The following is a 141521-nucleotide window of genomic DNA, read 5'->3' as shown; positions in this document are numbered from 1 at the left end:
AGTGCTCGACCACTGAGCTAAATCCCCAACCCCAGGTCTGACCTTTGTAAACTATAAACTTCTAGTTTTATTCCTTAGTGAAATGGAGTTCTTCTCATTGCAGTGTATTTTTTAAGAGTCTAGGGAAATAGTACATTATCAATTTAATGACATTTGCTGGTATTATTTATATTGATGTCTTCCCAAATGCTTTGGGTATGTAAAATAATAAATACTGGTTTGGATGAGTGACGGTTCCATCCTGGACACTCTACACATAGAGGGAAGTTGAGGATGGGGACCCACTAGCACAGTAGCCGTTTCACTGATGGGTCCCTACCCCGCACTCCTTTTTTCAGATGGCCTTCGTGACCTCGTAATGTGGCTCACTTAAATGTTTTAGGAGGAAGGAGTGTGTCTAATCTGCAAGTAGGACCTCCCCTCTTGTCAGTATAGAACCTGTGAAGTTTCTCTAAATACAGAAAGGTTAAGCTCACTTGAGAAAGATCAAGGGGAAAAGAATGTCTACAAGTTATCCAAGCTATTGATGTCAAAAGCGATTAGAGCCTCAGCTTCCATTGCATCTTGTAATGGAAAGTATTTGCCGGGAGGCTTGCAAGTCACGTGATTTGCTGGAGGAATTAAGTCTGGATTTCTTTGAGTCTCAACCTTGAGTTGTATAGAGTTTCCAGGGTGTGTGGGAAAGACCAACTTGGAGGGCTGTTTATTTTCATCTGTCAGCTAAACCGTGGAAACTTGTGGAGGAGATTTACTGAGCTGCTCACTTAGATTAAGACTTTAGTGAATTAATTAAAAAAGGTTCTGAGAGGTAGAATGTGCCAGACCCCTACTGACTCATGAGATTTTACTTTCTTACTGATAGGACGTGACAGCTGAGCGCAGCGCCTGTGAGCTGCAGGGGAGGAGTGATTCAAGAGAAGCGCTGACATGTTCAAAGGCACACAGGTGTTCCGATCAAACTGGCCTTGACATCCAAGTCCATGGGTGCTGGGCTAACTTCCTTCTGCTCCAAATGCAGGCCGTGCCATTTGCCAACAGTGAAATCACAGCTTCTGAAGAGTTCCAAGGTTTTTTTATTATTGAGCATTGAACTCAAGGCCTCATGTGTGCTGGGCAAGTGCTCTATCACCAAGCCGTGTCTACCCCTTGTTTTAGTTTTTCAGGACAGGGTCTAGCTACGAAACCCAAAACTCTCCTGCCTCAGGTTCCCAGGTGGTGGGATTACAGAGGTGTGCATGGCAGCAAGCTCTTACTTCATCCACAGAGTCCTCTCTCGGCTGAGCCTCACAGACTAGTGTGTTAGCACTAGTGGGTCTAAGGAGTTGGGTGTAGAATGTCCCTGGGACCATCCTCAGTTACTGAACTGCTCAATTTCCAGAGCAGTTAATCGAGTTGAAAGTGAACTAAACCCATAGCCCTGTAAGTCTAGAAAATAAACAGAATTGTAGAATTACTTTTAGTCTTCTCACCAAATGGGGGAGACTATGCAGGTCTGGCTAGCTTTGAAGTCATTATTCCTTTTTCATGAAAATGCAACCATGAAGCTGAAAGCCATCTTCATTTATACAGGTGTTTTGAGACAGGGCCTCATAATATATAGCCCTGGCCGTCCAGGAACTTGTTATGTGCACCAGGCTGCTCTTGAATGCAGAGTTGTAAATAGATTACAAAATGTGTGCTTTAGTCGACAACGTCTGTGTTCGAAGTTCTTCATTTAAAAAGTAAGAGGGCCTGGTAAGATGGCTCAGAAGGAAAAGTACTTCATGCTAAAATAGCTGATTTGAGCTTGATTTAGGAACCAACCGCACACACTACATTAATAAATGGATAGTGCATTTAAAATACATACAAAATAAAAAGGGAAACGACCTTTTATTAGAATTAAGATTTGCTTTCATTTGTTTCTTATTCTAGCATGATCTTCAGTTAAATTTTCCCCTTTTTCTGGTACTTTTTTTTAATAGATGCATATGCAGCATATATGTGTGTGCATGCATGCATGTTTGTGTGCATCTCTCTCTCTCTCTCTCTCTCTCTCTCTCTCTGTGTGTGTGTGTGTGTGTGTGTGTGTATGCCAGACAGCAATCTGTATCCTTTCCCAGATGTTGTCTTAGTCACTGTTCTGTTGCTGTGAACAGACACCATTACTAAGGTAACTCATAAAAGACATTTAATTGGAGCTGACTTATAGTTTCATAGGTTTGGTTCATTATCATCATGGCAAGGTGCACAGTGCAACAGGTAGACTTGGTGCTGGAGAAGTGGCTCAGAGCTATCCCCTGATCTAAGACAGAGCAGGAGACACTGGGCCCGGTATGGGCTTTAGAAACCACAAAGCCCTCTCCCAGAGACTTGTTTCCTCCAGCAAGGCTGCACCTGTTATTCCTTTCAAACAGTGTCATTCTTCGGTGACTAAGCATTCAAATGTATAAACCCCTGGGGTGGGAGTAGGGTGGGGGTGGGGGGTGCATTCTTATTCAAACCACCACAGTGCTATCCACCTCCTTTTTTTTTTTTTTTTTTTTTTTTTTTGACCTGAAGCTCATTAGTTAATCAAGGAGACCCAGGGATCTGCCTATCCCTGTATCCTCAATTCTGAGATATCAATATAACCTTCATGCCCAGCCTCTTTTTTTTAAATGTGGTTTGTGGTGGTTTGAAAAAAATGGCTTCCATAGGCCCATAGGGAGTGGCACTATTAGGAGGTATGGCCTAGTTGGAGGAAGTGTGTCCCGGGAGGGGTGGGGGTGGGGGTGGGGGTGGGGCTTTAAGGTTTCAGGAGCTCCAGCCAGGCCTAGTGGCTCTTTGTCTCTTACTGCTGCTTTCGATCCAGATGTGCAACTCTCAGCTACCTCTCCAGCACTATGTCTGCCTACATGCCACCATGACGATAATGGAGCCCCAGGTAAATGGTTTCCTTTTAAAAAAGTTGCCATGGTCATAGTGTCTCTTCACAGCAATACAATCCTAACTAAGGCATGGTTTTAGGAATCACACTCAGATACTCATTCTTCTACAGTAAACACTTTTACTTTTTTTTGGAACTTACTATGTAGTCCCCACTAATCTAGACCTCATCCTCCTGTCTCTGCCTCTCAAGTGCTGGGATTACGGGTATGAGCCACTACTCCTGGCTCTCAGTTGACTTTTCTTGTAGATTAAAAGGGTCTCTCCTGGGAAGGCACACACAGTGTTCTTCTTCCAGGAGGAAAACAGCTTCATGGGCTGAGGAGAGGAAATGGTACAGTAACTTCCATGGCATGGGTTAGTGACTGAAGTCCTTCAGAAAAACCAGGCAGCCTCTCCTAGTTCCACCCGGGTACATTGCTGAGGCTGTTCCGCCCCAGTGGCAAGAAATAGCAAGAGATGTAACCAGTGTCTGTGCAGGTGACAAAATACTCATTAAAGAAGTCTTTGGGGCAGCTTCCTCTGGAGGGCCAGCTCTCTTCTTTGAGAGAGTAACCAACCTAGGCACATGGACCATTCATTCCCTCTAGTTCTAAGAAAGGAACTTAGGCCTCTGTGTACCTATCTTTCTGTGTGTGGCTCTGACACCGGTCAGTGCTGCCAGTGGCCCAAATCTCTCTGCCTCCAACAGGGTAAGAAGAAATCCTGAGAATACAGAAGGAAGACTGGAAGCCATAACTAAGAAGGACTTCCTGGCCTGGCATAGATACAATCTCAGCCCCTGGAAATGGAGGCAGAGATGAGAAATTTAAGACCAGTCTCAGGTACATACCTCATTGGAAGCTACCTGAGTCACATGAGATTCTGTCTTTAAAAACAACAAAGAAAAACAGCAAAGAAGGGACTTTTTTGTTGTCCAGGCACAGTTAACATTCAGTTTAAAAAAAAATTACAAAAGGAGTCTCAGAGATGGTGACACACGCCTATAACCACGGTACTCCAGAGGCCAAGGCTAGAGGATTCTGGAAAGTTTGAAGTCAGCTTTGGCCTACATAGTGAGTTCCAGGCCACTCTGAGCTACTCTTTCTCAAACAGCAATAAAGGCAGAAGGATCTTAGCCCAAGCAAGACACCTCTGTATAGAGAATGAACCTCAGTGGATACCCCTAATCACTGCATCTATGGAGTACCATGGAAGAGGAGGGCAGAAAGTCTATAAGTCCCAGAGAGCATAGGGAAGTCTGCAGTGAAACAATCTCTCCTTGAAACTGCTTAAACAAGACTGGGACAGTGGCCATCCCTGGACACGTCAGCGTGAAAGGGGGCAGTTTTCACAGGTTCCCTCCTCTAAACAAAGAACTCTAGGCAACTCAGGGCTGCTGGGAGAAGGAGAATCAGCTTCTCTCAGAGATGAGCCCCTTTTTTGCTTGCCCATCAACCAAAAAGGACTCAGCAGGTTGAATTTATGTTTGTGGATACACATATGTGTGTATATGTAACAATAATACAGGAAAAAGAGGCTATCAGCTTCAGAGTGATGAGGACATGGGAGGGAATAGAGGAGGGGAAGGGAGAGGGAAAGTTATATAATTCCATTTTAATTAAACACATACTTAGGAAAGAAATAGCAAAAACTGTAACATACTTAACGGTGGTATATGCTGCTTCTAAAACTTTATCTTATTCTGATACTTGAAATGTAGTATCCTGTAAGGGTTTTGGCAAACTAATTGTTTACATTATTATTAACTGGTTATAGCTTAATTGAAAGATTCCCTCCAGAAATAAGAGTATGTAATTTGTAGATATAATTTATGATAAAAATCGTTTTCAGAATAACTCATTAGAAATCAACACTCTTATCAAAAAGCATTAGTAAGTTCATCTCAAGCTCATTAGTATGTCTCACATTGTATATTAAAGGTGGTCCTGACGGTTAGTATTAATTGACAATGTGAGAAAATTTAGGATCACTTAGAGAGGGTCCTGGAGACAAACCTGTGGGAGGTTTTCTTGATCGCCTTCATTTACATGGGAAGCGCCATCTTAACTGTGGGTGGGCCTGTCCCTGAACTGGCTGTGAGCACCATGTGGCCACGATGGCCCTCTGTCCCCAAGAATGGACGAGACCTGGCGGGCTCCTCACCCCTGCCTCTGTGATTTCCTTCCTATGAGGGGCTTACCCTAGAGCTGTGGGACAAAAAAAGCCTTTCTCCCTTAAGCTGCTTTTACCAGAGTCTATCATAGCTACAGGAAACGAAAGCTAAGACAGTCACTGAATATGACTTTTCAGAGTAAGAATTTTCTTTATACTGCAAATTTGCATTTTAATTTGTTTTAATAAAAGCATATCCTGTAAGTGCATATATGAAATATATTGAAATTTGTTGATCTTTCTCTGAAAGACACACACACACACACACAGAGAGAGAGAGAGAGAGAGAGAGAGAGAGAGAGAGAGAGAGAGAGAGAGAGGAAATTCCTTGTCTCAGGGCTGACCTGAGGACTGAGGAAGCATCTGCTCTTGTAAGGCTAGAAATTTCAGCTTCAGAATTAATAGGGCTGGGAGTGGAGAAGGCTACATATGCTTAAGATCTCAACACTCGGGAGGCAGAAGCAGGGAGATCTTGAGTTTAAGTCTACAAAGGAGACCCTGTCTCACCAAAACCAACTAACCGACCAACAGAAAGTCCGACCAGATTCCTTAGGTACGTACCATATACCGTGCAGCTCCTACACACCTACTGTGTTGTTTTATATTTGAACTTAAGTCAGGTTCGAAGGTGCACAGCTTTGACCCCAGGGTGGGGATAGAAGAGGCCAAGGAAACAAGGCCTTCTAGGCACGACTGACGCACATGTGAACTTACACTTGTGAGACAGTAGCAGCACATAGACTGTGCAGGTCTAAGCCAGATGGGCTCCCAGTGCTGGGAGGGGAAGTAGACACAAGCCCCTGTCTCTAATCCAGAAGCTATCTCCAACTGACAGCTGCGGCAAAGGGAAAAACTAGTTTTCTGCAGTGACTTCTCACTGGGTGCACAACCCAAACCATGCCCAGCAGCGGCTGACCACACAAAAGGAGCTCAGTGGTATTTTAGAGTGTTTTTGTTGTTGCTTCCTAATTCTTTCTCTGGACAAAACCTTACAGATCTTTCTCTTATATTGTATGGTTTCTGATTTTGTTTTTGTAGGTTTTCTGTGTGTGGGAATGTGTGTGTCTCAGTGGATGTGTTTCTTGTGTTTTTTCTTTGGCTCTTTTTTTTTGTTTGTTTGTCTGTTTTCTCTTATTTCAGTTTATTTGTTCTTATTTCCTATTATTATTATTTATTTATTTATTATTTGTTTTTTAATGACAGAGAAAGAAAGGGTGTGGTTTGGGGGTGAGGAAGAGGGAGGATCTAGAAGGAATTGGGAGAGGGGAAAATGTAATCAGAATATATTATAGAAAAGAAAATTTGTTGTCAGTAAATAAAATAAGTAAAAAATAAAAAAAGATTTTAACCTAACAGAAACCTTCTGGGCCTGGAGCGATGGCTCAATGGTTAAGAGCACTGACTGCTCTTCCAGAGGTCCTGAGTTCAATTCCCAGCAACCACATGGTGGCTCACAACCATCTGTAATGAGATCTGATGCCCTCTTCTGGTTTCTGAAGACAGCTACAGTGTACTTATAATTATAATAAATAAATAAAATCTTAAAAAAAAAAAACAAAACCTTCCAATATTTTCCTGAATGGAATCTTAATAGAGAAAAGAGATTCTGTGGAGCGAGGAGACGCTACAGATATACCTTGGTTTTAAGGCACCAGCACACATTGAAATATCTTTCTTCCTTCGACCTGTGGTCAGTGAACATCCTCACTCCTTTTGCCACATCCCGTGCCAATACCGAGCCTTAGCTTTAACCTCACTTTAAAGATTTGCTGAGATTTTTTTTTAAAGATTTACTTATTTTATGTATATGAGTGTTTTGGCCGCATGTATGTGTACCTAACGCCTACAAAAGTTAGAAGGTGTGATGGACCCGCAGCCACCTACGGTTGTGAGCTGCCATGTGAGTGGTGGGAATTGTGCAGGACCTCTGCCAGAGCACCAAGTGCTCTAAACCTGAGCCATCTCTCCAGCCCCATCCTGAGAATTTCTTTCTGAATAGATTTACTCTGTGAATACATCAGCAGCAGTAGGCTGTGTGGTTAGGATAGACTAATGGCTATGATAAGTAGACTCAAATAAGAATAATGGCTCAAATACAATGGACTTTTCATTTTACCTTCTCGAGTGGTGAGAAAGCTCTCCTTCCCTGAGGTCAACCAGAAACCCAGATTAATGGACCTGTTGGGAAACGCAGAGAAGAGCACCTGTTGAGTTCCAGGCCCACAGAAAGTAAGGCATGACCCCAGGATGTGCTTCACAGATCAGGGCTCATTACAGTCTGTTATTCATGACTGGTAAGACTAGAACAGACGGAAAGCTGAAGAAGTGAGCCATTTTAAACCAAATTTAAGTATACAAAGACAGGTTTATTGGGGGAGGAGGGCGCAACTCTTGGGCGGGTTCACTGGTCTTCCAAGGAATGAAGCCAGAGAAGGAACTGAGAGTTCTACATCCTGTTCAGAAGGTGAACAGGAGAAGACTGACTTCTAGGAAGCTAGGAAGAGGGTCTCAAAGCCCACCTCCACAGAGACACACTTCCTTCAACAAGGCCACACTCCAGCAGGGTCATTCCCTGGGCCAAGCATATTCAAACCACCACAACAGTGAAGAGCGTCTCGGGGCGAGGACGCCCAGGCTGGGGACTGGAAAGTTCAGGTAGGAACTGAGGGGTACTAAGGAGAGCCTGGAGGGGAGATGAGTCTGCTTCGGTTTGTTGAATAGGCACCTCAGTCCCTTGCCCTGGGTCTGAATCTCAACATCCCAGTCTTTTGTTGGTAATAAATGAATAAGGGGCAACATAATCGTCTATGACCACTTCCTGTTGACATTGAGGGGTCATTATTTGGAGTGGGAGTAGCGGGCAAAAAGCTGGAATGTTGGCCAAGTCCAGGAAGCGCATGCTGTTTTACCTGCTGTCCAGGTAGTGGGACCATCTGAGGCTAGCGATGTGAAGACCCAGCTGAAGTGTCTGTGGGTAGCTGCTTTTGGAGCCATCCTGAATGCAGATTTTGAAGAAACACCTGCAGTTGGCATGGTGCTGGAACAGGTCTATATGTTAGGGGTGGGAGATGAAGTTAAGGAGTTTAGGGAGAAAAATGTTTTCTTGGGTTTCTTATACTTGAAACATTTTAGGCCCATGGTGTTGGTAGTTGTGGGTGGGTCCCAGGAAAGGGGACTAGAACCCACTCTCGGGACTAGGCAGATAGGGAGGAAAACAGGCTGTTGATGGACAGATAGTTCCTATCTGGAGTCCATTTGACCTGTGAGAGATGGATCCTAGTGGAATCTTTTTAAGTGTACAGAGAGAGATACATTTTAGATATGTCAGCATCACCACTGTTTGTAATCTGTGCTGAAATCTACATTGTAGAAAGAGCAGTGGACGCATGCCTTTGGGTCATAGCAAGAGCTAGAGCAAAATGATTTTTCATTATTTTTATATACCTTAAATCACTTTAAGATCACCATTTAAATTTTTATATCCTCCAACCTTCATAGCTTGCATTTGCTGACTTTAAATGCACCTTCTTAGACCCTCAAGTGCTTTCTTTTTTTTTTTTTTTTTTTTTTTTTTTTGGAGCTGGGGACCGAACCCAGGGCCTTGCGCTTCCTAGGTAAGCGCTCTACCACTGAGCTAAATCCCCAGCCCCCCTCAAGTGCTTTCTTAGATCCTCAAATACTTTTTTAGCTCCTCCTAACTTAAGCTTTTGTACCCTTAGATCTCATGTAAACTTTACACTTTCCTGTCCAGTTATTCAGAATGGGACACAGGTGGCTAATTACTGGAAGCAGTCATTGTAAAGCGAGTTTCTTTAGATAAAGGAGTAGTAAAAAAGTTACTTCTTTTACTAGTTTAGTCTTCAAACCCATCAGAGACCCGAGAAGGATAAATTTTACCTCAGGAAGCAGGAAGGGCAGACCTAGCAGTTTCCAAGTCTGTTAAAAATGAGAGGCTTACCAGTTACCTGGTCCCCAGGTTCCTCTGTGGTTACTGGAGCATCTTTCTTCAGATGCCAGGCCCTGTCAGACTTTTCTGTGAAGCAGGAACTTGGGAAGGCTGTCCTATCTTTGTCTAGCCAAACTTAGGCGGTCAGTATCCCAGTGTCCTGCTTGTCCACAGATCAGACAGTGTGCTATCAGCAGTTGAGATCAGTGTTTGTATGGTATGTGTGGCAATTCCTGAACCCCGACATTTGGTGTATTGGCCAGGAACGTCCCTTACCCTCAAGCACCCCTCAATTATTGCTAGTGAACACCTCCACGAGGAGTTAAGTTTCCCATACCTGTGCAGTTCTGTTTCTTGGTTTGGTCTAGATCTTTGGAGACCCAAAAGAAAAGGGCTAGACACAGCAAAGTCTCCTGGGGTCCGAGGCGGTCGGGAGACGTCCTGCTTGCTCTCCAGCTCTCACTGGGGGATGCCTAGTTCTGGTTCTGGGACTCCTTGGTGGCACATCTGGTTCTCTTCTCTCTCTCTCCCTCCCCAAAACTCTGCTGTCTGTCTGTGGCATGCTGTTCTGTCAACGTCTGTCAGTTTATGTCCGTAGTTTTAGTTTTATTTAGTTGCCTAATTGTTGCTCTGTGTTTCATATTTGGGAGAAGAAAAAATTGGTTAAAACTTCATCTTTTAGGCGAATGCCAGCAGCAAACCACTGAACTGAGAATAGGTCCCCTATTGAAGGAATCAGAGAAAGAACTGGAAGAGCTTGAAGGGGCTCAAGACCCCAAAAGTACAACAATGCCAAGCAACCAGAGCTTCCAGGGACTAAGCCACTACCTAAAGACTATACATGGACTGACCCTGGACTCTGACCCCATAGGTAGCAATGAATATCCTAGTAAGAGCACCAGTGGAAGGGGAAGCCCTGGGTCCTGCTAAGACTGAACCCACAGTGAACTAGTCTATGAGGGGAGGGCGGCAATGGGGGGAGGGTTGGGAGGGGAACACCCATAAGGAAGGGGAGGGGGGAGGGGGATGTTTGCCCGGAAACCGGGAAAGGGAATAACACTCGAAATGTATATAAGAAATACTCAAGTTAATAAAAAAAAAAAAAAAAAAAAGATTTTAGCACAAAAAAAAAAAAAAAAAAAAAAAAAAAAACTTCATCTTTTGGCCGCTCACCCCTTGACTTAGTTTTAACTCATTTCAAGGATTTTTAGAACAAGTGGTCGAATTGAGACAACAAAAGCTGGTAAACTGGTGCTGCCCCTGAAGCCCTGCGCCTGCAGCTGGAGTCTGGCGCTGCGGGAGGAGCCAGGCCTCCTGCCTGGCTTGATGTGTACAAGCTGGCAGCAAGCCAGCGGCACCGGAGTTTCTCAGCTTCTTTGGTAAGAAAGCTGTTGGTTACTTCTGCTACATCTCTGTGCCTGTGAGATGGGATTCAGCAGGTGGCAGAAGAAAATTAACTAATCTCCATCATTTAGATTACAATTTATCCTTCTCATATCTCTGATCATATTGATGGCTAAGCTAACTAATTTGACAGCTAGAGGACAACAGGCAGCTAGCTCCTTATCCCAGGTAATCTACCACTGTGTTAGTTCATTAGTCAATTCATCAGTTAGTTAAAACTACTAGGTCTCTTATTCAAAAGGCCAAAGAGGTTTGCCGTGGCCACAGGCTTCATATTAAATGACTGCTCTCAATAATTAGTTGCCTATGTCTCATGATAAAGAATTAAATAGAAAAAGTTTATTTAATGTCTAAGGATATAAAAAAATGCGGGCCTAGGAAAATGTTTGTGATTGATAAATACAAATGATAAATGTTAGAGAATGTAAAAAGAAACTTGGATGATGATAGAAAAATGATTTAAGAATAAAAAATGCAAGCTGCGGGGCTGGGGATTTAGCTCAGTGGTAGAGCGCTTACCTAGGAAGCGCAAGGCCCTGGGTTCGGTCTCCAGCTCCGGAAAAAAAAAAATGCAAGCTGCAGAGATGGCTCAGCGGTTAAAAGCACTGGCTGCTCTCCCAGAGGTCCTGAGTTCAATTCCCAGCAACCACATGGTGGCTCTCAACCATCTGTAATGGGATCTGATGCCCTCTTCTGGTGTGTCTGAAGAGAGCAACTATGTACTCACATACATAAAATAAATCTTAAAAAATAAATAAATAAAAACAAAAAATGCTTCAGATAAAAGATGTTTGAGTTTGGTAAATATAGGTTATAAGTGTTGGAGAGACTAAAAAGGTGTGTAAGATTGGAGGGTCTAAGAAGGTGTTTTAGGAATATGATATAAGGAGATATAAGAAATGATGTAAGATGCATAGAACAAGGAGGAAGTGTTCCATACCCCCCATGCTATTGTTATACTAAGATTTCAAAGCTCCGAATTTTAATATCGATCAATGGGGTTTTGTTAAGCTGATGGAGCACTGGTTGCTTACAATTCTGTCACAAACTCAAGATTTTAAATTCTCTTTTGGTTGTCTTCTGAACATAGACTTAAAGGTATTTCTCATCATGCTAAAAACATCTCTGTCCAATCTGTATTATCTCGCTCTCTGGACTGAGAAAGAATGCTCTGTGCCTTTTAATCTAAACCTTTTACTAGGTCTCAAAGGCACGAATCTTCTGTCGTCTTACAGATACCTGTTAACCACTCTTTCTAAAATATGGATTTCAGTATAATGGTAAAACTAATATACATCTTTTTTTTTAAACTATTGTTCACATACGTTTCAGGGAATCAAAAGGTCATTTGGATCCACCTGCCACAGATCGAATGAACTTCAGATAAGTATACCTACTTATTCTTGAAAATAGGATTTTTCCCTTGGTCTTGAGATTTCTCACCTTCGCCAATTACTAGACAATGTTAACCTCTGTCCCTAGTCTATATTTATCTCAGTAGGTTTTCACCTGGCTAACTGACTCCATCCAGGGATCACCTATGGAGCTGCTGAGTCTGGACTTGCTGAAAGCTGGTGTTAACCAGTCCATTGGATGCGATGACTCCCTGGCTTTCAGCTGATGCTTCTGATAAATGCTCCACTGTCCAGCCTTTGACTAACACTTCAGTCTCCCAGGGTCCCTAATACAACATCCTAATGTCAGCAGGAAGAAGTTACAGAAGAAAAATATGACATCCATTGTCCCACCTTAAAGGCTGAAATGCTAGGTCAAAAAGGAATGCCCCTGGGCCTGTGCTGAAAAGGACCCTGCTTTGTGATTCTGAGCATCCTGATGGCCGTGAAGATAGATGGGATCCAATCCTGGACTGTCATCTGAAGTTCGCATCGGGAAACATCAGGACTGGACCAGTGATTAGACATCAGTCAACACCCACAGGCCCCGTTAAAAATCAACCTGGTAAAACACTCTGGAGACTAGTTCCTATTTTGTGTTTCCTTGAGCTGCTGAGGCACAGACTCCAGTACAACACACATGGACTTTGATTAGCACCACAGGCAGGAGCCTAATTACTAGTATTACTGCCTATGGTTCCCCCACCCTCAATTTTGACCAATGTAAATTGTTTGGGCCAAAATGGAATAGGCACCCAAAGACTGCAAACATTCTCTAGGTTCCCTCATTCACTAGGTCTTTTTGGATACGGGATCCAGAGTATGGAAACAGTTTAGCTACTCTTCAGATATATGCCTGTCCCTCAAATGGAGACCCTGATTATGGGGGACAAGATATATACTTCTGTGCAGTATGGGACTATGAAACCTTAGCAACTGGGTAATCGATGAGGATAATTATATTCTGTTACAGAAGGTTGAGAACCACTCTGAAAAACTGGAAAAAAAAATCAACCCCATTCAAATTAAGAAAAAAAAATGATATAAATAATGTATGGGGCACAGGGAAGACTTGGGGATTCCACCTTTATGTGTCTGATAAGGAACCTGGGATGATGTTCTCCATCCAGAGATTCCAGGCCACCAATAACAGGGTCTTAGACATTACTGGTCCCAACAAAGTGTTAAACCCTCTCCCTGACCTAGGAAGAACAGCCTCAAAGCAAGAGCTAACTGCCCGGCAATCTGTTTCTGCCACTACATGACTGATGGGCCTCTCCACAAACCTGTTTATCTCTCCCTTGACTCCACAAGTCCCCCTTAGACACAGAAGATACTTATCAGTTCTTTAGTTCCACAATTTCTGACCTAATTTCTGATTGCTGGCCATAGCTGGATCCAAGACCTCCATACTGTGTAGAAATTGCAACTACCCTAACCCTAATCTCTGGGAGCACAAGCTCCTAACTATAGAGGAATGGGTGCACAAATAGACCAACTATGCTGTTGGGGGCATGAGCTCACCTTGATTTGGGGAGGATTGAAGGACAAAGCCTCTGTTTATACAAAATCTCATTAAGATATCAGAGTCTCCCATCCCGAGGGCAAGCACCAACGCCTAACACTATTAATGATCTGGTTATGCTTGCAGATGGGAGCACGTTGTCCTCTGAGAGACTCCTCCCAGCAGCTGACTCAGACAGATACAGCCACAGCCAAACAGTGGATGGAGCTTGGGGACTCTTATGGAAGAATAGGAGGAAGGATTGTGGGCCCAAAGGGGATAGGAACCCCACAGGGAGACTAACGAGTCAGGTAGCAGCTCATCTGGACCCTTGGGGCTCTCAGAGTCTGAACCACCCCCTAAAGAGCATACAGGGACTGGACCTAAATCATGTATGTAGCAGAAACACAGCTTGGTCTTCATGGGGTCCCGAACACCTGGAATGTGAGCCATTCCCAAAGCTGTTGCCTGTCTCTGGGGTACGTTCTTCTAGCTGGGCTGCCTTGTCTGGCCTCAGTGGGAGAGGAAGCGCCTAGCCTTGCAGAGACTTGAAGTGCCAGGGTGGGGTGAGATCCAGATGCCCCCACCTACTTAGAGAAGGGGAGGTTAGAGGAAGGATCATGGGAGTGGGTGACTGGGAGAGGGACAGTGCTATCCTGTGAACTCAACTGCCAATTTCCAGATAACGAAGATGGGAGTTGCTCCAAAGAACCTTTCTAAACAGGTCCATCCCACCTAACCCCCAAATCCTTTCTTTTCCATTACCTCTAGAGGGTGGTGGGCTACAAGGGAGGTTAAAGCATTTAAAACCACCATTAAAAAATAAGGTTTGAAAAAAGATATAAAGTTACAGGGCAGTGAGTGGGATGTAAAGTAAATAAGTAAAAGAGTAAAATTAAACTTAAAATAAAAACTATCAGGGGCTGGGGATTTAGCTCAGTGGTAGAGTACTGGGTTTGGTCCTCAGCTAGAGGGGTGGGGGTGGGGTATGGGAGCACCTCAACACTGTGGTGTAACAATTCACCCACAGATGTTAACTGCAGGAGTTTCCCCTTACTATTTAGGACCTCCAAAAGGCACTTGGTTTGCTTGTGCCTGGGGACTAACTCCCTATGTCAGTCCCTTTGTCCTCACTGAGACTTCTGACTGTTGCTTGCTTGTAATCTATGGCCTCAGATGTACCATTATTCTAGAGAGGGAGGCTGGGGACACCTGGGACTTCTACACAGGTCCTGGATGGCCAGGGCAGCCCCAGTACTAGTGCCTCTCTTAGTATGCATGGGCACAGCAGGGTCTGCCAGCAAGGGAGCAGCAGCACTTACTAAGGGAGATCAAAATTTCATTGATCAAATTGATCAATACCTGTCAGAAATACAAAATGCCAACAAAGGCTGGTGTAAAAGTTTATTTAACTGGTACCCCTGCCCTCAGACAAAAATTAAGAGTCAACGATTTGAACCTAAGGTACAGGTTCAAGGGGGAAATGTTGAGGTCTGCTCCTTAACATAACTGTGGCCATTTTGTGTTCAGTCTCCATTTTACTCATAAGGTGAAATTAAGTTCAGGATCTCAGATTCCACTTCCCAGAAGTAATTATCCATAGCTGACACTGAAGAATGTACTAATAAACCAAAAAATATTATTATTATACTTATGCTCTGTTATCTCAGTGTTCTGAAATTCCCCTGTTCACCACCCATCCAACACCCCTCTGGCTTCACCTAGGACCAATCAGCTTAAAGTTTAGCTGATAAAACTTTGTCTCGTTAGCTAGAATGTAGTACTTACCTTCTGAACTTCTGAACTTGGTTTTTCCTATAAAAAACCTGCCCTGAGAACAGACTGGTACCATAAAATTAGGCTCCTGAGTCCTTTCTGTGGTCTCGATTGATCAGTATTGGGGTGTGTATTCACTAAACTATTCTTGCTTAACTGAGATCAATGTTTGTATAGTTTGGTGATTCCTGAGCCCTAACAGAAGACAGTAGTGTTGAGAGCCATGGAGACTATGGAGGCCCCAGCTCAAGATGTTTGAGAAAAGATCACTATTAGCAGCTGGCTAGAGACCATTCTTGAGATATTTGGGCAAAGGATGGGGTTGCTTTCTGTTCTCATCCTAAGAACTTGCCTAAGTCTAAAATTTAAAGTCACGGATTAATTTATTTGACAGCAATTTCAAGGCAGCCTTATATTGACTCTATTGAACTGTTATTAATGACCACCCTTATGAAGGGCTACAGTGAAAAAGAGCAAATAGGGAAGAAAGGAATGTAAAATGTAGATTGGGGAGAAAAAAGAAGATCCTTGGCAGTTTAGTATTACCATCAAGGCTTACACTGGGGCAACGTGGTAATTGTTCTGGAGTTGGTTTCTTTAAGGAGACTCCTGATCTGCGTTAGAATAAGGGAGGGGCACCCTCAGGGCAAGACCCTCTACTAGCTAGGATTCCAACGCTAGTGGAAAGCTGCTGCATTCAGAACTTGCTATTAGGGGGGGTGGGGATTTAGCTCAGTGGTAGAGCGCTTGCCTAGGAAGCGCAAGGCCCTGGGTTCAGTCCCCAGCTCCGAAAAAAAGAACCAAAAAAAAACAAAAAAAACTTGCTATTAATACAGTTCAGGCTCCATCCCATGCTGGCAGCCAATTTTCTCAGTATTGTCCACACAGTGTTCCTTTAAAGTGATGGCGATTCCTGAGTAAAGGGATTGTGGAATCTGGGGTTTCAGAGAGCTACTGAAGTAACGTGTGACTGACCTGAAAGGCCATTGTGTGTGTGGCGGTTTATATATGCTCTGCCCAGGGAGTGGTACTATTAGAAGGTGTGGCCCTTTGGGAGTAGGTGGGTCACCGTGGGTGTGGACTTTAAGATCCTCAGCCTAGGGGCTGGAGAGATGGCTCAGTGGTTAAGAGCACTGGCTGCTCTTCCAGAGATCCTGAGTTCAATTCCCAGCAACCACATGGTGGCTCACAGCCATCCGTAATACGATTTGATGAACTCTTCTGGTGTCTCTGAAGACAGATACAGATACAGTGTACATAAAATAAATAAATATTAAAAAAAATTCCTCATTCTAGCTGCCTGGAAGCCAGTCTTCTCCTAGCAGCCTTCAGATGAAGATGTAGAATTCTCAGCTCCTCTGCACCATGCCTGCCTGGATGCTGCCATGTTCTTGCATTGATGATAATGGACTGAACTCTGAACCTGTAAGCCAGTCCAATTAAATGTTGTCTTTATAAGAGTTTCCTTGGTCATGGTATCTTCTCACAGCAGTAAAACCCTAACTAAGACAATGAAGTGACGCCTGTTGGAAACATCAAATGTTGGAGAGTTATGAGACATCTGCCAAAGACAGCTGCATGCAAGGACTGGAACTTGCATTCCAGACACTCAGCACTAAGATTTATCAGCCAGATGGAGAGGTGAGATACTTCTGGACAGGGTGAACAGTACCTGGCCTCTGTACAACTGGTTTATGGACTACGAGAGGTGAGGTGGGAACAGGGAGGAGAAGAACCCCAAGAGGATCTAGGCCAGGAGAATTGTGGCAGCAAGAATATATAACCAGGTACACTCAGGTGCATTTTGAGAAGGAGAAACATCCTGCTGCCATTTTAATGGCTCGGTGATGCTGATAGGGCAGACATGGTGTTTGCCTTCTGGGTTTGGGGCTTGCTTTGGTTCAGGGTTTTCCACTATGCCACCAATCATTCCTTTGAGCATGATAATGTAGATTCTGTACCATTGTGTGTTGGAAGTATGTAATTTGTTTTACGCGGAGTTACAATTAAGAGATTGCCCTGAATCTCAATAGAGAGTTTGGACTTTTAAACAGCATTGAAACTGTAAGAGGCTAGGGGAATTTTGAAATTGGACTGACTGTATTATGCAATATGATATGACCACAAGGCCATGGAGCCCAGAAAGCAGAATGTGCTGGCTTAAATGATGGATGTCGTCCATAGTCTCAGGCATTTGAATACTTGGTCCCCAGTCCTGGAGCTGTTTGGGGGTCATTTAGGAGGTGTGGTCTCTCATTTAGGAGGTGAGGGAAGCATGTCACTGGGGGTGGGCTTAGAGTTTAGAGACATGTGTTGTTTCTTTTTCCCCCTTTTATGTATAGATGTTTTTTGTTTTGTTTGTCTTGTTATTGTTTTGTTTTTTGAGACAGGGTTTCTCTGTGTAGCCTTGGCTGTCCTGGAACTCACTCTGTAGACCAGGCTGGTTTGAACTCATAGAGATCTGCCTGAGTCTCCCTCCAGCGCTGAGATGAACAGGGTGGGCCACCACCGCCCCGGGTGTTTAACTGCGTGTATATCTGTACACCAAGTTAGTCTAGTGCTTGCAAAGCATGAGCAGAGCCTTGGGTTTGATCTTGAGCACCATAAAAAACAGTTCGAGGGGTGTGGGTATTTGTAATTTTAGCACTAAGGAGGGTGGAGACAGGAGGACCAGAAGTTTCATAAAGAGTTGGAGGCCAGGCTGGAATACAACATAAGACCGTGTGTGTGTGTGTGTGTGTGTGTGTGTATGTGTGTGTGTGTACGCACGCACGCGCATGTGCATGTACACACATATATGATTTGTACGTATCATTATATATGTATTTCCCGGGACTGAAGTGATGACAGCACCAGAGTTGAGGTTATCAGTATTCTCATAAGTGCTGGGTAGTATGCTGACCTACTCGTAATACTAGAGCCCTAAAGGCAGATACAGGGGTTCCCCAAAGCAAGATGACTAACTAGGCTAGCTGAATAAGTGCTCTCTAAGTTCAAGGGAGCTACTGTTTCTCAACATATAAGGTAGGGATCAACCAAGGAACACCCCTGACATTGAATTCTACTGGTACCAAGCACCCATTAGGTGCATATCCACACACGCAGGCATTTACACATACACACAAAATAAAAGTAAATTGGAGCTGGAGAGCCTCCACAGTTAAGAGCACTTGCTACTCTTCTAAGTGGGCTCAAGTTCAGGTCCTAGCACCCACATCTGGCCGCTGACAAATGCCTGTTCCACTCTCTTCTGGCCTCTGCAGGCACCAAGGCACCCACCTAACACATAAGCAAACAATGGGGTAAATCTTTTTTTTTAAGTGATATTTAAAGTACCTCATGTTTCTGGCCAATATTTAGTATCCAGTGAATAGTTATAAGTGAATGGAAGAATAGTTTTCAAGTTTGGTGCTGTGAGTAGGGTAGAGTCCTTATTTCTCACTGCTTTCCTAAAGAGCAAAAGCTTGAAGGACGTGGTACAAAAAGAGAGAATAGCAGAAGAAATCTAAGCTGGACCTCAGAAAGACCGTCAAATGATGACTCTTTAAGTATGAGATGGGGTAACTCAGGGTCTAGAGAAGGGAGGCTGCTAGTTGCCTGCTCAACATTTCTTTGATGCTTTCTTTTATTTTTATTTTATGCACATGAGTCTTTTGCCTTTGTCTATGTCATGCATCACATACATGCACTGCCAGAGATGACCAGAAGAGGTTGTCAGATCCCCTGGAACTACGGATGAGGGTGTCTATAAGCAGGTATGCTGGTTCTGGGAATGGGACACTGGTCCTCTGCAAAAACCAGCCAGTCCTCTGAGCCATCTCTCCAGCCCCTCTTGCTTTTTTTTTTTTAATAATTTAGCTTCCTCATGTTACTGGCAGTGTTGCTTTGGAAACACTGTATCTCTTAGACTCCGCTGTAGTTGGGAGGAACAAGGGGAGGTGGGTGGGAGCACTTGGAAAATTATAAAAGGCTGATTTGCTGGTCCTGGGGGTACATATTTTGAATCCCAGCATTGGGAGGCAGGAGCAGGGGGATCTACCTGATGAGTAGCCTGGTCTACATAGTAAACCTGTCTAAAAAGAGAAAGAAAGACTCAGGAGCTCAGAAGCCTCCCTTCTAACTTTGCCTTCTCCTTTCTGCCATCTAGAACACGGTTATGGGATCTGCAGTTGCAAATCTTGGCAGTTAGTCATGAACTAGCTAAAACAAGGAATTAGAAGGAGCCTGAGTCCCAACTGACATGGAACTGTCTTCCTGAAGAGTAGTGCTTTTAACCACTAAGCCATCTCTCCACTCCCTAAATTATTTTTTATCACATTTTTCAGATTAATTTGTTCAAACCTAATCTTTTTTTTGTTTTTAAAGATTTATTTATTCATTTATTATATATAAGTACACTGTAGCTGTCTTCAGACACACCAGAAGAGGGCATCGGATCTCTTTACAGATGGTTGTGAGCCACCGTGTGGTTGCTGGGGATTGAACTCAGGACCTCTGGAAGAGTAGTCAGTGCTCTTAACCGCTGAGCCATCTCTCCAGCCCTCAGAATGCCCTCTTACCAGGCATTGTATACTTAGCACTTCTTCTTACCTTGGTGACAGTGCACTAAAGCTGGACAGATTGTTCCTTACAAGCTAGGTGTCAGTAGTAGCTATGATACTTCACCCTCCTCAGTTCATCTGTAAAGTGAAGACGACGGTAACACTCCATGCTCATGGAGCTGTGGAAACGCACATCTGCACATGCATTCGCTGGAGCTGGGCTTGGTGCACACTGAGTGCTCAGTGTTGGCCACTGAAGCTCAGCAGCAGCAGGTCGTGCTCAGAGGCCGGGATGGAGCTCAGCAGCTCAGCAGCTCAGCAGCTTGTTCAGACTCCACAGTGGGGCCCAGTGAGATGGCTGGGTGGTAAAGACACTTGTTCCCAAGTGTAATAGCCTAAGTTCAAACCAGGACAGGCAGGCAGGCAGGCAGGCAGGCAGTTGTGAACAAGCGTGTGTGCGTGCGTGCGTGCTTGCACACACACACACACACAAATGCACACATGAATGCACTCACACACACACACATACACACACACATACGGTGGGAGGAAAGAACTGGCTCATGCTCTGCTCTCCACATGCTAAGAAGCAGGGCTGGATTCTGGCCCTGTACGATGTTTGAAAGTGAGCATTTCCACGCTGCGTCCCAGAAGAACCCAGTTCAAGGTAGAGAGAGCTGATGATAACGGAACGAATGAACAAAACATCTCACATCTCTCATTCCTGTGCATGCAGTTTTTGTCCCTCTCGCCCTCTTGTGGCCATGGGGCTTGCTGTAGGCTCTAGGCTTTTAGAGAAGAGCCAGAGGGAGTAGGTAACCCAGGGTTACTCTGTTCCTCTGTGAGACTGGGGTGTACCAGAAGAGAAGGGCAGTCAACAAGTTCAAGGGGACCGTGCGTACTGCATACTTCTTTCTCCGTCCCCCTCTTTCTTTCCTTTATGCTAGTGACCCAACCCCAGGCATCACACAGGCTGGACATACACTCTACCACTGTTCCTCCCCAGTGCCCAACTTCTCAGTCCCAAGTTCACTTATGGGGCTAGGAGTGTCATGTCAACCTGCCATAAAAATGAAGTCCAGGAAAGTCTAGGCAGTTGATAAGGTTTTCTTAAGGATCACATGGGGTTCTCAGAAGGAGGAATTAGCTCCTCCCTCCAGAACTCACCACAGAACGAATCTACTTGAGCAATCAAGGGGCAGAAAGATGTGTGGCTAAAAGCAGATTCTGGCTGGAGCCAGCCTGTGTGAATGCTGTCGTTTTCTGTGTGACCTGGGGCAGGACCCTTCACTACGATTGCCTTCGCCTAGGGGCTGGGGCTGTAGTTCCATGACTGTTTTGATCTGGCTAGTCCAGGCTTTCCCTGAAGCCATGATTTAAGGAGGACTGTTCTAGGCAGAACCGGTAATGGCCTGGGGCCAGGGCCTTGGGGAAAGCTGTGGCTTCAGATCAGGAGAACACAGGCTTCCCTCTGTATGGGGCTATGGTTATCAGTCCCAAGGCTGCAGTGGGCTCAGTCTGTATGTTCTTGAGATATCCCGTGTTCCATTTGTGGAATGTTGTTTAACTTCCCTCTGACTTGATCCCATTATATGACAGTTTCTGCTGGCTTTGTCCCACTTCTCAGCTGTACATAGTATATAAGATGATTTACTTCTCAATAAGCTTGCTTGGCATAAGATACAGCTTGTGTAAGACCTCTCATCCCAAATTTATGTACTTCCTTATCTTCTGATTGCCTGGTGCTATTACTGGACCTGTCACTGAAGAATGACCCTGTTTATTGAGATCAAATGACAGAGCATCTGCCTACCATGTACAAGGCTCTGGGTTCAATCCTAGCATCATAAGTAAACACAAACAAACAAACATACATACAGACACATTTCTTCTCTTAAAATGGGGTTGATTCAGCTGGGTAGGAAAATACAGACCTTTAATCTCAGGAGGTAGAGGCAGGTGGATCTCTGAGTTCAAAGCCAGCCTATTATATGTAGTGAGTCCAAGGCAGACCAGGAGTACATAGTGAGACCTTGTCTTTAAAGGGGGGAGGGGAGCAGGGATGGTTTTGGGCTGGAGAGATGGCTCAGCAGTTAGGTGGTCCTGGGTTTAATTCCCAGCACCCACTTGGTGGCTCATAACTATCTACACCTTTTTATTATTATTTATTTCATGTATGTGGATACACTGTAGCTGTCTTCAGACACACCAGAAGAGGGCATCAGATCCCACTACAGATGGTTGTGAGCCACCATGTGGTTGCTGGGGATTGAACTTAGGATCTCTGGAAGCAGTCAGTGCTCTTTTTTTTTTTTTTAAAGATTTATTTATTTTATTTATAGATGGTTGCAAGCCACCATGTGGTTGCTGGGATTTGAACTTAGGACCTCTGGAAGAGGAGTCAGTGCTCTTAACCGCTGAGCCATCTCTCCAGCCTTACCTATAACTCTTGTTCCAGGGGATCCTATGCCAACTTCTAGTGCCTGTGGGCACTAGGTATACAGATATACATGCAAGCAAAACACCTATACATACAAAAAATTAATTGAAGTCAAATGGTGGTGGCACATGCCTTTGATTCCAGGATTTGGGAAACAGAGGCAGGCAGATCTCTGTGAGTCCAAGACCAGCCTGGTCACAGAGCACATTCTAGGATAGCCAGGGCTGCACAGAGAAACCCTGTCTCAAAACAAAACAAAACAAAACAAAACAAAACAAAACACAACCTCCCCCAAAAAATCCAAAATAGCAACAAAAAACAAAACAAAACAAAACAAAAAAAAAAAAAAAAACAACGCAGGCTGGAGAGATGGCTCAGCGGTTAAGAGCACTGGCTGCTCTGCCAGAGGTCCTGAGTTCACTTCCCAGCAACCACATGGTGGCTCACAACCATCTGTAATGAGATCTGATGCCCTCTTCTGGTGTGTCTGAAGACAGCTACAGTATACTTATATATAATTAATAAATAAATCTTTAAAAAAACACAATAAATATTAAAATAATACATACACACATTTTTAGAAGAATAGGGTTAATACTATCTACCTTATAAGGCCATAAAGAAAATCAAAAGAGATAGTACTTATGAAGTAATTAGAATTATAATTAAATAGCAAATTCTTAACTTTTGGTGGGTAGAGGTTGAGACAGGGTTTCTTTGTGTAGCCCTGGCTATCCTGGAACTTGTATATATAGACCAGGCTGGTCTTGAACTCACGGAGTTCCAAGTGCTGGGATTAAAGGCATGCACCACCAGACCAGCAAGTACTTAAACTTTAATATGTGAACACAGAGCAATTAGAGATTCTAAAATAACACTCATCAGGTGTCTTAGCTCATGAAGAATTCAGAAATGAGAATAGTCGGGATGAGGGTTCAGGTTTGTACTAACAGGTGTGGGCTAACACGGTAAAGAATGCAACAGATCCAGTGAAACTAAACAATGGGCAGGGGTCAACGGGAGGACCCGTCCTGGAGGCCAATAGGCAAATGTGCAGACAGAGACGAGCAGGGCTCAGACATGCGTAGCTGCAGGGAGAGGAGAGAAACATAGTGGGAACAGAGACACATGGGGAATATGAAGTCCTAAGACGGAGACCTGACTGCATGAGACTTTGCAAGCTGGAGCTGATAAATTGGTGATGGAGAACTGTTGAGACTTCCCAGAGGTAAATGACACGATGAAGTGGAGGTTTAGGAAGAGCCTTCTGGAAGTAGCTCTTCTGGAAAGAACAGGAAGGATGAGGAGGGAGGGTTATTAGGAGGTTGTAAGTAATTCTGCTCTGACGCTGGGGGCTTATTTATGTTACACTAGACATACAGGAGAGGGAACGAATCTGATAAATGCATGCTTTCACACTTACTTTCAGAAAAGAAAGTTCACTTAGAGTAAAAACATCGAATAGCATATTGAGGTAGAAAAGGAAAAGCAGGGTTAGCACTTAAGAGAACTGGCTGAATTTCCAGAGGACCCTTCAGCTCCAGCGGACCAGAGGCCCTCTTCTGCCTTCTGTGAGCACACTCACGTGCATAATCTAACACTCTCCCTCTCTCACACACAAATATGTGTAAGTAAAAAAATAATAATAATAAAGCCAGATGTGGTGGCATCACAGCACTGGGGAGGCAGAGGCAGGTGGGTCCCTGAGTTCAAAGTCAGCCTGGTCTACAGAGTTCTAGGATAGCAAGAGAAACCCCATCTCAAAAAACAGCAACACTAAAAATTAATTTTGAGACAAGGTTTCATTCTGTAGCTCAAGCAGGCATTGAACTGGAGATGCTTTGTGCCTTTGCCCCCTGAGTGCTGGGATCACAGTGTACAGGGTATTTTCAATTGAAGAGTATGGAAGCTGCTCTATGTATGTGTCTACTTAGTCTCGCTTTCTGGAATGCATTTTGTTGGTTCCTTAACACTGAACTCACAGGTAACTCATGCCTGAAGGAAGCTTATCTAATACACCGAAGCCTTCTCCAGCTCAGGAATTCTAGACATCACTTCCACATGATTCTGAGGATCATGTTAAATAACAGCCCTGCCAGCCATGTGTCACACTAAATATAATACATTAGAGAAAGAGATGCTTATTTATGGAGTAAGCCAGGGGCCAAAGAGAAGCATTGTCACCTCACTTGGCCTCAGCTGGTAATATAATAACCAGTGACTTTCCCCCTGCTCTCTGCATGTCCATCAGAGACCATGCACACACTCTGCATCTTGTTGGGGCAATTACAAATCAGTGTTAGCAAGTCAGATGAACAGGCAAGCGCAGAAAAAAATGCTGAGAGTCCGCTGTGAAGAGAGCCCAGCTCCGTGACCTGCGCTGTTGCACAGCACCCTACTCTGCAGGGTCCCAGGCTTGCTTTGCTGCTTTCCTGTTGCTACTGAGTGGGAACTCTTGGGAACAAGGGCTCCTGTCATTTAATTCTGCACCGAGCTATCAACTATGGACCTGCCCCTGTGTGTCTGTGATTTCACGAACGAGACCATATCCATATCACTCTGAGCTTTGTTTCCCTTGTGTGTTCTTCTGTCCTTTCCTTCTTTAAGGAACTCTGGCAATCTTCTCTTACTGACATATACAAATCTGTTTCCTTCTAACAGCCCAACACCCACAGTACAGGTAGGTGTACTATAATGTGCGTATTGACTCTCCTTACTTTATGCGTAAATTTTTTTGGTTCTTAGAAATTATTGATCTGCGCATGGTAGCAATCATCTTGTAATCCCAGCACTTTAGAGGCAGACAGGAGGACCAGCATGGGCTCAAGGCAGACTAATATATGAGGCCAGCATTGTATAGGGACGTGCCATTAAAAAAAAAAAAAAAAAAAAAAAAGCATGGGAGGCTGGAGAGATGGCTAAGCAGTCAGGAGCATTGGTTGCTCTTTTGACAACCCAGATTCAGTTCCCATCACCCACATGGCCGTTCACAATGGTCTATTACTCTAGTACCAGGGAATTTGATACTGCTTTTCCATGGGCAACTGGTACGCACATGGTACACAGACATACATGCAGGCAAAACACGCGTGTGCATAAAGGAAAAATAAAAATAAAAAACAAATCTTTCCTTAAAAAAAAAGGAAGAAAAAAGAAGAAATGTGTCCTCCTCACACACAGCATGCACTTTGTCAGACCTCAAAATTATTCTCACACCTGACGTAGCAATGGGTTTGTCACTGAGTTAAAACATAATTGTGTTTCAAATGACAGTTATTGGGTGGTTGCTCACCAACAAGATTGAAATTTTTCTCTCCTACCAATATTATTTGAGGGCTGGAGAGATGGCTCAGTGGTTAAGAGCACTGACTGCTCTTCCAGAGGTCCTGAGTTCAATTCCCAGCAACCACATGGTGGCTCACAACCGTCTGGGATCTGATGTCCTCTTCTGGTGTGTCTGACAGCTACAGTGTACTCATATACAAATAAAATAAATCTTTAAAAAACAAACAAACAGGGGTTGGGGATTTAGCTCAGTGGTAGAGCGCTTGCCTAGCAAGCGCAAGGCCCTGGGTTCGGTCCCCAGCTCCGAAAAACAAACAAACAAACAAACAAACAAACAAACAAAACAACAAAACCCTGCCAACCTGATAGACAAAAATATGATGTTTTGGAGTTGCTCAGATCTGCATGTTGGTTATGTGTGAAGCAGAGTGCTTTCCTCTGTTTTGTGTTGGCTGTGTTCTTTTTGTGAAACTACTCATAGGAACAAAGTCCTTCCCCTTGAACTTAGGGGGCCAAAGTCTTACAATCAGAATTTCATTAGCAACTAGAGCAGGTAGCCCAGGCTGGCCTCGAATTCTCTGTGTAGCCGAGGATGGTCTTGAACTCCTGATTGTCTTTCTTTTACCTCCCAAGTGCTGAGAATATAGCTGTGTGCCACCATGCCAAGGTTATTATCACTTAGTTGTGTGTGTTCTTTAGACAAGGCCTCATTATTTAGCCCAATCTTGCCCTGAATATATGAAAATTCTCCTTTCTTGGCCTCTTGAATGCTGGTATTACAGCGTGTACCAATTTTTGTTGAAATTCCTAGAAGAAACAAGGTCCTTCTCCTTGAACTTAGGATGCCAAAGTCTTACAATCATGCACTTAAAAAAAAATAAAAGTAAATAAAATCTAAACCTAATAACAAAATCAGTTTTCCAATTCTTTATGTCTGAATATCAATACTATGGCATAACAATTACTGCTATTAGCTAAAGGCCAAACTTCCTTTTCCTTTCTTAGTTTCTTTTTAAACTATGTGTGGGTGTTTGGCCTGCGTGCATGTCTGTGCGTCACTTGTGTGCCTGGTGCCTGTGGAGGCGAGAGGTGGCACCGGATACCCGAGACTGGACTTACAGTTTTGAGCTGTTGTGTGGCTGCTAGGAATCGAATCCTGGTCCTCTGGAAGAGCACCCAGTGCTCTCAGCTCCCGAGCCATCTCTCCAGCCTCCTTCATTTCTAATTTAGTGTCTTCTCTCTGTTCCAGGATCCTATCCAGGACACCATGTATTTCTTTTTGCATTTTACTTATTCATTTTGTTTCGACTGCTCGGTTGTAGCCGAGGAATTTCTGCAGCTTGTGCACAGCTGTCATTTCTCATCAGCTTGCTGCCCCGTGGTCAGAGTGAAACTCCTGTATCAGCCCTGTCCAGGTCACAGAATCGCCAGAACTGGAATCCAAGCTGCTAGCCCTTGCTGCCTCCTCCCTCCTCTCTAGGCTCTCAGAGATTCCCTTCTTTCCTATTTTTGTGCCCTGCACAATCTGACTTAAGCCTAGCAGTGACCCATCTTCTCCAAAGTCGATGTTACTTCCCAGCCTGCTTTGCCCAAGGCTGGACCACTCCAAATAGTCCATCAAGTTGCACCGAGTTTAATTATTTGTTTTCAAGGTTCCGTATTCAGGGTGGGCACCAGGTTGTTTGTTAGCTTGGTTTGTTTCTCTTTTTTTGAGTTTTAAAAATTTATTTTGAAAAAAAATTATTTTGATTTTATTTGTGCATGTGTGTGTCAGGGGTTGGGGGTATATATGCATACACACATAGGTGCCTTTAGGCTGGATGAGGCTATCTGAGGTTACAGGCAGTCTGTGAGCTGCTAATTGTAGGTACTGGGATCCAAATCCTGCTCTCACGATTGATTAGCAAGCTCTTTTAACTACTGAGCCGTCTTTTCAGCCTGGGTTTGGTTTTATTATTAATACCATCATTATCTTGTTTGATGTTTATGGTGTTTTGCCTTCAGGTATGTCTGTGGACCACATGCGTGCCTGGTGCCTTCAGAGACCAGAAGAGGGCACTGAGTCAGATGGAATTGTGGTAGGTACTTTATAAACGTGACCTGAACGAGGGGCTGAGTCTATGCTGTCGGTGGATAAATCTGTTCTGGTGAACTCGTAAGATTTTGTCGTCTTACTGTTATAGTTGGTTTTGTTGTTAGTTTGCTTTAGAATGTATTTACTATGTGTGTGCATGTTTCGTTTGCATGTCTGCATGCTTGATGCCCCAGGAAGTCAGTCAGAAGAGGGCATCAGATCCCCTGGAACCAGAGTCCCAGATTCTAGGTTGTGAGCCTCCGTGTGGGTCTAAGAAGCGAGCCTAGGGGGCTGGAGAGATGGCTCAGCGGTTAAGAGCACTGACAGCTCTTCTAGAGGTCCTGAGTTCAATTCCCAGCAACCACATGGTGGCTCACAACCATCTGTAATGAGATCTGATGCCCTCTTCTGGTGTGTCTGAAGACAGCGACAGTGTACTCACATGCATGAAATAAACAATAAATAAATCTTTAGAAAAAAGAAGCGAGCCTGGGAAGCAGCAACCACTCTAACCACTGAACCATCTCTCCAGCCCCTCTGGTTTGGTTATTTTAGGACAGGACTCCATTCAGTGCTCTAATTCACAGCAGTCCTCTGATATTACAAGTGTGAGCCACAATGCCCATTTGGTTTTCCTAATTGCTAGTCTCTAGTATAATTTTAAGCAAAGAGTCACTCCTCATATCTGGGTGATTGAGGGCTGTGAGTAGTGAAGGCAGGAACTCTGGGACACAGGTGATGTGCTGCGGAAGCTCATGCACCTACCTACTTTGTGCCCTAATCAGAGGTGAGATGCACAGGTGCAGCGTCCGGGGGAAAGCGGGAACAAATTTGGTTTATGGATGAGAAGCCAGGGTTGACAGAGTTGAGAATTGTCTAGATTTAGAAGCAAAAGTAGAAAGTATGAATGCGAACGAACCCCTGAGGGAGAGGAGCCAGGGACACAAGAAAGGAAAGACCTTTCCTACGGTTAGGGAACAGGGAAGAAACACCCACAATAGTTCAGGGGAGGGCATGGAGCTGGCGAAGATTATAGACATCGCAGCAGTGGCAAAGCCAAGGAGAAAAGAGGACAAACACCTGGGAATAACCCCGCAAGTTACTGCCGGGCGGCATCAAGAGTCTAACTTTTAGTTTCCCCATGGAAAGAAGCAGAAGAACTCAATCCAGGCAGGCAAAACGCACTATTTGTTCCGACTTCTGTTCCATACCTTGAGCCTGAAACAGTGTGGCACCAGGTAGCAGTCATTCAATAAAGACCGGTGAATCGTGGCGAAAAACAGGACTTCAATCTAGATGCGAGGATAGGCTGGCAGGACAAAGGAGGTCTTTTTCTCCTACTACACAGGGAATATTGAAATAGCAAAGACCTCATGCCTAATAGCCTCAAGCAAGAGCCAGAGCCAAGGGCAGAAATCCCTCCTGCTTCCACACTGAGCAGCCCAGACTGAGCAGCCACACTGCTGCGCGCTGGCCCAGAATCCCCACAGAGCACTTTCTCAGGCCTCTGCAGTCCCGCGGAGCCCTGTGTTCAGTGAAGAGAGAGAGAAAGCCGTGTAGTGACAAGATTGCTGTTAATGAGCTAGAGAACACCTGCCAAGCGGGTGGGTAGCACGTTGGTTTTCTTTCCTGACTACTTTCGCAGAATTTTTTTTTTTTTTTTTTTTTTTTTTTGTAAATGACTCATCTTGTTTCATTACCCAGAGTACAAATTTGTGAACTAATAAGAGGTCAAAACTCAGGGAAAACAGACCCGCCCTGCACTTCAACTTCTACACTTGCTATCTTGCGTGCAGGAGGGATTCCATAGATGCATGCACACATGGGAACTTTCCCACAGTACACTTTACATTTGAAGTTTACCATAGGTCCAACATACTTTAATAAGCTATTTTTCAAAAAGAAAAACATTCCAAGTAAAAATTTTAAACCACACAACTTAGATATTTAATGTATATGCCCTTTTGTATATAAAATTCATCTAATTCATGTTTGTGCTCAAATAAATTTGTTTTGAAATAAGGTTTTTTTCCCCCTTTCTGGTGCAAAGGAAGAAAGCCAGGGCCTCCTCCCGTGATACACAGGGCTCTACATCTGAACTGTACCATAGCCCTAAAATTAAGTAATTATTTTCAGGAAAAACAAAGGACAGCTCAGAGATCCAAGGCATAAAGCACACCATTGTGGCATTTTTAGACATTCCAGGAGAAGAACCTCTCCCTTCCCTGAGAATCAAAGAAGAAAAGTATTTTGTTAGTGGGGTTGAGAGCTTTTGCGAACTTTTTGTAACTTTTATTTAACTGGTTGGCTTCATCCTTGATACCAATCTTTGTCTTTAATCTGCAGAAAACCCTCCCTGTTACAGCCCCAAGGAAGGGATGACTTTCTCCCAGGAAAGCAGGCTACTCTGCTGTCCTGCTGCCCCAGGGTTCCACTGCTGTAGGTGTGTATAGGATGTGAAAGGCATGTTAACCCACCCACCTTCTAGAAGAATCCAGCGCTCAGTTCTGTTTTCCTGCATCTAGAATGTAGCACGTAATCAGAGCTCAGCAGAGGAAAGCTTAATGGGACTTTCTGAAGAGGGTTTGGAAATCATTCTCTCCAGTGACCAAGCTTTAAACAGCTCCTAGTTGGGTCTCCATCATTTTGGTCTTTGGGGTTTACTGACAGATCACAAACACAAACACTTCTGGGTTCTGCTTCTAATCCTAGAGACAAGTAAGTTAGTTAGTTTGTTTGTCCGTCCTTCCTTCCTTCCTTTCTTCCTTCCTTCCTTCTTCCTTCCTTCTTTCCCTCCTTCCTCCTCCTCCTCCTCTTCTTCCTCCTCTTCTTCCAGATTTTTTTTTTTTTGTGTGTGTGTGTGTGTGTGTGTGTGTATGTTATGCCTGTGATATGTCTGTACACCACATGCATGAAGTGTTCAAAGAAGCCAGAGGCCCGAAGAGCACATCAGATCCTTTGGAACTGGAGTTACAGATGATGTGTGTTGCAATGTGGGTGCTGAAAACTGAACTCAGGTCCTCTGCAAAAAAAGCCAGTGCTCTTAACCATTGAGCCATCTCTCCAGCCTGGCTGCTCTTGCACACCCCAAAACAAAAGGCTCTACTTTAAAGGGGCAGGGGGCTAGATGGGTTTATTTTAAGGAGGACGTATGCCATCATGTACATGTGGAGGTCAGAGGACAAATTGTAGAAGTTTAGTTTGCTCCTTCCACAGTGTGGGTCCTGGGGATCAAACTCAGGTCATTAGGTTTGGCAGCTGAGTGCCTTGGCTTTTTTCACTGTTGCTTGCTTTGTTTCTTTGAACTAGGGTCTCACTCTGTAGATCAACCTAACCTCAAGCTTGTACCAATCCTCCTGCCTCAGTCTCCTGACTGCTAAAATTAGGTACACCCTACTGCTTCTTGGGTTTTGACTTGAAATTCAAAAAGTCTTGAGAAATTCAGCTGCCTGGGGAGGTGGGTAATAAGTTAATATTTACTTTGTACATTGGAGCTAGTCTGCTTCGTATAGCTTATTCATGATTGTGGAGGATAAGGCTGAGCTCTAGGTAGAACTATCTTCTTGAATCAACAGGCCTAAACTACAGGAGGCATAGGGCCAAAGGTACCTGTTACTGTCTCCCAATCCTTCAGGCTTTGGCTCAAAGCCACCTCCACAGAGGGACACCCTACCCAAACCCCCACCTCTACTCCTGACCTTACTTTTTAAAGATACCTTTATTGCTATTATCAGTCTCTGAATATATTCATTAATCTACGTGTGTTTTTGTCTTGCCTTTTATAATACGATCTCCATGTGACACGCCCCTTCCCTGAGTTTGAGGCCAGCTAGGGCTACATTGTGAGACCACACACACACACACACACACACACACACACACACACACAACCATGAGGGGGGGAGAAAAGCAAGAGGAAGAAGAGAAAGAAGAAAAAGAAAAGGTAGAGGCAGCAGCAGCAGCAGCAGGAGAAGAAGAAGGAGGAAGAGGAGGAGGAAGAGGAGGAAGAGGAAGAAGAGGAGGAGGAGAAGAAAGTTGCTCTTGAGACAGAAGGAAGTTAGTATCGAATTTGCTATAATTGTCCTGCCTCAGCCTTCCAAGTGTTGTGATTTCAGGTTGCACCACCACACAACCAGGAACTGAGATCTTATCTTCTGTATCACAACAGTAGTATAAAATACTGTCCTTCAAAAGCTGTCACCATCCTAAACCCCGGAGGCCCTTCATTTGTTATTTTACAAGACAAAAGGCATTGCCAAGGTGTGATTGTTAAGGATTTTGAACCTAGGTTTGGTAGCCCATGCCTGTAATTTCAGCACTGGGGAGACTTAGGCAGGAAGATTGCCACAAGTTCAAGATTAGCCTGGGAAATGTGGTGGGTTCATGGCAACCCCAGGTTACATTTGAAACCCTATCTAGAAAAAAAAAAGAAGAAAGAAATGGGTCTTGAGATGGGGAGATTATTCTGGAAGGAGGAAAGAACTTTGTACTCAGAGAAGGCTCAGTCAAATTTAAGGATGCTTCTGAATATATCAGCCTATTAAATTTAGCAGAGTTTATTTGAGCAAAGACCAATTTGTGAATGAGGAAGCACTCAGGACTAGAAGACATTCAGGCTTTTATAGGCTGCACACAGAAGCAAACTAGAAAAATCACTTGATTGGCCGGAGGCAGGTGCCTGCCTTTTTTGGGCATGGTGTGACAAGTTGGTAGCCTGTGATTAACTGAGACTGGACTCCTACGTTCTCCTAAATTAGGATTCAGTTTGCTTACATGCTAAGTTAGCTTACAGTTTGTTACTACATAGGAACTTGAAATATGGAGATAGCCTGAGGCTAATGACCTCCTCCTTAATTTAACAGTGCTACCTTGCTGGCTTTAAAGATGTTTAAAAGGGCCAGGAGCCAAGGAATGCGGAGAGACAAGGAAGCCAGTCCTCCCCAGAACCTTCAGACTGCACAGAGCCCTGCTGAGAGTGGGAAGTCAGGATTTTTGGCCAGAAATGTGAGATAATAAATTTGTGGGTTTTTAAAGCAACTAAAGTTGTGATGGTTTGTTGTAGCAACTAAAGAAAACCAATGTGCACGCGGTCCCCAGCAAGCAGAAGGTCCCTCCCTCATAAACACGGCTTCTTGACTACCTTCATTGTGTATCTTCTTTTTTTTTTTTTTTTTCCTTTTTTTTGGAGCTGGGGACTGAACCCAGGGCCTTGCGCTTGCTAGGCAAGCACTCTACCACTGAGCTAAATCCCCAACCCCCACCTTCATTGTATCTTGAACCTCAGTCAGTACCTTAAAGATTTTTTTTTTTTCATTTAACTTTTGGTTTTGATTTTTCGAGACAGGGTTTCTCTGTGTAGCCTTGCCAGTCCTGGAACTCACAAAAGGATAGTCTTTTGTTGTCTCAAAACAACAATGAAACAAAAAGGGGCAGAAGGTAGTACATTTAGAAATAATACCATTGTTTTTAATTTGGTAATATGTTTAAATAACTCTCCTAGATACATTCCCTGCCAAGTTTCTTTCATTTTCTTTTCTTTTTAAACACATACACACAAAGTTTATTTTATGTGCAGTGGTGTTTTGCCTGCGTGTATGTATGTGTGAGCATGTCAGAACTAACAGGTGTGAGCTGCCATGTGGGTTCTGGGAACTGAACCCAGGTCCTTGGAAGAGCACTCAGTGTTCTTAACTGAGCCATCTCTCCGGCTCCTAATTTTCTTGTATTATATGCATCTGTGTGTGCATCACATGTAGTATCTATAGAGACCAGAAGAGGGCGTAAAATCCCCTGGAAATGGACTTACCAGCAGTTACAGGCCATCACGGGTGCTGGGATCCAAGCACAAGTACTTGGGAAGATTAGACAGTACTCTTCACTACTGAGCCCTCTCTCCAGCCCTCCTTGTTTTTATTTTTATCCCACACCAACCATAAGGACAGGTGAAAAGCTGGTTTACAGTCCTTTCCTGCTACCAGGTTCCTTTACTATGCCTGTCTTCTTTTAGCTCTCATCTATATACATATCTTTCCCCCTGGTGCTATGTACTAGATTCAGGACCTTGAGCATGTGAGCGAGAGCCAGCCCTACCACTAAGCAGCTATACCCTACTCCTAAACTATGTGCACACACATACAGACTCATAATTGCATTGCGTGTGCACACATATACATAGGTGTAGTTTTAGGCTGATGTGATGGCAGAAACCTTTAACCCAGCAAAGGTAGGGAGATTTCTGAGTTCAAGGCCAGGCTGGTCTACAAAGTAAGTTCCAGGATAGCCAGGTCTACACAGAGAAACCCTGTTCAAAAGCAAAACAAAACAAACAAAACAAAAAAATATATATCATTTTGTTTTCTCTCTCTTTGGAATTTCACTTGTTTTCCCATTGGGACACTGGAAAACAGCAAGAAAGAGGTTTGTTAGGAGTCACGGAATGATAGCTAAGAGCAAAAGCAGCCAGATAAGGCAGAGAATAATGAAGGTCTGACAAGGTCTCAGGCAACCCCTTGGGAATGGGGCAAAGTTGCCAGAGTAGTCAGTCTCACAGTCTTCAGAAATGACCAGGCCTGGGTGTGCACACCATTTTCTATTCGTTTCTAGGGTGTGGGTGGGAAGAATGCAGTCTTGACTTGAACGTGATAGTAAATTTGGACAGAGTCGCTTTGGAAGAAGCAAGATAAGGACATTCCAAACAAAGAGTACTGTCCTCCTTGGTGTATGGGGGTGGGGGGCGGGGTGGGGAGGCTGACTTCACAGTTCTCCTGCCTCAAACACTGAATTACAAGTGTGCTGGAATTACAAGTGCGCTCCACCACACCCTAACCCCCCCCCCTCTAGTTTTTCAAAACAGAGGTTCTCTGTGTAGCCCTTACTGTCTTGGAACTTTCTCTATAGACCAGGCTGGCCTCGAATTCATAGAGCTCTACCTGCCTCTGCCTCCTGAGTGTTAGACTTAAAGATGTGGGCCACCACCTCCTGGCACATCTCTCTCTTATATATTTTTTACATTTAGTGTGTGTGTGTGTGTGTGTGTGTGTGTGTGTGTGTGTGAACTGAAGAGTGTTCGTGCCGTGTACATGTAGGGAGGTCAGAAGACAGCTTGCAGAAGTGTGTCCTTTCTTCCTACCACGTGGGTCCTGAGGATTAATCTCAAGTCGTCAAGTTTTACTTGGTGAGATATCTTGCTGGCCCCCAAATTATGTCCTCTCTTACTGGTAATCCAATTGGGGCATAACTCTGGCTACTCCAGTCCACCCCGTGTGTTATGGGAGTTCAATTCTCCATATGTATTTGATAAGGGTTTCCTGACTCTCTCTTCTTGCGGGAAAACACAGATGAGAGATGAAGAAAGTTAGTAGACTGTTGGGTATCTTTCCTCTTTCTCTTGGAGGGTAGTGGGGAGTGGGGGAGCAACAACTGATTATCATGCCTAGCTGAACCTAGCCTGAAACTTACTATGTAGCCCAGGCTAGCCTCAAAGTTTTAGCAATCCTCCTGCCTCAGTCTCCTAAATGTTGGGATTACAGGCATATGCCACCATAACCAGCTTCCTCATTAATTTCTCTAAAGTCTCCTTAACCCAGGTTTTGCCTTCATGTATCAGATACCAGGGTCAAAACTAATTCCTGAGGGTCTAAGGTCCCCTTTGCAGCCTGAACTTGCTACTTAGGTTGACATTCATGGTCGTACTTAGGCATAAGAGTACCAAGAGGTGGGGGTTGGGGATTTAGCTCAGTGGTATCCCCAACCCCAGCAGCCTTGCTTTTTTTCTCTTTCTCTTTCTCTTTCTTTCCTGGTGAGAGGCTCTCACTCTTGACAACATGGCTATTTTCCTTCTTGCCCGAGACAGAGTTCAAAGCACTCAAGTGGCAGCCACAGAATGTCTTTCAACGCGTGCCACTTGCTAAAAGGAATTTAAGGCTTTGGGGATTAGAATTTCTAACCCTGCAGAACCAGGAAGCACAAAATCCCCTAGGAAGTCAGTGGACAGCTTCATGAAGGGTTCCTCTCCATCTCTCCATCTACCTTTCTGTGGTTCTGGGAAGTGAACTTCGTCTGCCAAGCTTCAAAGACCTTTACCCACACAGCCATTTCACTGCTCCCGGAGTGTCAGTCTTTTGGGTGCCTAGGTATATGGGTCAGAGCAGTGTTTCTGGTGAGGAAAGGGCCCTACCAGGCACTGTGAATTCCTTTTTCTGACGAGGGTGGGGTGGGGTTGGATTTGATTGAGCCAGGCTTTCAGCGTGTAGCTGTGGAAGACCTGGAGATTGCACAGACCCTCCTGCCTCTGTCTCTGGGATTCCGGGCATGTACCACAATGCCCGACAGCAATGGTGCCTTTTACATTGGAACAGATGTCCCATAAATACTGGATTCTTAAAAATGTGACCGGTGCTGCAGGCCCCACTTACTTCCATGTCCAGGAGGTCATACATTTTACAAAGCCAGTTACTTTTGCTCAGCCTAACTCATTAGTATGATGCCATCCACAGGATGTTCTAGCAGGCTGTTCTAAGTAGGGTAGCCTCCCTGGCAGCTGGCCTTTGGCTAGGGTGCTATTTGTTACCATGCCCAGGGGGTTTCTAGGTATCAGTGACAGTTCAGACGTCCACCAACCCTCCAAATGCCTATGTCTCCTCTCCTTTGTATATTAAAGAGGAGGAATATCATAAGCCCCATTTTGGAAGGATGGAGATCAAATCAGTAACGCATTGCTCATACATTACTGGTGTTGCCAGACTTCATGAACAGTCCACCAGTCAATGAGTTTGAGATCTGAAAAGTGGCTCAGGTCAGGAAGCTAATCCAGGGAGTATGAGTTAAAAATTAAGCAAACAAAAACTCAGGATCTCTCCTCAGCTTTCTGCCCTTCTACTCGTCCTTGCTTGTTTTAATGTGTGTGCTTGGGGGCGCACATGAGTGTGTACAGGGGTCAGAGGTCGCCTTCCTCAGTTGTTCTTCACCTTATATTTTGAGACACCATCTGTCACTGAATCTAGAGCTTACCAATTAATTGAGGCTGACTGACCAGCAAGCCTCGGGGATGGTCCTTGTCCCAGCTCCAACAGTGCTGGGATAGTAGGTATCTGCTGCTGTGCCTGAGTGCTTGGAAGGCTGCGAGGTTCATCACTATACCAGCAACCCACCATTGTACCCAGTTTGTTTTCCTTCTCTTCTGGGACCCAAGGATCCAAACCAAGATCCTCAATTTTGTGTGGCAAGCACTTTGCATTTTCAGCAAACTCCTTGTTTAGTTCCCATCTGTTCTGCTGTGAGAGATGGTTCTATTAACCACTTGTTTCCATTCACAGTGTCAGACTCCTCTGGCTGCCGTCCAGTCTTACTAATTACTACAGTAATTGCGACCCCCACCCCGGGGTCCTGGTAATTAAATGCTGCAAGCAGCCCCTATCTCACCAGACCATCTCTGCTGCTACAAAAGGGCCAGGCTAGAGACAGTGCCATCTTCTCTTTGCTCTGCAGATCCAGGCTTCTCTAAGCTTCTTGGTGCTGTTGATAATTCTCTTCCTAGCGCATTCCTGGGGCACTAGTAATCACAACTGGGCTTTCTGTGGAGCATTCTTTGGTAGGGCTTTTGGCATCTTAAGGTCAACTCTGGTCTGCATACTTCCATGAAGTTTTTAGTCTTTTCTTTCCTCAGTTACTAGAATGTTCAGGTATTTGACTGTCTCTCAGCAAGAGAGGTTACTTGCTCTGTTTGCAGGATTCCCTGGGGGTATGTCCTTACCGGGCTGTGAAGAAAGTGATGCAGTCCACACCAGGGTTGGTGGTCCATGCCTGCCATCCCAGCACCTGGGAAGTGGAGGCAGGAGGGTTGGAATTTCAAGGCCATCTTCAGCTACTTAGTGAGCTTGAGACCAGTCAGGGCTACACAAAACCTGGTCTTAAAAAAAACAAAAACAAAAACAAACAAACAAACAAACAAAAAAACAAACCCCAAAACCAACAGGCCCAATAACAAGAGAAGTGTGGCCTATGCTGATATCAGTTCTCCCTCAGGCATTTTATTCTCTAAATTACGCTCATCTATTCCGAGAGATTCTGGAGAGATGGCTTGGCAGTTAGGAGCCATCCTAACCCAGCACGGACATGGTAGCTCTCAATCACCTGCAACCCCAGTTCTGGGCATCTGGTGTCTCTTCTGGTACACAGGTATGTGTGTGCACACACATACACATACAGATAAAATAAAAAATATATAAAAAACAACCTCAGGGCCTTATTGAATTAAAAAACACACACACACACAACTATCCAAGAATAGGACACTCCTATGTAAAGTGAAGGAGAAGGTTTATTGTAGATATGAGGCAGAGACATCTCAAAGGATTCAGAATGAACTGGGCTGTGATGGGGGAGGGGAGAGCAAGAGAGGAAGAGAGGAGGGGAGAGGAGGAAAGGAGAGAAGAGGGGAGGGAAAGGGAGGAAAGGGGAGTGAAGAGAAGAGGGTTAAAAGAGGAGTGGAGAGTGGGGAACAAGTGTCCAAGAGATTTCACAACCCAAAATGGCTGAAATTATATAGAAATCAGAGAAGCTGAGGGGAGGGGTTAGGGTAGGGGCAGGGTATGCCAGTCAGGATGACTCTGTAAAAGGTACTGAGAGCTGCTGGGAGAGCCTGGTAGTCAGTGTTCCTTTGATCTGTTAAGTAGCCTTCTCAGCCATTTGTCCAGAGGCCTAACCTTGGTAGAGAGCCTGCTTTCACAGCATTCTGGAGACCTAGCCCTGCTCCCATCAGAGTCCCCAGGTACCTCTTAATTTGAATCACTCAGATATTTTGAGGCCTAGTCCCTTTCTCTCCTTACAGGGCCCATTATAGCCTCACAGGACTGTGCTGCAACTGAGCCTTCTTAGCATCCTGGTGGACCAGAGAGAGTCTAGCAGGAAGAGGCCTCTGCAATGTCTCCTTCCCACGGAGGGAGAGCTAGCTCTTAACAGACAAGGGTAGGCACCCTCTTAAGACTAAGACGATTCAGAGAAGTATAGGCAACCAAATCCTTTTCAGTGCCCTCCTAGATTCTTATGGATTCCTGGCTTTCCCACCCAGGACCCTGCGCTTGATTGCAGATGGGCCTCTGGGAACTCTGGAGTCAGGAGTTTGGTCTTCAGATATTTTGCAGTCACACATTGCTGTAGATAAAGGCCTCTTTGTAGGCCATCAAAGGGGCCCTCTGGCCTTCACAGTTAACTCTCAATGTTTGTTAGCTGCACTCAGCTTTTCATTATCTCCTAGCAGGGCTCAAAGCAACTTAATAACAGCCAGCCGATTCCATGCTCTCTGTGTTCACCACTATCTCTCTGCCTAGCTCAGAGGCCTGAATTGTGGGCTCTGATAGGGCTCTCCCACTTCACCTTCAGGGACACAGTTAACACATGGGCCAACCTCCTTCCAGAATCTATCTGTACCTTAACCCTATCCTGAAGATTTTTTTGTTTGTTTGTTACCCATAACCTAACTTATGTTGCCTAGGCTGACCTTGAACTCTTGGGCTTAAGGGGTCCTCCTGCCTCAACCTCCTGAGTAGTTTAGCAATAAGTGTATCAGGAGGGGCTCCACTTCTTTTCTTTTCTTCTTTTTTCTTTTCTTTTGAGACAGGGTCTCTCTACATAACCCTGGTTGTCCTGGAACTCACCAGGTAGACCAGGTAAATAATGCTTTTTTTTTTTTAAGATCACTCTGGAACAATAGAATCCATTCAAAGTGGTCGTTTGGAAGCAGGTGCTAAGACAAAGCTGTTTGGGGCAGTAATGTCTGTGTAGGACAGGGAGGAAGCAGGAACAGATATAGAGAGTCTTTGGCGCAGACCCAATACCCTTCACTGAAATGGACATGAGAAACAAAATCAGGCAAGGTGGACCTTAAGCCACAATGCAAATCCTACCAATGGGAAGCTCTCAAGCAGAGAGAGCTGGAGCTCCCCTTAAGGGGCGTCCAGTCCAGCAGTGAGCAGAAACTGCTGTGTCCCCCCCCCCCCCATGATGCTGTGCTCAATGACTAGAGGCCTCTGGGAAAAGTGCTGTCTTAGCTCTGACACTGGGGCACATCCCAAAGCCAGTGGAGCTGATCCTCTTTTAAAGGAGCCAAGGCTGCTCTGTCAGGTGTCTCATCTCTGAGTCCAGTTCCCCCTCCTCCCCCTTCTCATGTGTTTTCTGTGTCTGTGCCTTCATGTGTGCCCGTGGCTGTGGTTCTTCAGGAAGCCTCCTCACCTTCGTCTTTTGAGACAAAGTCTCTCATTGCCCCCGAATACCTAGAATACCAAGTAGGCTGCTCTAGCTGGCCAGAAAGCTCCAGTAATCTGTCTGTTTCTGGCATTACAAGTGTGCACACACACTGTACCCAGCTTTTTAACTGGGCTCCAGGGAATCGAACTTAGGGCCTCAGACTTGCAAAGTAAGCGCTTTTCTGACTGAGTTCTCATCTCATCCCAGTCTTGATTATTTCTGCCTGTCCACTGGTCTCTGCAGTATGAAATGTAAACTTCGGGAAAAAAATTCAGATGCAGAATTGAGGCAAACCAATCAATCAGTACAGTTCTGTCAAAACTCTGAGGTAGTGGACAGGGAAGACGAGGAGCCCTGAGGAGCTGGGGATGTGTGTATGGATTCCAGTTGCCAGGCTTGTCCTTCTTCACTGAGGGAGAAGGGAGAGACGGGAGGTGGGATCAGCTGCTGTTTGACTGTGTGGTGTGTGGGGAGGAGCTGGTTCTCTGCACAGAGTGTTGTTTCAACAACTCTTAAAAAGAAGAAAAAAAAAAAAAACGACGTGGAAGGAGCCTGTTCCTTTTAATTCCATCAGAATTAGGGATATGTGACTTTCTTGTTATGCCTTTTTCACTTCAAAGGACATCCTTATTTTTTTTTTTTTTTTTTTTTTTTTTTAGGTTGAGTAATTCTTTATTTGTACATACTTGATGAAGGTGCTTCCCTTAAACATTCTCTCCAGCGGAAAACAGAGCATGGAGAGCAGCTTCTAGCTGCTCTGCTCAGGGCCTGGGCTCCTCCTTGCCCAAATGGTGAGGCGGAGGGGTGTACTTCCCCTCTTTCATCAGCTTCTCCCGCTGTTTCTTGATTTCATGCATCCGCCTTATCGTTTTGAACCGAAGAAAGCATTCTTCAAAGTCTTCATACTCTATCTTGCACTCTTTTTTAGCCCGGGTAGCACCGATCCCATGTGCGCATTCTATCCACTCCTTTTCAAACGCGTGGCATCGAGCGGCATTCTTGTAAGGCTGCTCAGCACTTAGGAATATAAAGTGTCGATCTAGGCTAATGCCCAGCCTTTTCTGCACATCAAGGAAAGGCATGACTCAGCAATGCCCTTCTCAGGTCCCTGGGCGCAGCTCACGACCGCCGGCTTGACATCCTTATTTTCAATTCACACTGGCAATTTTGAAGATACTGGATTTAGTTGCCCAGGCTACTAGAGAGACCCTGGTAGGTGATGGAGGACAAAGGCGATAGAGGATGGGGCGAAGCAAGGAGCTCCCAGATGGGTCTTTCTTTCCCTTGACGGGAATGGTGGTGGGAAGAGTGGCTTGGGGTTCTCTGTTCTGAAGAGTTATCTTGCTATGGCTGTGTTTACTCATGCTGCTAGCTGAAGAAAGAACATGACACACCTGCCCTTAGGAGTTCATGAGAACAACATGACTATGAGCTAGGTGTGCTGACAAGCTGTCATACCAGCACTCAGGATACGGAGGAAGGGGGGTGGCCATGACGCCAAAGATAAACAAATAGATGAATGAATAAAAATATGGATATAAAATGTGGATGCATTTTTTTTTAAAGACTGTGTCTCCCGGTGGAGCCTTGGTTTGCCTGGAACACAGAGCTCATCTTCCTCCTGAGTGCTGGGAAGGGAAGTGTGACGCACGGCCAGCCTGGGTTCACCTTAATTCTCAGGGGAAGCTCAGGATGAAGACTGTGAAGAGCTGAGGTGACTTGGCTGGAACTGTAGCTCTCCCAGAGGTGGTTAGAACGTGGCGTCTTGCCTCCAGAATCAGGGCTCTGCTAGGAGGTCACTGGTCTCCATGGCTCTGCCTCCCAGGCTAAGCTGAGAAGACTTGAGAAATGGGTGAGGGGGAGGAAATGCCATCTGGAGACCCTTGGAGGTCCTGGACCCCAAAGTTGGAGGAGCATATGAAGTACTACTGTGACCTGTTCTTCCTTTCCCCTTCCTTCTCTTCCTTCCTTTCCTTCCCAACTCCTCTATCCTCCTCCTGCCTTTATTTTTCCAGATAGGGTCTGCCTTAGTTATTTTTCTATTGCTATAAGATACCATGACCAAGGCAACTTACTGAAGAGTTTATCTGGACCTTACGGTTTCAAAGGGTTAAAGTCAGTCAGTGTGGCCATCATGGTGAGGAGCATGGTGGCAGGCAGGCACCATGTTGGAGCCAAGAGCTCACATCTCGATTCATGGCTTGAAGCATAGACAGATACACTGGGAGTGGCCAGAGTCTTTGGAAACATCAAACCCTGTCCACAGTGACACACTTCCTCCAACAAGGCCACACCTCCTAATCCTTGCCAAACAGTTTCACTTAACTGTGGACCAAGTATTCAAACATATGAACCTACAGAGGTGATTCTCATTCAAACTACCACATTTTCACTCTGGAGCTCAGGTTAGCCCAGAGCTTACTATGTAATCCAGGCTGGCACTGAGTTTGTGGCAGGTTTCTTGCCTCAGTCTCCTGCCTGGTAGGATTATGTGCCTGGTTCATCTGTGACCATATTTAATTATCTTTCCTAGCCACACCAAGAATAGAAATTCAACTCCATCAGGAAAAGCATGTTTTAATAAACTATTATTGCTAAAGACTATGCATTTAGTTAGGCATGATGTAGTCCAAGTACCCAGGAGGAAGAGGCAGGGTTGTCATGAAGTCAGGACCTGCCTGAGCTACATAGTGAGTCTGAAGCTTGCCTTATATCATGAGACTCTTGTTTCCAAAAAATAAATAAATAATAATCACAATAAACTATGTAAGTAAAACTCAAGAGCTGAACAAACAATGATAAACATCCTGAAAATGTTTCTCAGTAGTGGTCTCCTGTCCCGAGGAACCATCCTGCCTCCATCTCGGGCTTGAAAGCCCTCTCATTGTAAAGACAAACTAGGTTTGCTCCTGCTTATGATTAAATCTGTCTCTCAAGGACTGGGGTATGCCCCCCTCCCCCACAACCCTAGTGGTTCTGTACTGCCTGCTCCAGGAATGGCAATCATGCCTTTGTTCCAAAAAGTTGTTTATAACCATCTTGCAACCCTACCTCTGTTTTGTAAGGTTGTATGATGACCTTGTTATGCCCACCTTGCAACCACATCTTTGTTTCAGAAGGAACTAACTTGTTATGTTCTGCTCCCATAACTCAGCCTATTTTGTCCACCAAATCCCCCATTTAGGACTCCCCTGCCCCTGGTCTATAAAAAGCATTGTCTCATCTCCCACATCCAATGTTGACCTCTCAAACCCTGCCAAGGGGAGTCAGTCCATGTTCACGAATAAAAAAGCTTGCTTTAATTAGTTTAGCCAAGGTGGTTTGGGTCAGTGGTCTTTCTCCTCCCATCTTCGATTTGCACTGCCCTAGGACAAGGCTGGCTGCTTCAATCAAGTCTTACTATTGCATGTCATATAGCCCTACCTTACCCTTCTGCCAGGCCTCAGCTGTCTTGCTCTGAAGCCTTCAGTAAGTAGGGTGTCTTGGTATAATCTTGCAACTTCATGGCTCTGAGGCTGAGATTGGAGGATGGAGAGGGTCATCCTGGGCTACATATAAACTGTACAGTTTATCTATTTAAGTATTTAACACCCCTTATCTTCCCACTATGTCCTGGTCTCTGTGCTCACCTTATGGGCTCCCACTCCTTCTGGTTCCCTCAGCAAGTGTGTTTTCCTGCTCCTGGCCACCGGACACTTTCCTGTCTCCATGCATCTTTCTCCAGCTACTTTTTTTCTAGGCAGGTGCTCCCCTGTGACACCCTTCCTCCAACTGGTTGAACCTAGAGCCTTAGACATGACAGGTAATATCTCTCTAATGAGAAATCCTCCACACATGCTAGGCAAACACTTCTGAACCAAAGACCACTGACACCCCCGCCCCCACCCCCACCCCTGAGCTGAGGACCAAACTCAGGGCCTTGCTAGGCAAGCACTCTACTGCTGAGCTAAATCCCCAACCCCCCTGTTTCCTTTCTTTTTCTTGATCTGCACAATTAAGAGAAATCTCTCTAGTATGAACATAGGAATGATCCCTGTAAGTATGTATATAAAACCTTACCTGTTTTCTAAAAGTTCACATTGGGTGACACCTCAATTGGGTTGAAAAGAGACCTTCCAGTAAGCAAATTGTGCTTTCCCCCTGGCCCCTATCATGCCACCCCCCACTCCTGGCTTATAGATAATTTCAACAGCTCCAAAATTTTTGTATTTTCAGCCTCGAAGAGAATAAATCACTTTTCTCTGTGGCAGGTAGGTCCAGCAACCTGGCGTTTAAAGTTATCTACTCTCTCTTCAACTCTCTCTTCTTTCACAACTACTTTTCTAGAAAAGGGGTTTTCACTTTTATTTAAGTGGGGGGGGGGTATCATTTTAGTGTCTTTCTGTGACATCCTCCCCTATGGTGTACCTCTGGTTGGCTTGGAACTTAATTTGAAGATCAGGCTGGCCTTAAACTTTCTGCTAGGATCAAAGGTGTGCACCAGGATAGATTCTCTCTCTTTTGGGTCAATTCATCAGTCTGTTTGTTTGTTTAGTTATTTTTAAAACCTCTTTTCCAAACCACTCTTTGGTCTAGAAGTAACCTGATCCAGGAGGGACACCACCTCTGCAGAAGGTCGCCAAACTGCACATTTTCTCATTCTCTCACTCCCCCCACCCCCTCTCCCTCCTTGTTCTTCCTTAGGGCTCTATCCGTTATAGAAGGCTTCTCTTGGAATGCAGAGACCTAGCAACCCAGCTACAGAACAGGTAGGTGGACTTTCCCCTCCAGGGTCCACGCCCAGCATCTAAAGGCTGGGGGAGGGGAAGGGAATGATCTCCAGCTAACGCCACGGAAATGCTAGCTGTATCGAAGATTCCTCTTCAATATATTACAATAAATATTTACCGAACAAATAAAGGAGAGAACTATTCAGAGGCCAGCAAGGTAAGCTAAGCCAATCTTCTTTTTAACATACCTCAGCGGTTAACATTAGGAGCCAGCTTTAATGTTACCTGCCTCAGTCTGCAGGCAAAAGCACCCCAGAGTCTTTTCGGTGTAGTGGGACCAAAAGCCCTACTTGACAGGCTTTCAAAAAAGGTGGATTTACAATCTGTGGTTGAGTCCCTTTCTGCTTATAGAGGTTATTCTGATGCGTATAAATTTACAGCACTAGGTTCCCAAGTCATTCATTCTACACGTATTTTATTAAGAGCCAAGAGTGCTGACCTCTGTTATAGGCGTTTGAGATGAAGCGTACAAAACAAAAGAAAATGAAGCTCTCGGCTTTGGCCGAGCTTTTCATAGGGAGACAAAACGATGAAAATGATTTTTAGGATGATGTAAATTAGGTGATTTCATACTACAAAGAAAAAAGGGTGCAAATGATTGTGGAGGCCAGGAGCCCGAGGATGAGAATCCAGGACTGGGGTTCTGGTTCAGATTGCTGATAAGGCAGGCGAGCAGAGATGCAGGACGTGCTGACGTCCGGAGACTACGAAGAAATTTTCTGCGGAAAGCGACAGAACAGTATTCCGGCTTATGCGGAGGCAGATGAAGGGCAGAAAGGGCTGTGAACCGAGATTTGCTTTGAGAAGAGCACTCGGTAGGCATTTCCCACAGAACCCAGGGGATGCTCTGGTGCTAAGCTACCAGGGTCCGCAAAGCCCCGACGCCCCCAAAATGGCCTCTTAGGTCCCCCCGTGCCCCGCCCCCGCCCACCAGCCCACGTGACCCCACCGCCCCTCCCGTCCACCGGGCTGGGGACCCCGGTTCTGGGTTCCCGCGGTGTCTGCTCCGCCCCTTGCGGGAAACTGACCAATAGAAGGAGGGGTGAGGCGGGGCGGGAGGTGACGGCCAATGGGGCGGAGCTCCTGAGGAGTAACAGGTTGGTGGGCGGGGGAGAGGAGGGAGCTCAGAGCTCCGAGGGGCTGGGCTGCAGCGGCGCGTGCAGCTCGGGAGGACAGAGCGCGAGCCCCTGCGGGGTGTGCGAGCCCGGGAGTACCGATCAAGACCCGGGTGAGTGAATCTGCCCCGAGCCAGGTCACCTGCGATGCGGGTGAGCCCTCAGGAGTATGCCTGAGGGGCGGAGTGGAGGCATCAAATGCCCTCCTCCTGGGCACAGGTGCTGAGTTTAGGAGGAAGGGCGGTCAGAGTGCGGTGGCAGAACTACGGGCTGACCCCTACTCCACAGTGCCAGAAACGAGTGGCTGGGAAGGTGCCAGGTGTGAGGCACCTGAGGGTAAGGTTATTCCCAGGGCATGCATGCATTTCAGCGCTACAATCTCTGGAGGTCAGGCGCCAGCCCTTGGGGCAGAATTTCTCTTGGAGACCAGCATGGGGGCGGGGGAGGGTTCATTCTATTGGAGCAAATGGAAGTGCCGTCAGAGGTTCAGATACTAAAATGATGATACCCGCATGTGCTTGATTTGGGGGGTGACTACCCCCACCCCCTGTCAGACCTTACTGGTCTCTGACACTCTCCTTCTGGCTTTGGAAATGCTCTGAAATGTGGGATAATTCGCTGACCATTTGCCTACAGGTGAAAGCAGTTGCCAGTAAGACACTTAGGTCAGAATACGAGGGCACCAGTCTCTTTCCTAGGTGTGAGATTATTTAAGGCTGTTTCTTTCTTTGCTTTCATGCCAGGGAAAAATTTTTCCTTTTTCCTCTAGAAAGAACTGCGTGTAATCTTCAAGAGAGGGGAATGGAGAAGCATAAATCCCTGAACCCACAAAATAGCTGAAAATGTTTGCTTTCTCGGGGATGTGAAACGAGGATTGATACTGGGTTTCACATAGCCTATGCTAGCCTTGAACTTGCCGTATAGCTGAGGCTGGCCTTGAACTGGTGGTCTGCTTCAGCTCCCAGGGCCAGGATTACCCTGGCCAGGTTTATGTCACCACACCCATCTAGAAATAGTCTTCTTTCTTGAGGCTGATGTAAAATCTTTCATATATATATTTTTTTCTCCTCCTCTTCCTCTTCCTCTTCCTCTTCCTCCTCCTCCTCCTCCTCCTCCTCCTCCTCCTCCTCCTCCTCCTCCTCCTCCTCCTCCTCCTCCTCTTTCTCCTCCTCCAGATTGGGGGACACTGGTGAGATCTGGGAGTGCAGCTAATTTCCTTGCCGCTTCACAGAATCCTGATTCCCTGAAACCCTAGTAGGCATCCCTGATTCATGATCTTTGGCAGACTAGTACTAGTGATACAGAAACATAGAACTCCCTAGGAGACCAAAAGACTAGGGGAATTACACCTCCACATTCCTAGGCCACATAAGAGGTATATATTGGGCACCAGACAACTTCTGAGGTGAATTTCCTTGCCTTAGGCAGCAGTGGAAGCAGAGTCAACCTTAGCTTGGCCCCTTTGATGCTCTGTCTGAAGACAGTTGCTATAATTGGGAAATAATTAGCAACCGCTATGTTTGTAGACAAGCTGCCTACATGTTCCTTTCATCCTGAGTATTTGGGAGTATGGGTCTGGCTCTGGGGCCTGCCGATTCAGAGATTTGCCTGATTCTAAGAGGATTCTGGCTTCCTGTGGTTCCCAGACTGGCTTGCCTGCCCTTACCCTTGTGGGAGAAGAGGGGGTAGGGCTGCTTCTCTTTGTGCCAGGGAGGGGGGAACCAAGGGCCTGGGAGTTGACGGAGGTAAGTGTAAGACCAGGAATGCTGCTTTGGGAACTTGAGAGGGAGTGGTGGAGGGAGACAAAGTTCCTGTCACACACTGGCTTGTCACCAAGTTCTTTGTGCATCTGTAACTCCTGTCTCCTCCCCACCTTCTGCCTCCTCCTCCTCCAGAACCTCGGCCTTGGCCTATCGGCTGGACCGAGCTTCCACTCTTGGTCTTGTCCCTCTGACTTTAGTGGGGACCTGCAAGGTTCCAGTGTAGCCTTCCGGGCCCTCCCTTCTCTTTGCCTCTCAAACCAGTTCAGCCAGTTTGTAAGGGCCCAGTTCTTCATTGTGTTTTACCCCCACTGGCCAAGCAGCTCTAGTTGGCTCTCAGGTTTCTGCTTTTCCAGTGAATATGGTCTGGAGTCCACTTGGGAGTTCTGTTTGTGCCTACAAGGAGCCTTCTTATCAAATGATAAGGTCCCTGAGCGTTCCGTTCTTATTTTCACCATTTACTTGCTTTCTTGTTACCACTGAGATGGTTCTAATTGCCGTTCGTTGTTGTTTGTTTTAGTTTGTCCACTTTGTAAATGTTCTGGTTATTCAATATCTGCACATTGCCTGGCCCTGTGTCTATCAGCCCTTCCTCCATACACCCGAAACACCCCATCCCCCATCCTCACTCACTTCCTGCCAGAAGTCCAGGGACCCTGTCACTCCTAGTTGGAAGCCAGATGCGTATGGCTGGGCCAGAGGTGATGGAATTGGGGCAGGGCAGGCTAATGAGTAACTCAGGAAGAAGTGGCTGTCTGGTACAGGTGTAGTGTGCCTTCTCCCTGTGCTCAGGCAGAAAGGGCAGAGGCAGACAGATGGCGCTGAATTAACTTCTGTCCTGGTCTTTTCCCAGAGTACAGTTGGTGAGAAATGCCCTGGGCATGTGCCAGGGAGGGAAAAGAGGGTCAGGCATCTGGTGAGAGTCCAGGCCCGGACTTCGTGTTGGTCTTGATCATTGTTTACCTGCCTAGGGCTTATGCAAGTTCTTGGAGCTGCCCTGCTCCCGTGGCCCCACCCCACTGTCCTCTGTAACTGAAGGCGGGTAGGTTTCGGGTTTTCCGTGTTGAATCATTTAGAGCTCTGTTTTCTGACCCACCCTAAAGATCTCTCAGTTCTGGCCTCTGACCCATAGGTCGAGGATCTGATAGTGCTTGAAGTCAGAGGAAGGGGGTCTTCAGAACCTAGGGGATCATGGAGAGCACTCCTGCATTGTCTGGACCTCTGGCCCAAGGGGTTGGGCACTTTGCTGTGCCTCCACTGGAGTTCCTTGACCTGAGCTGGAAGATCTGCAGATATCCCTGACAGGGCAGAACTTTATCATGAATAAATCATGTGATTCTTGAGAGCTGGCAGTTTAGGCACACCTGATTGTAAGATCAGGACTGCATAGGGCAGAGAGTCCAGGAAGGCGCCTTCCAAAAGTCCTGGGATACAGCCTTCCAAAAGTATTCATTTGTGTGCTTCCGTATTCCAGGCCGAGGACAGCTGAGCGACTTTGTCCTGTAGGACTTTATTGTCTAGTGGAGGAGACAGCAAACACTCTCTTAGGTAAATGTGTGGAGGTAAACTGAGGTAGCCCTGCTGGGAGTATGAATTAATGACGGAAGCTTTGTAAGAAACTATCTGCTTTTCCCAGTGAGACAAACACAATGGCGCCTCTTTCTTCTACTTCTCTTTCTATTTCTCTTTCTTTCAGATCTCTACCGAAGCTTGGGTGCGCTTCCACACATACACGGGGCTTTCTATTTTCCTCTGAAGCCCTTTCCCTTTCTGCCCTGCAGCTGCGTTTCTGCCATGTTGTTGGATGCTGACCCCCACCACTAAACCTGCAAACTTTTCTTAAATCAAGGCTTTCCCCTTTTTGCGTCTGGCAACTTTTTTCCATTTCCTGCCTCCTGGCAACTGCTGAGATTGACAGTTTGTCTGCCCTATTGTTTCTCTCTCAAAATCTAATAAAATTGTATCGAAGCTTCCTTCTCAGTCCCATTTATAAATTCTTATATTAATGAAATTTAAGACCCAAAGAGGGAACCTCGATTTCCTCAGCAGCAGTCCCTAGCTACTTAGTGAGTTCAAGACCAACCTGGGCTACATAGACCTTTGTCTCAAAAAAAGAAAAAATTAAATGTTATAAAATTGTTGCATGTGAAGATGAAGGCAAACAGTCTGTTTATTACCCCCCTTTATAATTTCTTTTTATTATTTATATGCTTTTTTTTTTTTTGCCCGCTTCTCTGTCAGATGCCGTGGAACTGGAGTTACAGACAGCTGTGAGCTGCCTATGTAGGTGCTGGGAATTGAACTTAGGTCCTCTGGAAGGGCAGCCAGTGCTCTTCACCACCGAGCCATTGCTTCAGTCTTTATTACTTATTTTATTGAGACAAAAATCTTGCTATGCAACTGATCTTGAACTCACAGCAATCCTCCTGCCTCAGCCTTACAAGTGCTAGGATTATATGTACATGCTTTCCCAAGTAAGATCCTCACTCTAGTGCAGTGCTTCTCAACCTTTCTAATGCTGTGACCCTTTAATACAGTTCTTCAGGATGTGGTGACCCTCCAATCATAAAGTTATTTTCATTGCTATTTCATAACTGTAATTTCGCTACTGGTATGAATTGTGATGTAAATATCTGTGCTTTCCAGTGGTCTCAGGTGACCCCTAGGAAAGCGTCATCAACTCCCAAAGGGTGGAGAACCCAGAGTGGTTGAGAACCACTGCTCTCAACCTCTGGGCTCTGCCTTCACACACTTAATTCTGTGTTAGAAGTTTGTGTGGGCTGTGCCCTGAGGAGGTGCCTGCTTTCAGTCTCATGACCCCAAGTGTTACTCATTCTCAATGAAGGGGTTCTCCCTGCCCATCCCTTTTTCCAGTTGGGAAGGGCTAGGGATGCTAAGAATGCCCTCAGTGTCCATTTCTCCCCGAAACCCTTTCTCACCTGGACTCTGCCCCTCCTGCCCCTCCTCCCTTCAGCTGCCCAGTTTCTTGGCTTCCTAGAGCTTCTACTATCTCTGAGAGGAACCTTGCCAAGTTTCCTTGGCCAGAACCTCACAGGGAGGTTGAATTGGGTGAGATTCTTTTTCTGTCTGGCACACTTGAGACGACTCCTTCCAGCTTGGTGCTGGGCTCTGTTAAAAACTATCAGGAAGAGCAGGGAATCTACATTTGTTGATGTTAATTTGCTTGGAACAAAACTTCCCTCCCAAGTTCCTGGAGCCAGAGCACACCTGGAACACATTCCATTTGCTGACTCTAAGCGTGAACAATGTGGATCAGGAAGTTGACCTGAGGAGGGCCTTGGCTTTATCCTGAAGCCTACCTATTCACAAGTCCTTGAACACTCAAACTAGCACGCTCAAATCTGTATTTAAAGGGCTGGAGACGAAGCTCTGTTTGGTAGAGTGCTTGCCTAGCATACATGAAGCCCTGAGCTCCATCCAAAACTCCATAAAACCAGGCCCAATGGCTCACCTTTGTAAGACCAGTACTCAAGGAGTGGAAATAGAAGGAACTGAAGTCCAAGGTCATCTTCAGTAGCGTAGGGAGTGTGAGGCCAGCTTTGGCCACATACGACTTTATTTTAAAAGAGAAAGAAGGAAAGAAAGTCTTCCCTTCTCTCCTGTTTGCTTGCTTGCATGCATGCTTGCTTGCTCTCCCCTTCCTCCTTTCCCTTCCCTTCCCTTTCCTTCCCTTCCCTTCCCCTTCCCCTTCCTCCCTCCCTCCCTCCCTCCTTCCTCCCTCCCTCCCTCCCTCCCTCCCTCCCTCTCTTGGTGCTGAGGACTGAATCCCAGATCTCACAGATGCTTTACCACTGAGTCACAGCCCAGCCTGAAGTCCTTTCTCAGCTAGGCAGTACATGTATACGGTACCAAGGTCAAAAGGGTCAAACAGCAACAGGGGAGATCCTGGAGAGTAGAAACCCTAATGTCACTGTCTAGCCCTCAGTACCCTTACTGCAGAGACATCACCGCTGCCAGCTGAAGTATCTTCCCCAGAATGGGATGCCACATTTTATAATCTATTTATTTTAATAAACTTCTGCAGTCAGCGGTTTCCGTTTTCAAGGCAGTAGAAGAATGAGATAGGCAGGTTTTGGGGTTCACCTTTACCTGGTGGACCCCATGGCTATTTGTTGTAGGTAAAGATCAGAAATTATCTTCAAAGTCTTAATAAGCCACAATTCTCAGGACTGCATCAAAGGGAATGAATTATTTTGCGGATGTGGGCTTCAAAGTGTGTTATGTTTCATTTTGATTTTTTTTTCTTCCTATGTTTGGGTTCAGACTCGGCCTTGTACACACTTGGCAAGCTGTCTACTAATGAACTATCTTCTTAGCCTTTTCTTTTTTTTTCCTCCATCTTTATTTTATTTATTTATTTATTTTTTCCGGAGCTGAGGACTGAACCCAGGGCCTTGCACTTGCTAGGCAAGCGCTCTACCACTGAGCTAAATCCCCAACCCTTTCCTCCATCTTTATTAAATTGGGTATTTTTTTATTTACATTTCGATTGTTATTCCCTTTCCCGGTTTCCAGGCCAACATCCCCATAACCCCTGCCCCTCCCCTTCTTTATGAGTGTCCCCATCCCCATCCTTTCCCCATTACCGCCCTCCCCCCAACAATCACGTTCACTGGGGGTTCAGTCTTGGCAGGACCAAGGGCTTCCCCTTCCACTGGTGCTCTTACTAGGCTATTCATTGCTACCTATGAGGTTGGAGTCCAGGGTCAGTCCATGTATAGTGTCTGGGTAGTGGCTTAGTCCCTGGACGCTCTGGTTGGTTGGCATTGTTCCTTCTTAGCCTTTTCAAAGTGTGCTATCTGGATCAAGAATATCGGCATCACCCAGGAGAAGCTGCTGAGGAATGCCAATTCTTAGGTCCTTCTCAGGACTAATAAGTCAGAAACTGGGCGTAGACTCCCATACCCTTCATTTCTTCTCCTGCTCAGATAAGATATGAGAACCATTTTCTATGGAAGAAACTGACTAGGCAGCCAGCTTCCCTGAAGCTACGTTTCTACTTGAGGCTCTTGAGCTAAAACTTGTTTTCTTCATCTTCTAGGAGCCCTCCTACATGTGGAGCTGGCACTCATGATGGCTGATCCCCGGGGCCCTGTAGACCATGGAGTCCAAATTCGATTTATTACAGAGCCAGAGGGTGCTGCTGAGATGGGCACCCTTCGTCGGAGTGGGCGGCGGCCTGCTAAGGATGCTAGAGCCAGCACCTATGGGGTCGCTGTGCGCGTGCAGGGCATCGCCGGGCAACCCTTTGTGGTTCTCAACAGCGGAGAGAAAGGAGCTGACTCCTTTGGGGTCCAAATCAAAGGGGGCAACAACCGGGGGTCCCCAGGTGCTCTGAGCTCTGATTCAGAGCTCCCCGAGAACCCCTACTCTCAAGTCAAGGGATATCCTGCCACTTCTCAGGGCAGCACATCTGATGAGGAGCCCAGGGACCACTTGAATGGAAAACTACTCCGTTCCCAGTCGCAAGCCTCTCTGACAGGGCTTGCTCTTATGAGTCCTAGTAATAGGAGCACCAGCTTGCTGGAACTAGCCCCCCAAAAGACTCCCTCAGTTAACACCATTGACACTGCTCCCTTGTCGTCAGTGGACTCGCTTATCAACAAGTTCGATGGTCAGAAGGGAAGCCAGGTCCGGGGCCGCACAGGCCGCCGCACAAAGACTCTTCCCCAAGAGCAGCAGCGGAAGCGGAGCCAGAGTCTGGACAGCAGGCTCTCACGGGATACACGTGAAGATCGGGAACTCCAGTCAACCAACCACTGGGCTCGTGGAACAAAGTATGACAACCATATGGACAGTTCAAAGACCCTACCCCAGAAGCAGAGCCCTTTCAGCAGCTTTAGCCGTTCCCGTCAGACTCAAGACTGGGTGCTTCAGAGTTTTGAGGAGTCACGGGAGAAAGTACAGGATCCCGCCATGGTGCAGGTCAGATGTCATCCCTCCCCATTTCCAACCTCCCTGGCTTTTTTATCATGCCACAGACTCCTTTGCTAACTCAGATAAAATAGGAGAGAAGGTCTTTGTCTTTTGTTCGTTCTCCATTTTAGCTACTAAATATCCACATACACAACAGACTTTCAAGGGTAAAATTCTAAGGAAAGTGGAAATGAGCATGGAGAGTTAGCCAATCTTCAGTCGTCAGCAAATGCTAATCTGCTAGGCAGGAAGATATGGAGAGCCCCTTGGATAGTCTTGGTGAAGACTACGCTTTGTCCTTTTTTACTCAGTGGCATAACTAAGTGGGGAGCATCTTTACTTTGAGACAAACACATGTGCATTCTACAGCTCTGTGCATTTATAAACTCTAGTAATCTGTTGGCATTACTGACAAATTACTTGGGACATAGCTCACAGATGGTTATTGAGAAAAGTCTCGTCTGCAGCAATATTGCAGAGATCTACCAGCTTTTGGACATTTTCCTCTGGGCTGTTTCTCAGGCCCGAAGTGTTGTTCCTCATTCTGAGAGGCCTTGTCTCTCAGCTGCCACCCCCGTTCCATTCAAAACACACACACACACACACACACACACTATATATATATATATATATATATATATATATATATATATATATATATTTATCCTAATCTTCCCTCTCTTCCTCTCCTCTTCCTTTTCTTTCTCCTTGTCTTCATTTTTCTCCCCCAGTTCAAATCCACCCCAGACCTTCTCCGAGACCAGCGGGAGGCAGCACCACCAGGCAGTGCGGACCATATGAAGGCCACCATCTATGGCATCCTAAGGGAGGGGTGAGTGAGGTCCACCTGATGGTGGGAGCATACACTTTCCTCCGGTCCCTCTGGCTTTGTTTCCCATCTTCCTTGCTTTTCCCTTTTCTCTACTCACCCTTGCTTCTATCCTTTTGTCCTCCAGAAGTGCTGACAGTGAGGCATCTGTGAGGAGGAAAGTTAGTTTGGTGCTGGAGCAGATGCAGCCTCTGGGGGTGAGTGACCTTCTGTGGGGTCCCAGCAAGGGTCAGAGTCTTGAGGCCTCCTGGGATGAGATTGCGGGCTCACTTTCCACTCCTTATTTCCTAATACCTCTGGCAGATGGTTTCTCCTGCTTCTACTAAGGCCCTGGTAGGGCAGGCTGAACTTACCCGGAAAATGGAGGAGCTTCAGAAAAAGCTGGATGAAGAGGTGAAGGTGAGGCTGGTGACGAAAGATACAGGAGGATGCCTTTAGCTTGTCCTGGGGATGGATGGAGCTGGCTCCTTTTTGTTTGTTTTGAGACAGGGTCTTACTGAGTGAATATCCCTGACTGGGCTTGAATTCACAGAGTTCTTCTTCACTTTGCTGGGATCAAAGATGTGTGCCACCATACCTAGCTGGACTGGTTCTTCTATGTAGTAGGACAAGTACTATCTGTATTACACGAGACAAGAAGTCAGTGTCCTCATCCCGCCAAGGACTTTGAGTTTCTCTGGATTCAAGATGGGTGGAGCACATTAGAAAGCTAACTACTTCCTTTTCATTTTCCCCAGGAGTCCTTATCTTGGGCTTGCTACTAACTACTTATATAAAGCCTGAGAAACTTGCTTTCTTTTGTTCTCTAGTCTAGTGGGCTAGTCAGTTCATAGAATGCTCACCTCACATGCGTCAAGCTCAGGGTTCAGTCCCTAGTACCGAATGCAACCAATTGTGGTGGTACTTGCCTGTACCAGCACTGAGGAAGTAGAGACAGGAAGATCAGGAATTCAAGGTCATCTCTGTCTATTTATCAGGCTTGAGGACAGACTGAGTTACATGAAACCATATCTCAAAAAAATTACTTATATTCTATGTGTCTCAAGTCTTTTTCTCATAATCATGATAGCAATAATAGTGGAATTCGTTGAGTGTAATTTTTATGGCAGATACTGTCCTGGGTAATACATGATCATTTCAGTGGCTGTGCAAAGTGTACTAGGACCTCCTTCTCTGATGAGAAATCTGAAGATCGGAAGAGAGGCTGAGGGAATTGCTGTGGCAGTAAGTTGCAGAGATGGAATGAAAAGACACGGCCATTCTTTCTCTAAAACTTACACCTTTTAATTTTTACTTTTGTTTTTGGAGTTAGGAAGGCAGGATCTCAGAAGGACTGACCCTGAACTCACTGTTAGCCATGAATGACCTTGTAATCTTCTTGCCCCTACCTTCTGAATTTTGAATTACAGATGTCCATGACAATGCCCGGTTTATGCAGTGCTGGGGATGGAACCCAGGCAAGCACCCCACCATCTAGCCGCACCCTTAGCCCCACACCCCTTATAAATGCTTCTTCCACCTCTCACAGTGTTGCCTTGTACATAGTTGGAGTTCAGCTTGTGTTGGTTTGAAGTCCTCTTGTTAAGGAGAAAGCAATACAAGGTTAATGGTTAAGTGGAGTCAACTAAGAACTAATCTTAGTTGAGTTCTTCAAGTATTCCAATCCTGTTTCCTTCTCAGAAAGTAAAGATAATAATATACTCTCTATTTATTTGTTGCAAAAGAGATTACTCCAAAATGTAACATCTTAAAACAACATTTCTCAATGTCTGCTATGAAGAATCAGGGATCAGCCTAGCTGAGTAATTTCAACTCATGGTTGCTATTACTAGGACATTTAGGGGACTTAAGGAGGTTTGGTAGATTGAGTGATTGACAAGGTTTCAACTCTGTAGCCTAAACTGCCAAACTGGCCTGGAATTCACTCTGTAGCCCAGGCTAGCCTGAGTTCACAGTGATTTTCCTGCTTCTGTCCCCCCAAGGACAGGATGACAGTCTTGTGCTACTGTGCAGAGCTATACTAGATCTTTCTACAAGCTTTTCCTGTTCTCCATCTCTCTTCCAGAAGCGGCAAAAGCTAGAACCATCCAGGATTGGGCTAGAGAGGCAGCTGGAGGAGAAGGCTGAAGAGTGCCACCGACTGCAGGAGCTGCTGGAGAAGAGAAAGGGGGAGGTCCAGCAGAGTGCCAAGGAGTGAGTGTGCAGATGGGTCATGTGACATGTGGGCCATGTGGGTTGTTGGGGCCTGGGCCTAGAGGTGGATCCTCCCAGAGTTGAGAGAAGCAGAGGGGAAATCTTCAGAAGCTAAAGGAGCGGGGATTGTTTTCTCTTTCCCTTTCTGTGGTAATGGTGATAGTGCACGATCTGGAGATAGGTTACCTGAGAATGCCGGTCAAGGTTCTTAGTTTGTAAAATGGCCCAAAAGCTATCTCACAGGGTTATCGTGAGGATATTTACTCACTGGTACAGCAGGTGTCTTCTGTCTGTGAGTGATGTTGTTTATGGGACAGGCTGTGACGAGGTCCGTCAGTGAACCTTACAGGTAGGGCTCTCCACTCTAGAATCTTAGCTCCTGGGGATAGGAAACAGCCAGTGAGGAAGTGTAGTGTGTGAGTGACTGTAACACTTGAGAAGGTGGTGAGGATGGCAGGCTAAGATAGAGCAGGAGGGGCTCATGCAAAGACAGCTCCAAGTATTGATTGAAGTTGGGTGTAAAAGTTCGTTTAAGGGGGCTGGGGATTTAGCTCAGTGGTAGAGCGCTTACCTAGGAAGCGCAAGGCCCTGGGTTCGGTCCCCAGCTCCGAAAAAAAGAACCAAAAAAAAAAAAAAAAAAAAGTTCGTTTAAGGCTTAGAGCTGGCACGGCTGGTAGAGGCGCTTACCACAGAGCCGGAGGACCCGAGTTCAGTCCCTGGGACACACAATTGGGAGGGAGAGAACTGACTCCTGCAAGTTGTCCTCTGACTGTCACACTCTCATACATATATTCAAAGTAAACAAATAAAATAAAGGAAATAAAATAAAGAAAAAAAGATTTGAATAGGGACATGGTGTAGTTCATTGGGGAAGTGCTGGCCAGTTTGGCAAGGCCCTCCTATCTCAAACACTGCAAAACAAAATATGCAAAGAATAGATATTTAAAGGAAGTTTAAATGAGTCAATGTGTGGCAGATGTGTAACTGCCTAACATAGTATCCAGTAATGCTATCATCTATTGTCAGGCTTCAGAACATGAAGCTCCTGCTGGGCCAGGAAGAAGGACTACGACATGGGCTGGAGACCCAGGTGAAGGAGCTACAGCTCAAGCTGAAACATAGCCAGAATCTTGATCCCGGAAAGGAGAGTCTCCTGAAGGTAGGACAAGAGGTGTAGGGTGTAGATTCTCGGTTCCCTCAGCATCTTCAGGCCTGCTCATCCACTGTTTGCTTCAAGTATGAAAAGCTTGTAGGTTTTCTCTAGGGCTTTTCTGTGTGCCTTCAGGCAGACTCAGAGGCAGTGTGAGGCAGGAGGCCAGAATGAAAGTTTTCCTTTATTCTACGGGCAGCTTAGAGGGCACGAAGCACTTAATACCAGACTAATACAAAGTATGAATACATTTTCTTTTTGGAGGTGGGACTTGGCTAAGTTGTCCATTCTGGCTTCCAACCTGTGATCCTTCTGTCTCAGCCTTCTAATTATTAGAGTTAGACATATATGCTTCCCTGCCAAGCTCTCAATAAATATTTTTTGGCTAAATGGGTGAGCTATTTAATAGACTGAATGAGTCCTAATATGACCATATTGCTTTTACCTTCCTATCCTCCAGGACTTGTTAGAGACCCGGGAACTTCTGGAAGAGCTCTTAGAGGGTAAACAACGAGTAGAGGAGCAGCTTCGGCTGAGGGAACGGGAGCTGACAGCCCTTAAGGGGGCCCTGAAAGAGGAGGTGGCCTCCCATGACCAGGAGGTGGAACATGTCCGGCTGCAATACCAGCGAGACACAGAGCAGCTTCGCCGGAGCATGCAAGATGCAACCCAGGCATGTGACAGGAACTGGAGCTGGAGAAGGAAGATGCTGCCAGGGAATGGGGCTGCCTTATTAGTGTATTTTTGAACTTTTCATAGTTGCAACTAAGAGTCTTCTTTAAAGGATATGTGAGATGTAGTGAGAAGCCTTGGTTAGGAAACCTACAGGGCAGGGAGATGCATTACAGGCCTTAAGTGTGTTAAGTGTGGTCAAACTCCATAGGAAAATAATGGAGGGAGTCTTGTTACAGATGGCAGAGAGGCGGGCTGCAGCTTCTGAGCATTATACTTCTTCTGCCTCAAAAGTGAGCTTTCCCCTCTGAGCCTCCTGGTGCTCATTTTTCTCTTTCCCTAGGACCATGCTGCAGTGGAGGCTGAGAGGCAGAAGATGTCTTCCCTTGTGAGGGAGCTGCAGAAAGAGCTAGAGGAGACCTCAGAGGAGACAGGGCATTGGCAGAACATGTTCCAGAAAAACAAGGAGGAGCTGAGAGCTGCCAAGCAGGAGTAAGACCCTCCTGCCTTTTGCAGGGGCACTTAACCTGACTCTTGGACCCTCTAGGACCCGCTGCCTTCTCTCACACTTTTATTTCCTAAGCTGGTTGTTCTCCTTGAGTTAGTGTCTATGGCAGTGGCCTCCAGAGGGCTGGTTTCCACTGTCTGGTGAATCTCCCCTATGTGTGACGTTTGACCTTGACCTTTTATCCTTTGTTTAAAACTTTGCTGAACTCAGACTGCTGCAGCTGCGGATGGAGAAGGAGGAGATAGAAGAGGAACTTGGGGAGAAGATGGAGATCTTACAGAGGGACTTAGAGCAAGCCCGAGCCAGTACAAGAGATACTCAGCAGGTTGAGGAGCTCAAAAAGGTACTTGGCACTTGGTGTAGAATGGCAGGTTGGGATGATCTCCTGCCTCACTTGAGACACTTCTGCCCATGATAGTGGGACTGTCTCCATGAGTGTGACTTTCAAGCGTTATCCTAGCAGCTCAGTTTTGGCTTTACAGCTGTGCAGGGCCAGTCTCCTTGTTGGTTATAGAGTTTTCTAGTGGGAAAACAAACAAACAAACAAACAAACAAACAAACAGCTATCAGCAGCCAGTTCGTGGTATAGACAAAAGCTGCTGCTGACTACCTCCTAGACGACATCCTAGGAAGCTGAATACAGATGGATTTGTAAAACTCCAGGGTCATTTTTGCAGGCTCAGAACCTTAATTTGGTCAGCACTGCAAAACCTGCTCTTTCAAGGGGAAATTCGTTAACTATGTGATAAAACAAATATTTTTTTTTTAGAATGCCTGTTTATTAATTTACATTGAGAAATATAATCCCTGAACTGGGATGTTGGTATCTGCTTGGCTAGCTGACCTACTTGTGGAAACCAAGTTGTAATCTGAAGGCTATTTGGAAAGCACACAGTCTGGACATGGTGCTCAAGGAGCACAGTGTATGATGTGCACCTACTCAGTATCCCAAGCCACAGTTTTGCTGGTTGGTGATACAACACTCCAAGATTCCTACTTCTTTTTTTTTTTTTTCCTAAAGTCAATCCTTTTTAATCATGCATGGATGATAGTTCATAAAAGAGTCATGAGGAAGTCATAAAAATTAAAATAAACCCAGTTTCATACTCTTGGTGTTATAATTTATGAAGGATAAAAACATGGCTAATAGGCCAGGTATGATGGTGCATGCCTTTAATCTTAGTATTTGGGAGGAAGAAGCAGATGGATCTCTGTGAGTTCAAGGCCAGCCTGGTCTACATAGTGAGTTCCAGGATAGGCAGGGCTCTAAAGAGAGACTGTGTCTCAACCCCATTTCCCAGAAAAAAGAACCCCTTCACAAAAAAACCCAACCCAAATCAAAAAAGAACACAGCTAATTGTTTTTGGGTAACATATAAATAACTATGTTGTTGTGAAGTTAGGAATACAATGAAGGGTCTGAAGTCTATTAATATATTAGCTGACATGGCCAACTTGACACAACTCTCCAGATAAGCTCATAAATCCTTATGCCTCAGATAGGAGGTATATTTTATCAAGTATTTAAACAACATAGAGAAGGCTGGAGAGATGGCTCACTGACTGCTCTTCCAGAGGTCCTGAGTTCACTTCCCAGCAACCACATGGTGGCTCACAACCATCTGTAATAAGATCTGATGCCCTCTTCTGGTGTGTCTGAAGACAGCAACAGTGTATCTATAATAAATAAATAAATAAATAAATAAATAAATAAATAAATAAATAAATAAAGTTAAAAAAAAATAATCAGGGGTTGGGGATTTAGCTCAGTGGTAGAGCGCTCGCCTAGCAAGGGCAAGGCCCTGAGTTCGGTCCCCAGCTCCAAAAAAAGAAAAAAAAAAAGAAAAAAAAAAAAACCCAAGTAAACAACATAGAGATTAGGGAAGCAGACTAAGGAAGACTGACACAGAAGAGACAGCGGCCAGCAGCCCTGGTTCTTTGTGAGGAGATTTGTTAGTGTCTACATTTTAGTCACTGAATGCTCCCTGCCTGGCTCTTCAGTCTTCTGTCTTATTGGCTATTTCTAAATCTCAAAAGTGCTAATAACTATTTATAGTTCTATACTAAGAGAACCATAATTTATATTTTAACTACCCTTTAAAAAGAAATTTAAGATGTATTAGTGTGGGGTTGGGGATTTAGCTCAGTGGTAGAGCGCTTGCCTAGGAAGCGCAAGGCCCTGGGTTCGGTCCCCAGCTCCGAAAAAAAGAACCAAAAAAAAAAAAAAAGATGTATTAGTGTTTATTGTATCATAATTTTGTGTTTTGATATTTTATTTATTTATTTATTTATTTTTGGCAGTCAGTTTTGTTTTATAAAATTCTATACTATAAAATTTCTCTTTATTTTTAGTTTTTTTGAGACAAGGACTCAGTACATAGACCAGGCTGGCTTTGAACTCACAAAGATCTGCTTGCCTCTGTTTCCTGAATGCTGGGATTAGTGCACTACCACATTTGGTCTAAAATTTCTCCCTTTAAAGTTGGTGGGTTTTAGAATATTCATTGTGCTGTGAAACCATCACCATTCTCTAGTTACAGGATGTTTTAATAACCCCAGAAAGTGAGCGCCCCATGTCCATGGGCGGTCTTTCCCTATGTGTTCTGACAACTTTGTCTCTCCAGATTTGCATAAACTGAATATTTCATATAATTGTAGTTCTATAATATGACTTTTTATTTCTGGATATTTTTCATCTGGTATAATCAAGATTCAACTATGTATAACAAGTATCTTTAGTTTTTTTTTTGTTTATTTATGTATTCTTCAGTTTTTTGAGATAGGGTCTTTTGTAGGGCTTGCCTGGAACTTGCTATGTAGCTGAGGATGCCGTGAAGACCTGATCCTCCTGCCTCTGCCTTCTTGTGTTGGATTATAGGTGTGTACCATCACACCTGGCTCCATCCAGCTTTATGGATATATGATGTTCTGTTCATCATTAGTGTATTTTGTCCATTTTCCGATGTAAGGACATGTGGGTTGCTTCTGGGTTTGATATACAGTGACTGATCTTGCTATGAGCATTTATAAATGAGTTTTTGTGAGGACTGTGACTTTTCTTAGGCATATTGCTTTAGAATAGGATGGCCTTGTCACATGGTTAGTCTGTTCAGCTTTTCTGAGTCTGCACAGTTGCTCTCTAAAGCAAACTTTATCATTCATATTTCTTTCCACATGTAAAGTCTTATTTTCCCTGCTTTCCAGAACACTCATTATAGTTGAGTCTCGCCACTGTTTTCTTTCCTCTCTAGGAACTTCAACGCACCCAGGGGGAGCTTAAAGAGCTTCAGGCAGAGCGGCAGAGTCAGGAGGTGGCTGGGCGACACCGGAACCAGGTGTTAGAGAAGCAGCTGTCGGTGCTGCGGGCAGAGGCTGATCGAAGCCGAGATCTGGAAGAGCAGAACCTCCAGCTACAAAAGACCCTGCAGCAACTGCGGCAGGACTGTGAAGAGGCTTCCAAGGCAAGGGGAGTGGGCCCAGGGCTCAGGAGGTGGAGGCTGAGGGGTCAGGAGGGCTGAGAAGCCAGAGGTCCTGCAAAGTTAACCTATGCTGGGTATGTACTGAGGAGCTCTGGAGGCTCATGTGTGCGGTGAATAGCAGATTTTGGCAGGGTGGCTGCATCTGTGTAGGGGTAAGTTTATCAGGGAGGTTCCTGGCTAGGACCACCTCTCTATGCCTGTGAGCTTTTAGTGGGTTCTTGGCTAACCCCTTTTCCTGGATGTAAATGTTTACCCCCTTGAGCCCCACGGTCTGAGCCGATTCTCCCAACTGCCCGCAGGCTAAGGTGGCATCAGAGACAGAGGCCATGGTACTGGGGCAGCGTCAGGCAACAGTGGAAACCACACTTCGGGAGACCCAAGAGGAAAATGACGAATTTCGAAGGCGCATCCTCGGTCTGGAGCAGCAGCTGAAGGAGGCCCGAGGTCTGGTGGAAGGTGGGGAAGCGGTGGAGGCACGGCTTCGGGACAAAGTGCATCGGCTGGAGGTAACATTCCTGCTCACCTCCGGACGTGGGGTGGTAGTGGTGGTGGGACTTTCTCAGTCGTGTGCCCTCGTGCACTGCGACCCCTCAGTACTCAGCCATAGGTTTAGAATGCCCCCGTGCGCCGTGCTCCCATCTCAGTATGCGGCAGCAGTCGGTTTTACTGCCAGTGTGCACTGACTGTCCTTATCCCTCATGTATCTATTTCCCTCCTGGCCTGGACTCAGAGGTCCACATGCGTCAGCCTCAAGTTCCAGGACTAGAGATGTGTGTCACCACACCCAACATTACCCTTTCCATCTGCCTGCCTCCAGTGCTTCAGCCTAAGCTTTCCCTTCTCTCAGCCCACCTTCCTCCTCTCCTGCCTCCCAGGTAGAGAAACAGCAGCTGGAAGAGGCTTTGAACGTTGCCCAGGAGGAGGAGGGGAGCCTGGCAGCAGCCAAGCGGGCTCTGGAGATCCGGCTAGAAGAGGCCCAGCGGGGGCTGGCACGCCTCGGGCAGGAGCAGCAAGCACTGAACCGGGCTCTAGAGGAAGAGGGGAAGCAGCGGGAGGCTCTCCGAAAGAGTAAGGCAGAGCTGGAGGAGCAGAAGCGTTTGCTGAACAGGACTGTGGACCGACTCAACAAAGAGGTGAATGTAGGGAGTGTGGACCCTTAGGAAGGGGTGCTAGCCCTGCAGAAGCTAACCCTAGAGGTGGGTCAGGATGTGTACCATCTCTTCTCCTCAGACAGTATTTCTTATAGGCAGGATGAAGGTTTTGTGGGTTGACTTTCTTATCCCTCCACTGGGAGACCTGTCTCACAAGATGGGGCCACTTCAGGCTCCACATCCCCTCCTCCTAGGAGTCTCAGCTAGAGTCACCTTCACAGACACCCCGGAGCCGCCCCTACCCCAGGTTTCTGGCCGTCGTTTTATTTCTCCTTCTGCGTGAGCTTCAGGCTTCCTTGCTTGGGCCTTCTTGTTATTTAGCTTCCTTGGCTCTGTGGAGTGTGGTGTGGGTATCCTGTCCTTTATGGCTAATATCCACTTATAAGTCAGTACAGACCATGCATGTCCTTTTGGGTCTAGGTTACCTCACTCAGGGTGATATTTTCTAGTTCCATCCACTTGCCTGCAAATTTCATGATGACCTTGTTTTTAATAGCTGACTAGTACTCCATTGTGTAGATGGACCACATTTTCTTTATTCATTCTTCAGTTGAGGACATCTGGGTTGTTTCCAGTTTCTGGCTATTACGAATAAAGCTGCTATGAACATAGTTGACCAGATGTCCCTGTGGTTCAGGGTATATGCCCAGGAGTGGCAGTATGTACTTATGTACTTAACCACTGAGCCATCTCTTTAGGCCCCCCCGCCCCCTTTTTTTTGAGAAAAATCTCAGGTAGCTAAAACAGCTTTCATAGGCATGTGCTACCATGCCAGCCAGGATTGTGATAGGCTACTTATGTGTCAGTGATTTCGTCCTGCGGTCTCCGTTCTCCTAGTCCTAGGCGTTTGCTTTCGAAGTCTAGAAGACCTAACATAAGCATCTGTATTAGTAGCTGGGTATGGGATACATGACTTTAATTCCAGACTCGGGAGGCAGAGACAGGTGGATCTCTGACTTAGAGGCCAAGCCTGGTCTATGGAATAAGTCCAGAGCAGCCACCTCTATTACACAGAGAAACTCTGTCTCAAAGCACAAAACCTACAAAAAAGAACCTGCATTATTAAAGATTTAAATTGTAGGGAGAGCAAGGGAAACAAAGAAGTTGAGTTGCTTTTAAGCTGGTAAGGTTCTCCCTCCCAATCTTTTTTTTTTTTAAGATTTATTTATCTATTTTTATATGAGTATTACAGATGGTTGTGAGCCACCATGTGGTTGTTGGGATTTGAACTCAGGACCTCTGGAAGAGCAGTAAGTGCTCTTAACCACTGAGCCATCTCTCCAGCCCTTGCATCTTTTTTTTTTTTCCTTTCTTTTTTCTTTTTTTCGGAGCTGGGAACCGAACCCAGGGCCTTGCGCTTGCTAGGCAAGCGCTCTACCACTGAGCTAAATCCCCAACCCCTCTCCCAATCTTATTTTAAAAAACAAGGCCAATTACTGGCAATGTCAATTTAGAAAAAAGATACATAATCTTATTTTCTCTGACATAGTAATTGAGGGTTTGTCGTAGTTTAGTTGGCAGATTTTCTGTCTTAGTGTAGTATATCTTATAACTTGAGTTCGCAGAAATGTGGTTATTGAAGGTTTATTTAGTATCAGCGAGTCTTTATAAGTATTTTAAATAATTAACATAATCCAGTATCAACTCAGCAATGTAGGTGCTGTTGTTATTCCATTTTATAGATGGGAAAATGAGACCAGAGATGATAAGTAAGGGCTACAGCTACGATGTCCAGACATTTGAATATATACTATTAGCTATACTAGGGATCTAGACCAGGCAAGCTAGAGAGAGCTGCTTGGCAGAGAGGAGGCTCTTGGGAGACTCTTGGAAGCTGGGTCTAGAGAAGGGACAGAACATGTACTACAGAGGTGCAGTGTTGACAGGAACCCTTTTCTCTGCATTTCAGCTGGAGCAGATTGGGGATGACTCCAAGCTTGCTTTGCAGCAGCTCCAGTCCCAGATGGAAGATTATAAGGAAAAGGCCCGGAAGGAAGTAGCTGATGCCCAGCGTCAGGCCAAGGATTGGGCCAGTGAGGCTGAAAAGAATTCAGGGGGCCTGAGCCGGCTTCAGGATGAGGTAGGAACCTAGGCAACAGGAACCTGTCCATGGTTTGAAGGTCTTTGCCTCCTCACTGAACCTATGGCTGGAGTGCCAGGGTCCAGACTCAGGCGGAACCACAGATGAGAGCATTTGTCTCTGGGGCTTTCCACCTCTGCTGCACGTTAGGGTCACCGGGGATGAGTTTTAAATATCTTTTTTGCTTTTTTTTTTCCTATTATTTTGAGATAGGATTTCTCTGTAGCTCTGACTGTCCTGGAACTCAGAGATCTGCCTCGGGAGTGTTGGGGTTAAAGGCATGCACCGCCACTTTGAGGCTGAGAGTTTTAAAAATCTTACTGCCTAAACATCATCTCATACTACTTAGATCACAATTTGGGACCTAGAATCAGTAGATATTTTTTGTTTGTGTGTGTGTTTGTTTTGAGGGAGAGTTTTACTATAGCTGGCTTTGAACTCAGAGATCTATTTGATCTCTACTTGGCTAAGTGCTGGGAGTTAAGGCATGTACCACCACGCCTGGAAGGATTGGTAGTTTTAAAAACTCTTCAAATTGGCACAGTTATGCCTGCTCCCTATTTAAACTTTCACGTCATTCCCATTTGCGTAGAAAGTTTTAAGACAATAAAGAAAATGAACTAAAAGTGACTCTTCCGGCAGCTGAAGCTGGCAGCTCTAGGCTTTCCCATTAAGCTGTGGTCCCAGCCTGGCTCTAACGAGTGTCAGCAGTGAGGTATTTCTCCCCTCCGGCAGAGCACTCCCACCCCCCACATTTCAATTAGGCTGAGCTGTACATTATCTTCGTGTCCAGCTGCAAAGGCTGCGGCAAGCCCTGCAGACATCCCAGGCTGAACGGGACACAGCAAGGCTGGACAAAGAGCTGCTGGCCCAGCGATTGCAGGGGCTGGAGCAAGAGGCTGAAAACAAGAAACGCTCCCAGGATGACAAGGCGCGACAGCTGAAGAGCCTAGAGGTAAAGACACTGGTTCAGGTTCCGGAGGGACACAGGGCTCTGGTTCTGGCGCAGGTGAGATTTATGTGGGGAGAGGAGCTGGTTTATTCCAAGCCTTTTTCTGTACTAGAGAAGCCACAACTGATGCTTTTGCTAGGTTACAGAGTTTTAGCAACTGTGAACTAAACGTATTAAGAAATTTATAGATGTCCTAAAAAATTTGGATTTTTTTTTTTTGGTCATCTGTTGCATTTGGACAGTAGTAACACTGACCTTCTAGACCTGAGTTCTGCATGTCAGCAGTTGGCTAGAACTGAGGAGTGGCTTTCCTCAGAGTGAATGGTAGTCAATTTGCTGTACTTGAAAGTGAGACTAATAGCCACAAGGGTATAGTGCACTGTGGGTGTGGCATGTAAGACTCATCTCATCCTCTGCATCACCCTGTGTGGTAGATAGTCTTGTCTCCATTTTACAGATAAGGGAAACTGAGGCACAGAGTAAGTAACTTTGCAGTGGAGTAGGTCTACTACTAGAAAGCAGTAGTTCTCATTTCCAGGCCTAGCTTCTGCTCATACCGTGCGTCTTGAGTTTGCTCCACACTTTGGAATGCCACCTGAGCTCCTCCACCTTGGCCTCTCTCTGCCCGGAAACGTGAATTTCACTTTGAGTTTTTCCATTAAGGAAATAGTTCTCCAAGAAGGAACAGATTCTAGGGTTTGCCTTCCTGGTCAGCAGAGGGCGCTGGCTCCATGGCGGCTTTGAGCAAGCTGGAGCAAGGACCAGAAGAAGGATTCTGGAATATGCCAGGGAGAAAGGGCTTTGGTCTGAGTTTGGCATTCCAGGGCGCCGAGTTGGGAAGAGAATTGACCTTTTGTTCTTCTACCACAGGAGAAAGTCTCACGGCTGGAAGCAGAGTTAGACGAAGAAAAGAACACTGTGGAACTGTTAACAGATCGGGTGAACCGTGGCCGGGATCAGGTGACTTCTCCTCACCGTAACACCCCAGCGCGCTCTCTTTCACAGACAACCTAGCTTTCCTATAATCCTGAACAGTTCTGGTAAGGCAGAGTGTACTTCAGGCTCTCATCTGCTTCTGCTCTGGAACAGGTAGACAGGTTTCCTTAGGTGGAAGGAAGCCAAGAACTGGAGTCTAGAGAGAGTCCTGGTAGCCTAGGCTGCTCTAAACGAAGTGAGGACTGTTTCAATTCAGGAGTGCTGGCTGTGGGATTTCCAGCTTCTTTCAAATAGCCCCTTCCATTTGAATTTCTTCTTTTAACTTGACACTCAATCACTTTTTGTGTTTTGTTGTTGTTGTTGTTGTTGTTGTTGTTATTGTTGTTCTTGAGACATGGTCTCTCTAGGTAGATCTGACTGGCCCTGGAACATGCTATGTAGACCAGGCTAGCCTCAAACTCAGAGATCTGATTGCCTCTGCCTCCAAGTGCTGGGATTAAAGGTGTGTACCACCATGCCTACCTCTAAACATCATGTTAAGAGTAGTCTACCCCTGTCTCCCCTTCCATAAAACCTCTGTCACTATCATAATGCAGAATGCATTCAATCCAATTTCCAAAGTCCCTCTTCAGAATCCAGAGTTCAAAACCTGTTCAGAGACTCAAAGCAGTCTTTTAATTGTAAGTTCCACACCCACGTCTAGAATCCAAGGCTCCTGGTGACATCATCTGGCTCTGTTGTTCTCGGGCAGCCCTTCTCCTCAGGATCTGCTGCCTGCAGCACACATACCCTCTCCTCTCTCAGCAGCTGCCCCCATCTTTCTACTGCCAATGTCCCACGTTCTCAGTACTTTAGACGTCTTGGGGTCTCCAGTGCAACTTAAGCTTCACTTTCACAATTGTGCAGTAGCCTTTCAGGGGCCCCTGAAACCTATCTAACTGAGTTTTGGGGATACAATCCATCATAGTGAGGCAGCTTTGACACAGTGGAAATGGCTTCCTCAAGTCTAGTTAGGCCAAGAAACATGGAGAGAGGAGTGCTGGGTTCTAGGATGAGAGTTCTTAGTTACCTGAGAATTTGGGAGACTGGTGGTTCAGAGGGTCCTCCAGGGAACTGCTTCTGTTGACTCACTTTGCTGGTTTAGCCTTTGTCTTTTCCAAGTCTGATTCCCCTCGCCCATCCCTAATAGGTGGATCAACTGAGGACAGAGCTCATGCAGGAGAGATCTGCTCGGCAGGACTTGGAGTGTGACAAAATCTCCTTAGAGAGACAGGTGAAAAGGTGTCTTGGGGATAGAGCAGGGGACCAGTCAGAGGACCGACTGGAGCATTAACCGTGGAATCTTCCTGTCTCTCACAGAACAAGGATTTGAAGACCCGGTTGGCCAGTTCAGAAGGCTTACAGAAACCCAGTGCTAGTTTCTCTCAGCTTGAGTCCCAGAATCAACTGTTGCAAGAGCGGCTCCAAGCTGAAGAGAGGTGATATGAACCTGTCACTCAGTCCTCTCACCCTCCCTTTCTTCCTCTGAGCTTTTCTTCTCTGGGTCTTTCTCTATCGTCTTACCTCACATCTGGCCAATCTGGCTTCATCTTCAGGGAGTCCCCCTTGGTTCTGATACAGAGTAGAGCTGTGGAAATTCTGGGATGTGAATGGCTTCTGTCTTCTTGGATCTTCCCCATCTACTGGTGAAGCCCCTGACAGAGAAGTCCTTGGAGGCAGTACAGTGCTAAAATGCTCCCTTAGAAATAGCAATGGCCAGGGCTGGAGAGATGGCTCGGTGGTTGGGAGCACCCGACTGCTCTTCCAGAGGTCATGAGTTCAATTCCCAGCAACCACATGGTGGCTCACAACCATCTGTAAAGAGATCAGATGCCTTCTTCTGGTGTATCTGAAGACAGATACAGTGTACTTATATATAATAAATAAATAAATCTTAAAAAAAAAAAAAAAAAAAAAAAGAAATAGCAATGGCCATAGACCTTCCTCCCCTGTCCCCCTCTTAGAGAGAAGACAGTTCTGCAGTCTACCAATCGGAAACTAGAACGGAGGGTTAAGGAGCTCTCTATCCAGATTGATGATGAACGGCAGCATGTCAATGACCAGAAAGACCAGGTGAGGACATGACACACAGTGTTCTCTTAGGCCAGGGCAGGCCATCCTCCCCCATAAGTCTCGACACTTCCATTTTGCTTTTGTAAGGACAAAAATTAGTCTGAGAGGTCCAGCTCAAGAGGAGTCATGGCCTCTATACTAAGTGTGCTGGCTTTTCTAAGTACTATATTCATATTAGTTCATCGGAACCTCAAATAACTTTTGTTTTGTTCTTATGTGGGGTGTATATGTGTATGTACGTGAATGAACGTGCACATTTGTACAGAGGCTGGTTTGGAATTTGCCAAATAGGTTAGGGTTGCGTGGCTGGCGAGTGTGCCCTAGAGAGACTGAACCAAGATCCAGTGCTTGCTGGCAAGCATTTTATTGTCTGCACTATCTCCTCAGCTCCCTAACTCTTCTCAGCAGTTCAGGGACTGGAGAATTTACACATACAAGGTCACCTTGGGGAGTTAGGAAGGTGGGAGAGTGTATGGATTGTCTCTTGCCAGAGTCATTGCAGGGAGGTCCCAGCCCTTGGATGCTTTCCTAATGTGCTGTTCGGACTTGGTATCCTGCTTAGCTAACCCTGAGGGTGAAGGCTTTGAAGCGGCAGGTGGATGAAGCGGAAGAGGAAATTGAGCGACTGGACAGCCTGAGGAAGAAGGCACAGCGGGAACTGGAGGAACAGCATGAGGTCAATGAACAGCTCCAAGCCCGGATCAAATCCTTGGAAAAGGACTCCTGGTATGACATGACAGCCCTTCTCTACCTCCTTCTGCACCACGCTCTTGGGGAGTAGGGGATGGTCCCTCCCAAGCTGGAGAAATATGTAGTCCCGTACCCTGCCTAGAAGCCAGTATGGTTAGTTCTTAGTGTCTTAGCTTCTGTCCTTCACTTTGTCTTCTAGATCCCTGAGCAGTAGGAGACCGTGTGAGTAGTGTGAGGTCTTAGAAGAATTTCTTCTTTAGTGTGAAAGTACGATTGTCTTAGTCTGTTCTTTTTCTCTCTGACTCAGGCGAAAAGCTTCCCGGTCAGCTGCTGAGTCAGCCCTCAAACAAGAGGGGCTGAGCTCCGATGAGGAGTTTGACAGCGTCTACGACCCCTCATCCATTGCATCACTGCTTACTGAGAGCAACCTGCAGACTAGCTCATGTTAGCTCATGCTCTAAGGACCACAAACGGCCTTGTGGTCAAGCCTGTCCCAGCCAGCCCTGCTCTGCTTTGCTCTATCCTGCCTGCCTCAGAGTCTTTTTTATTTTTTTCCCCTATGAGTGACCCAGTTCAGACTTAAGACTGGGAAGGGTCAGAATGATGGTGATGAACATTAGCAATGAGCTGGTGGGTGGACTGGTCCTTTTCACTGGAGGAGTAGGTGTTTAGTCCTGCCGAGTCCTTCCTATAGGACCTCTCTACCATCCCTTATGGTAGGGCCGATGGTCAGCATGTACACTGACTGGGACTGGGAAGGACAGGAAGGGATGGATATTGCCATGTTTGTAAAGCTTTATTTCTTTAATATTTAATCATACAGCTCAGGGAAATAACCCAATGTTGTTCTGCTCCCTCTCCCTGGATGCCTGCAACCTTTCCCCCTCCCACTCTGGAGCAGGGAGGGAACATTATGGATTATGGACATGTAGGCATGGCGCTACCCACTTCTCAGATGCTTCTTTTTGCACAGTCATAGGTCCTAGCATCTCTTGAGTTGCAATATTTTTGTTTTCCCCAAGTCACTGGGTCCAGGGGATCTTTGGTCTTTTTTTTCCATCCCTGCCTTGCTGCTTTACTCTCAGTGCCTTACCAGTGTGCGAGATGGATGAGGAAGCTGCTCTTGCCTTTTATAAACCTGCACATTCATACCTCTCCAAAGACCAGCCTTTCCTCATTGGGGGCCCTCAGCCTGTCCAGACCCCAGTGGCTGAGCAGCTCCAGGCTGCTCTGCCAACCAGCCCCTGGGAGAAGGGCTTTGATAGGCCTTGGTAAGTTGGTGGGGACTGGTTCTGCTCAGGGTTTCCATCTTCCTCGCCCTCTGTGACTGAGGATGCTGCCATGAGGTGGCTGTACCTGGGAACCATGACGACTGTTCATACAGGTTCTAGAGTCAAACATCTAGTCCCGGTGGCCTCCTTGTGGCTTCTCTGACCAGATGTGCCCAGCTTCTGTGGGAGCCAACAGATCCTTGCTTTTCTCAGGAAGTAGGCCCTGATTCAGAGCTTTGCCTGGGGTTAGAAGCTGACTCTCAGTAGAGAAGGGAAGGGGTAATGGAGAATGTATTCCTCCTTTGGGTTTTGGGGTGTGCCAAGCTCTGGTGGGTGAAGGTAATGGGGATGGTTCGCCTCTTATCTTTAAAGTAAGTTTTGTTCTCATCAATGACTTGTAATTTCATGATTTAAAAAAGATATTCTGCAAATCAGATATTTTCTCCCAATCCAGCCTTGGTTTATTTTAAATTAAATATTAAAAATGTCATATCTATATGAAATTCTTGTCCTCATTTTTCTGGCTAATTTGAAGGCCTACTCTTTTTTTTTTTTTTAAAGATTTTTATTTTTTTATTGTATATGAGTACACTGTAGCTGCCTTCAGACACACCAGAAGAGGGCATCGGATCTCATTACAGATGGTTGTGAGCCACCATGTGGTTGCTGGGATTTGAACTCAGGACCTCAGTAAGAGCAGTCAGTGCTCTTAACCACTGAGCCATCTCTCCAGCCCAGAAGGCCTACTCTTAAGGCTTTTTTTTTTCTTTACTTTTTAAAACATTTGTGTGTGTGTGTGTGTGTGTGTGTGTGTGTGTGTGTGTGTGTGTGTATACATGTGAATGCTACATTTGTGGAGGTCAGAAAACTTTTTTAAAAAAAGATTTATTTATTGTATATATGTGAGTACACTGTCGCTGTCTTCAGACACAACAAAAGAGGGCATCAGATGCATGTTAAAGATAGTTGTGAGCCACCATGTGGTTGCTGAGAATTGAATTCAGGATCACTGGAAGAGTAGTCAGTGCTTTTAAACCACGAGCCATCTCTCCAGCCCAGAAAACAACTTTTGAGAGAGAACAACATTTTCATTTTCCACAGGGTAGGTCCTAGGATTGAACTCAATTCATCAGGCCTGGCTGCAGGCACCTTTCCCCGCTAAGCAGGCCCTCTTTCATGAAGTCATTTAAACTGTACATTAAAATGAGGCTTTAGCTCACTTTTCAGAGGGCTCTTATGGCTGATAAGGGATATAGGAAACAGACTACTTATGGTAGAACCATTTTGTCCTAACAACTTCTGAGAGTAGCACGAGTGCTGTGTAAGTTACTTGTCTGTTGCCGTGACATAAAACAATGGCCAAGACAGCTTATATAAAGAAATGTGTATGTGAGCCTATGGTTCCAGAGGGGTAAGAGGCCATCACCATCATGGCCAGAGGCATGGCATCAGGCAGGCAGAAAGTTGATAGCTCAGATCTCAAACTGCAAGCAGGAAGCAGAGAGCAAACTAGGAATGGTGGGAGTCTGAACTCTCAAAACCTGCCCCGGTGACTTGGTTCTCCAGTAAAACCACATTTCCACTCCCACACCCCAAACAGTGCCTCCAACTGAGAACCAAGTATTCAAATGACAGAGCCTGTGGGGGACTTTCTCATTCAAAGCACCACAGATTCCTTCTTTGAGGGCTAAAAGCCAGAAATGAGTTTTTTTTTTTTTTTTTTTTTTTTGTTTTTTTCTTTTCTGGGTCATTGATATCCTAGTATTTATCTTCCAGGTATAGACAGAGCTTTATATCCATTTATAGCTGACAAGTGACTCAGAGTCCAGTCCAGTCCCTGCCCACCTCCTCTTTCCCCACCCCCACCTCCTCAACCTAACACTTTAAGGACCTGGCTGCTCACCAAAACGAATTGCTGGCTACAGTGGTACTGCCTAGTCAAATTGATGAGACCTTACACACTGTGCCTGCTGTTCCTGTGGACCATCACACAGTGCTGATAGCCATCTACCAGAGGTCAGCCCTCCAGATCCAGCCTAAGCTTGGGAAGCAAATGCGTTGGTGCCTCTGAGACTCTTTTCTCTAGGGTGCAAACTCCTTTTAAGGCTATGTGTCCCGCCTCTCCCAACCATATAAGGCTAGTTTCTGCAAAGCAAGCCCCACCCAGAGCTTAGCTGGCTTTGACTTCGACCTGGGCCACTTGCCAGGGAAAAGCACCTGCCAGACTGGCTTAGACTAGTCTGAGTGAGCTGGTCCTTGGTGCCTGTCTTTCTACCTCTGTGGCAGAACTCTGAGGGAAAATTTACTCAGTTCTAAAAGGCCCACAGGCTGGGTTTTCATTTAGGGAGAGGAAAAACCATAGAAGCATGTGCAAGCCCCAACTCACCTACAGAAGACCAGACCGATTCTTTTCTGCACAGAACCTGGAGAACTGAAAGGAGACAAGACAAATGAAGAATACCACAAGACACCACCTTGTTGTGCCCTAAGTAAAACTCTTAAGTGGCCACCCCACCCTCACTCCCAAGCCCCACCTTTATGTAAATCGTCCATAGCGCGGGTAGGCGAGTCCTGAAGTCTCTCGGCACCGCCTACCTCTCGCTTCCGCTCATTGACAAATACCGCTCGGGGCGTGGCCCACTTTAAGCCGCGCCCCCGACGCGTCTATACTAGGGGGCGGTTCCGTGCGCGCCAGCCCAGTTGCTCCTGGACCTCAGAGTTCTCGTGCGACCTCCGCGGGAAGATGAACGGGACGCGGAGCTGGTGTACCTTGGTGGACGTGCACCCGGAGAGCCAGACCGCGGTAGGTCGTCATGTTAACCCCGCCTTCCCGCTCAGGCACCGTGGCTTTCCAGTTCCTCACGCTGAGGTAGCCTGACACCGGACTCAGTGTGGTCAGCTCCGGGTCGCCCCGTGGGCTTTTTCCTTTGCCCTGTGGCGGACTGTGGAGTGGGAAGCACGGGACGAAACCCTGGCGGCTTCAGGGCTGGGGAGAACCTGTCTTTGGCGAGGACACTGCAGCCCAGGCCCGGGGATAGGGAGCGTTACTCAGGAGTCTCGTGGGCAGCTAGATTGGGTCGTGGAAGACGCTCGAGGGACCGGATCCCAGCGCTGTTTCAGACGGTGTGCCGGCTCAGGGGATTACGCATTTCAGCATTTCCCGATGGCTTCAGAAGCCCTTTAAAGACTTCTGTTATGGCGATCCTTTAACTAGGAAAGGGGGCAGAGGATGGAATCCTAGGGCTGGGAAAGGACAGGGGAGAGCGTGCGAGGGACGGTTAGGTCTCAGACAACTACGGAATTGGTCCCAGATTCTACCATTGGCCGAGAGGATGGACAGAGTTCTCCACTCGACGGTCACCTCTTTCAGATGTCTCCTTTTTTTAAATCTTGCTTTTCTGATCCCCAACCCCCTTTCGTCCAATCAGTAGCTTCCTTGGTTTTGCTTCCGTGTCCAGATGCCAAGTCCTGGTAGGGGATGAAGGAGGTGCCTCGGAACTCCGGTGAAGATCCGAACCCACCTGGAATGGGAGGGAGGGAGGGAGGGAGGGAGGGAGGGAGGGAGAGAGAGAGAGAGAGAGAGAGAGAGAGAGAGAGAGAGAGAGAGAGATCGTTTTCCTGTGTAATTCTGTCTGCCCTGCTCCCCTTATGCCCTCCTCACTCCACCACCCTCAGCTGACCACATGATTTTTCTCTCTCCAGAGGGAGAGGCCTGTAATTTGATGCTGAATGCTTCTAGGCGTTGCTGGGGGGAATCCAAATACACCGTAGATCTGTGCTAATTAATTTATTTCCAAGTCGTTGTGGGAGAATGAAATGAGAGCCAAAGTGATGGGGAGTTTGCGCCTCCCCCCCCCCCCCATTTGATTCCTTTGCTTCTGCCTGTCTCAGCATGTTCCTGAGGCAAAGCTAAGCCAGTTATAGCTGGATTGTGGCTCTTCAAAGAATAGTTGTAGAAGAGGTGCTCATTTGAAGTTTACAGTACAGCTGATCATTGAAGTCTGTTTACTGTCCCCTTGACATTTTTACCTAGAAATAGGAATTTTTCTTTCACATTACAAGTCTTAACACTGCTCAAAACCCAGCTTACCCCACCCCCACCCCAGGTAAGAGAGGCTGACCAAAGTGGACAGAATCGAAGTCCAACCAACAACTAGTCATATCCTATTGTCCCAGCCTCAAGTGCTCCATGCTCTTGACATTTTGGAGTGGTTGAGTCAGGGAAAGAATGTGGAATGAATAAGAGGGTCGTGGGCTTCTTTTTGATTCTTTTTTTGCTGTAGAAAAAAGACCCACATCATATAGATGAAAGATCTTTAAAACTACAACATCAACAGTACAGAGAAGGAGATGTCACCGGTTGCTGTCCCTTGATACTTTTGTTTCTTGTTTGTTGGGACAGAAAGCAGAGGTGGAAAATAGCAAGGCTAACTAGAGAGCTATATATCAGAGAGGAGACAGACTAGCCCTGAGACTTTATGATAAAGCGGGGAATGAAATAACCCTTGCCTGGGTTTACTCTTGGAGACATTCCTGGGCTCATGAGGAGGAAGGCAGAGTAAACAGTCAGTCAGTCAGTCAGGAGACAGGCTTTGTCCTGGATTCTTTTCCTCTGAGCCAACTTGTAGATAGAGTTTATGGCTCTGGACAGTCCCTGGGAACTATAGTCAGTCATCTACTACTCAGACCATTGAACAGTGCTCAGTGAGGGTGCAAAACATGTGAGTAAAGAATGCCTGATTTATGTGACGCTGAGAGTCAAACCCAGGACTTTGGCCACACCAGGCAAGCATTTGTCTAATTGAGCTACATCCCCAACCCATCCCAACCAGGAAAACACTATAGGTACTGAGGATTGAACCTGGGTCTTCATGCGTCCCCTCCCCTTGCTAGTACCCAGAATTTCGCAGTATAGATGGTAGGAGTCAGAATCCTGGGACCATGTATTCCAGGCCATGTGTCTTTTAGTGCTTTATTTATTGATATGAGAGTACAGCTAATACATTGTAGTGCTTTTAATGTTGGACAAATGTAAGGACAGAGTTTTTTAAAACTGCAGACTATAGCTCACTAGTGGGTCTGATATCAACATAGTGGGGCAGAAAACTTTTGAGGTTTGGTCTGTTCCCAGCACTGTACCCCACCTTTTTGGGGGGAGTGCCTTTTTCTTCCATAATTAACTGTCTCTATTCCTGTCACTAAGCAAACAAAAACATAGTGGAAATGCTGAGCATAGTAGTAAAAGCCTTTAATTCCAGAACTTGGAAGGCAGAAGTGGACAGATCTCTGTGAGTTTGAGGCTAGCCTGGTCTACATAGTAAATTTCAGGCCAGCCATGACTATATATCAAGACTATGTTTCAAAACAAAAACCTTAGTGGAGGAGAAATAGCATTAAAAAAAAAAAAGAAAAGAAAAGAAAAGAAAATCCCTAGAGAGTTGGTGAGGATAGTCTTTCTGACAAAAGCTTTGTGTCAGCTCTAGGCATGTTTGATGGGATTAAAGGTGCAGACCACTGCATCTGGTTGTAAAATGTATTTTAATGTCAAAAATGTTTGCTTAAAAGTGGCTTTAGGGGTTGGGGATTTAGCTCAGTGGTAGAGCGCTTGCCTAGGAAGCGCAAGGCACTGGGTTCGGTCCCCAGCTCCGAAAAAAAGAACCAAAAAAAAAAAAAAAGTGGCTTTGGTAAATTATATTGGCGTATAAAGGACAGATAAATCTCAAAACTCATTAGACAAGTCTATTACCGTCTTTTGGTTAAAGTAAACAACAGAAGGTAACCTAACTAGCAAAAGAGGAATTTATCAGAGGGAAAAGAACAGCGCCCCGAAGTTAAAGCTTTAAAGGTCCGAACCGAGGGAGTCCTGGGAAGTAATGTGGATGATCCCTGCTTCTGGGTGGTTCCGGCCATCTTACATCATTTTGCCATTTTCCTGAGATTCCAGGGAAAGGGGCCATTGTCCCCTGAGATTATCCTTAACTGGGAATGGACAGAGTTCCTTGATTGGCAGGTTTAAAGATTGCCTAGTGAAGTGTGCCAGAGCAAAATCCAAATGTCTCGAGGACCATAGAGGCAGTGTGTAGAAGAACACATGTACACATAGAGTCTCTGGCATGAGTGTTATCTGCCCGCCTTTTCCTTCTCTCCCTCGTTTCCTCCCTCCCTTTGACTTTGTAAATGAAAATATGTTAGAGGGATAGAGAGATGGCTCACAGTTGTAAGCGCTAGTTGGGTATGGTTTTCAGTGCCCACATAGTAGCTCACAACCATCTACAATTTCAGTTCTAGGAGATCAGGTGCCCTTTTTAACCTCCATGGGCCCTAAGTGTGTGTGTGTGGTATCCATACATATAGGAAAAACCCATCATACATATTAAATAAATAAATAATGAAATGTGATCAATACTTGTTCATAGTTTATTTTTCGGCATTTTGAAACAAGGTCTCATGTACCCTAAGCTAACAGTGAACTCCTGTCCCTGTCTCTATCTTCCAAATGCTCAGACTAAAGCATGTGCTGCCATACTGCATCCTGCTCTTGTACATGATTTAAAAAAAAAAACTAATATCAAACTGGTTTTGAAAGAATGTATTTGTTTTCTACTTTTTAAGTTCTGCTACATGGAAGTGGTCACTCTGAAGTCTTAGCTGTTTGTTCTGGTGTGCGCTTCTGTTTCTAAATAAAATACTTCTAGTAGCATTTTTCTTTCCTCTTTTTTTTTTTTTTTTAAGATTTATTCATTTATTATATATAAGTACACTGTAGCTGTCTTCAGATACACCAGAAGAGGGCATCGGATCTCTTTACAGATGGTTGTGAGCCACCATGTGGTTGCTGGGAATTGAACTCAGGACCTCTGGAAGAGCAGTCGGGTGCTCTTAACCGCTGAGCCATCTCTCCAGCCCTTCTTTCCTCTTTTGAAAGTTACAGTTTTTATTTACTTGGGGGCAGTAACACAGGCATGCCATGCACAAGTGTGGCAATCAGGGGACATGTCAGGGAAGTCCATTCTCTCCTACCACGTGGGTCTGGTGGTCAGGTTTGGCATCAGACACCCTTTTCCTGAGCCATTTAGTTAGTTCCCGTTCCTCGCCTTCCTCTCCTCCCCCTTTTCTTCAGTTCTTGTATTGAGGTTGGCCTCAAATCCAATGTTAATATCCTTAAACTTCTGATCTTCCTGCCTTCACCTCCTGATTGTTAAGGTTATAATCATATGACAATGTCACCGATTTAGGTGGTGCTGGGGGTCAAAACTAGTACTTTGGGCATGACAGGCAAGCTTCTAATTGAGCTGTACCCCAGCCCAATCTACACCCATTCTCCACCAGGGAAACATGAGGTATGGAGAATTAGACCTTGGGCCTCCTACATGTTAAGCAATTGATGTACCACAGAGTTGTGCCTTCTGTTTAAGCTTTTTTTTTGGGGGGGGTCCATTCTAGGCAGTTATTGGCTCCTACTGTAGGAATTACAGGGAGCTTAATATTCTCATTTTTTTACAGACTCCTTTCTTGTAATTATAGTGTAATCACAATTTTTAGTTAACCCATGATTCCCATTAATAGCATTGCGCTTAAGAGCATGACTCTGGGGCTGTTAGATTGCTTGTCTGGAATCCTCAAGGCCCTGGATCAGATCAGATTATACTGACCGGATATATTGGCACATGCCTGTAATCCCAGCAGTCAGAAGATTGGTCAGGGAGTTCAAGGCCAGTCTAGGATACATGAGAACTTATCTTAAAATAAATTAATAATTCAAAGTAAAGAAAAAAAAGCAGCATAACTTTGTGATTCTGACTAAATACTTTGCCAGAGCACTTTGGTAATTAATTTCTTCATTCTCAGTTTCCTCATACGTAAGAGGATACAATAATCATGCCTTCTCATAAGATCATTATGAGGATTAAGTAAGATAATATGTAGGAAACATTAAACGTGGTGCTTGGCACGTGGTAAATGCTCAGGTGCTAGCTTTATTTTCTGTTTGCCACTGGTATGGACTGGATTGTCTTAACTGCATCTGGGTACCACACTGGGGGTGGAGTAAATCTGAAGGTTCTATGTCTATGTGGTTATATGTACAGGCCAGATGCTGACATCAGGGTTTCTTTCTCAGTCTCCAGGCATCATGCTAATATGGCAAGTACTTTGTCCACTGAACTGTCTACATCTCTACCTACCACATCCCACCCCCTTTTGAGGCAGTGTTTCACATTGCTAGCCTAGTGTCACCCAGGCTAGCCTAGAACTCATGTAGCCCAGAATGGTCTCAGATTTGCTGTGATCCTCCTGCCTCAGCCTCCAAAGGGCTAGGATTGTAAGCATGTGTCACTGTGCCTGGCCTGACTTTGGTAATGGGGGGGCGTGGGGAGACCCAGGATGGAGAGCTGAGTGACCTTTGCTAGTCAACAGGGCTGAGTTTTCAGTGAGGCTGAGGGTTAGTAGACTCCTTTCCTCTTCTTTTTCTTGAGGGCAAAGCAGCTGGTGTACTCTAGGCTCTCTTCTCTTCCTCATTCAGTGTTACTCTTCCTTATACACTACACATTTTTCTCAGTCTTCCCACCCTCCCTCCCTTCTCCCTGTGTCTGTCTTCCTCCTTCCTCCTCCCTCACTTCTTTCTCTCTCTCTCTCTCTTTCTCTCTCCTTCCTTTCTGTTTAGAGACAGATTATCTCTCTGTGTAGCCCTGGCTGTCCTAGAACTTGCTATGTAGATCAGGCTAGTCTTGAACTCACAGAGATCTCCTATCTCTACTTCCCAAGTGCTGAGGTTAACAACATGCAGCACACCACACAAGGCTTTTTTCTCCTTCTTCCCCTTCTCTTCCTCCCCGCTCCTCTTCCTCCTCCTGTCCTTTTTTCTTGGCAAACCTGAGTAGGTTTGGGATTTGTTTTATCTGTAGGCCGAGCCTTTGTCTTTCCTGTGGATCAGATGTTTCCTGTAAGACTTCAGAAGGCTAAGTAGCTTATGCCTGAGGCTACTTTTTCTTTATTTAAAAACTGAGCTGAAAGGGGCTAGAGAGATGGCTCAGTTGTTAAGAGCACTGGCTGTTCTGCTAGAGGTCCTGAGTTTGATTTTCCAGCACCTACATGACAGAACTCAAACATCTGTAACTCCAGTTCCAGGGGATCTGACAACTTCTTCTGACTTCTGGTTACCAGGCACACATGTATTACATAGATATACATGAAGATAAAATACTTATGTACATGAAACAAAGATAAATATTTTAAAAATTGGGATGTGATTTATTATAAGTTTACCATGAGTTTCAACCATTTTTATAAGCCTTATTAAAATATTGTGCCACATGACTCACCACCAGTTTAAGGTATTTAATTCTGCGTTTTTTAGTGTATTCAGTGTTACATGGTCACCACTGAGGCAACTTTAGAACCTTTTGCTCACTTCATAGAGAAATCTTCATCCACGGTCAGTCACTCCCCATCCCCACCAGTCTCTCAAGCCCAGGCACCTACTTGTCTGTCTGTCTATATATATATATATATTTTTTTCCCGGAGCTGAGGACCGAACCCAGGGCCTTGTGCTTGCTAGGCAAGCACTCTACCACTGAGCTAAATCCCCAACCCCTGTCTGTCTGTATTTTACTTATTCATGTGCACATTTCATATAAGTGGAGTCGTGCAGTCTGTGGTCCTCCCAACTGGCTGCTTACAGGTTGCATGCTGCTCTAAAGGCTCACACACATGTAACATGTTAGTTCTACATTCGTTTTACTTGTTTATTTTGGTTTTTCAAGATGGGTTTCTCTGTGTGACAGCCCTAGCTGTCCTGGAACTTGCTGTGAATACCAAGCTCGCTTCTAAGCTTAAAACTGCCTCCCAAGCGCTGGGATTAAAGGCATGCACCACCACAGCCTTCGTATTTTAGAACTGAATGATATTCCATATTTAACTATATTATCATAGATATATGTTCATCATGGACCTCTGAGTTGTTTCTACTCTTTGGCTCTTGTAAATATTACTGGTATGAAGTTTTATAAGTTTTTGTGGACTTCTTACCTTTCCTTTTTACTTGGGAGTGAAATACATGGGAATGGAATTGGATATTCAAAGAGGAGTGAGGGGCTGGGGACATAGCTTTGTTGTTAGAATGTTTACCTAGTGTGCACGGAGTTTCTGGGTTCAATTCCTAGAACCTCATAAATCCAGCATGGGAGGTAGAAGCAAGCTGATTAGTTCATCGTTGACTACATTGTGAGATTGAAGCCAGCTTAAGAGAACACAAAGTAAGGGCACTCCTTGATCATTGGCGATTACTCCAATGAGATGAATTCTAAAATGATTGAAGGCCAGTCTCCGTGTCACCTGGGTGGGGAAGAAACTCTTGGGTGGAGGAATCTTTCAGGTTTGGAGACTATTGTTTCTGTCCCTGCCTTTGCCCCAGACTCATCTGGTAAGTTTATCTTGACACCATGGCCCCTATCCCTTTTATTGCCAGCTCTGACTTTTCAGTGAGGTCTCCAAGGCTGCCAGGTATTCGGGGAGGGCTTGGGTTTCTTGCCTGGGGAGGGAAGGGAGGCTATGAGGGAGGAAGATTACTTAATCCTTAGGCATGTGGCACTAACATTGCCCATATTTCTCTGGGGTGGAGAGAGGTGTGTACTGGATGGTTTCGGTTCCAGAACCTATGCTCAGATCGGGTGGGACGAGCTTCCCCGCCTGTTGGTAATTATGGCATGTGCCTCTTTGGGTCATGGTGCAGTCTTGTGAAACACCTGTTTCTTAGGGGTGGGCAGGCTTACTTGGGGGAATGGACGTGTGCCAGGAAGACTGTCGGCCCAGTTTTAAGCCTGGGCAGCAGAGGCAGAGAGAGGAGACTATGGAGTAGGGTAGAGTAGTGCGGAGTTGATAAATGAAAGAGTATGAGACCAGGAAAACCAAATCACAAGGCAGTGTCTGAGGCTAGAGAAGCTTCAGCTCTTGGTGGTATCTGGTCTGAGTGAGTTTTTCCTTCCTGCAGCCCAGAGGGCAGGTGGGAGATCTGCAGGTATATTTTTTGGAGCTGGGGTTTGGGACACCCCCCCCCCCCATGTACATACTCTCACTCACCGCCAGGCCACAGATTATGAGAAATAGATGTTTCAATAGGATGTTGTACCCAGTCTCCTCTTCTCATTTTATTTCCCCTGTTGTGGTGCTTGCCTAGTCCATGCTGTAGGTAAGCATCCAGATTAATGGTAAACTGTTCTGTTAGTTTAGCCGGGATGGGGAGGGGAGGGGAAAGGGAGGGGGAGGGGAAGGAGGAGGGGGGAGGGGAGAGTCTTTGTCTTCTGGAGGACAAGTCACACCAGGAACCTTCCGTAGGAGACTGTGGGCATCTGGCCATCCCATTTTATCCCATCCTCTTCTGTGACTTTATGGGGCTTCTCCTCTTGCTGGCCTTCGGGGAGCCAGTGTTATGAGAAGGTAGACATTGTCAGTTATCAGGTGGGCATAAGCTGGGCCAGCTACAGACAGGGCTGGCAGTGACTAAGGTGGTCACTACAGCAGCAGCTTGTAAGACTGCACATGCCTCCAGAAGTTGGGTATACGGTGAAGGTGACTCAAAGATTTTCAACCCAGACACCATTTCTATTTCCTTTACCTTTTTGACCCTGGCTTTCTACCCTGGACCTCCCCACTCCTAGTATTAGTGGCTCCCTAGAAACCTGGAGAGTGGGTTCTAGGGAAATGGGATGTTCCCATGGATCTTTCCCCATTCAATAAGCCTGTGGTGTGAGAACTCCTGGGGCCTCCCTATTTATCTCCTATCACCTCTTGCTGAGCTTCTTGATGTATTAAGCCCTTAGCTATGTGTTTACCCCCTCCCTGCTTTGAGGAGTGAGTCATGCTGCTGGTTTGTTTGAACAGTGGAGAGGCTGTTGTAATTGGAGGTAGCTGGGCTTCTCCAGAGAGTGTTTATGAGGTTAGAGGCCTGCTCACCTTGTGATTAGTGCCTCTGTTTCTCCCCCAGAGAAGACTCCACTTCCCATGTAGCCTTGCAGAGGCCCCAGTGGGACCATCCAACCAGACACTTTGGGGTGTTTCTAAAGGTCTTTCCTGCCAGAGCACAGCCCTGCAGCCACTCTAGCCCCAGAGGACAGCTGGGCTCATGGAGCAGAGAAGAGCCCTAGGTTTCCATCCTTAACACTGGTTTGGAGTTGTGGGGTGAGGTTCGTGGCTCTGTAGTGTTGTCAGAGAGCCCTGAACTTTTCTCCAGGGCCATTTTGACAGTGCTAATGACGCTTCCTTTGAGCTGCTTGGGCACAGTGCTGCTGCCATACTTCTGTGGGTTATGAGTACTTTCACACTGTCCTTGCATACCTCCTACTCTGTCTCAAACTGAGCTGGATGGCTATAATCACCCCCACTCTCCAGACTGTAAACAGGGTCCAGAGAGGAAGCAGCTTGCAGGATTAGTGGATGCTGGATGGAATTATATGCTCCACTTCTGACTCTGCTTAGTAACTCTCCTCTCCTCTCCCCTGTAATTTTTATTACAGGAGTGTTAGGCAACATGTCCATTACAGTATAGAATATCACCAGACGAGGCTGGGGGTGGCTCAGTCAGTAGAGTACTTGCTGGGTAGGCTGAGGACCCCTGTGTATCAAACCCAGGCATCGTGACAGGACCCCGAAATCCCAATGCTGGGAGGTAGAGATAGGAGGCTTCCAAAGCTTCACTGTCAGCCAGTCTAGCTTACTCTGTGAGCTCCAGGTCAAGGAGGGACCCCTGTTTAGAAGAAACAATGTAGATGGCTACTGACGAATGACACTTGAGGTTGACCTTTGGTCTCTACATGCAGGCACACTTATGGGTATGCTCACTTACATGAACATGCACACAGACATGTACACATACAAACCCGAAACTATGGAAGTATATGTAAGAAAAGGCCCTTCACACCCCTCCCCTCCTCTCTTGTTCTTTCCCTTGGTTCACCTTTGATGTTCTTCCTTTCTAGGGGCTAACCTCAGACTTGCCGTGTTGTCAGGATGACCTTGAACTTCTTTCTTCTTCTTCTTCTTCTTCTTCTTCTTCTTCTTCTTCTTCTTCTTCTTCTTCTTCTTCTTCTTCTTCTCTTTCTTCTTCTCCTCCTCCTCCTCCTCCTCCTCCTCTTCTTCCTCCTCTTCCTCCTCTTCCTCCTCCTCCTCCTTCTTCTTTTTTTCAGAGCTGGGGACGGAACCCAGGGCCTTGCGATTGTTAGGCAAGCGCTCTACCACTGAGCTAAATCCCCAACCCGTGACCTTGAACTTCTGATCCTCCCCTGACCTGACTGTGTGTGTGTGTGTGTATCTGTCTGTCTGTCTGTCTTCGGTGCTTTTCTTGTGTATTTATGTAGCACAAATGCCATGTGGCATCTTGGTTAGCAGCCCAGACTGGAGCTGCAGGTCTTAGATTTGAATCCTGGCTCTGTCTCTGATTAGTTGCATGATGAGACTTTTAACTTCTCAACCTGTTTTTAAAATTGGAACGTTGGTGCCTACTATATATGATATTGCTAGGATTAAATGAGTTAGCACATGTAAAGTCCTTGGAACAGAGCCCAATAGGGACCCACACATAGTAATTGCCGTGTGTAGGAGTTGGCAATTACTGCTGTGTTCATGTACTTAAATAAATGAAAAGCCATGTTTTGGGAATTAGTGTCTATTTATTTTCTTTAATTTAAAAGCCCAAATTCCCTGGAACTCACGTGTAGCCCAAGCTGACTTCAGGCTCTCGTCAGCCAGTTTCTCAAGGATTGGGATCACAACTGTAAACCACTTTTTTGTTTTGTTTTTGTGGTTTAAAATTTTTCTAAATTTTATTTTATGTATATGGGTGTTTTGTCTGTATATACAGACTGCACCACAGTGCCCATGTGCTTGCAGTGCCCACCGGGGCCAGAAGAGGGCGTCTGATGCCCTGGAAGTGGAGTTATAGGCAGTTGTGAGCCACCATGTGGGTGCTGGGAACTGAATCAGGTCTTCTCCAAGAGCAGCCAGGGCTCTTAACCTCTGGGCCATCTCTCCATCACCACCCCACCACACACCTTTGTGTTTTGAGTCTCACTGATGTGCCTGTCCCAGAAGAGCATCCTTCGGGTATCTATGGGTCATTTGTAATCCTTCTTAAGATTGCCTGTTTTGGCTTTTGCTGATGTTTTTCATGATATTCTTCAGCCACTGTCCGTTGGCCTTATCTAGTGTCCCTGACTGTTTTCTCTAAATGAGAGAGCTGGGCTGGGCAGTGGTGGAGCATGTCTTTAATCCCTTCACTCAGAAGGACAGTCAAGGCTACACAGAGAAATCCTGTCTCAAATAAACAAACAAACAACACTCCCCACCCCCACCCTCAATATTTCTCAAAGAAGGGGCATCAGGAAGATCCCTGGGTGGATCACCAGAATTCATTCAAGTGTCTTCAGAGCCCCTACTCCATCCTGTCACTGCTAAGTAAACTGTTCAAGGATCTGTAAAGGAAGCCAGGCATGCTGGGATACTGGGATACTTTAATCTCAGTACTTGGGAGCTGAGATAGGTACATCTCTTGAGAGTTTGAGGACAGTATGTGCGAAAGGTTATAAAAGAACAGTCAAGCGCTTGCCTAGGAAGCGCAAGGCCCTGGGTTCGGTCCCCAGCTCCAAAAAAAAAAAAAAAAAAAAAAAAAAAGAACAGTCAAGGGGGCTGGAGAGATGACTCAGTGGTTAAGAGTCCCGACTGCTCTTCCAGAGGTCCTGAGTTCAATTCCCAGCAACCACATGGTTGCTCACAACCATCTGTAAAGAAATCTGATGCCCTCTTCTGGTGTGTCTGAAGACAGCTACAGTGTACTTATATATAATAAACGAATAAATCTAAAAAAAAAAAAAAAAAAGAACAGTCAAGTGCTTGCAATGTCATATCAGTCGTGGAGTTGCCACCTTCTTTTCTGCAGTGAGCCTTGGTGGGGAAGGGGCATCACGTTCCATATAGGGCTTTTTATTTATTCTTTTACAATTTCATATATGTATATATTGTGTCTTGAACATGTCTACCTCTAACTCCGACACCCCCTCCTTAATTTTTTTAAAGTTTATTTTATGTGCATTGGTGTTTTGCCTGTGTGTATGTCTCTGTGTGAGGGTGTGGGATCCCCTGGAACTGGAGTTACAGACAGTTGTGAGCTGCCATGTGGGTGCTGGTCCTCGGGAAGAGCAGCCAGTGCTCTTAACTGTTGAGCCATTTCTCCAGCCTCGCTTCACCCACTTTCATACCTTCCTCAACCCAGTGAGCCTAATTAGCGCTGCCTGCTGCCTGGATTGCTGATCTTGTTGCCTTGGTCGCATAACAGGTGACCGCAGCAGCAGTGAGATCGTGAGCACAAAGGCCATGCATATCGTGTCCTGAAGACAGTATTTTGTGGCACTCCTCCCCATCCTCTGGTGCTTATGTGCTTTTTGCTGCCTCTTCCATGGTTATTTTATTTTATTTTCATTTATTTATTTTTGTTTTTGAGACACCATCTTAACTATACAGCCTTGGGTAGCCTAGAACTTGCTGTGTAGATCAGGCTGGCCTTAATCTCATAGAGCTCTGTTTGCTTCCACTTCCTAAGTGCTGGGATTGAAGCTGGGCCCTAGTCTAAACAGATTGCTCCGTATGACCTGGTTTTGATTCCCAGGATCCACATAGCAGCTCACAAGTGTTTGTAATTACGGTTCCAGAAGATCTGACACCCTTTTCTGGCTTCTTTGGACACTGTATACATGTGATACAGGTAAATACATGCAGACAAAACACCCATACACATTAAATAAAAAATGTAAGTCGTGTGCCACCAGGCCCAGTCTATACACTCTATTTTATATTTTAAAGACAGGTTCTCAAGTAGCCCCGGCTAGCCTTAGACTTACTGTGTAGTTAGTTGAGGACCTTAGATTCCTGATTGTCCTCTGTCTCTATTTCCCAAGTGCTGGTTACAGGTGTGTAGCTTTACACCTGGTTTATGTGGTGCTGGGGATCAAACCCATGGCCTCACACATGGTAGGCAAGCTTTCTACCAGCTGAATTATATCCCTGACCCACAAGTTGAGCCTTGAAGGCTGAGTAGGAATTCTCTAAGGAGATGGGGTTGGGGTGGGTATAGTTGCAAGGGACTCTTCCAAATGATATGCCTTTTCAAATGCCTTTTCCAAATGCTATCTCCTTTTACAAGGAGATGGAAAGCGATCCAGGTACGGGTACTGTCATGGATCATGTCTCTCTATCAAATGAAAGGTTTTCTTTAAGGTTTATTTATTTTATATCATCTGGGGGTTGGGGGTTTAGCTCAGTGGTAGAGCGCTTGCCTAGGAAGCGCAAGGCCCTGGGTTCAGTCCCCAGCTCCGGAAAAAAAAAAAAAAAAACCAAAAAAAAAATGCCATATATTTTATATCATCTGTATGAGTGTTTTGTCTATACATATACATGTATATGCACCATGTAGTGCATGCCTAGTGCTCATGGAGAACAGAAGGAGGCACTGGGTCCCTGGAACTGGAGTTACAGGTGGTTCTTAGCTGCTGCATGCATGTAAGAACCAAACCCGAGTTTGCTCTTAGTCTCTGAGCCATCTCTCCAGCCACAGTATTTTCTTTTAAAGCCTGTTTTATTGTGTGTGTGTGTGTGTGTGTGTGTGTGTGTGTGTGTGTGTGTGTGTGTGTGTGTGTGTAGGATAGAGGACAGCTTTGTAGAGTTATTTCTCTCTTTACACCTTTACCCACTGAGCCATCTTGTGGCCCCAGAGATGTTTTTTAATGTGTATGTGCATGAGAGAGAGAGGGAGAGAGAGAGAGAGAGAGAGAGAGAGAGAGAGAGAGAGAGAGAGAGAGAGAGAGAATAAAAACTGACAACCTACATAGGAGTTAGTTTGAGTAAATTTATTTATCTACAAATAATAGAATGTTAGTTACCATTAAAAGTAGTTTTGGGGGGTTGGGGATTAACTCAGTGGTAGAGCACTTGCAAGGCCCTGGGTTCGGTCTCCGGCTCCGAAAAAAAGAAAAGGTAGTTTTGGGGCTGGAGAGATGGCTCAGTGGTTAAGAGCACTGACTGCTCTTCCAGAGGTCCTGAGTTCAAATCCCAGAAACCACATGGTGGCTCACGACCATTTGTAATGGGATCTGATGCCTTCTTCTGATATGTCTGAAGACAGCTGCAGTGTACTCACATACATAAAATAAATGATAAAATTTTTTAAAATAGTTTTGGCTGAGGTAGTAGGATCACAAGTTCAAGCTGGGCCACCAAGTGAGAGCCTGTTTTACAAAAATGGAGGATTGGATCCCCTATAACTACTACTCATTTCAAATTCCGTACAGTGTATTACAGGGTATTGACATGGAAACCAATTGACTGAGCCATAAGAATCCCTTACATTGCTGCTTCAGAGTCAGGCCTGCTCCCCTGCCTCCACCCTTCCGTTAGCTCCCAGTAATCTTTTCTCTATCTTCCCTCTTCCTCTCTCTCTGTCTCTGTCTCTCTCTGTCTCTGTCTCTCTGTCTCTCTGTCTCTCTCATTTATTTTGGCTGACTTCATTCCTGGGCTGTAAGTCTCTTTCTTCTGTGCACCCTCCTCTTCTGGATGAGACAGTTTGTTCCTTGTCAGTGAAGGGTCACCTCATGTGACAGGGCAGCTCATATATGGATTAATAAGATCATGAGTTATGACACTGGGCGCTTTGTTTACATGGATATGTTCGGTGACTAGAGAATCCACAGCTAAACCTTTAAGTTGAGCGTTACTTCTGACATTTTTAAGCATGTGCATCAAAACTTAAGCAGTATTTTTAACACCAGTTCTGCCCAGTCCCACTGTTCAGCCTGGGCACATCCACTGACTCCGGCAGTGTAATGTCAGAGTGGCAGACATTGCCCCTTTAAAGTGACTCTTTCAGATACTTCACGGTTTCCCATGGCTTTTGGACATGCAAACCTTCGATAGCCTGGACAGTTTCATAGTATTCTTAAAGTTAACACAAAGATTTAAACCACGTGGTTTGCCCAATTTTGTAGAGATGTCTGAATCAAGAGAGTAGTGAACCATTTTCAACAGGTCATCGCAGGCTGCTTACAGGAAGAGGGTGCCTCCGTTTCTTTCTCATTCATTCAAGAATATTACATATATGGACTTGTATAACACCTACCTTCCTATTTCTATTTTTTTTTATACTTGTGACTTTCCGGAGATTTCAGGTACATCTATCAGTATTTGTTTCTTTTTATTGCTGAATAAGGTTCTGTCATAATGGATTTATGAATTTAACAGTTCACAGGGCTAGAGATGGCTCGGCTGCCAGAGCACAGCTCTTCCAGAGAACCTGGGTTTGACTCCGAGCACACAAGGCAGTGACCTCTTCTGGCTTCCTTGGTCATTATGCAAGCATGGTAGACGGATGTAGGGGCAGGCAGAACACCATACGTACAACGTCAAGTGAATGAATGCACTGTCACCTGCTCTCTGGGTGGGATTGTGTAGAACTGGCACTACTTCCTGAACAGCCCATGAGCTGATGGCGTGGAGAGAACTCCCCAGGCCTGGCGAGGTTATAACCTGATGTCCTCAGGAGCTAGAGTCTCACATTACTCATTTTGGACTGGGTGGCTCATAGTGGTAGAGGCTTTTTTTTTTAAAAAAAAAGAGTTATTTATGTATATGAGTGCACTGTAGCAGTCTTCAGACACACCAGAAGAGGGCACCAGATCTCATTACAGATGGTTGGTTGTGAGCCACCATGTGGTTGCTGGGAATTGAACTCAGGTCCTCTGGAAGAGCAGCCAGTGTTCTTAAGCATGGTAGAAGGTTTTTACTTACTGTTTTTCCTCTCATTTTTAGGAATTGGTTCATTTAATCTAAATATCAAGTTTATGCTCAGAGTTGTTCATAGTATTGCTTTATTCTTTTGATAGCTACAGGGATTTTAGAAATGTCCATTTCATTATCTTGCAGGTGGGGGATGGCTTTAAAACTAGATTTTACTGTGTAGTCCAGGCTCAAACTTGTTATCCTCCTGCCTCTACTACTCAGGTGCGAGGATTACAGGTGTCCTTCACCACGTCAGGTTTTATGTATTACTGAAAACTGAACCTGGGACTTTTTCCATGCTTGTCAAGCATTCTAACAAGTGAGCTATATCTCGGTACATAAATACTATGTTGTTGGTGGGTTTTTTTTATTTTTTATTTTTTTTATTTTTTTCAAGACAAGGTTTCTCTGTGTAGCTTTGGCTGTCCTGTAATTGTGGACAGGCTGGCCTCCAATTCTCCTGTCTCTGCATCCTGAACTCTTTGGCCAAAGGCGTGTGCCACCATTTAATCTAGACAATTTCTCATTGTTATCCTTTCCCAGGTGTTCTAGATTGTGTCAAGCTGACAATTAAAACCAGCCATTATAGTTTACAAGTCTGCCTTTCTCTAACTAACTGGTAAGATCAATGTGTATCAAAGAACTGTCTTAATTCCCTTGACTGAGATTGGTGGTGTGTGCTTCTAATCCCAGCACAAAGACAGATTTCTGTGAGTTCAAGGCCAGCCTGGTCTGTGCAACAGGTTCTAGGCTACATAGTAGGAACTCGTCTCAAAAAGGCGAGTGCTACCACCCCTGACATACCGGGTTTTTCTAAAGGACAGATAAAATTGTTATATGTGATTAGTGTGAGATGATAATCAGCTAATCGTGTGCTAACACTAGGCAGCGTGTGCCGCACAGTTATCACTGCTGGTGGGAATGTGTCATTTTAGAAAACCTGTGACAGGGAGGCTGCAGAGACGCTCGAGTTTAAGAGCGCTGGCTGCTCTCGCACCAGACCTGGGTTTGGTTTCCAGCACCCACGTGGTGGCTCTCAACGCTCTGTAACTTCAGTTCCAGGTAATCTGATGCCCTCTTCTGGCCTCCAGTGGCACTGCACACAGATGGTGCACACGCACATGTGAAGGAAAGCACTCATACACATACAATTTTAAAAAATCTTTAAAAGCAAGACAAGCAAACAAAAAACACCTCTTGGAGCAGGGGAGACATACTTGCCAGGCAATCAGGAGAACCCGAGTTTGATTCTTGATGGCAGTACCTGCCTGTAGTCTCAGTGCTCGAGTCTGGGGACCGGAGGATTCGGAGGTGCTTTGCTGGCTTTCCAGCTTAGCCAAGTAGGTGACCTCCAGGCTTACTGAGTTACCTTTGACCCCAAAAATAAGGGGGACTCAGGCAGATCTCTGTGACTTCAAGGACAGCCTGCTCTAAATAGTGAGTTTCAGGACAGCTAGGACTACACAGTGAGACTCCCAAAAATGGGGGTGGGCAGTAGTTGAGGAAATTACCTGAACTTTCAAATGCACTCCTGCGTGCACGCACACATGCAGACACACACACACACACACACACACACACACACACACACACACACACACCACTATCATCTATTCTGCTAATCTTTTTTTTTTTTTTTCTTTTTTTCGGAGCTGAGGACCAAACCCAGGGCCTTGTGCTTGCTAGGCAAGCGCTCTACCACTGAGCTAAATCCCCAACCCCTCTGCTAATCTTTTTTTTTTTTTTTAATTTATGTATTTGTGGGGGGTTGTATGTTCATGCATGGAGGTGAGAGGACAATTTGCAGGAACTGGTTCTCTCCTTTTACCATGGAGATCATGGGGATTGAATTAGGTCACCATGCTCGGTGACAAGAGCCTTTATATGCTGGTCAATCTTACTGGGTCTGCAAATCTGTTTCTTTTTAAAATATCTTTTATTTTTCTTTATTTAATTTATTTATTTTGAGACAGGGTCTCACTCTAGCTAGCTCTGTGGCCTGGAACTTTCTATGTAGATCCATCTGACCTCAAACTCAGATCTACCTGCTTGTGCCTCCGACACTAGTTCAAGGATGCTTTCATCCCTGGATGCCCAGAGCACCCATCTTCTGAGGTTTGGGATGCAGTCAAGTAGTAGAGGGCTAACATAGGCAGGCAGTCTGGGTTCCATCTCCAGCACTGCAAGGAAAACAGAAAGAAAGGAAACAGGGCTTTCCATTTTCTCCTCCCACCCTCTCGCTGTCACACTTTGACCGTTCAAGCCCTCATTTTTTCCTATTGGACCTGAGGTTCAGAGTGTCTAAGTCCCTCATGCATCCTAAATTTTTAGCCTACTTTTCTCTCACTTTTGTTTTCCTCTCTGAGATTTTAGTTGTCCCCACAGGTGTTTGGAAACTCTCCTTCATCCTTTGAAATTAGGCGATCTCAGAATCAGTACTCATTATCCTGCGGTCTGTAATCTGTACAACTTCCGTATGGCTAATAGAGGCTCTGTTGGAGTCAGGCTTTTGTTTCTTTGTTTGCTGTTTGCTTGCCTTGTTTTTGTTTTTGTTTTTGTTTTTGATATGTCTCTCTTGTGTTACTCCAGGCTGGCCTTGAATCGATGATCTTCCTGCCTCAGCCTGTTAAACGCTAAAATCATAGGGTGTGTGTGTGTGTGTGTGTGTGTGTGTGTGTGTGTGTGTGTGTGTGTGTTCATTTCCAACTTGGGATTTAGTACATTATTGTTTGGTTCTAGGGTTTATCCTGGGTTTCAAAAACTTCCTGGCTGGTTGTCAGGAGTAGACATTCTGGTGTCAAGAGCCAAGTACAGTAGGGTGCACCTGCAGACTGAACACTGGCAAAGCGGGGACAGGAAAATCAGCAGCTCAGGGCTATCTTGGGCAACATGAGACCCAAGCTCCAAACAAAAAAATTACTGGCTTAGAGACGGCAGTCCAGGAATAATTTCTCCACTGACTGAGGAAGAGTAATCTATGCCCTGTGTTCCTGTGATCTGAGAATCGAGGTATACCCAGGAGCCACATGGAGCCATGGGCTTGTATCCATGGGCTTGTGTGGACAGAGACCTGTTAGAGACCTATCTACCCAGGGCGACCTGAAACTGGACAAGCTGAGCACACTGCTCTAGGACTGTCTTTGGATAGGGATAGACAGGCCTGCTAAGAGAACACTTGGGCTGGCTGTTCTTGTGGGCTTGAAAGGTGAGGGGTCACTGTTGCTGTTGTTGTTATTACTAGGAAAGCGTGGACATTCTCAGGCTGCCTCTCCAGAGTGAACTGACAGGAGATGAACTTGAGCACATAGCCCAGAAGGTATCAAGGTGTCTGTGGGCAGGGCAAGGCCTCTCAGCCAGTTCTTTCTTGCTGCTGATCCCTCACCCAGGTGTTGCCTGGAGCCACCCACCTCTGTTGCTGCAAGCCTGAGAGCATCTCCTTTCAGACACACCCAGCTAGCTCAGCCTCATGCTTCGGGAAATGGGAGACCCCCTCCCCCACTAAAATGAAAGCTAACCCAGGTTTTCTACTAACGTTCCTTGTCCCGTGTCCTTGTTGCTGTGTGGCTGTCTGCTCTTGGAGGGGAAAGAAGTCAGACTGAAGCTTCTTGTAGGTCGTGTGGGTCAGGGCAGGAGGTCCTGGTTGCTGTGTGGTTTCTGAGTCACTTCTCTCTGTCTCTCTGGCAGGCGGGCAAGAAGACCTATGCCATGGTGTCTGGCCACTCCTCAGGTCATTCTCTGGCTTCAGAACTGGTGGAGTCCCACGATGGCCATGAAGAGATTATTAAGGTGAGCCCAGGCCACTTTCCCTTTTTCTGTCTGCTTTACCCCTCAGGTGCAGCACAGAGGGAGCTGCTGATTGACAGAGAGCTTGTAGGTGGGAGAGAAGGGAGGGTGCTCCTGCTCGTCTTCAGGGATTTTAACACCCAAAATCCAGAGTCTACAGTGAGTGACTTTGGCTGAACCTGGCCCCAGGCATGGGGATGAACAGTTTTCCTTCTTTTTCATAAATAGCTTTAGAGGAGGCTGGAGAGATGGCTCAGTGGTTCACCACTTACTGCTCTTGCAGAGGACTTGCGTTAAGTTCTTAGCACCCATGTCAGACAGCTCAAAACTGCATGTAACTCCAGCACCAAGGAATCTAATGCCCTCCTCTGGCCTCCCTGGGCAACTGTACTCATGTGCACAGACTCCTACACAGACACAAGATTATATACATGTGGCTAAAATTTAAAAAATCTGTGGGTAGAGAAATGGCTTTGAGGTTAAGAGCACTGGCTGCTCTTCCAAAGGACCTGGGTTTAATTCCCAGAACCTATGTGGCATCTAACAACTGTATGTAACTCCAGTTCCAGGGGATCTAATGCCCTCTTCTGGCCTCAGAGGGCACCTGACACATGTGTACAGACATACATGCTGGCAAAACCCCAACATGCATATAAATAAAAAATAATTTTTTAAATAAAAATAACTTTATAATATATAGTTAGATAATTTACATGTGACACAGTGAACTTAGTTAAAATAGTCAATCAGTGGTTTTTAGTATAGCCATAGAGTTGTTCAAATATCATCACTTTAAATTCCAGGGGTTTTGTTTTATTTTTAATTAAAGACTAGGTCCGTGTAATTCATTTTTGCCTCAAATTTTCAGTCTCCTTTCTGCCTTAGCCTCTTGAGTCCTGGATCTTGCTTGAGATGTATGCCACGAGGTTTGGCTTCAGTTCAGAATCATCTCCAGTTATTTCTCCAGCTCTGGCTGCAGCATAATATCTTTCTATTCTTGCCCGTTTTGGATTTTTCTATATATGGAATCAATAACATGTGACACCTATTTTCTTCAGTTTGTTTCCTTCTTAAAAATGTCTACTTTTAATTAATATGTTAATTAATGGGACTCAGTGTGACCTTTCCATGCGTGCACTTAGCATATTTTCTTGCTTGTAACAGTGGTTCTTCTAATCTGCCCATCAGTCCATATGACAGTGCCATCCTGATTAGGCTAATTTTGAAATTGTCCTTTAAGGTTTTTTGATTGATGCTCAAGGTTCCTAACATCCCTCTGTAAACTTTAAGCTCAGTTTACCAGTTTTTGCAACGAAGCCAGCTTGAGGGGATGGGGAGAAGGCTCAGTGGTTAAGAGAACTGTTTGTTCTTGCAGAGGACCTGGGTTCAGTTCCCTGAAGCCATGGTGGCTCACAGTCCCAGGGGAGCCAACGCCTTCTTCTGACTTCATAGGCACATGGTACACAGACATGCATGCAGACAAAACACTTATACACATAAATAAGTAAATCTCTCTTAAAAGGAGCTGGCTAGAGTTTTAATAAAGATGGGTTGAATCCGTGGTTCAGTTTGGGAGGGAACTATCTGAGTCTTCCTGTGCAAAAAGATGGGATAAAGAATGAAGTTAATTTTTTTTAAGATTTTCTTTAATTTTTTTTACAGTAACTAATTCATAAATTTCAAAATTAGAAAACTTTCGTTTACCATTTAAAAATATTTATTTTAGATTTATTAATTTTGTTCTGTGTGCACAACTGTTTTGTTCCAATTTATGTCAGTGTACCAAGTGCATATCTGGCCTGGTGCCCACATATATCAGATGAGGGCATCAGGATCCCCTACAACTGGAGCTACAGATGGCTGTGAGTTGCCATATGGGTGCTGGGAACCAAACCTCAGTCCTCTGCTCTGCAAGAACAAGTGTTGTTAACTGTCGGTCCATCTTTCTAGCCCCTCATTTGCTATATGCTTTTTTTTAAAAAGATTTATTTATTTTATTTATTTGAGTACACTGTAGCTGTCTTCAGACACACCAGAAGAGGGCATCAGATCCCATTACAGATGGTTGTGAGCCACCATGTGGTTGCTGGGAATTGAACTCAGGACCTCTGGAAGAACAGTCAGTGCTCTTAGCCTCTGAGCCATCTCTCTAGCCCTTTTTTGCTATATTCTTTTTTTTTTTTTTTTTCATTTTGCTGTATTCTTAAGTAAGGTCTTACATTATAGGCTAGGCTAGATTGGAACTTGCTATGTAATGCTGGCCTCAACTCTTAATTCTGCAGCCTCTGCCTCCCAAGTGCTGGGTTTAAGGACATGCACCACCATACCCAGTGTTGGAATCTACTTTTAAGATAGGATTTCACTTTGTAGTTCAGACTAGCCTAGAACTCCTGCCTCAACTTACCACGTGATAGGATTACAAGTGTGAGCTCCCACACCCAGCTGTAAATGAAACATATTATTTTATGTATCTATTTGTGTGAGCTTGTCAGTGTGACCATATGTAGATGCATGTACTTTTGTACCTGCACACATATGCAAATGCCAGAAGAAGCCATTGGGTGCCACTGTCTGCCTTTTCTTTTGAGGCAGGGGTCTCTCCCTAAGCCTGAGGCCTGTGCGTTCTCAGCTAAGGGTGGCCAGCAAGCCCTGGTGATCTTCCCTTCTGTGCCTGCTTGGAGCTGGGGTCACAGGTCCTTGTGGGGAAGCCAGCTTGACACCTTGGTGCTAGAATCTGAACTCCAGCCCTCATGGTTTCAGAGAAGTGCTCTTAACCATTGAGTCACCATCTCTCCAGCTCCTGTAAATGAGATTTCATCTTTGGATTGCTAATTGCTAGAATGTAGGGAGACCGCCTGGTGTACACTGAGGTCATGTCTTTAGCCTTGCTACTCTAAAGTTGTCATCAATAGGGCTTCTTAGGCTGTTCTCTCTGGAAGGTTCTGCCATCTACAAATAGGCACATTTCTTCCTCCCCAAACCGAGTGCCGTTACTTACTTTAGAGGACAGTGTTATCCCATAATCTAGCAGGGTAATTATTGTAAACATCTTGTTTTATACCCTCCTAGAAAGGTATACCTTTTTTTAAAAAAAAGAAAATCAAATTATGTAACTATACTCTGTTGGGACATCTTCTCCCATACTTATGACACATTGTAACATCTTTTGTGTCTGCGTCTGGCATTTTAGTGGCTGCATAATAGTCCATTAAAGACCTACTATAATTTATTGAGTTAATTGCCTGTCATTGGATATTGAGTTTATTTTTATTCTTTTGCAACCATATCTAATACTTACCTGAACACAGGTGTATTCTAACAGTCAGAGATGTCTCCTCAGCTGGAAAATGCTGAGCAGAGCAGTAAGTCCCTCTCTCAGTTGGTGCACTTGTCTGGAATGAGTGAGGCCTGCATTTGGTCCCCGGCACTGCCACACAGAGTAATAGGAATCTGTTTTTAGCTCTGCTAAGTCAAATCACCAAATAGTCACCAGGTAAATAGGTGGGGACAGTATGTTCCTTCCTCCCTCCTGGGTATGGGCTGTGGGGGGTTTTTTTTTGTTTGTTTGTTTGTTTGTTTTTTTGTTTTTTCTTCTTTTTTTCAGAGCTGGGGACTGAACCCAGGGCCTTGTCCTTGCTAGGCAAGCGCTCTACCACTGAGCTAAATCCCCAGCCCCTGGGCTGTGTGTTTCTTAACTGAGCAGTGTCATCCTTTCTGCAGGTGTACTTGAAAGGGAGGTCTGGGGACAAGATGATCCACGAGAAGAACATCAACCAGCTGAAGAGTGAGGTCCAGTACATCCAGGAGGTGTGGACCCTTTCCTTGGAGGGAACGCCTAGATTCCCTGAGCCTTAGATTTTCAGGGCTACCTTCTTTTATGGGTTCTGATAGTTTTTCCTTCTGTTCCTTTGATGTCACTGAAGTGCCCCCGTACCTTCCTATGTGTTAAATTATATTTAGTTCTATATTTCTATTTGTTACTTGGTTTTTTGAGACAGGATCTCTCTGTGGAACCGTGGCTGTCCTGGGACTCTATGCAGACTGGGTTGGCCTTGACCTCATAGAGATCTGATTTTGTTACCCATTAATCAACAAATAATTAAGTATCCTGTACCTAGCCAACTCTGTGATCTGTTTGGTCTTAATCCCATCTTCCTCAGTCTTTCCCTGCCCCTGCCTGGCTTCTTCCTCTCCTTAGCACTTACCACTGGATTCCATACTAGACATCTTATTTGTCTTTTGTATCACATGTCTTTTGAACTAGCATGACAGTGCTGCCAGAGGAGGGGATTAATTTATCTTGTTTGTACAAGACAGGTTGGGTTGTCACCCCAGTTGAACACAATTCCTCTGTCTGCAGCCAGTGACCCAAAGGTTGTTTACTTTCCCTGCCCTGAATCTCAAGTGTCTGGCCTTCTTTTCCCAGGCCAGGAACTGCCTGCAGAAGCTCCGGGAGGATATAAGTAGCAAGCTTGACAGGAGTCCAGGAGGCCCCCTGCATCAGCAGGAGATACAGGTACTTTCGAATGGTGCTGACTCTCAGGACATGGTAAGGAAGGGAGAGTGGATCAGGGATCTGGTTTCCTGAGAATTCTCCGAGACAGGCTTCCCAGCACATAGTCGGAGACAATCAGCCATGGATCCAAACTCTTATAAGTTGATCCTGCTGAACTTGGGTGACCCTAAGTAAAATGAAAGTCTCATTCATTCATTCATTCATTCATTTATTTATTTATTTATTTATTTATTTATTTATTTGAGCTGGGGACCGAACCCAGGGCCTTGCGCTTGCTAGGCAAGCACTCTACCACTGAGCTAAATCCCCAACCCGAAAGTCTCTTTTTTAACAAGGATTTTTGCTTGTGTGTTTATTCCATTTCATCTATCTATCTATCTATCTATCTATCTATCTATCTATCATCTATTATCTATCGAGACAAGGTCTTTCTTTGTAGCCCTAGCTATCCTAGAACTTACTGTGTAAACCATGATGGCTTGTAACTTGCAGATTCACTAGCCTCTGCCTCTCAAGTGCTGGGATTAAAGGTGTGCACCACCACACCCTGCTAAGATTTATTATTTTTATTTTATGTGTATGAGTGTTTCCCTGCCTGTGTTTATGTACCATGCATGTGCCTAGTTTCCCAGGAGGCCGAAAGAGTGTTAGATCCCCGGAACTGACGTCACAGATGATTATGAGCTGCCGTGTGGGTGCTGGGAAGCAAAGTCAGATCCTCTGCAAGTGCTGCTCCCTCTTCAGTCCAAAGTCTCGATCCAGTCCTGTCTCAGCCCTGGGCTGGGAAACTCCTTAGGGGTCCACCATCCTGTCCCTGTGCTTAGCCTGGCCTACGATGCAGGATGCAGAAGCAATAGTGTAGGAGCAAATACTGTATAAATCTCTGAGAAGGTAGTGTGGGATTCTAGCTTTTTCAAAGTTCCAGGAAAGGAATGTTCTCAGAAGTAGGGAATGTCTTCTCTACCTTTCACTTGGGCTCCTGAGAGCAGACTTCTGTCTCCTTTGTTTGCCTTTTGCTTTGAGTCAGGTGGTCTTTCTCCAGAAGCCCCCTCCCTGTTCTGAAGGGAATAGTGGCCTAGTAGCTGGTGCCAGATGGGTTCCTTGTAGTCTTTTTTTTTTTTTTTTTTTTTTTAGAGATTTATATATTTCATTTATGTACGTACACTGTCACTGTCTTCAGAGACACCAGAAGAGGGCATCAGATCCCAATACAGATGGCTGTGAGCCACCATGTGGGTGCTGGGAATTGAACTCAGGACCTCTGGAAGAGCAGTCAGTGCTCCTAACTGCTGAGCCATCTCTCCAGCCCAGTTCCTTGTGGGCTTGACTGGGTTTTGTGTTGTGATCATTTCCAGATTTATTTTGCTTTAGCTGAAGCAGGACTGTGGAGGCCAGTTGTCTGGTGGGAGGCACCAGAACATTTTGTGCTCAGTCAAGAGTCGGGCCACAGTGTCCAGGCCTCTTGTTGGCACAAATAGCAGGTTGTCACGTGGTGAGCGGTCTGGCTTTGGGTTAGATGGGATCATGGAAGAGCTTCTTCCTTTCTTGATTCATGCTTGGCCAAAACCTGTCAGGATCCCTACTGCAAAGAGAGCGTGGTGTATATGGCATGTGACGGCTTGTACTCCTGGGTGGGATGTGTCTCACACGTTTTCCAGTCCACACAGCTTTAGCCCGAGGTCTGTTTGATCCACCCCACAGGTTATAGTTCCCTCAAGGCCATTTTACAGCCCTCTTTCTGTTTTCTCATGGAGCAGTGGAAATCTGTCTCCCTGCCTTGCTCCTCTCTTCTCTTCTGTTTGTCCCTATTCCACCCCTTTCATGCTTCCTCCTCTTTCCCTCCTTTTCCCCTCTCTCTTTCCCTATAAGATTAAAAAGTGTTTTCACATTTATTTTGCATGTGAATGAGCATGCATGTGAATGCATATGTGCATGAACTTACATCACAACACACATGTAGATGCCAGGGACAACTTGTAGGAAGCAAGTTTTCTCCTCTGCTAGGTGGTTTCTGGGGCTTGAACTCAGATTGTCAGATTTGGTGGCAAGTGCCTCTGAGCCATCTTGTTGGTCTGTACCATTTGACATCTTAAAATATAATGCTTCAAAATTATTTGCTTGGTTAAATTGGTTTTTGGTTTTTTTTTTTTTTTTGTTTTTGGAGCTGGGGACCGAACCCAGGGCCTTGCACTTGCTAGGCAAGCGCTCTACCACTGAGCTAAATCCCCAACCCCGGTTAAATTGTTTTTAACTCCTGATTTTATTTTTCTTCAAACAGGTGGTACTAGAAAAGCCAAATGGCTTTAGTCAGAGTCCCATGACTCTCTACAGCAGCCCACCTGAGGTAGGTAACAGGGAAGAGACCTGGCCATCCCACCTCATACTTACTTGGTATAAAAAGTAAACAACAAAGACAAAAAAGGCAAAAATACCCTAAGCTAACTGCTTAGAAGCAACTACTGTTGGTAGTGGATCCTCCTACAGCAGTGTCTCTGATTGGCTGCCCCTTGGATGAACCCTAAGAGCTTTAAAGGAGTTGACACCTTGGTCCCCTCATGGGGGATGTGGAATAACTGTTCTGAGGTGTGGTCTGAGCATGAAGACTTTCTTTTTGTTCATGAGTGTTTTCCCAGTGCGTATATATGTGTACCACATGTATGCCCCATGCACGGAGGGTGGAAGAGGGTGTTAGATCCCCTGGAATTAGTGTTTTGGACAGTTGTGAACCATCAGGTAGATGCTGGGAGCTGAACCTGCCTTCTCTGGAGGGGCAGGAAGAACTCTTCACTACTAAGCCATCTCTGTAGCCAGCATCAGGGCTCTTTGAGAGCTCTAAATGATTCTAATATTTATCCAAAGTCTAGTACCATTGTTTTCTAGGCAAAGATACTTATTTAAATACTGTGCTTATTAAACACACCATATGTGCATGCATAATTGAGGGTCGAGTTAAGCACAGTTTTGTTTACTTTCCCTCTTTTTTTTTTTTTTTCTTTTTTTCGGAGCTGGGGACTGAACCCAGGGCCTTGTGCTTCTAGGCAAGCACTATACCACTGAGCTAAATCCCCAACCCCTTATTTTCCTTCTTGTATGCTCTACAAGTACGTTTACTCCCAAGGCACATCCCCAGACACCTGGCTTTTTATTTAAGTCTTTTTATTTTATTTTATTTTATTATTATTTCTTTTTGGTTCTTTTTTTCGGAGCTGGGGACGAACCCAGGGCCTTGCGCTTCCTAGGCAAGTGCTCTACCACTGAGCTAAATCCCCAACCCTTTTTTACTGTTTTGTTTTTTTTTTTTTTTTTTTACTGTTTTGTTTTTTTTTTCTTTTTTTTCCGGAGCTGGGGACCGAACCCAGGGCCTTGCGCTTCCTAGGCAAGCGCTCTACCACTGAGCTAAACCCCCAACCCCTTCCCCAACCCTTTTTATTTTATTTTAAAGACAGAGTCTCTCTATGTAGTGTCAGCTGTCCTGGAACTCACTTTGTAGACCAGGCTGGCCTGGAACTCACTATGTAGACCAGGCTGGCCTGGAACTAACAAGAGATCCTTCTGCCTCTGCCTTCGGAGTGCTGGGATTAAAGGTGTGCACCATCACGCCCAACGTTATTTGAGTTTTACATCGTGTTGCTTCGTAGAGCTTCATATGGTGGGTGTCCTTTTTTAAAAATGATATTTGTTGCCTTATATGATTAAATAGTCAGATATACTAACTGTAGAAAATCTTGGAAATTTAGAAACACAGAAAGTAAACCAAGAAAATGTTAAAAGTTTTAGTCTCAGCATCAGTGGTGGTGGCAGCTTGTAGACAGCGTAAGGACTTTGTGTCTCCGTGAGGGACTGCCGCTGAGGAGGAAAAGCCAGATTCCTGACTGTCCTGCAGAATAACTCCAGGACCAGTCAGAATGAAGGGAAGATGCAGGATTGTGCACATTTCAGACTGGGGGGCACATCAGGAAAATCGAGAGGCTTAGGAAAAAGAGCACACATGGCAGGACAGGCTTCCCTAGACAAGCAGTCAACCTAGGTGTCTTTACAGTGGTGGATGGTGATCTTGTGGCTTTCTAAATTACACTGTTCAACGGACATAATTTACAACATGTTTTGAAGACTAAGCAAAACTTTTTTAAAAATTAAGTAAAAAAATACGTGAGGTAGTCTATTTCTTGTCTTAAAGAATTTCCTTTTGTAAATGAAATTGTCAGGTAGTTTGGTTTAAAACATTGTGTTTTGCACCTATTTATTGTGTGTGCACTCAAGTGTGTGTGCACTCAAGTGTGCGTGTACACTCAGGTGTGTGTATACACTCTGGTGTGTGTGCATATATGTATGCATGAGCATTTGAATGCCCCCACGTGTGTGTGAAAGCCAGAAGACAGCTTAAGGGAAATGGCTCCCTCCTACCCTGTGAGTTCCAGGCATCAAGCTTGATGATTGGTCACAAACCCATTTATCACCAAGCCATCCCATCACCTTGGAAGGTGGTTTTATGAGGTATGTTGTCTGGGTATTTGGGATGAGAGAGAAGCAATACTATGGTCACCTTTACAAACATTTGGCCCAAAGTAAGCTGAGGTCTCTTGTTACTTTTAGCATCCTATTTAACTCCCTTTTAGGAAAGCCAGTGTCTCTGTAAGCACCCTCATTTTTCCTGCCTCTCTGCCCTGTCTCGTCTTCAGAGAAGTTACACTCGGATGAAGTTTCTGTGTCTTTTCATCCATGCACCTCACACCACATCTCTTTGTCTCCTGTTTCTTTGGTGGGTGGCTTTTTGTTTTTGTTTTGTTTTTAAGGGGCTCTGTTTGCTCGGTGCTGAGAACTGTAATTATGGCCTCTACCACTAAACCACACACCCAGCCCCAAGGCCAATTTTTGGGGGTTGGGTGTTTTGGCCTTCAAGTGTGGAACTGAATCACACCTATTCATTAGTCACAGTGTGTCATGGTTCATCAAGGCCTCTCACTGATCAGACTGTTTTCTTCTTTTCCCACTAACTATAAAATACTTAATCTATATGACTTTAAATATGGCTAGATTATATCTCTTTTCCTGTTTTAAAAATATTTTTTTCTCAAAATACATTTTAGGGTCTATGTACATTACTGTATGAAGTCTGGTTTGTAGAGTCACAAATGATGGCGCCTGCCTGTAGTCTCAGGACCTGGGAGACTGAGGCAGGAGGATGAATGTCAGTTCGAAGTCTACTTTGTTAGTTGTTTTTCTCACATGTATTTTATAACCTCCCCCACCCCGTCTCTGTAGTGCTGGGAACAAAGCTCAAAGCCTTACAGCAAACACAGTCTGCTACTTAGCTTAAACGCTGATGTATTTTAATTAATGAAAAAAGTCAGGTCATTAAAGGGGTCTTGTGAGAAGGCTCGTTGAATAAATGTGTCACAGACACATTCAGGATCCTCTTGCAGTGTTTCCACTCGGCCTAGGTGCTGCAGTGACACTAGAGAGGAACTGACAAGTGACTTAATTAATGTTCAGATTTCAGAATGGTTTGAGCCACGTGCTTAATGCTAAATGTGCAGCTCGGATTGTTCTTTTTCCGTAGAACACTGCATTTGGCAAATAAGTTGTTGGTAATAAATTATACGGCAATGTCTGCCTAGATTTTCTTACAAACTCCAGACTGTACCAGATATTGTCTTTCCGACTTTGGACATAGCCTGTGAGATCTGGCGTGGTGAGGAGCCATCCCATCTCATATATGTAGAAATGGAGGCCCACGGGAGCCAGAAGACTACGAAGGCTGGGAAATGCCTCTCTCCACCCAGCTGAGGGTTCTGTGCTGAGGCAGAGGTCTTGCCACTGCCTACTGTGCAAAACCCAGAGTCCATGCCAGACTCTCAGGGAGTTATGCAGTGTTTCATGCCTTTACAGCAAAAATGAGAGCGAGACCCTACACGTCTGCTCAGCCTTTACCACCAGCCCACAGTTGGGTGTGTCTGGGAGGGACAGCTAGCAGTCGCCTCAGTGAGACACCCTTTTCATCACATCAGATCCCTGTCTTCATGCCTTTGCTCTAAACCTGTCTATCCAGAAGCAGCCCTATTTATGTATGCATCCCCTGTGAGGTGTGAAAACAGAAGATGTGCCTTTGGGCTTTGGGTCTGCTGCCCTCTGAGAGATGGGAGTCAAATAGCCACTGTCCTTGGGGAGCCTAGTCTTAAAGGGAGGCAAGGCCATTTTTCTCAGCTCTAATCTGAAACTGGGACTGGTAGTTCATACCTTTAATCTGAGCCAGGAAAGGCCAATGAATGACCACAAATTTAAGGCCAGGCTGGGACTATGTATAATGAGTCCCAGATCGGCCTGGGCTAGAGAATGACGTGTGTCCAAACAGCAAAGATAGTTCTAATCTAGAGGGAAGCAGGGCATGCCCATAAAGACAGCACACGCACGCACACCCATGCATGTACACGCACGCACACACGCTGAGAAGTCATCCACTGAGCCACTGAGATGATCAGGTAAGAGTGACTGTGGCCAAGTTTGGGTTTGTCCTTGGCACCCACAAGGTGGAAGGAGAGACCTACCTCCAGCAAGTGGTCTTCTGACCTCCATACGTGTTCTGTGTCACACACACCGCCACCCCAACACATAAAATACATGTAAAAATGTTTTAAAAGAAACCATTCCTGGTCAGTGGTAGTGGTGAACGGCTTTAATCCCAGCACTTAGGAGGAGGCAGGAGGATCATTGTGAGTTCCAGCCCAGAACAGCCAGAGCTGCACAGAGAAACCCTGTCTTGAATGCACCCCCCACACCCCCAAAAGAAGAGAAACCATTCCCTTGATGTATTTAAAAGTTACTGTGTCCTAAACAGTTGGGTTATCTGAGACTAGACAAGTCCCTTAGGGATTAAGGGAGACTGTGTGTGTGTGTGCATTTTTGTATGTGAGTGTTGTATGTTCGTGTGCATGCCTGCGTGTTTGGTTGTGCTTTCTTGTGTTATGCTAATTTTTTGTGAGGGTGGTCCCCAAAGATAGTCCAAATCTCAGTGTGGCAGGTGGCTTGGAGGGACCTCCTCTCACTAAGTCACAGATGTGGCAGCTTTCCCTTCCTGTCTCTGCACTGATTCTAGGTGGACCCCAGCATGAGTGAAGATGTTGAGAGCTTGAAGAAGACTGTGCAGGGGTTGCTTGCCAAGCTGCGGGAGGCTGAGCAGCGACACCAGTCAGACCGTGTGGCTTTTGAGGTAAGAGTTGGCATCTGGAGAGAGGGTGCCCTGGGGGACTGGCTCCTGGATGAAGGGCCAGTGATTTTCTCAGCATGGACTTCATTTTTCTGGTGGATGCCAGCCTAGAAGAAGTGCAGTGCTACAAAGCATTACTCAACTTGCCTGCCTTTGCTTTCCTTAGATGTTAAGTGTTTGCTGCCCAAATCTGGTGAAGCTCATGTCCTTGTTTTCTCTGCAGTGCTGAGGACAGAACAGCCCATGCCTTGTGCATGTTAGGCCCTGCTCTACCACTGAACATGGCTAGTCCTTGAAGGTTAGATCTGGATTCTCTAGTCCACTGAAGCTGAGTATAGTTCTAGTCTAGAACAGCAGGTAATTCAGAAGTCATCGCTGTCTCCCACTTATAAGAATCATGGGGTCAAAGGTTCCTTGTGGGCAGGGACCGTTGCTATCATGTTCATAGAAGCCCAGAGTCTGGCATAATACATGGCATAAGGTAGGTATTTTGTAAATGTGGACAGTGATTGAATAAATCTGTCTTGTCAAGAAATAACTGCCAGTAGATACACAGGCAGTGTGTCTTAATTATTGTTATAGTCATCTTTAGATTGTATTTATTTTATGTGTATAGCTGTTTTGTCTGCATATATGTGTATCACGTCCATACCTGGTGCTTGAGAAGGTCAGAAGTGGGCATTCGATCTCCTGGAACTGGAGTTCTGGATGGTCGTGACTGCCTCATGGGTGACGGGAGTCAAGCTTGAGTCCTCTGGAACCCCGAGCCCTCTCCAGCCCCTGTTGTATTTGAGACAGGGTCTCATGTAGCTTTGAAAGAATCCCTGATTCTCCACCTTCCCAAGTGCTGTATTATAGGACAGTGGCATCATGCCTGGTTGATTTTATGTGTGTACGTGGCAGGGAGCAGGGGAAGAAGGAGGTCCTGGAGATTGAATGCACACCAGACCGGCACAGGGCCAGGAAGCTAAGCTACATTTATAGCCTTATAGTTGATTTTGTTAAAAAAAATTACATTCATTTATTTGTGTGGTGGGTGTGGGCCTCTTCCATGGCATGCACATGGAGGTCAGAGGACAGTTTATAGGGGTCATTTCTCTCCTTCCACCATGAGGCTCCTGGAGATTGAACTCAGGTCATCACATTAGGTGGCAGTACCCTGCTGAGCCATTTTACTAGCCCAATTTTTTTCCCTCCAGTAATCTAGATTGTTTTAGAAGAATTTTTTTAAAAGTCTGTAAATATAAACCCTCTATCTATTAAGAGTGTGCAAGATCTTCAGTTCACTATGGAAAATTCTTTGGGTATAAAATGAAGTGTACTGTAGTGGGAATTCTAGAATTTTGCTTTCGTTTAAAAAAAAAACCAGAAATATTATAAGAATATGTTTTTTGTTTTAATCTGGGTGTGGGATATGGGGCTGCTTCAGATTGTTCACAGCAACTGACTGTGATTTGTCTTGTGCTCTAGCAGGAGTGTGATTTTTCCAGCTGCAGCTAGTTTCTGTAATTGTGGAATTCTGGGAACTTTTCAGGGGGTGCATAAATGCTAGGCTCCTGAGAGGCACGGTGGGTTGTTGTTGGCTGTTGGTTGCTGTTGGTTGTCGTTTCCTAGGTAGTTGTACACAGAGAAGAAACAAGAAGAAATTAGGTATCCTGACAGGAAAGATCAAACTTGCCCAAGGATCTCATCAGCGGGTGTAGCTGCCTGCACCTGCCCAGGAGCTATCTAGATTCAAGAATGACAGACAGACAGACAGACAGACAGACAGACAGACCGACCGACCGACCGACCCCTTGGCTAGCTCAAAGGCTGGGCAGTTCTAATCCTCCCCTCAGCTAGCATACATTTCCCTCCTGTAATCCTGGTTTGACACCATCTAATTCTGTATTTTATCTTTGTTGCCCTGGCTCCTTCTGGGTGACTCCCTAGTTTTTGCTATCCAAGATGCTTCTGGGCAGCCCTTCTGAGGGCCACATTCCTCCTTCTTACCTGTATTTGGATGATTTTCCTTCTGCAGCACTAAATCTGATCCATCTCCTTCCGAATCATGGCGATTCTTTTCTCTTCCTCATCCCAGTCCCTAGCTATGCCAATCTCAAGGTCATGCCTCATTCTATCTGCCCACCATTGGCCATTGGCTCTTTATTAATCAATCAAAAACCAATTGGGAACAAGGACCTTCAGCGTTTGGACATGCAGATTCCTGATTTTGGGGGCTGGTTTAATTCAAAGCATTAGAACCAACCCCCAACAAGCAGGAAGTAGTCTAACTATAATGTTGCCCCCTTTCCAACCCCTGACTTTATTCAGGTATCTCTTTCCTTTTCTCTCTATCCTTTTTTCTCTTTTATCCAGTGTTAGGGGGTTGAAAGGGTGGAAGAAGAGGGGTGGAGAATGTTGGAAGGAAGAACTCACAGAGTAGCAAAAGCTAAGTACAGTGCACTGAGCAATTGTCTGTTCTGTGTGCAGTTAGAACAATAACCCTTCTGTTATTGTTCACTCACAAATAAAATATGTTATGATTGGATTCTCTTCCTCATAGGCATACTGGGATCTTGCAGGAGGACAGCCAGCCTGAATTCTTTTTTTATGGAACTAAAGAGATTTTTTTTTTCATTGTGGATGGGTGGTGTGTCGAAGTGCATGTGTGGAGGTTGAGTTTCTCTTTGCTAGAGTGGGTTCTCTCCATCACTGTATTGCTGGAGTGGGTTCTCCCCGTCACTGTATTGCTGGAGTGGGTCCTCTCCATCACTGTATTGCTGGGGTGGGTTCTCCCCGTCACTGTATTGCTGGAGTGGGTCCTCTCCATCACTGTATTGCTGGGGTGGGTCCTCTCCGTCACTGTATTGCTGGGGTGGGTTCTCTCTGTCACTGTATTGTTGGAGTGGGTTCTCTCCATCACTGTATTGCTGGAGTGGGTTCTCTCTGTCACTGTATTGCTGGAGTGGGTCCTCTCCATCACTGTATTGCTGGGGTGGGTTCTCCCCATCACTGTATTGCTGGGGTGGGTTCTCCCCATCACTGTATTGCTGGGGTGGGTTCTCTCTGTCACTGTATTGCTGGAGTGGGTTCTCTCCTGTCACTCTATTGCTCCTGAGCATCAAACCCAGGTCCCCAGGCTCAACGCCAAGCACCTTTGTTTGTGCATCTGTCTTACTGACCCTAGGCAAGAGAAGTTTTGAGAGGAAGATGGAGGATGAAGAATAACACTGAGGATGATGAACTGCCCTGAAGGTTAGGGAAGCTGAGCCTGTGACGCAGCTTCCCCGAGAGCTGTTGGACACCGTGTCTGGATTGTGGGAGGCTGTGTGTGAGCACTGTCTTCCCTGGGTTGAGAAGAGGGAGCGAGGCTTTGTTTTTCTTGGAGTTTGACTTGGGACAATTTGAAGACCAGTTTGTGCTCAAAGCAGCTGTTTGGTAAAGGTGTTCCCGGTCCCTTTTCCATGACACAGTTTAGAGAATCTGGTATTTATGTACCAATCCAGTGACCACCTAGTCCTCTGTTCTCTGCAAAAGCTACAAGGAGAGGAGACTAAAGCTGCAACCCCAGCAGGGTCAGGGTGTTGGAAGCCTTGGGAAATTGTGATGTTCCAGACACACTGGTCGTTTCTGATGCCTGTGGTGGAACCAGCTGCTCCTAAGGAAGAGCTGCCTGAACGTAAACTTCAGGCACAAGGCCGGGATCAGACACCATGGTTTGGGACAGTGGGCTATTCTTTACCCACCTGCAGCAGGCGCCCTTTTGTCAGCTTCTTCTGTGAGCAGGACAGGGGAGTCTACTGGACATGGAGGTCTGGCTTTGTTTGTTTGGGCCTGTTGGGTTTTTATGTTTGTCTTTTGCATCTCCGATTCTAATTGGAAATTTAGATCGAGGCTTTAACTCACTGTGTATGGTATTTGTGTACTGAAATGAGAGCCCCTTTTTCTAAGCACCTGCTCAGGAGGCCAATACATATCATTGTCTCCTAAGCTCTCTGGTGAATAAGACTGTGCGGTCTGGTTTTCTGAACCTGGGGGTATGAAGGGCAAGATGGACGGTTATCATAAATATCGTCTGTCGTTAACCATGGGTTCGTGTTCTGCCTGCTGTCAGGAGAGATTTGCATTGAACTTGCTTGGCCAGGGCAGGTGGTATGCAGACAGGTCCCTTCATACATTTCCTGCATCGGGCCTCTTCCGCCCTGATTCTGAGATTAGGAATAGGCAGAGAAATAGGCCTTCTGGAGCTCATCTGGAGTCTCTTTTACCAAGCGATCAGGTGTCTGGGGTGAGTGGGAAGCGGTGAAATGGCGAAGTACCCTGGTGGTAGCATGGGCCCTGCCGTTGTTCCCTGGCTTTATTTGTGAGGGGCAAGAAGGGAAAAAACAAGTGAGTGCCAGTTCCACTGAGACCTGTCCAGCAATGGCTGTATGCAGGGAACTTTGCGGCTCTTTGGCAGCGTGGAAGGACCCAAGGCCTGTCTGCCATGAGCTTGCACTGTGCTCATGGGTGCTCGGAACCTGAGAAGAACCTTCCCAGGGCTGGGAGGGTGCTTAGGGGGGATGTCTGTGGGACCTGAAGGGTAAGCAGGCGTTAGCGAGATGAAAGCAGAGAAACAAGGCAGGGTCTTTCCTTACTCTCCCATTCTAACAATTCGGCTGCTAAAGGACAGACCGCCTGCCGCAGCACCTTGTGCAGACGCTGTTGGCTTGACTGGAGGTGGCAGAGTGGGGAAATGCAAAGATGGGAATGTGTCTCCTAGGTTGTTTGCTTCTGACCAGCACAGAAGCCCCAGCATTGGGTTAAGCTTGTCACCCCGACAAGTGTCTTGGAGGTGTTCTAGGGTGTCAGCTGGGGGGTCCTGATGAATTGTGTGCCAGTTGACCTTGGAGATGGAGTTAGTCTGGGAGGGGCCGGTTAGTCTCCATACAGTCCCGAGGGGATGGGAAGTGACAGTGTGCCCAGTTTGGTTGCTTCCTTTGTCCAGCCTTCCCTGAAGCCACCCCAGCCAGGTTCCCTTTCCAAGGTTTATCTATGTTTGCCTTTTCCCGTTCACCGTTGAACACACCCTTCTGCATTGTAGGTCACACTCAGCCGGTATCAGCGAGAAGCAGAGCAGAGCAATGTGGCCCTTCAGAGAGAGGAGGACAGAGTGGAACAGAAAGCGGCAGAAATCGGGGAGCTGCAGAGCCGTTTGTTGGGGATGGAGGCGGTAATGGTGATGTTCTGGCTTCAGAGTTCAGCCCTGGGGCAGAATGGGGCCTAAGGCTTCTTTCCTTAACAGCCCCCAAAGCATCCCTTCTTAGCAGCCATGCACACACGTTCTGATACCTTCCAGCGCTTTAGGAACGGAGGGTCTGTCATCCAGCCTCAGTCTCCTTCTGCTGCAGGTGAAACTATTCCCACCTTAGCCTTATTCTCACATAGATGCCCCTTGGGGTTTCTGCAGCCTCGGATTCAGAGCCGACAGTCACTCAGTGTTTCATTCAGGATTAGCCAGAGGTGGCAGGTGGGCTTGCACAATGCCGGGCCAAGTTCTCCCTCAGGCCGCTGGGTGAGGCTGGGAAGGCTCTGTATGTGAGAGTGGGAAGGGCTATCCCCTGACAGGGGAGGCCACCCATCAAACCAGCCTGGCCTGCTGTTCTTTGGCAACAGTCCCAGCCCCAGTAGCAGCCAAGCCCCTGTTCAGGTACCCATTTCACCCCAAGGTGTTGATGTCTGTTCTTGCTACAGGCCTTTTTTTTTGTCCCACCCAGGAGCATCAGGCCTTACTGGTGAAAGTCAGGGAAGGAGACATGGCCCTAGAAGAGCTTCGGATCAAGAACGCTGACTGTCAAGCAGAAAGAGAAAAGTAAGGGCCCTTGTTCACTGTAAAGCTGGGTGCAGGGAAGAGAGGGCGAGCTATGTGCCCTCTGGAAGGAAGCTGGTGCTGATGTCAGATCTTCCAGCTCTAACTCAATGTGCTTGCATAGGGTGGAGCCCCACCCAGCCAGATACTGCTCCGAGGACTGCCTCCTTCAGGGAGTTCATTTAACATGGGGCCAGTGACCTAAAGAAAAGGATTTATAAGGTCAGGCAGAGCTGAGGAGCATGGGCTTCACGGCTCTCAAGGCAGGAGGTTTTGTTGCTCTAAGCAGTTCAGATGGAAACCGAGAACCGCCTGCCGTCCTCAGAGGTCTACAGGGGTTGTTGAGCGTATTAACTACCAGGTTAGAGGGTTTGGCAGAGTTCCTCCGAGGAGAGGGGATCAGAGGCTGCAGATCAGTTCTCCTCAGAGCAAAGACTGCCTCCTGAATGTTCAAGACTAAACAAGACGTTGACAGAGCATGGTGGCACATGCCTATAATCCCAGCATGTAGAAGGCTGAGGCAGGAGGATTGCTGTGAGTTCAGGGCCAGCTTGTGCTACAGAGTGGAACTGATTACGATCTTTCTGGATGCAGTAGTGGTAGTCTGAACCTATTATTCCAGGGACTCAGGAGGCAGAAGGAGGAGGATCATGAGATCCAGGCCAGCCTGTGCAACTTAATCGTTTAGTTTCAGTAAGCCACGGTGGGTCTGGTCATCAGTGATCTTTTTCACATTCGGTAGACATTCCTTGAAGGGCCAAGATCAGCAGACCCGTCTGCCACTGCTCCTCTGTGTCCAGAGGGTGTTTTCTCTTCTTTAGGACAACCCAAGTTTGACCTTCCCGGCATAGGAAAGTACAGCATCTTTTTATTCTACCTTCCTTTCTATTTGATCTGAGTAACTAAAAGAACAGTTGGAGCTGGGAGTGGTGGCTCATGCCTTTAATCCCAGTACCCATGAGGTAGATGCAGGTGGATCTTTATGAATTTTAGGCCAATCTAATCTACAGGCAAGATCTAGGTCATTCAGGGCTACAGAGTGAGACCCTGCCTCAAAGGAAACAAACAAAACCAGGAAATTTGAAGTTCTCTCTTTACTGAATATCTGAAGTCTTATTTTGTTGCCATTGGCCCCCCAGACAAACAAAGCGGTTATTTCAGTGGCATTTATATTGTATTAGGTAAAGTGTAAGGGAGGGTGTGCATTCGAGGGACATGTGCAAATGCATTGAGGGGTTCTATAATCATCCTCTTTGGGTGCTGAGGGATGACTGCATACAGACCTCGCTCTTCCTCTGTGTGGGAGGTACTAAGGGCAGAGTAAAAAGGAAGAGGACAAGAAACAAAAGATGAGGTAATCCCAAACTAATGCTCTGGAATAGTGTTTGATCACTGCTCACCTCATGTGGAGAACTGAGGGTGGGATTTAGAACCTTCAGGAAGGATGTTGGAGCACCAGTGCATTGTTACCACTTCACCCTGAGTACTGCCCACTTTTGTTTTATTTTGTTTTGTTTTTGAGAGTTTTCTGTGCAGCCAGACTGTCTTGGAACTCACTCTGTAGACCAGGCTGACCTCAAACTCACAGATCTGCCTACCTTTGCCTCAGGAGTGCTGGACTTAATGGTGTGCGCCACCACTGCCTGGGTGTTACCATTTTCTGACAGCACGTGCTTGTTGATACTTTTAGGCAGAACTGGGAATAACCAGAGCTTTTCAGGAATCTCTGGGCATTCTCAAAAGCGATTAGGGAAATTGCTCTCTGCTCACAGCATCATAGCATCAAAGCAATCTTCTGCTTCTCTCCAGACACTGACTGTGGGTCTCGCTGTCTAATTCAAGTCTGAGACCTAATGTGGACCCCACATGTCAAGGCTTCAGTTCTACCAATTAGTGTGCTCAAGTGTGCCCATGCATCTTTCCCATTTGTGGGGAGGTGGGGGGGAGTTCTACCCAGTTGCTTCCTCAGGTTCAAGAGTTTATTGTAGTGGCTCATGGAACTGCTAACGCAATATTATAGGTTCTTTTTTCTTCCTTCCTTCCTTCCTCCCTTCTTTCCTTTCTTTCTTTCTTTCTTTCTTTCTTTCTTTCTTTCTTTCTTCCTTTCTTTCTTTTTTCTTTTTCTTTTTTTTTCAGAGCTGGGGACCGAACCCAGGGTCTTGCACTTGCTAGGCAAGCGCTCTACCACTGAGCTAAATCCCCAACCCCTCTTTCTTTTTTTTAATATTATAGGTTCTTAAAGGATCCAGTGAACAGTCAATGAAATAGTGTGTAGGGTGAGGTCTAGTTGGTGAATGTTGTTCTCTTGACATGTGTATGCATTTCTTGTCCTGACAGGTCTTTGAACATTTTGTTCAGGATGTGGGGAATGTTTCAATGTGCAGGCATGTTTGGTTTCTCCCCCAGATGTTGGAGAGGGGTTGAAGTATATAAGTTTTTAACTAGGCCATCCTGCAGTCGTCTACACAACCCAATCAACACTCACTTCCTCTGTGTACTTAAGACCTCCTTAGTCCTCCTGAAGATTCCAAACATCTTATCAGGAGCTAGAAACCCAAAGACCAAATTCTATACAGTAAAACACATCGCCATCGTTCCTGTGCTTGTAGATTTACAAGGGGTTGAGGAATTCTCTATTAAGAATTAAGGACAGAGACTGGAGAGATGGCTTAGTGGTTAAGAGCACTGACTGTTCTTCCAGAGGTTCTGAGTTCAAATCCCAGTTATCACATGGTGGCTCAGGACCATCTGAAATGGGATCTGATGCCCTCTTCTGGTGTGTCTGAAGACAGCTACAGTGTATTTATATAACATAAAATAAATAAATCTTAAAAAAGAAAAAAGAATTAAGGACAGAAGGGTTGAAGAGATGGCTCAGCAGTTAAACGCATTGGCTGCTCTTCTATAGGACCTGAGTTCAATTCCCAGCACCCATGAGGCAGTTCACAATTTTCTGTTACTCCAGTTTCAGGGGATCCAACAGATACATGTGTAGGCAAAACAACGCACATAGAATAAAAATAAATAAATAATTAAAAATTATAAAAATAAATAATTAAAAAAATTAAGGACAGAGAGCAGATATTTCTTATTGAAGATGTTGGCTTTGTTTGATTAGAATAATCCTACTTTCTACCTAAATCTTTGGAGTAATCAGAAACTTACAACACACAAAGCAGCCAACTTTCTCCTGGCTTTTTTTTTTTTTTTTTTTTTTTTTTTTTTTTTTTTTTTTACGATTTATTTATTTTATAGGTGTGAGTGCTCTATCTGAATGTACACCTAAATGCAAGAAGAGGGCATCAGATCCCCTTATAGATGGTGGTGAGCCACCATGTGGTTGCTGGGAATTGAACTCAGGACCTCTGGAAGAGCAGCCAGTGCTCTTAACTGCTGAGCCATCTGTCTAGCCCTCTCCTGGCTTTAATACTGAAAAATTTTAATACCAATGTTAATATTAAAAAAAAAAAAAAGAAGCCAGGCAGTGGTGGCACACACCTTTAGTCCCAGCATTCAGGAGGCAGAGGAAGGTGGATCTCTGAGTTCGAGGATAGCCTGGTCTGTTCCAGGGCAGCCAGGGCTACACAGAGAGTGCTGTCTTGGAAAACCAAAACCAACCAACCAAACAAACAAATCACCCTGACCTAGGCAAGGCATGATTGTACTGCCTGCAGTCCTAGCAGGTGAGGCCTTTTGAGGTTGAGGCCTTTGAGCTGGGGCTACCACCTAAAACAGAAAAGCTGGAAAAACAAACAAATCATGCTGCCCCCTAATGGCGTGCAGATGACTTACCCATCTCTTGTCAGTGATGTTTTAAAGTGCCTGGTAACTTGTTCTTTAGGGCAAGCCACTGGAGCACAGGGACTCACCCTTGGTGGCAAGTGTGACCTCACCTCAGCTTCCTGGTCTTTATCTCCAGGTCTGCTTCTCTAGAAAAGGAAGTGGCTGGGTTTCGGGAGAAGATCCACCACCTGGATGACATGCTGAAGAGCCAGCAGCGGAAAGTTCGGCAGATGATAGAGCAGGTAAAGGGGTCCCGTCTTAGCTGCCCTGTGTGTACCCCAAGCCTGTGTGTCCATCACTTATTCCCCTGGGTAATTAAATTTAAAACAGGGGGTCCCGGGAGCATCAAGGCTGCCAGTTAGCCGAGTTTAGGTATTGCTTTCCACAGTCCTTCCCTAACACTGATTTTACATTGAGTTTCTGCTTTTCCAATGGTCTCACTTATGCTCTAAATCTTTTTGGTAAATGAGTAATGGAATCATAATAAATCCGGTTATCGGGCTGGAGAGATGGCTCAGCGGTTAAGAGCACCCGACTGCTCTTCCAGAGGTCCTGAGTTCAATTCCCAGCAACCACATGGTGGCTCACAACCATCTGTAAAGAGATCCGATGCCCTCTTCTGGTGTATCTGAAGACAGCTACAGTGTACTTATATATAATAAATGAATAAATAAATCTTTTAAAAAAAAAATCCGGTTATCGGTGAAGATGAAGGAGGATTTGTCCCTCCTGCAGATCTCCTGCCTAACTGTTCTGCCTGAGCATCAGAGTAACGTGTTTGGAATAGCCCCAATTGCAAAACTGTTTTGAGACCATAAGTTTCCCTCCCCAGACAGGGAGGGGTCATTTCCTCCCCTCATGCCAGCTCCCTTTACTTGTGTCGTGTTTGCTGCCATTTCTCGTTGTCTAGAACGGTATCTGTGATGTGGTGTGCACTCAGTAAATGCTCCCTAGACAAACGAATAAATAATTTACATTTTCCAGAACTAAGGGTTTTGCTTCACCTATTATGTACTTTGGCTTTGAGCTTGGCATCCCCTCTCCTCCTCCTGCTTCTGGGTTCATTAGTGATGAAAAGAAAGGATTTAAGGGGTTGGGGATTTAACTCAGCGGTAGAGCGCTTGCCTAGCGAGCGCAAGGCCCTGGGTTCAGTCCCCAGCTCCGGAAAAAAAAAAAAAAAAAGAAAGAAAGAAAAAAGAAAAAAAAAGAAAGGATTTGTAGAAACACCAGTGAAACGGTGAGGGGGCAGAGCTGCCCTTTTGGCGTCTGCCCTATAACCAGTGTAGAGTTTGACGAGTGCCTGGGTAGTCTCTGCAAAATGAACTCTACATCTATACATCTTTGCAGCTCCAGAATTCAAAAGCTGTGATCCAGTCAAAGGATGCCACCATTCAAGAGCTCAAGGAGAAAATTGCCTATTTGGAGGCTGAGGTTTGTGTGTTGGAAGTCCCCAACACAGAGCTGGGCGCTTAAGCATAGGCAGGAGGGGGCTGGTCCTGTCTAGCGGCGGCTTGGGGGGAAGTATCGGGGGCGTTGTTCCCTGGTGGTGGACAGCTTCCAGGGAGCAGCTGACTGGTAAGACCTATCCCTGCCATTCGGGGCGAGCATTGTGGTACAAGCCACTACCATGGCTCATTTCAACCATTGGAGCTTTGCGACAGTGGTTTGAAGGAAGAGGGCACGTGCAATGGTTGGCATCTCCTCATAGCTCTGGTAATGGGTGCAGTCGGCTATCAAGGTGACTTCCTAGTCTCATTCCTGCTTTGCACAGCTGTTGACTCCCTTGCAAGCCACTGTGTAATAGAGACAGATAAGAGACAGGGTATTTAGAGAAAGTATGGTCTAGAGTTAAAGATAAAAATAGCAGGAAAAATCAAGCCAAAGCAAAAATATGGGGTAGAGAGGTGGCTCAGAGGTTAAGGGCTTGCTGCTCTTCCAGAGGACTTGAGTTCAGCTCCCAGTACCCACACCTGGCTGCCCACACCCACCTGTATATCCAGTTCCTGGGCATTTGACACTTTTCTTCTGGACTCCGAAGGCACCTGTATGCATGTGGTATACACTCACACAGACATACATATAAGCAAAAAGTAAAAACAAAAACAAAACTACAGATACTTTAAAAACTAGGCTGCTGACAAAGACATAAAACGATTTTGATTGAAGACAAGAAGCCCGTCCAGGAAGTGTATATGGAGGGGAACCAGGAGTGACTAGTGTTGCCGAGTTACTGAAGGGCAGGTACTTGAGGCAGAGTATGATCCGTCTGATGAAGGGAGAGGACACCCGTGGCTGCTAGTAGACATGGGTCTAACAGGAGCATCCATGCAGGCTAGATGGGGCATGCAGCAAGCCAGAGAGACCCGCTGTAACCCACATTCACTTTTCAGAACTTAGAGATGCATGACCGCATGGAGCATCTAATAGAGAAGCAGGTCAGTCATGGAAACTTCAGTACACAGACCCGGGCCAAGACAGAGAACCTGGGCAGGTAAGTACGTGTGCAGAGTGGGCCCAGGAGAACAGGAGAGCCCTCCTTGCTGAGGAAGACTTAAACCCGGCTTGCTGCCCCAATCTCCCATCCAAGTTCCACAGGCTACCCTGTAGCCTGGGAGGACCATGCATGGCTTCTGGGAGTTATGAGCCCCCAAAGATTGTATGTAAGATACAGTTGTAATATTTCCCTATCACAAATTTATACATATAGTCGTGTATTTCTAGAGAAGGGTCTTTTGTTTCTAAGAGAGTCAAAAAAAGGCCTTAAATCTTGGGGGGAACCCAGCTTTGTCCAACCTCTTGGATATGTAACTGTTCCTGTCTGTCACCCTTGACACCAGAGAGAAGTGTCAGGCCACAGCTTGTCCTCCACACTACTGAGCTCTCTAGAGATAAGTCAGCCCCACAGTGTAGTATTCCAGAGGCACCATGGAGGGGAGGCTCTCTGGAGTTGGGCACAGCCGCTCTCCTCAGCGTTTACTCCTTTCTCTCCAGTGTCAGGATATCGAAGCCTCCCAGCCCTAAGCCTCTGCCTCTCATCCGCGTGGTGGAAACCTGAGCTGCCAGGAGATGGATGCTGCCATTGCTGTCGCCTCAGTCTTGCAGAGAAGCCCTCCACCCTGAGACGGTTGATACTGACTCTGACTTCCTGACTACCCTGGTGGCCCCAGGTCTCGGGCTCCTGCCCCAGGCTCCTCTCCACTGCTTGCTGGCAGACGGTCAGGAGCACAGTCTCCGGACACTGCAGACCTTGGGAAGACAGACTCCTGCTAGCAGGAACGGAGCAATATCCTTATTCTCAGTTAGTGTTTTTCCATGCAACAGAGCTTCCCTGCTGTATGCACTGGAATCTGGCTGCCCAAAAGCCAGGCCCTCATCAAGTCCAGAGAAGTGACAAAATTCATCTCAGCCCCAAAAGCTAGAAGCACAGACGCACAGTGATTGGAGCGTGTCCTGGGGGAACAAAGTTCCTTCTGCAAACACAGCTCGGTTCTTAGCAACAAACTGTTTGCTTTTCCACTTGGCTCCACCCTTGTGCCATGCTGACCAGGGCATTTTACAGGCAGCCAATGGGGCTAACTGGTCTTAGCCAGGGAACCTTGCCTACTAGATAGCCTTGCCTTTTGGGGGACAAAGGAATGTATACTCGGGCAGCAGTTTTAGTAGGTCGATTCTCTAGGGCTGTGGAAGCTCCCCATCTGTGGGTTTTCCCCTGCGGTGTCCTGAGAGGCACACCTCAGTCTTCCTAACGCAGAGCTGAGCTCTGCTACTGTATAACGCAGAGCTGAGAACTGCTACTGTATAACAGCTGAGAACTGCTACTGTATAACAGCAGAGCTGAGAACTGCTACTATATAACAGCAGAGCTGAGAACTGCTACTGTATAACGCAGAGCTGAGAACTGCTACTGTATTTATTTTGCTAAGTTATTGCTGGTTTTGCTTACATCTTATATTTGGTTTAGAGCCAGTGTTCTTCAGCCTTCTGCTAAGGTATTTGGGTTTACCTGGACATGGGGAAAGCATTCTGCTTGGCCTGGTCGGTTTCACAGTGTCATACTGATTCCTCATGCCATCCCTCTAGCTGCTGCTTTTCCCTTCTTTCTCCAGAGTGGACCTGGAACTCAGGAGGCTCGTGTGCGTGCCTGGTGTGTGCTGTTTGGGGAATAGGGCAGTCAAGATTTGTTTGGGAGGCTGGTTCTTCTTCTCTCTCTGAACCTTCCCACCCCTAACAACCTCCATCCCAGCCCTGAATGACCCTGCAGCTCGTCGTGTTCTCTGTAGTGTGGTGTGGTCTAGTAGCCTCGAGAGTATTCACGAATCTGAGTGTGGGACCATAGGAACAGGTTCAGTTTTAGATCTGCTTGGCTCACAACCAGAAGCCTTAAGTCTGTGTGTTTCTGTGCCAGGACTGGACCCAGAGCCTGGCTTTGTCTGTACAGTTCCTGAGACTTCAGGCGGAATGAGGGGGTTGAACGTAATCTCTGTGTCCCTTCAAATTCTTTCCTTGTCTGTAACACACACAGTCTTTGTATGGGACTTTAATAAATTATGCTAACATGTCTCTTTGCCCTGTGAGCCTTTTACTGTTTGGGGAGAAGGAAAGCACCTAATATATGTCTCTCAAAGGTGGCATCCTGTGTCAACATGTGAACAGTGAGTTGCAGCTCTCTCAGACCATAGTGTGCAGGAGTTGTGGTATTCAGAAAAGTTACAAGCCATCAGGCCTCATGGTTTAACCCGAGCTTTGACCCTGTCTAAGGTAGTGACCTCGTGGGATCCCTGAGTTTGGCCACCTTGCGTCCTGATTTGCACGGAGGGGCTGCAGTCAGAGTAGAGTCACATGGGCAGTTCACATCCTTTGCCGAAGTGAAAAGCTCTGGAAATGCTGACTGCAACTCTCTTCCAGGGTTTAGTAGTTTCTGGCAATCTCTGTTCGTACACTAGTTTTTTTCTTTCCCTCCCTTTCTGCCAGGAAGCTAGTTGGCTACAGGGCCAAACAAGACATAGCTGAAATTACACAAACTCTTCTGGGCCAAGGAAATGGGAAACAACACAGTCCTGTTGCCTGGTCCCTCTGGTTTCCCTTTCTCTTTCCATTGAGAATGTAACTTTTCTCCCCCTGCTTCAGCTGTATTCACAGTACAGGCATCAAAATGTGCTGGAAACCTCCCAGCCCAGATCTGGATGTGTCTCCTGACTCCTGGGATTCTCTCTCACTGGCAGTCTTGCTTGGCACAGGTATATCCAGACTGCTTGTCTCAGAATATTAACAGGGTGGAAGCAGGGTGGGGTTGGCAAGGGTGCCAAGAAGACTGGCCCAGCTAGAGGATGCAGGAGTGAGTGTTGCCCTGCAGGAAAGGGAGGCTCTCCAGCAGGGCCTGCTGGGCTACATGGGAGGAGCAGAGATGTGGGGTGGAGATAGGAAGTGGGCAGGAGACTTTCTGGAGATCAGAAGCAAGGCTCTAAAAGATTCTTTGGATCCAAAAAAAAAAAAAAGACAAAACAGGAGGGGAGCTCTGGTATCTGCTTCCTAAGCCACTGCACACTGTGGAAAGGAGCAAGGCCAAGGAGGAGGCAGGAGAGTGCGTGGGAAGCCACAGCATCTCGACAGCCTTTCTAGTCAGAGATATTGGATGGGATCGAGGAGATGGTAACTCCTGGCTTCTGCCTTTTTTTATTGCCTGTGTTTTGTGGTGTTTTCAGCCAACTCCTGTGTGCTACTGGAGAGAGGTTGAGTTCTGCCTCTCTGGGACATTTGCCACGAGGGCATTAAGAGCTGCCCAGACATGCAGCCATCATTGTCAGCCTCCTATAAACCTGGGCTGCATGCCTGGTGTTGGAAGAGAAGCTCACAGGAGTGCTTGTTCCTGGCCTGCCCAACAACTGCCCATACTCCGTGTCTTCATTTTTCCTTGCGCTAAGCAGAGAAGAGCCTGGTAGCTCCTGTTTCAGCTAAGACGAGCAGGTCGTTAGCCTCCGCTGCTTTGGTGATGAGGGAGGAGGACTGAAAATGGAAGGGCAGCCTGGTCAGCTTAGTAAGAGCCTGTCTCAAAATAAAAGTTTGCCAAAATAAATAAAAGAACTTAGAGCATAGTGGGGCACACGTCTAACCCCAGTCCTCGGGAGGCAGAGGCAGGTTGATTCTGTGGAGCTGAGGTCTACGTGGTCTACAGAGTGAGGTCCAGGCCAGGTGCCTCCTGTCCATTTTTTTTTTTTTTTCGGAGCGGGGGACCAAACCTAGGGCCTTGCGCTTGCCACTGAGCGAAATCCCCAACCTCTCCTGTCCATTTTCTTTGTGTCTCTGGATCTCTGTCTGAGTCTTTCTTGGGAGTCCCATCATATAGCTCAGGCCAGCCTCAAAGTCACCATCCCCCTGCTCTGCTGGCCAAGTGCTGGGACCACAGGTATACCCCACCATGCCTAGCCTCGTCCCCATTTTAAATCACTGTTCACCGTGAACTGTTCCATGAAACATTTCCCCTTTGGGAGGATGTTCTGCTTGACACCATACCTTAATGGAGGAAGATAATGCCCACTGGGATAGAAAAGCAATGCTCCCTCTCTAGCCAGCTCCTGGTTCTGGGTGGCTGTTTTTGTGGGGCCTGTGTAATCCCCCGAGTTCTCTCATTCCTCAGAGCCAAGCTGCTGAGCTAAGGCATAAGTCTGTTCAGGCTATGACTCAACAACAGATGTTAGCCTAGGGCCCTTGGCCTCTTTTCCAGGCTTTGATTTAGAGCTCTGGCTTTGCAAAGAGCAATTGTTTCCTCTAGTCTGTCCCAATTATAAGACCGTGGCCTTGAAACTCATAAGTTGGAGACCTACATATACCCCCTTTCCCAAGGAAAATGCTTATCCAGGCTGAGAATGAAAGAGATGGTTCTTAAAGGTAAGTACTTTCTGGCTTGCTGAGACCGATTCAGGACTCTTAAATGTGTGTGGCCTTTTTGCTAAAATCTCTTTCCCTGGAGCCCCGTGGGAGAAGGGATTGAGGGTAGATGGCAGGACAATTAATTTCCCGACAGGGTGTTGGTCACCAAGTCTTAAACCACAGGGACCTCAGCATGCTGAAGGGAAGGAAATGTTTAGTCTCTGAGTTGAGTGAGCTTTTGCACAGTCAGCCTTTTCCTCCCTGTTACTGGGGTTCCCGGCCCGGCCTCACCCTTCTCTCTGTCCTGTAACTTTCAGTGTGGTTTTGTGTTTTAACGGACATGCTGTGTAAAATATATACTACTTGGTGGGAAGTTTTGCAAAACATTAGTCAATAAAAAAAATGAACTTTTCAGGGCTGGAGAGACGGCTGAGCGTTAAAGAGCACTCTCTGCTTTCGCAGAGGTCCTGAGTTCAATTCCCAGCAACCACATGGTGGCTCACAACCATCTGTAATGAGATCTGGTGCCCTGTTCTGCACCTGGTATCGGTACATGCAGATAGAGCATATATATATAAATCTTTTTTAGAAATGGACTCCTCTCCTTGGGTGTTTAATCTCAGGGACAGGATCCTTGTAACCTGCTTCATTCCACTCCCTATACAATCTCTCCCTCCCTCCAGTCCTTTCTGTTTTGCTTTTGAGTGAGACAGTCTCTCACTCTGTAACCCGGGCTAACCCTGAGCTCTTGATTCTCCTGGCTCAGGTTCCTATGTGCTGAGACAACGGTGCGAGCTGTTGCAGTTTCTCTGCTTTGTCTTAGAACTATAACTCTTCAGACCAGACAGCATCTTTGACTCCTCTTTCCTTTTTTTTTTTTTAAACCTAATTATATCTGGTTTGTTGACTTGTCAGTTTCCTCTCTTGAAATAGCTCATGTGTGGCCTGTATCATGGTCACAGCCCGCTCTCAGCCTGTCTCCTTAAGCTTGAAATCACACTGAAGCTCTATCTTGCTGCCCTGCACCTCTAGTAGCCACCACAGATTTCTTTGAATCTTGTCTAAAAATACTAAGTTCTTGCCTAAGACAGGTGACAGCTTCCTGTAATTCCAGCCCAAGGGGATCCAGTGCCTCTGGTCTCTGTGTACACAAAGCCATATGCATAATTAAAAATAATAAAAATAAGTCTTTTAAGAGAAGAAAAGTACACAGATTGTTATTGTTAGGAAATAGGAAAAAGAAGCAAAGGAAGAAATGAAAAAAATGAATAAAAAACCACCCCTAGGGGCTGGAGAGATGGCTCAATGGTTAAGAGCACTGCGAGTTCTGAGTTCAATTCCCAGCAACCACATGGTGGCTCACAACCATCTGAAATGCGATCTGGTGCCTTCTTCTGCTGGTGTGTCTGAAGATAGCTACATCGTGTGTGTGTGTGTGTGTGTGTGTGTGTGTGTGTGTGTAGGAATATAATAAATATTTTTTATTTTTATTTTTTTTTTAAAAATTTTTTTTGAGACATAGTCTTACTATCTAGCCAGACCAACCTCTCAAACTCACAAGTCTTTCTGCAGCAGTGTTCTAAAGATTTATTTATTTATTATATATAAGTACACTGTAGCTGTCTTCAGATACACCAGAAGAGGGCATCGGATCTCTTTACAGATGGTTGTGAGCCACCACGTGGTTGCTGGGAATTGAACTCATGACCTCTGGAAGAGCAGTCGGGTGCTCTTAACCACTGAGCCATCTCTCCAGCCCATAAATATTTTTTAAAACTCACCCTGTTATTTGTACAGTGTTCAGCCAAGCTCTCCCACAGGACAGGGCTGTCTTCTTCCAGAATTCTGCTGGGTTGCTGGGGACTGTGAACGGGTGGATGACAATGAACACACTGAGACAGTGGAAGGGATGTGATACTAGAACTGGGCCTGGAAGCCATGAGGCTGGGAGAAACGACAGGAAGAAAGTGTGCAGCGGAAATCCGTGAGCATATTTGGAGGACAGGAAGAGCAGCTGCAGGCATTTTGGGGAAATGGTGGAAGAGACCAGTAAGGCAGGCCCTCTCTGGGACTCCTAATCTTTGTTTTTGAGACAGGGCCTCACTACATAGACCAGGCTGGCCTTAAACTCAGAGATCCACTTGTTTTTGTCTCCAAAATGCTGGGACTAAAGGCATGGGCCACCACTGTGGCTTACATAATACTCTATCAGCTAAAAGTATGTTCTGCTTGTTGTTGTTGTTGTTGTTGTTGTTGTTGTTGTTGTTGTTGTGACAGTCTTGCTACATAGCTCTTGCTGTCCTGGAACACACTCTGTAGACCAGGCTGACCTCCAACTCAGAGAGATCTATCTGCCTGCCTCTGCCTCTCCAGTGCTGGGGTTAAAGGCACGCACCAGGAGCCTTCTGCCAGCCGCCGCGTCTCCCTGCCCTCGCTGCCCCTCCATGTGCCCAGGCGCCGCCGCTCCGCCTCGGGCCGCTGCTCACCCTGGGGTCTATGGAAGTGATGGAAGGACCCCTCAACCTTGCTCACCAACAGAGCCGACGGGCAGACCGTTTGTTAGCTGCTGGGAAATACGAAGAAGCGATTTCTTGTCACAAAAAGGCGACAGCCTATCTCTCTGAAGCCATGAAGCTGACACAGTCTGAGCAGGCTCACTTATCACTGGAACTGCAAAGGGATAGCCACATGAAGCAGCTTCTCCTCATCCAGGAGAGGTGGAAGAGAGCGAAGCGAGAGGAGCGGTTGAAAGCGCAGCAGAGGACAGACCGGGATGGAGTCCCCCACCTGCAGGCATCTCACAGACCCTCTGAGGACTCGGAAGGCCAGAGCCCTCTTCTTTCTCAGACATACATCCCTTCCACAGAGAAGCACCTCCCTGAGGTGCAGGGGGTCTTTGACAGGGATCCAGACACGTTGCTATTTTTACTTCAGCAAAAGAATGAGCCGTCAGAGCCCTGTATTGGAAGCAAGGCCCCAAAAGATGATAAGACGATTATAGAGGAGCAGGCAACCAAGATTGCAGAGTTGAAGAGGCACGTGGAGTTCCTTGTGGCGGAGAACGAAAGACTAAGGAAAGAAAATAAACAGCTAAAGGCTGAAAAGGCCAGGCTCCTGAAGGGCCCAGCCGAGAAGGAGCTGGACGTCGATGCGGACTTTGTGGAGAAGTCGGAGCTGTGGGGCTTGCCGCCACACTCGGACACCGCCACTGCCTCTTCTACCTGGCAGAAGTTTGCAGCTAACACGGGGAAAGCCAAGGACATTCCAATACCCAACCTCCCGCCTCTGGATTTCCCGTCTCCAGAACTCCCTCTGATGGAGCTCTCGGAGGACATTCTGAAAGGATTCATGAATGACTGAATGGAAGGCTGGCCACACAGCTGATCCAGCAGAAAATACAAAGGGAAAGCCAGGCCCCGGGGGAGGCCAGCCATGCTGGAGATGCTCCTTCCTCTGGAGTGTTGTGGGAGAGGTGGCGGTGCCAGGACCTGGGAAAGTCACTGTGAAACATCACTTATCTTCTTCATGACTAAAGCTCATGATTCCGACTTGGCAGACACTGAACTCTTGGAGGTCGCTTTCTTATGATACAAACCAAATGGCTACCTGGAATAATTTTTCAAACACTTATTTTTCTTATCTTCAGGGTTAAATGTATAAAAGTATGTCATGTGTAATTAATCTATAATGCCATAAATGATAATGCAAAAGCTAACTATGGTGGCCTGAGAGGCTCACTTGTATTTGGAACATGCTTTCTATCATGCATTGACTGTATGCATTTCATGCACATTTTGTTTGTTTGAGATATGGTGTGTAAGATACACGCTTCCAGACAGAACTGTACGTGCCACAGTTTGCACTACTCGTAACATAATGATAACCTCAAGACTATCAGGAGAAATATTTAAATTTCCAGTTTATGAAGAAAGGAACCAAATTATTAGTTACGCTTTAAAAAAAATTACCAGTTTACATAATTAATCAGGGTGCATTTTCAGTTCTAACTTTGTGTTATCTGATGCATCATTTGAAAATACTGAGGAACTCTTCCTTCGTTCTGAATGATGCATGTGTGAAAGTAATGCTAGTTAGCAGTATTTGATTGTAAGAAATCAATAAAATAATTGTGTTTAAAAAAAAAAAAAGGCACACACCACCATGCCTGATTACAAATAAGAATTGAATGAACTGATAGGTCAAAGGGAGGGGCTGTTCGGTTGAAAGAGACAATGCCTGCAAATGTGCCAGTGGGACTATGGAGAGGGCATGGGGACCACAGTCTGACTGAAAGAGAAAAGCAAAGCAAAGCACCGGGAAAACGAGGAAACCGAAGACAGGGCCCTGAGGGGCCAGTACACGCCAACTTTGTCAGCATGGCAACATTCAAGTGTTTACTTCAGCCTCTTTAGAAACTTTTTCCCTTGTCAGAACTGTAGTAAAGATTCTGTGTCCTCCTCTACCGTCCCCCCATGCAGTACACTCCTCACAACGGGCGTTCGTCTGGCACGCACGCTGTTGCCGTACAGCGCATCCTCCTCTACCTTACTGTTGAACACGGTACTTCCCATTGTGTGCTACTGTGATTGGCACATAACAAACTTGTGCTGAGAGACGTACAAAGAAACGGAGTCTTTGGTGAGCCCCTCAGCTGTTGTCACAGAGTTTGTGACCCCTGGGGGAAAGACCATAGATTTGATTCTATTGTAATTAAGAGATTTGTTGATAAGCCTCTAGCAGGACGAACAGTGTTTGAGCCGAATTTGAGACTGCCGTCTAGGAGGGGTATAGGGAACGACCTTTAAAAGGGAATCTGTTCTCTCAACTCAAAACAATGTTTGGGTATCTGTGTAAGCAAGTTACAGGTACAAAGGCAGCTAGTCCTGTAACAAGTAGATAGTCCTGGCTGTCCATCTTTGGTGGGGGTCACTGAGTCAGCGTTACAGGGTACTTATCCTCCAGAGACTGGAGTCAGAGACCAACAGGTACTGAAGATGGGTACCTGGCATAAAATGGAAATTCTTCAGTCCTAATGTTGCCTGATGAAGGTCACTGAGCCTCAAGCATCTCTGTCTGAGCCAGTGAGGCACCCTTCATCTACCAGGCCAATTGTAGTGGCATCGTCTCTGAATTGTCTCCTACCTGCCCCACCTAACACAAGACCCCCAGGGGCAAGACCACACTTGCCTTCAGCTACAGCTTCTTCCAAAAATCCTCAAAAGCATGGCGCTCCATAAAGTGGGAGGAGCTTAATAAATATGTGCAGGAAAAAAAGGCTGTGACCTCTGATCATTGACTCAGTAGGACCTTAGTGTTTCTATCAGCTTGTTTGTGTTTACTGATTGAATATCTCTGTCTTTTTAACTTCATTACTTAAAAATAATTTTAAAATTCAGTTTATAGTTTGGGGCTAGCATGTTTTCCTTTGTGATCTTTTTTTTTTTCCCCCTGGAGCTGGGGACCGAACCCAGGGCCTTGCGCTTGCTAGGCAAGCGCTCTACCACTGAGCTAAATTCCCCAACCCCTTCCTTTGTGATCTTGATAAAAATTTTAAACCATTTTATGTGTTTGCATGTTTTGCCTGCATACATGTCTGTGCACCATGTATGTGCCTAGTACCCACAGAGACAAGAAAGGTGTTACAGGACTGGAGTTACAGACATTGTGAGCTGCCATGTAGGTGCTGGGAATTGGACTCTGGTCCTCTGGAAGAGGAGCCAGTGCTCTTAACTGCTGAGCCCTCTCCTCAGCTCTCTTTGTGACCTTTTATATAAACATTCTAATGTTACCTTCAAGTTTTGATATGTAACTGTACTTCCTTTTAGCTTTTCTATAGTTAATTATAACGATTAATTAACTTACCTAGAGTTTGTTTAGGAGTACAGTTAAGCTAGGTCCTGTGTGTACATAATACACACAGACATCTAAACAGTAATTCTGTGTACTGTGTACATAAGAATTGTATACAATCATGGGACTTCATACAATATTTCAACATATACATACAATGGATATTTTTCCCCAAAATTTTAACCAACTGTTCAAATGCTGTTTTTCCCATTAAGCTGCAGTGTTTATTTAAAATTGGGTCTATTTATGTCTAGCTAGTGTGTTAAATTGATGTGCAAGCTGCATGATGTCTACTTGTCCAGCTTATCTCTCCACCAGTAAAGCTCTGTCCGAGGGTTTTGTGTGCCTTCCTTTGCACTTTGTGTGGTGGTCAAACCACTTGAGGCAAAGGCTCTACAAAATGAGGTGTGTCCCAGTGTCTTTAAGGTTTTCTGTTTTTTTTTCTTTCCAGGTGAAATTTTAAATAATTATATCCAACTCTAAAAGGATTATATTGAATTAAAGTATAATTTATCGTAATTACCAAAACAAGTAAATAATAAATATTCAATAGCTCTACAATTTTAATTTTCCCATCCAGAGAAATTCTTTTTGGTTTTATTTTTAGTTGTGTGTGTGTGTATGTGTATATGGTCTGAGGAAGCAATTTAAATTATCACTGTATGTCAGATTACAGGTATAAATTAAAAGTCACATGATGAACCAAAAATTTATACACAGTATAAAAATATAATTTCCTAAAGTTGAACTTATAAGTATGCTGGGTCAAAAGCTCTTCAACAATGAGAAACTGAGGCAGACATCAGTGCAAATGAAGACATTTCAGAGTTCTCTTGTCTCACTGAAAGCCAAAACCCACCCATCTTCACTCATATTCACCCCTCCCCATCAATCCCTAGGCATTTAAAAAGAATTTTTTATTGTTATTGAGACAGAATCTCAACGTGTAGCCCTGACTAATCTGGAACTCTCTATGTAGACCAGGCTAGCCTCAAACTTACACAGACCCACCTCTGTCTACTGAATGCTTGAATTTAGGTGTGTGGTACCATGCCAGGTTCTGATCAATCTTTCTTCCTTCCTTCCTTCTCCCTTCCTTCCTTCCTTCCTTCTTTGTTGTTTGTTCTTAGGCAGGGTCTCTCTATGTAATCCTAGTTCTCCTGGAAGTCACTATGTAGATCAGTCTGGCCTCTAATTCACAGAGCTCTACTTGCCTCTGCCTCCCCAGTGCTAGGATTAAAGGTATGCTCCACCTTGCCTGGCCTGGATTTTCTTCTTTAGGATCCTCCCAGAATCCTCAAACCTCTGCTGTGTCTTTCTGGAACTCAGTTCATGTAAAATGTCTTTATCATCCTGTTGTAGAATACAGTAACACACTATTTTGCATTATAATCCAGACTTTTCATGTTTCTTTGTCTAACTAGACTGCAGACAACAAATGACCAAGGATATTTATTCTGCACAGTGCCAAGCCACACAATGATTTAGAATAAACCAGTATTTTTCTGTGCCAAGGCATCATTTGTTGTTTTTCAAAAGATTTATTTACTTTTTGTTATGTATGAAGTTTTTGTCTGCATGTCCGTATGTGTATCACATCCATACCTGGTGACTGTAGAGGTCAGAAGAGGGCATCAGATTCCCCTAAAACTGGAGTTACAGATGGCTGTTGTCTTCATTAGGGTTTCTTGCTGTGAAGAGACACCATGACCTAGGCAACTCACATAAAGGTAAACATTTAATTGGGGCTGGCTTATAGTTTCAGAAGTACTGAAGGAGCTGAGAGTTCTGTCTTGGTCCAAAGGCAACCAGGAGGAAGCTCTCTTCTACACTGGGTGAAGCTTAAGTACTAGGAGGCCTCAAAGCCCACCCACACAGTGACACACTTCCTTTAACCTCCTATGGGCCACTCCCCATGGGACAAGCATTTAAACACAAACCTAATCAATCCAACACAGTTGTCAACCACCCTGTGTGTGCTAGGGACCAAACCTGGGTCACCTGCAAGAGCATGAGTGTTCCTAACAGCTGAGCCATCCCTCGGTAGCTGCACCATTTCTTCTGTCTTCCTTGCCCTTCCTCCAACTCCTCTCCTCTTTTGGTGCGCCCAGCAAGGCCTCAAGTCCCTCAGCCTTCCAAGTACTAGTACTGTTGGTATGCACCACCACACTTTTCTTTTTTAAAGACAGGATCTCATATAGAGGCTGCCCAGTGTTTGAACTGGTTATGTAGATTATAGCTTTGCCCATAACACCTTCCTGCTTTCATCTCTTAACTTTGAGAGTCATGTGCTGCCAGGACCAGCTTCAGTTTCCTTTTTAAAGAATTCTTTTCAGCTGGACGTTGTAACACAGCTCTGAAATCCCAGCACTTAGGAGGCTGAGGCAGGAGAACAGCCTGAGTTACAAAAAATACCTTGTCTTAAAAAGGGCTCTTCTGGGACTGCAGCAATGACTGCACTGACTGCTCTTCCAGAGGTCCTGAGTTCAAACCCAGCAACCCCACGGTATTGCACTACAGAACCTGACACCCTCACACAGACAGACATGCAGGCAAAGTGCCAATGAACTTTAAAATAATTTTAAAAAGTTTTTTTGTTTAGCTGAAGGCAGACTGAGTGGTTTAAGGCATGACTGACTGTTCTTTAAGAAGACCTGGGTTTGATTTGCAGCACCCACATGATGACTTAAAACTATATTCGGTTCCAGTCCCTGGTGATCTGATGCCCTCTTTTGACCTTTAAGGGAACCAGGCTTGCAAAAGAAGCACATGTAGGCAAAATACCCACACACTTACAATTTTTAAAATTACAAAGAATTTTGTCTCCTGTAGCTGGTGTTTGCTACTTTGTGGGTTATTTTTTCCATCCTTTATCTCCCCCTCCCCACCCCAGTTTTATTCCCTAACACTAGATAGGAGAGAAACAAGGAGAGAAAAGACAGAAGAGTTAAGAAAATTCCTGAATTTAGGAATTGTTTCTTCTTTGACCATGGCTACTAACAAACTGCAACCAACCTCCCTACATAACCCATAACCAACACCCATCACCACCACCACCACAGCCACCACCACCACCACCCACCACCACCCACCACCACCCACCACCACCACCACCCACCACCACCCACCACCACCCACCACCACCCACCACCACCACCACCACCACCACCCACCACCACCACCACCACCCACCACCACCACCACCACCCACCACCACCACCACCACCCACCACCACCCACCACCACCACCCACCACCACCACCCACCACCACCCATCACCACCACCCACCACCACCACCCACCACCCACCACCACCACCCACCACCCACCACCACCACCCACCACCACCACCCACCACCACCACCACCCACCACCACCACCACCACCACCACCCACCACCACCACCACCACCACCCACCCACAGCCACCACCACCACCACCCACCACCACCACCCACCACCACCACCACCCACCACCACCCACCACCACCACCCACCACCACCACCACCACCACCACCACCCACCACCACCACCACCACCCACCCACAGCCACCACCACCACCACCCACCACCACCACCCACCACCACCACCACCCACCACCACCCACCACCACCCATCACCACCACCCACCACCACCACCACCCACCACCACCCACCACCACCCACCACCCACCACCACCACCCACCACCACCACCACCACCCACCACCACCCACCACCACCCACCACCACCACCCACCACCCACCACCACCACCACCACCACCCACCACCACCACCACCCACCACCACCACCACCACCCACCACCACCCACCACCCACCACCACCACCCACCACCACCACCCACCACCACCACCCATCACCACCACCACCCACCACCCACCACCACCACCCACCACCCACCACCACCACCCACCACCACCACTCACCACCACCACCACCCACCACCATCACCACCCATCACCACCACCACCACCACTCACCACCACCACCACCACCCACCACCACCACCCACCACCACCACTCACCACCACCACCACCCACCACCATCACCACCCATCACCACCACCACCACCACTCACCACCACCACCACCACCCACCACCACCACCCACCCACCACCACCACCACCCACCACCACCACCCACCACCACCACCACCCACCACCATCACCACCCATCACCACCACCACCACCCATCACCACCACCACCACCCATCACCACCACCACCACCCACCACCACCACCACCACCCACCACCACCACCACCCACCACCACCACCCACCACCACCACCACCACTCACCACCACCACCACCACTCACCACCACCACCACCACCCACCACCACCACCCACCACCACCCACCACCACCCACAACCACCACCACCACCACCACCACCACTCACCACCACCCACCACCACCACCACCACCACCACCACCCACTCTAGGATTTAATATACTCTCTGAAAAGTTCCCAGAATTCCAGACATCACACAATTCAAGAAACTGTCTGCTGTCGTAGACCACCCACGGGAGTGTGTCAGCAGAGGGACCAAGGCTTGGATTCCAGGTAGAGAACGGATTCGGCGTGACAGACAGACACAAACTCGAGGTGTGTGCTGTTGCAAAAAGCTTTACTTCTTGGCATAGATTTAAGCAGTTAGAACAGGTACATCATAATTGGCAGTCATCCAGGTCTTATTCATCACTCCAACAAATGTCCCTTGCAAGGAGGAAAGCAGAACGTACAGTCTAGGAAACAATTCTCAGCCACAAACAATAGTTTAGAAAACTGCAGTTATACTGCCAGACCCGTGGGCACCAGGTATGTATTCATCATTTATCTTTGTTTTAATAAAGTTTAAACTCTATATTTATGGCCCCTCAGAATAGTAAGGAAACTTTTGTAACCATAGTTAACTCTTGATAAGTTTGTTCAACTTGTTGGAACTTGTCTATGATCTTTCTAAAAGAATCATTACTGTTTTGAATCATGCTAAACAAAACTTTTCCAAAAGGGGGGTAAGGCTTTTCTGGAACAGTCATGTTGTTAGTAACTGCAATTAACTTCTCTCCTATTTACTGGGAACTAATGGATACAGCAGTTGAATTCATCCCAGCCATTGAGTTTATAAGGATCATGATGGTGTGAGCCATTTCTGTCTCTGAACTTTCAGTTCCTGAGACATCTAAAGTACATGACCATCTTCCCACACTGCTATATTCTTAAAATCAGATATTGCTGACAGGCTTAAAGTTGCTAAGATCACCAAGGCTAGAACACAGAAGGCACCTCCACCGCAAGCATGGACCCCAGTCATCATCTTTTTGTAGGGAGACTGCCAGGACCTCCAGGAGGCCAAGCCATTCCAGGCACAGGCCTCTGTTCTGGACAGAAACAAAGCACAAGAGCTTCATGTCACGCAGACTCCACTGGAGTGGGTGTGGCAGTCTGCAGCTGGCAAAACCACACTTCTGCTAGAGCACGAGGCAAATCATAGTCAGCTGCTGCAGACAGTGACACAGCCTCACGCCTACACCTTAGAAAGAAAGCACATTCTTAGAATATTTCTGTGGCTTTTAAAGAAACCAAGTCATCACTTCACCTGCTATCTTAGTTGATCCCAGGAAATAGGGAGCAGGTAGACTCTGTGTGTGGGGAGCGGGTGTGGCGGCAGTCCCAAGATGGCGCCCGGGACTGCAGCTAAGTCTCATGACTAGCACCTGACTTCCTCACACACCTGAAACTAGCCATATCCATTGTGAGAGCTGTGCAGGCACACCATGACGCAAGATCAGGCTATGTGACATGAACCTATGAACTGAGATTACGCAGTCTGGACTGAGGAGGCGGAGTTGAGGGAGGATATAAGGGAGTATGCTCGGGGGCTGGAGAGAGAGAGAAGAAAAGAAAGATTCCTGTTTGCATGTTGTAAGGGTTCTGAATAAACCACTTTGAGAAGAACGCTGTGTCGGCGCTCTTTTCTGCGGGTCGGAGACAGAAGCGACATCTGTGTACTCCTTATGGAAGAGTCAGAAGGCAGCATCAGTAATAAAGAACCTCATCTGATACTCCCTTGTCCTTGTGTTTGGTCATTCAGCAGTCATGAGCCCATAGCATAGAGCTGAGAGCTGTCATTGGATTTGTTGCTTATTGTATCTTTTTTACAATCTGTGCTAGTTGGAAAAGTTATTCAAAATGCTCTAACCTTCACAAGATGATAATGTGTACTTAGTAAGAACATTTAGTGAGTGTCTATAGTAAGCTAGGCATCATCATTTCCCATTTGACAGATGAGGAAGTCTTGCGTCAAAAGTAGACAGTATCGTTGTAGGTTGTCCTGGTGCTGTTTGTATTCTGCTGTTAATTCTGCCTCCTCAAGAGGGGCTGCCCCGACGAGGAGTGGATCACATACCCAGGTGATTCCATGTGACCCTTCTCCCCATTTTAACTGGTCAAATAAAGGCTAGAGCCTGTGATTGGGCAGAGGAAGGGAAAGTAGGGCTGGAGGTTTTAGAGGATGAGGGAAAAGAGGGAAGGAGGGAGGAAAAATATGGGGGAAGAGGAGGTGTAAGGAAGGTGGAGCAGAACCATCTGGCCTGGAGAAGCCACAACTATCAAGGGGTCTCATGGCTGGGGAACAGTGTAGAGGTAGATCTGCCCCACCTAGGCATGCAGCTTATAAATACTGTAACTGAGTAGGGTGTGTTTTTGCACGGGCTTATTGGGGTTGGAGATTTACTGCAACAACTTATTACCTAACGTGGGGCTTGAGCTCACGATCCTGAGATTAGGATTCTCATGCTCTAAGGAGAATAGACTCTGGAAGAGGTGCTAGAAAAAACTGCAGACATTCACAGATGAGACTGAGCACAGATAAGAGAGACACTTAAGACTGGGCAACACAGCCTAGAGGAAACACTACACCTAAGGGTTCAGGATTCCTTAGGTCAAGATAAGCAACAGAAAGAGGAGAATAAAGGTTGCAGACAGGAACTGGAAAAGATGCTCAAAAAAAATACACAGAATTTCATACATCAGACTACTAAACAGCAAAGAGAGAGAGATAAAATTTGGAAACAGAGTCTAGAGGATAATTTACTAAACCTAGTAAATCAAAAATAAGGTAGATGTTACAATATCAGAGTTGTCAGAGTCGGAGGAGGAGGAATTAGAGGAAGAGACAGCCAGATATGAGGAAGAAAGATATGGGCCTAGGTGGAGAGCCACTGTGAAGAAACCGAAAGTTATGGATCCTTTGTGGGCAAGGCTGGTAATTTTGTTTCTTTTTTTCTTTGTGTGGAATAGAGAAGCCACAGACTGCAAGCTTAGGCCCGGACCAAAACCTCTTTGGCGAATGGTCCCTGCCTGCTTAGAGGATAAACGATGTGAGGAACTCGGACCAACCTAAGACAAGGGGCCCGGTGGCGATAGGGTAACCCAGCGACGGGTAATGCCGAGTCATCGTCCGGAACGACCTAAGACAGGAGCAATGACAAGATTGACGTGACACCCAGATCTAGACCAGTCATTTTTTTAAACAAAAAAGGGGGAGATGTAGTGAGCGGCTCGGTAAAGTAAAGATGGCGCCGACAGCCAGCCCCGTCTGAATGTAAACAACTTACTGCGCATGCGCAGGCTTGTCCCCTCGTCAGGGCAGCTGTATGATCCAGCGCCCTTCTGTGGTGAACAACAGTACTGCGCATGCGCAGGGTTTTGCACCTGGCGTCAGTCTGGCTGGGGCGGTACTATGCTAATGGGAGGTTCATGCCGCGCCAATCTCTGGAGGACAAGTAGCTGGGATGACAGTGGGGTGATAGTGGAGTGACTCATGCCCCGCCAATCCCTGAAAGAATATTAGCATACTGTTGTGTATATAAGGCAAGCGCTTTTGCTGTTCGCATCTCCGTGTCAAAAATGAAGGTGTCCTGCAGTAAAGGCTGTTGAGAAGAATCCAACCGTGTTGCGTCTTCCTTGCCGGCCGAGGTGGGCACGACAATTAGAGAAAACCAATCAAAGGTTACTAGAACACAAACTTTAGTCTATCTGGTTAGTGTACAACAAAGACCTCCAGATGATGATCAGGACAGGGTTATCAGGAACTCAAATGGCAACCTGTGGACGTGTTAGAACTGAGGAAATTAAGTAAAGTGTCACTAATTTTGGGATGCAGTCACCATTTGTAAAACAAATCCTGACTTCTTGTGCTATTAAAAATAGAATACTCGGAGAGCTGAACACCCAGGAGTGCAGACATCCTGAGACCGCAGGACAGAGTGCCACTTCTGCACACCTCTGCCCACATCCCAGGTCCAAGGGGAAACTGCACAGTGCCTCTGGGCACAGGGGTATAGGAACAGTCAGTCGCCAGTACCCATAGTTCTGGTCTGCGCCCAGGACTGAACTGACCAGCCGAACAGCTCCCTGCACCCAAATCCCATGGGGGAGAGAGCTGGACCCTCAGAAGTGTGGACACTCCTGAGAAGTCAGAGGAGACTACCCTCTGCCCACAGTCCAGACCCAAGAGGGAATCGTCTAGTGCCAACTGTGCCCCCTGGGTACAAGGACCTAGGAACAATCAGGGGCAGGACCCTTTGATTCCTGCCCATGCCTAGAGCTGAAAGACAGTCTCCAGCAGTGTCTACACACATGAAATCAGAGCACCTGTTCTTAGAAAAGGCTGAAAGAAACCAGGAAAACAGTTCTACAGGAGTGCAGACACAGAGGTCTACAGGAGAGTCAAGTCACTCTCAGAAACAGCAAGACAAGCAAACACCAGAGACAACCCAATGGCTAGAGGCAAGCCCAGGAACCTAAGCAACAGAAACCAAGACTACTTGGCATCATCAGAGCCCAGTTCTCCCACCAAAGAAAATACTGGATATCCAAACACGCCAGAAAAGCAAGATTTAGATTTAAAACCACATTTTATGATAATGATGGAGGACTTTAAGAAGGACATAAAGAACTACTTTAAAGAAATGCAGGAAAACACAAGTAAACAAATAGAAGCCCTTAGAGAGGAAACACAAAAAATCCCTCAAAGAATTACAGGAAAACACAACCAAAGAGGTGAAGGAATTGAATAAAACTGTTCAGATTTAAAAATGGAAATAGAAGCAATAAAGAAAGCACAAAGGGAAACAACCCTGGAGACTGAAAACCTAAGGAAGAGACAAGGAGTCGTACAAGCATCACCAACAGAATACAAGAGATAGAAAAGAGAATCTCGGGGGTAGAAGATACCATAGAAAATATTGACACAACTGTCAAAGAAAATGTAAAACAGAAAAAGCTCCTAGCCCAAAACACCCAGGAAATCCAGGACACAATGAGAAGATCAAACCTAAGGATAATAGGTATAGAAGAGAGTGAAGACTCCCAGCTCAAAGGACCAGTAAATATCTTCAACAAAATCATAGAAGAAAACTTCCCTAACCTAAAGAAAGAAGTGCCCATAAACATACAAGAAGCCTATAGAACTTCAAATAGATTGGACCAGAAGAGAAACTCCTCTGTCACATAATAGTTAAAACACCAAATGCACAAAACAAAGAAAGAATATTAAAAGCAGTAAGGGGAAAAGGTCAAGTGACATATAAAGGCAGAACTGTAAGAATTACACCAGACTTCTCCCCAGAGACTACGAAAGCCAGAAGATCCTGGACAGATGTCATACAGACGCTAAGAGAACACAAATGCCAGCCCAGGTTACTGTATCCAGCAAAACTCTCAATTAACATAGATGGAGAAACCAACATATTCCATGACAAAACCAAATTCACACAATATCTTTGTACAAATCAAGCCCTACAAAGACAATAGATGGAAAAACTCCAACACAAGGAGAGAAACTTCACATACAGAAAGCAAGAATATAATTTCCTTGCAATGAAACCAAAAGAGAGACACATAAACATAATTCCACCTCTAACAATGACATAGCAGGAAGTGACAATCACTATTCCTTAATATCTCTCAACATCAACGAACTTAATTCCCCAATAAAAAGACATACACTAAAAGACTGGATATGTAAAGAGGACCCAGTATTTTGCTGCATGCAGGAAACACACCTCAGAGTAAAAGGCTAGAAAACAACTTTCCAAGCAAATGGCCAGAAGAAACAAGCTGGAGTAGCCATTCTAATATCAAATAAAATTGACTTTCAATCAAAAGTCATTAAAAAGATAAGAAAGGACACTTCATATTCATCAAAGGAAAAATCCACCAAGATGAATTCTCAATCCTAAATATTTATGCTCCAAATGTAAGGGCCCCTACATATATAAAAGCAACCTTACTAAAGTTCAAAGCACACATTGCACCTCACACAATAAAAGTAGGAGATTTTAACAGTCCATTCTCATCAATGGACAGATCATGGAAACAGAAATTAAACAAAGACATAGAGAAACTAACAGAAGTTACGAACCAAATGGATTTAATGGATATTTATAGAATATTCCATCCTAAAACAAAAGGATATACCTTCTTCTCAGCACCTCATGGTACCTTCTCCAAAATTGACCATATAATCGGTCACAAAAGAGGCCTCAACAGATACAGGAAGATAGAAATAATCCCATGTAGAGAGTGGCGCAGTAAAACAAAGATGGTGCCGACATCCAGTCCTGTCTGGTAGTAAACTACTTATTGCGAATGCGCAGGCTTGTCCCCTTGCCAGGGCGGCCGTAGGATAATGAGGTGATCCGGCGCTCTCCTGTGGTGAACAACGGTACTGCGCATGCGCGGGTTTTGCACCTGGCGTCAGTTGGCCAGGACGGTAATATGCTAATGAGGGATTCATGCTCCACCAATCCGTGAAGGACAAGTAGCAGGGGTGATAGTGGGGTGATTCGTGCTCCACCAATCCCTGAAGGACAATTAACATAGCCACAGCCTGTTGTATATATAAGACGAGCGCTTTTGCCGCTCGAGGTCCCCGTATCAGCAATGAGGTGGTCCTACAATAAAGGCTGTTGAGAAGAATCCGACCATGTTGTGTCTTCCTTGCCGGCCGAGGTGGGCGTGACAATCCCATGCATCCCATCAGATCACCATGGACTAAGACTGGTCTTCAATAACAACAATAATGACAGAAAGCCCACAAATACATGGAAGTTGAATAATGCTCTACTCAATGACAACTTGGTCAAGGAAGAAGCAAAGAAAGAAATTAAAGACTTCTTAGAATTTAATGAAAATGAAGGTACAACATACCCAAACTTATGGGACACAATGAAAGCTGTGCTAAGAGGAAAACTCATAGCTCTGAGTGCCTGCAGAAAGAAACAGGAGAGAGCATATGCCACCAGCTTGACAGCACACCTAAAAGCTCTAGAACAAAAAGAGGCAAATACACCCAGGAGGAGTAGAAGGCAGGAAATAATCAAACTCAGAGCTGAAATCAACCAAGTAGAAATGAAAAGGACTATACAAAGAATCAACAAAAACAGGAGCTGGTTCTTTGAGAAAATCAACAAGATAGATAAACCCTTAGCCAGACTAACCAGAGGTCACAGAGAGTGTATCCAAATTAACAAAATCAGAAATGAAAAGGGAGACATAACAGAATCTGAAGACATTTAAAAAAATCATCAGATCTTACTATAAAAGCCTATATTCAACAAAACTGGAGAATCTGCAGGAAATGGACAATTTTCTAGACAGATACCAGGTACCGAAGTTAAATCAGGAACAGATAAACCAGTTAAACAACCCCATAACTCCTAAGGAAATAGAAGCAGTCATTAAAGGTCTCCCAACCAAAAAGAGCCCAGGTCCAGACGGGTTTAGTGCAGAATTCTATCAGACCTTCATAGAAGACCTCATACCAATATTATCCAAACTATTCCACAAAATTGAAACAGATGGAGCCCTACCGAATTCCTTCTATGAAGCCACAATTACTCTTATACCTAAACCACACAAAGACCCAACAAAGAAAGAGAACTTCAGATCAATTTCCTTTATGAATATTGATGAAAAATACTCAATAAAATTCTTGCAAACCGAATCCAAGAACACATAAAAACTATCATCCATCATAATCAAGTAGGCTTCATTCCAGGGATGCAGGGATGGTTTAATATATGGAAATCCATCAATGTAATCCACTATATAAACAAATTCAAAGATAAGAATCACATGATCATTTCATTAGATGCTGAGAAAGCATTTGACAAAATTCAACACTCCTTCATGATAAAAGTACTGGAATGAATAGGAATTCAAGGCCCATACCTAAACATAGTAAAAGTCATATACAGCAAACCAATAGCTAACATCAAACTAAATGGAGAGAAACTTGAAGCAATCCCACTAAAATCAGGACTAAACAAGGCTGCCCACTCTCCCCCTACTTATTCAATATAGTACTCGAAGTCCTAGCCAGAGCAATCAGACAACAAAAGGAAGTCAAAGGGATACAAATTGGAAAGGAAGAAGTCAAAATATCACTATTTGCAGATGATATGATAGTGTACTTAAGTGACCCCAAAAGTTCCACCAGAGAACTACTTAACCTGATAAGCAACTTCAGCAGTGTTGGGGTATAAAATTAACTCAAACAAATCAGTAGCCTTCCTTTACTCAAAGGATAAACAGGTTGAGAAAGAAATTAGGGAAATGACACCCTCCACAGTTGTCTCAAATATCATAAAATACCTCGGTGTGACTTTAACCAAGCAAGTGAGAGATCTGTATGACAAGAACTTCAAGTCTCTGAAGAAAGAAATTGAGGAAGATCTCAGAAGATGGAAAGACCTCCCATGCTCATGGATTGGCAGGATTAATATAGTAAACTGGGCATTTTGCCAAAAGCAATCTACAGATTCAATGCAATCCCCATCAAAATTCCTACTCAATTCTTTTTAGAGAAAAAAAGAGCAATTTGCAAATTCATTTGGAATAACAAAAAACCCAGGATAGTGAAAACTATCCTCAACAGTGAAAGAACTTCTGGGGGAATCACCATCCCTGACTTCAAGCAGTATTACAGAGCAATAGTCATAAAAACTGTATGGTATTGATACAGAGACAGGCAGATAGATCAGTGGAACAGAATTGAAGACCCAGAAATGAACCCACACACTTATGGTCACTTGATCTTTGACAAAGGAGCTAAAACCATCCAATGGAAAAAAGATAGCATTTTTAACAAATTGTGCTGGTTCAACTGGAGGTCTGCATATAGAAGAATGCAAATCAAACCATTCTTTTCACCCTGTACAAAGCTTAAGTCCAAGTGGATCAAGGACCTCCACATCAAACCAGACACACTCAAACTAATAGAAGAAAAAGTGAGGAAGAGTCTCAAACACATGGGCACTGGGGAAAATTTCCTGAAGAAAACACCAATGACTTATGCTCTAAGATCAAGAATTGACAAATGGGACCTCATTGACAAATGGGACCTCATTAAACTGCAAAGCTTCTGTAAGGTAAAAGACATTGTCATTAGGACAAAATGGCAACAAACAGATTAGGAAAAGATCTTTACCAATCGTACATCTGATAGAGGGTTAATATTCAAAATATACAAAGAACTCAACAAGTTAGACTCCAGAGAACCAAATAACCCTATTAAAAAAAACATTCT

The 141521-nt window shown here is 45.7% G+C and overlaps 3 protein-coding genes, 2 long non-coding RNA genes and 1 pseudogene across 14 annotated transcripts; 3 read left to right on the top strand and 3 right to left on the bottom strand.

Annotated features, from left to right (window-relative positions):
- On the bottom strand, positions 40325–40803 carry Ndufs5-ps2 (NADH:ubiquinone oxidoreductase subunit S5, pseudogene 2; annotated as a pseudogene).
- On the top strand, positions 44414–71774 carry Cgn (cingulin). Of its 4 annotated transcripts, none has more exons than XM_006232929.4 (21): positions 44416–44594; positions 52375–53258; positions 53981–54081; positions 54206–54275; positions 54382–54477; positions 56144–56271; positions 57298–57430; positions 57882–58094; positions 58437–58585; positions 58812–58944; positions 61852–62061; positions 62379–62585; positions 62955–63212; positions 65140–65310; positions 66104–66265; positions 67133–67222; positions 68388–68471; positions 68558–68676; positions 69202–69310; positions 69873–70036; positions 70308–71774. In XM_006232929.4, exons 2-21 carry the CDS (start codon positions 52404–52406, stop codon positions 70447–70449), a joined length of 3594 nt encoding a protein of 1197 aa, XP_006232991.1. In that variant the 5' UTR covers positions 44416–44594; positions 52375–52403; the 3' UTR covers positions 70450–71774. The 4 variants fall into 4 exon arrangements, with proteins under 4 accessions (XP_063137940.1, XP_006232991.1, NP_001414703.1 ...); NM_001427774.1 differs by lacking the exon at positions 44416–44594 and adding an exon at positions 45564–45665; XM_006232928.5 differs by lacking the exon at positions 44416–44594 and adding an exon at positions 45721–45888.
- On the bottom strand, positions 47750–51842 carry LOC134485648 (uncharacterized). 2 transcript variants are annotated; one of them, XR_010063867.1, is made up of 3 exons: positions 51123–51842; positions 50785–50886; positions 47750–48829 (listed from the first exon to the last, which is right to left on the bottom strand). It is a non-coding gene; the product is annotated as an uncharacterized LOC134485648 (long non-coding RNA). The 2 variants fall into 2 exon arrangements; XR_010063868.1 differs by lacking the exon at positions 51123–51842 and having other exon boundaries at positions 50785–50994.
- On the bottom strand, positions 54630–73944 carry LOC120100872 (uncharacterized). Of its 2 annotated transcripts, XR_005501102.2 has the most exons (4): positions 73806–73944; positions 73658–73702; positions 56540–56650; positions 54630–54696 (listed from the first exon to the last, which is right to left on the bottom strand). It is a non-coding gene; the product is annotated as an uncharacterized LOC120100872 (long non-coding RNA). The 2 variants fall into 2 exon arrangements; XR_005501101.2 differs by lacking the exon at positions 54630–54696 and having other exon boundaries at positions 56311–56650.
- Tuft1 (tuftelin 1) lies at positions 73878–119762 on the top strand. 4 transcript variants are annotated; one of them, XM_006232890.5, is made up of 13 exons: positions 73878–74074; positions 93327–93401; positions 93770–93871; positions 97589–97675; positions 98295–98384; positions 100663–100728; positions 105478–105591; positions 110654–110782; positions 111327–111421; positions 115338–115443; positions 116549–116632; positions 117592–117692; positions 118193–119759. In XM_006232890.5, the coding sequence occupies exons 1-13, from the start codon at positions 74015–74017 to the stop codon at positions 118254–118256; spliced, it is 1173 nt and encodes a 390-aa protein (XP_006232952.1). In that variant the 5' UTR covers positions 73878–74014; the 3' UTR covers positions 118257–119759. The 4 variants fall into 4 exon arrangements, with proteins under 4 accessions (XP_006232952.1, NP_001347679.1, XP_063138341.1 ...); XM_063282271.1 differs by lacking the exon at positions 73878–74074 and adding an exon at positions 74635–74774; NM_001360750.1 differs by lacking the exon at positions 93327–93401 and having other exon boundaries at positions 74005–74074; positions 118193–119762.
- A 139-nt stretch (positions 119763–119901) lies between these two features.
- Positions 119902–128476, top strand: RGD1560263 (similar to nuclear receptor binding factor 2). Of its 2 annotated transcripts, XM_063282735.1 has the most exons (2): positions 124362–124594; positions 124680–128476. In XM_063282735.1, the coding sequence occupies exons 1-2, from the start codon at positions 124513–124515 to the stop codon at positions 125426–125428; spliced, it is 831 nt and encodes a 276-aa protein (XP_063138805.1). In that variant the 5' UTR covers positions 124362–124512; the 3' UTR covers positions 125429–128476. The 2 variants fall into 2 exon arrangements, with proteins under 2 accessions (XP_063138804.1, XP_063138805.1); XM_063282734.1 differs by having other exon boundaries at positions 119902–128476.
- The last annotated feature ends 13045 nt before the right edge of the window (positions 128477–141521 follow it).

Source organism: Rattus norvegicus, chromosome 2, assembly GCF_036323735.1.
Source record: "Rattus norvegicus strain BN/NHsdMcwi chromosome 2, GRCr8, whole genome shotgun sequence".
Classification (NCBI taxonomy): domain Eukaryota; kingdom Metazoa; phylum Chordata; class Mammalia; order Rodentia; family Muridae; genus Rattus; species Rattus norvegicus.
The sequence above is the reverse complement of the archived record's forward strand: the minus strand, read 5'-3'. Positions and strand labels throughout refer to the sequence as shown.

Coding starts and splice junctions, on each gene's coding strand:
- RGD1560263 (XM_063282734.1), top strand. CDS start 124,565: ATGGAAGTGATGGAAGGACCCCTCAACCTTGCTCACCAACAGAGCCGA.
- Cgn (XM_006232929.4), top strand. CDS start 52,404: ATGATGGCTGATCCCCGGGGCCCTGTAGACCATGGAGTCCAAATTCGA. Junction 62,586..62,954: donor ACAAAGTGCATCGGCTGGAG/GTAACATTCCTG, acceptor CCTGCCTCCCAG/GTAGAGAAACAGCAGCTGGA. Junction 67,223..68,387: donor TGAACCGTGGCCGGGATCAG/GTGACTTCTCCT, acceptor CATCCCTAATAG/GTGGATCAACTGAGGACAGA.
- Tuft1 (XM_006232890.5), top strand. CDS start 74,015: ATGAACGGGACGCGGAGCTGGTGTACCTTGGTGGACGTGCACCCGGAG. Junction 98,385..100,662: donor TGCATCAGCAGGAGATACAG/GTACTTTCGAAT, acceptor TTCTTCAAACAG/GTGGTACTAGAAAAGCCAAA. Junction 100,729..105,477: donor TCTACAGCAGCCCACCTGAG/GTAGGTAACAGG, acceptor CACTGATTCTAG/GTGGACCCCAGCATGAGTGA.